The sequence below is a fragment of the Cetorhinus maximus genome, chromosome 5, assembly GCF_964194155.1.
Source record: "Cetorhinus maximus chromosome 5, sCetMax3.hap1.1, whole genome shotgun sequence".
Lineage (NCBI taxonomy): Eukaryota > Metazoa > Chordata > Chondrichthyes > Lamniformes > Cetorhinidae > Cetorhinus > Cetorhinus maximus.
In genome coordinates, this window is record NC_135883.1 from 173,976,060 (window position 1) to 174,120,238 (window position 144,179).

Here is a 144,179-nt window from a genome sequence, read left to right on the forward strand (position 1 = left end):
CATACCTAAAAATGAGGTGTCAACCTGGTGAAGCTACAACACAGGACTACTAGCGTGCCAAACAACATAAGCTGCAAGTGATGGACAGAATTAAGTGATCCCACAAGCAACGGATCAGATCTAAGCTCTGCAGCCCTGCTACATCCAGTCGTGAATGGTGGTGGACAATTAAACAACTCACTGGAGGAAGACGCTCCACAAATATCCCCATCCTTGATGATGGGGGATCCCAGCACATCAGTGCAGTAGACAAGGATGAAGCATTTGCAACCACTCTCAGCCAGAAGTGCCAAGTGGATGATCCATCTTGGCCTCCTCTGGAGGTCCTGAGCATCACAAATGCCAGCCTTCAGCCAATTCAATTTACTCCACGTGATATCAAGAAACGGTTGAAGGCACTGCAAAGGCTCTGGGCTCTGACAACCTTCCAGCAATAGTACAGAAGACTTGTACTCCAGAACTAGCTGTGGCCCTAGTCAAGTTGTTTCACACAGCTACAGCTGGCATGGACTGCAGCAGTTCACCATCTCAAGAGCAATTTTTAAAATATTTGTTCATGGGATGCAGACGTCGCTAGCTAGCTCAGCATTTATTCCCATCCCTAATTGCCCATGTTCAGAGGGCATTTAAGAGTCAACCACATTGACATGGTCAACAAATACTGGCCTAGCGATGCCCACATTGCTTGAAAAAATTAAATATAAAAAAAATGAAAGACTTGTTAACAAAAGTGAGAGTCATGGAATAGAAGGCTGGTATCAACTTGGATAAACAATTGGCTTGAGGATAGAAAACAACGTGTCTTGATAAATAGTTGTTTTACAAACTGGAGGATGGTTGACAGTGGTGTTCCCCAATGTTCAGTGCTGAACCTGTATAAATGACTTGGATACTAGAATACAGAGAAAATGTCAAAGTTTGCCAGTGATTCCAAACTTGGAAGAGAGAGGATGATATCCACTGACTGCAACAGGACATGGATTGCCTAGCAGAATGAGCATACATAGATTGGGCCCTGAATGTTTAAGGGTATGTGACTTTTGGGAAGGACAGGAAGCTAGGAAATGGTGGAAGAATGGCTCTGTTAATTAATGATGGTATTAGAGATAGATGACCCAAGTTCAGGAATCTACAATGTAGAAGCAGTTTGGATTGCGATGAAAAACGATAAAGGCAAAAAGTCACTTTTGGGAGTAGTGTGCAGACCCCCTAGTTGTAACTGTATGGAACGACAGAGTATAAAGGAAGAGATAATGGGAGTTTGTCAGAAAGGTACAGCAATAATCATGGGGGCTTTTAATTTACAGATAGACTGGAAAAATCAGAAGGGCAAAGGCACCTTAGATGAAGAGTTCATAGAATATTTTAGGGAAGGTTTCTTGGAACAACTCATTCTGGAGCCAACCAGAGACCAGGTTATACTAGACCTGGTACTGTGCAACAAATTGGGATTAATTGATAACCCCATAGTGAACGGATAATATGATTGAATTTTACATTCAGTTTGAGGGAGAGAAGAGTGGGTCTGAGGCTAGTATTTTAAACTTAAGTAAGGGCAATTATGACAGCATGAAAGCAGGATGATACCCACCGACTGCAGCAGGACATGGATAGGCTAGCAGAAAGGCTAGACTGAATTGGCAAATGAGGTTAAGGCTTAGGTCCATAGACATGCAGTGGCAGAAATTTAAAAGGATATTTCAGAATATACAGAATTGATACATCCCATTGAGAAAGAAAATTTTCAATAAGAACCCGCCATCCGTGGTTAACTAAAAAATCTAAAGACAGTATCAAACTTAAAGGAAAAGCATATAATTATGCAAAGATGGGTGGCAGGTCAGAAGATTGGACAGAATATAAAAAACAGCAAAGAGTGACAAAAAGATGAATAAGGAGGGAAAAATTAGAGTACAAGAGAAAGCTAGCTGCGAATATAAAGACGGATAGTAAGGGTTTCGATAGATATTTAAATAAGAAAAGAGTTAACCAAGTGAGTGTTGGTCTTTTAGAATGAGTCTGGGGAATTAATAATGGAAAGTAAGGATATGGCAGATGAATTGAACAGGTATTTTGCATCGGTCTTCAATATAGAGGATACAAGTAACATCCCAGAAATAGCTGTAAATCAGGAAGTGGAAGGAAAGGAGGAAGTCAGGAAAATTACAATCACCAAAGAAGTGGTGATGAGCAAATTGTTGGATCTGTGGTTGACTAGTCCCTGGGTCCTGGTGGACTTCATCCTAGGGTCTTGAAAGAAGTGGCTAGTGAAATAGTTGATGCATTGGTTTTAATTTTCCAAAATTCCCTAGATTCGGGGAAGGTTCCATTAGATTGGAAAATAGCAAATGTAACTCCTTTATTCAAAAAGGGAGGGAGACAGAAAGCAAGCAACTACAGGCCAGTTAGCTTTACATCTATCATAAGGAAAATGTTAGAAGCTATTAGTAAAGATATTATAGCAGGGCACTTAGAAAAGTTTAAGGCAATCAGGCAGAGTCAACTGGTTTTATGAAAGGGAAAGCATGTTTAACCAATTTATTGGAGTTCTTTCAAGGAGTCACATGTGCTGTGGATAAAGGGGAACCGGTTGATGTTCGGCACTTAGATTTCCAGAAGGCATTTCATAAGGTGAAATATCAAAGGTTATTATGAAAAATAAATGCTCATGGTGTAGGGGGTAACATATTGGCATGGATAGAAGATTGGCTAGCTAACAGGAAAAAGAGTAGGCATAAATGGGTCTTTTTCTGATTGGTGGGATGTAACGAGTGGTGTGCCACAGGGATCAGTGCTGGGACCTTAACTTTTTACAATTTATATAAATGACTTGGATGAAGGACCAGAAGGAATTGTTGCTAAATTTGCTGACGACACAAAGATAGGTAGGAAAGTAAGTTGTGAACAGGATGTAAGAAGGCTGCAAAGTGACATAGATAGGTTAAGTGAGTGGGCAAAGACCTGGCAAATGGATTATAATGTGGGCGAATGTGAAATTGTCCATTTTGGCAGGAAGAATAATAAAGAAGTTTATGATCTAAATGGTGAGAGATTACAGGCTCTGAGATTCAGAGGGATCAGGGTGTCATGGTGCAAGAATCACAAAAGGCTAGTATGCAGGTACAGAAAGTTATGAGGAAAGCTAATAGAATGTTATTGTTTATTGAGGGGGAAATTGAATACAAAAGTAGGGAGGTTATGCTTCAGTTGTACAAGGCACTGCTGAGACCACATCTGGAGTACTTTTAGTCTAGTAAACCTTCTCTGAACTGCTTATAATGCATTTACATCTATCCTTATTTAAGGATAGATGTAAATGTATTATAAACAGTTCAGAGAATGTTTACTAGGCTAATATCAGGAATGAGCGGGTTGTCTTATGAAGAAAGGCTGAACAGGATAGGTTTTTATCCACTGGAGTTTAGAAGACTGTTATGACCACAGCCAATGTTAACTGCTGCGCAAACCAAATCCCAGAAGAAAACTTGGCTTACGGGCTCTTTTTCCTATATTCTGAAAATGAGAAGAAGACATAATGATCTCAGCAGCAAGAGATCCAATAACGCTTTTGGGATTTTAAAAATTAAAAATAAAAGTTTTATTAACAAGAATAAAAGAGCACTTAAGCACATTAGATTACAGTTGTATGGTTAAAAATTAGTCTTACAAAACATTCTCCCAAAAAGAATCTCTACTTTGTCAGACTCACAAGTAAGCACCTTCCAAGCAACACTCGTGGATAGATGTTTAACTATAGAAATCCAGTAATATTACCCAGACTGCTGTAGCTTTAATAAAGGTACCACATGACCACTCTGCTGTGGAAACATAAACTTCAGAATAAAGCTGCTTTTTGCAGCCCAAGACTTTTCTGGCTTGACTGGATGATTGATTCAAATCTGCATCTTCTCCCAGCCCAGAGCCACAGTTTCCAACCCAGCTCCAGCTCAACAAAGCTTGGCTCCAGTTCCAGCCATCTCAGCTCAAATAGCTCCATTAAGCTGTCCACGGTAACTCTAAAATACCTTTTTTCCACTTTCATCTCAGCTTCCATTGTTCTCACACCTCTTTGAAACTCAATTCCTTCCAAAACATAAGATCTTTCATGTATCCATCTTGTTTTTTCTTTTGGGTCAATAAAATATAATATCTCCACTTCTATTTGCCTATGGAACTCCTGTAAGATGCAATCATGTTTCTTGATACCTCTGGCTTCCCTTTGATATTCAAACAAACTCAACTTATCTAAAAATGCAAATGTTAGATCTAACCTATTCCTTTGTACTTCAAACCTAACACCGCTATCTTTTTCATATTTTAAACCGCCCAGACAATGCGTCTCCTATTAATCTCTGCCCAGCTTAATTAAATCATACCCAAACACAGGCACACACACACAGACACACGCACACACACACACACACACAGCCTTCTTTACGAATAACACAATATTCCCCAAAAATAGATAAAAATAACGTCCATTTCTCACAAGAGTAAGAGGTGACTTAATCGGAACCTTTAAGATCCTTGGGGGTCTGGACAGAGTGGGTAAGGCAAGGATGTTTCCTCCTGTGGGAGAATCTAGAACAAGGGGTCACAGTTTAAAATTAAGGGTCACCCATTTAAGACAGAGATGAGGAGAAATCTTTTCTCTCAGAGGGTCATGAGTCCTCAAAAGGCAGTGGAAGCAGAGTCTTTGAATATTTTTAAGGCAGAGCTGGATAGATTCTTGATTAACAAGGGGGTGAAAGCTTAGTGGGGGTAGGTGGGAGGTTATAATCATGGTGTTATTGAATGGCGGAGCAGGCTTGAAGTGCTGAATGGCCTATTCGTGCTCCTTGTTTGTATGTTCATATGTACAAGTGACAAACAGAATTTAATAAGGAGAAGTGTGAGGTGAAACATTTTGACACAAGGGATAGGGAGAGGCAATATATACATAATGGCATAGTTCTGAAAATGTGCAGGAACAGAAGGGCCTGAGGGTTTATGCTGGCGTTTGCGTTGTCACTGTGGTAGATATGGTTGATGTTTGGGCTGTCCTTATGGTAGATATAGTTGGTGTTTGGGTTGTCATTATGGGAGACATAGTTGGTGTTTGGGCTGTCACAATGGTACATATAATTGGTGTTTGGGTTATCACTGTGGTAGATATAGTTGGTGTTTGGGTTGTCACTGTGATAGATATGGTTGGTCTTTGGATTGTCACTGCGGTAGATAAAGTTGGTGTTTGGATTGTCAGTGTGGTAGATATGGTTGGTGTTTGGGCTGTCACTGTGATAGATATGGTTGGTGTTTGGGTTGTCATTGTGATAGATATGGTTGGTGTTTGGGTTGTCACTATGGTAGATATAGTTGTTGTTTGGGTTGTCATTGTGGTAGTTATAGTTGGTGTTTGGGTTGTCATGTTTTAGATATAGTTGGTGTTTGGTTTTTCACTGTGGTAGACATAGTTGGTGTTTGGATTGTCACTGTGGTATACATAGTTGGTGTTTGGGTTGTCACTGTGGTAGATATAGTTGGTGTTTGGTTTGTCACTGTGGTAGATATGGTTGGTGTTTGGGTTGTCACTGTGGTAGATATAGTTGGTGTTTGGGTTGTCACTGTGGTAGATATAGTTGGTGTTTGGGTTGTCACTGTGGTAGATATAGTTGGTGTTTGGGTTGTCACTGTGGTAGATATAGTTGGTGTTTGGGTTGTCACTGTGGTAGATATAGTTGGTGTTTGGGTTGTCACTGTGGTAGATATAGTTGGTGTTTGGGTTGTCACTGTGGTAGATATAGTTGGTGTTTGGGTTATCACTGTGGTAGATATGGTTGGTGTTTGGATTGTCACTGTGGTAGATATGGTTGGTGTTTGGATTGTCACTGTGGTAGATATAGCTGGTGTTTGGGTTATCACTGTGGTAGATATGGTTGGTGTTTGGGTTGTCACTGTGGTAGATATAGCTGGTGTTTGGGTTATCACTGTGGTAGATATGGTTGGTGTTTGGATTGTCACTGTGGTAGATATGGTTGGTGTTTGGATTGTCACTGTGGTAGATATAGTTGGTGTTTAAGCTGTTATGGTGGTGGCTATAGTTTGGTTAGGGTTGTACCAATGGTCCGTTTGAGGCGGGTTCTATCCCTGTGGCAGATTTGTATGTGCTGATCACTCGTTTCTCCCCTCTCCATGGTACCAATCCTTCGTTTCTTTGTCGTTTAACGCTGCCTGTTTTTGCTGCGCTTGCAGCCAATGAGTTGACAATTGTTGAGAGAGGCGGGCAGAGACTGTACTGTGACCGGGAGTAGCAGCTCAGGATGGGATGGACATAGTAGTGAATTCTCGCTGTCCCTGTCTGGCTCGGCTCTCCGGAACCGAAAGGAGTTCGGTCTCGGAATTCGGGCTTTGAATGATTTATCTGGGGTAAAGCTGCCCAGGAACTATCCAGACTGACTAACTCCCAAATTGTCCCCACGGAAAGGATTTTACTGCATTCAGTCTCTGGAAGGGATGAACCCTGGGACTGAGGAGTGTTGAAGTGAATGTTTTTGAAAGTATGTGAAAGAATCCGGATTGGGGGGTGTGGGGAGGTGTGGAGATACTGGGGAGGGGGGGGATTCAGGGAAAGTTCCGGCAGATAGGGAAAGCTGCGATGTTCGGCTGCAGGAGCCCAGATTGGCTCTGATCGCTCGGACATTATTCCCGCCGGTGGATTTGCCGGCTGCTGCTGGATTTGCTGGCTGCTGCTGGATTTGCTGGCTGCTGCTGGAATCGGACTCGGATTCGATGGGAATTGCGGAAATTTGGGAGCAAGTCGCCAGGATTGTGGGAAATTATGGCGTTTACATTCGCTGCCTTCTGTTACATGCTTTCCCTGGTCCTCTGTTCCTCTCTCATTTTCTTCGCTATCTGGAACGTAAGTAAACCCACCTGTGGTACAACTGGAGAGACTTGGGGAGAAAGAGACCGGGTGGGGGGAGAGAGAGAGAGGCAGACAGAAGGATAAAGAGAAACACTGGGGAGAAAGAGAGAGAGAGAGTCGGGGAGACACTGGGGCCAGAGACTGAGGGAGAGAGAGAGAGAGTGACTGGGGAGAAAGGGAGACGGTGAGAGAGCAATGGAGAAAGAAACACGAGGAGGGAGAGGGACCTGTGGGGGAGAGACGGGGGAGAGTGTGTCTGGGGAGAGGTCCTTGGGAGAGAGAGAGTCTGCGATAGAGACAGGAAGACCGTGGAGATAAAGATTTCAGGAGAGGCAAGGAGTGGGACAGAAGGAGAGAGAGAGAGATGGGGAGAGAGACACCATGCAAAGAGATTGGGGGGGGAGGGGGGGGTAGAAAGATTGCGAGAGAGATATAGGCAGCGAAAGAGATAGAGGGAGAGGAAACAGGTAGAGAGAGAGAGAGAGGGAGACTGCGGAGAGAGAGGGCTTGGGGAATAGAGAGTGTCAAGAGACAGAGGGAGAGATGGACAGAGAGATCAGGAGAGAGGGAGACTGGGGAGATTGGAAGACTGTTGAGGGGGAAAGAAAAAGAGAGATAGATAGATAGATGGGGGACAGAGAGACTGGAGGGGGAAGAGAAACTGGGGAGGGGGTGGGGGTTGAGACAGAATGTGATCAGAAAGAGAGATGAAAGAGAGAGAGAAAGAGAAAAACCAGGGATGGAAGATGGGAGGCGGAATGGGGGAAAGAGAGAGGGAGAGATTGTAGAGGGGGAGAGTGAGAATAGATGAGTCTAGAGAGAGGAATACATGGGGGAGATGGGAGACAGACTGGAGAAAGAGAGAGAGAGATGGTCTTGTTGTTGAGAAAGAGGAGACCAGAGGAGAGAGACTACATAGAGACAAGGATTTAGGGTAGGGAATTACTGGAGGAGAGTGGGAGACAGAGAATGGAGATAGAAATAAAAAGCGAGACTTAAAGAGAGAGAAGCTGATTGGGAGAAATTGGGGATGAGGAAGAATAGGGAGAAGAAGGTCAAGAATGAGAGATTAGGAGAGAGAAACCTGGTGACGGACAATCTGGGAAACAGGACAGAAACAAGTGGAATGAGAATTAGGAGGGATGGGAGAGAACCTTATTTTTTTTATTCCTTCATGGGACATGGGCATTGCTGGCTAGGTGGCGTTTATTGCCCATCCCTAATTGCCCTTGAGAAGGTGATGGTGAGCTGTAATCCATGTGGTGTAGGTACATCCATAAGACTGAGAGTGGGGAGGTGAAGGGAGCAAAGGAAATAGTGAGAAGGAAAAAACTAGGAGAGTATCTTATAAAGGCTGAGAGAACAAGCGGGAAATAAAAATCAATTGAAAGAGAAAAAGCTGGAGACAAAAGTAAAGAAAGATAAGAAAAAGGAAGATAGAGGGAGAGTAGGGGAAAGAGGGAGAAAGACTATAGAAGGTACAATCTCTAGCTGGGTAATGTTGGTGTGTGTTAATGTGCAGTGGGAAAATGAGACAGTCAGAACAATCTTGTGTCAGTAAACCCTGTCTAAGCAATGTGACACTGCAAGGAATCAACCTATCTAGAATAATTCCACAGTATACATTTTAGATCGAATAATTCCACAATATACATTTTAGATCGAATAATTCCACAATATACATTTTAGATCAAATAATTCCACAGTATACATTCTATCTAGAATAATTCCACAGTATACATTCTAGATCGAATAATTCCACAGTATACATTCTAGATTGAATAATTCCACAGTATACATTTTAGATCGAATAATTCCACAATATACACCTTAGATCGAATAATTCCACAGTATACATTTTAGATCGAATAATTCCACAAAATACATTTTAGATCGAATAATTCCACAGTATACATTTTAGATCGAATAATTCCACAAAATACATTTTAGATCGAATAATTCCACAGTATACATTTTAGATCGAATAATTCCACAGTATACATTTTAGATCGAATAATTTCACAATATACATTTTAGATCGAATAATTCCACAATATACATTTTAGATCGAATAATTCTAGAGGGTACATTTAATATATAGAATAATTGCACTGAATACATTTTATAACTAGGATAACTCCACACAATATATTTTCTATTTTTAAATATCAAGTAATTCCTGATATTCATATATTCATATATATTTAATGTCCAAAGATATATGTAGAGTGCCATCTTTTTTGACTTTGTAATCAATTGTTTCTGAGAAATGCAATGCTAAGAATCCCAGTGTTTGGTTGGTTTACCCATCACATTGCATCATGCTGAGGTTTGGGATTTCGAAGCATTTGGTGACATTCATTCTGTGCTGCTTCATATCACACTCCCCTGAAATAAAATATCTGAAATATCAGAGCATCTCCTTCTTTCCTGTCCTATTTATGAGAAGTTGTTCAATGCTTTTAATGTGTGAGGCAATCAGAGCACAAGGTGAAAGCAGGATTAAAATCCTTTCACATCTGGTTTGAATGTGAAGCTGACCTCATCTATGCTTTTTTGGGGGGTGGTGGTGAGGATGGAGAAATTGTCAAATGAGAGAGACAGCAGCACAGGGAATTTCTCTTGATTGCCAACATGCCACACCCCCAGATCAAGCGTATCAATACGGTTTGAGGTGCAATGTAAAGCTTTTTCTGTTCTACCCTAACAACTGATGTATCATACATTACAGCCAATGTCCATGACAAGACCATCACCATTGTCAATGTCTTATTAATTACATTGTTAGTGTTTAATAGCAATCACATTGTTGAGGTTTAATGGCAATTATATTGTTAGACAGATGATGGGTATTTGTACACCTATAAATGGGGATAGTCCTTGGAGAGGGAGCATGTGGTGGACACTGTGGGGAGACTGGGGTGCACCATTGATCTCCCAAATCATGCTTTGATTTGACTTTTGTAAATTTCCTTTGTGATTTTTTCTTTTGTTGCAGTTTCCCTTTAAAGAGCTGCCCCTTTAATTTGTTCATTTAACCTTTTGTTAATTTGCCCCCATAATTTGTTGATTTGCTATACGCAAGAGCATAAATGGGGATAGTCCTTGGAAAAGGGACATGCGGTGTCCACCAGCACGCTGGAGGCCTTCCAAGATCAGTGGACACCACGGGGGCAGGGGTGCATTACTGACCCCAACAATCACATTTTAGTTTGATTTCTGTAAGTTTCCTTTGTGATTTTTGTCTTTTGTGCCAGTATCTCTTTTAGCGGCTGCCCCTTTAATTTGTTGATTTGTCCCTGAGTGAATTTGTTCTATTTGTTCTTTTGTTCTATTGTTTATACTTCAAAAGAGTATAAATGGGGATAGTCCCTGGAGAGGGTGCATGTGATGTCCGCCCACGGGGGCTGGGGTGCATCATCACCCTTGGGAATAACGTTTTGATTTAGTTTGCTAAGTTTCCTTTGGTATTTGATTTTAGTTACAGTGTCCCTTTCAGGGATTATCCCCCCCATGTGTTTTGTTAATTTTAAAAATGTGTTAATTTGTTCATTTGAAAGAATAAAAATGGGGATAGTACCTGAAAAGGGGCCGTGTGGTGTCCACTGGCACGCTGAAAGCCTTCTTCTGTGATCGGTGGGCACCACGGGGGCTGGGTGCTTTATTGACCCTGGCAATACATTTTAACTTGAGTTTTTGTACATTTCCTTTGTGGTTTTGTTCTTTAGTTACAGTGCCCCTTTAGGGGTTTACCCACTTTTATTAGTTTATTTGACCCTTTGTTAATTTGGTCCCCTTTTGTTAATTTGTTATGCTCATAAGAATATAAATGGGGATAGTCCCTAGAGAGGGTGCAGGCTGTGTCCAGGACGCTGGAGGTCCTTCCATGACCGGTGTGCACCGCGGGGGCTGGGGTGCATCATCACCCCCGGGAATGATATTTTGCTAAGTTTCCTTTGGTAATTTGGTTTTAGTTACAGTGTCCCTTTAAAGTATGATACCCCCGTTTGTTTTGTTAATTTGTTAAATTTGTTTTAATTTGCGTTAATTGATTAAACCAAAATAACATATGGAGATCGGTGGGACATTGGTGGGTTTGCAGTAGTGTTGACTGTGAACTCAGTCAATAAACTCTCTCCAGCAAAGAAGGAAAACTGCTGCGTATTCTGCCTGCATGCAAAGGAGAAGGAGAGAATTGCTGGCTGCTGCTGGCTGCTGCTGGCTGCTGCTGCAGCGTCTGTAGTTGTCCATGATACTGCTGCTGCCGGTTCCTGTTCCTGTTGCTGCTGCCTCCCCCTGGCCCAGATCCCCTGAGGAGCCCAGAGATGACCCTTCTACCATTGATCCAGGGGGTGGGATTGGGATGGAAATGGGATTGGCTGGTGGGTTGTGCCGTCCACCAAACTCAATGTGGTGGAGAGTTCGGACTCGGATGGCAACTGTCTGGAGGAGGACCGTGGCTCTGTGGTGGGTGCTGGGGACAATGTGGAACCCATTGCCAGCGAGGCTATGGACTCGTGCCCCCCACTGAGTCGCCCCTTATTCCCCAAGGGACTCTTTGTAATAAATCTCAGTCGCCCATCCCTAATTGCCCTTGTTCAGATAGCATTTTAAGAGCTAACCACATTGCTGTGGGTCTGGAGTCACATGTTGGCCAGAATAGGTAAGGATGGCAGATTTCCTTCCCTAAGGGACATTAGTGAACCAGATGGGTTTTTACAACAATCTGCAATGGTTTCATGGTCATCATTATACTTTTAATTCCAGATTTTTATTGAATTCAAAGTTCACCATCTGCCGTGGTGGGATTCAAACCCAGGTCCCCAAAACATTACCCTGGGTCTCTGGAATACCAGTCCAGTGACAATACCACGACACCACCGCCTGAACCACGTGGCAGCCCAGGTGGCGTAGGTACACCCACAGTGCTGTTAGGAAGGGAGTTGCAGTATTTTGACCCAGCGACAGTGGGTGATATATTTCCAAGTCAGCTGTGGTATCGGTTGGTCGTTTGGACCCCTTCCCTGGAGTTTTCACAAAAATGCAGAAGAAGCTTATCAACATCTTCTGGGACAAAAGGATGCATTGGGTCATTGCTGAAGTACTATATCTCCCACTTGAGGAGGGTGGTTAGGTGCTGGTGTGTCTTCGCACCCAAGTGGCAACTTTCTGTCTCTAGACCCTGCAGCAATACATTTATGTTAAGCCCCCAAATCAATGGCGTACCCTGGTGACGTATGTTTTTTTTCATCATAGCCTCTCTTTATAAGCCTGAGGGGTCTCAGTGTCTCTTTGAAGGAGTTGCCTGACTTTTACAAGGACGTGATCAAAGTCTGGAACAAGGTCTCCTCATGCCGGAGCTCTCTCCTGTCAGGAGTAGCGGCTACCATCTGAGAGCCACTACTCAGGAATCCGTACTTCCACCAATATGGATTCATGTAGCTGGCGGAGCGAAGGGCTTGGGCCGCTGGGGTGACCAGAGTCAGGGATGTGTTGGATGGCGGAGGAACAGGGTGGATGACATCACATGAACTGATGCATTGTGCGGCAGGCAATGGCCAGCGCCACTCACAACCTCAAACTCTTGGTGCTCAGCCCCAACTGCACCCATGGAGTTAATTCAGCTCAAGAGTACTGTGGACTCCCGTCTGAGCTGACTGTATTTGGATGGCAATTCACAATGGCCCCAAGCCCTGACAACTCCCTCAGGAGCTGCAACATCTCAATTTGAGCTGTCTTGTGGAAATTGCCTCCGTGCCTTTTCATTCAGCCATATGAAAGGGCACCGAGGGGTTTCCTGTACGGGCTGCTACTGCAGACCCTTCGTGTCTTTGCCCTCATCAATTGTCCGGACACGCCTTGGCATTCCATCTTGACCTCCGACAGTGGCGGGGGTCCCAAGTGGAGAGCTTTCCCATGTGGGAGTCATCCCATTTTCCTTCTGGGATCTGGGGCAGAGAGTGTTGGACACAGCAGTCCCTTAGAGCTGTAGGTTAACAGACTCTGTGATGGTTCACAGACTCCCAGGCCGTCTATATTTTCTGTGGCCTTGAGGAAACCATGTTCCATGCTTACATAGAGTGCATAAAGTTGCTGTTCCTTTTTAGTTTTTTTGAAGAGTCTGCCCCTCAAGTTCTGGCTGCACTTCAGCCCCACGCTCCTGATCTTTGGCCACACGGGTGGTGGCAAGGGGGCAGAATGCGTGGGGGACTTCAAAGTCCATCACCAAGAGTGGTTAGGTATCTCCACTACTGACTGAGCTGGCCGAGTCCTGAAGGACATAGCTGCTAGACTGGGCCTGCAGCATGTGGTGCAGCAACCAACAAGAAGGAAAACCCTACTGGAACTTGTCTGACCAATCTACCTGTAACAGATGCATCTATCCATGACAGTACAGGTAGGAGTGACCACAGCACAGTCCTTGGGAAGATGAAGTCCTGTTTTCACACTGAGTATACCCTCATCGTGCTGTGTGGCACTACCACTGTGCTAAATGGATAGATTTTGAACAGGTCTATCAACTTGAGACTTAGGCAATCATGAGGTGCTGTGGGCCATCTGTAGCAGAATTGTATACAACCACAATCTGGCTGAAGAACTGGTGTAGGAGGGAGAGCTGTATATCTGAGGCATTGGAACAGTGGGACCTGTACAAGATGGACGGGCTATCTTTTAGCAGAACCAGGACTAATATCCTCGAAGGGCGATTCACTAGTGATGTTGGGGAGGGGTTTAAACTAGATTGGCAGGGGGATGGGAATCTGAGAGTGAGCTCAGGCTTGAGGAAAGCAAAGTTGGTAAAAGGAAGTAGAAAAGTAGAAAGCAGAAATAGATGACAGGCGAAGCATAGGCAAGTATCAAAAAGGATCAGAATAGAGAATGAGCACAGAGTGCAGAAGAGGCCCTTTGGCCCATCGTGTCTGCACCGACACGTGAGAAACACCTGACCTACCTACCTAATCCCATTTACCAGCACTTGGCCCATAGCCTTGAATGTTATGACGTACCAAGTGCTCATCCAGGTACTTTTTAAAGGATGTGAGGCAACCCACCTCCACCACCCTCCCAGGCAGCACATTCCAGACCGTCACCACCCTCTGGGTTAAAAAGTTTTTCCTCACATTCCCCATAATGTTAAAAAAGCAGAATTAAATATGAATGCACAGAGCATTCACAAAAAGGTTGATGATTTGAATGCACAAATTGAGATAAATAGGTATATTAATTGTCATTAGGAAGACGTGGCTACAGGGTGAGAAGATTGGGAACTGAATATCCAAGGACATTCGGCATTTAGGAGGGATAAGCAAAAACGAAAAGGTGGTTGGGTAGCACTCTTAATAAGGGACAAAATCAATACATGAGTGAGAGAGGATCTTAGATGGTTGGTTGCACAAGTCAGGAGCATGATGGAGTACTCTCCACTTGCCTGGATGAGTGCAGCTCCCACAAAACTCAAGAAGCTCATCACCATCCAGGACAAAGCAGCCCAATTGATTGGCACCACATCCACGAACATTCACTCCCTCCACCACCGACGCATGGTAGCAGCACTGATACAAGATGCATTGCAGGAATTCTCCAAGGCTGCTTCGACAGCACCTTTCACCACAACCGCTACCATCTAGAAGGACAAGGGCAGCAGATAGATGAGAACACCACCACCTGGAAGTTCCCCTCCAAATCACTCACCATCCTGGCTTGGAAATATATCACCGTTCCTTCACTGTCGTTGGGTCAAAATCCTGGAACTCCCTTCCTAACAGCACTGTGGGTGTACCTACACCACATGAACCGCAGCGGTTGAAGAAGGCAGCTCACCATCACCACCTTCTCAAGGGTAACTCGGGACGGGCAATAAATGCTGGCCCAGCCAGCGAAGCACATATCCTTGAATGAATAAAAAAAAAATTGAAGGATCAAGATGTATAATCAATTTGGGTGGAGCTAAGAGACCGAAAGTGGCAGCAAACTTTGGTGGGAGTTGTTTATAGGTCACCAAACTGCAGTGGTAATGTTGGGCATGGTATAAATCAGGAAATTAAAGATGCATGTAATGAGGGTAATACATTAATAATGGGCGACTTCAATTTACATGTAGACTTGGTGAACCAAATCAGCACTAATGCTCTAGAGGTTGAATTCCTAGAGTGTGTGCAAGATGAGTTTCTGGAGCTGTACATTGAGGAGCCAACTAGGGATCAGGTTATTTTGGATTTAGTGTTGTGTAATGAGAAAGGGCTAATTAATAATCTTGCTATAAAGAAGTCTTTGGGAAATAATGAATATATAATATGATAGAATTTTGCATTAAATTTGAATGTGATATAATTCATTCTGAAACTAGGGTCTTAAATCTGAAGAAAGGAAATTATGAAGGTATGAGGGGCAAGTCGGCTATGGTCTATTGGAAAAATGCACTAAAAGATTTGATGTAAGACAGATAATGGCTAGTATTTACGACAGATATACATTCCTCTAAGGCACCAACACCCAATGGGTAAATGAACTGTAGTTAGATTGTATTAAGTCAAAGGAAGTGGCTTTTAAGGATACCAGAAAAAGTGGTAAGTCTGAGGATTTGCGACAATTTAGATCCCAGCAAAGGAGGACCAAGAAACTGATTAAGAAAGGGAAAATAAAATATGAATGCAAACTAGCAAGGAACATAAAGGCGGACTGTAAAAGCTTCTTGACGTATGTGAAAAGGAAAAGATTAGCTAGGTCAAGTGTGGGGACAGGAGAATTTAAAGTGGAGAATAGGAAAATGGCAGAGAAACTTAACAGTTATTTTGTGTCTGTCTTCATGGAAGGAGATACAGAAAATCCCCCAGAAATACTAAGCAACCAAGGGACTTCGGAAACTGAGGAACTAAAGGAAATTTAGTATTAGTAAAGAAGTAGTACTTGAAAAGTTAACTGGGTTAAATGTTGATAAATCCCCTGGACCAGATGAGCTTCATCCCAGAGAGTTGAAGGAAGTGGCTAGGGAGATGGTGAATGCATTGGCGGTTATCTTACAAAATTCTATAGATTTTGGAAAGCTTCTTGAGGACTGGAAAGTTGCAAATATAACCCCACTATTGAAGAAGGGGGGGAAGATGGAGAATGGAGAACTACAGACCTCAGTGGTAGGGGAAAAAACTGGACATTTACAAATGATGATAAAATAGGATTGACGAAAGGGAAATCATGTTAGACAAACTTGTTGAAGTTTTTTGGGGATGTTAATTGCAGTATAGATAAAGGAGAACCAGTGGATGTGGTGTATTTGGATTTTCAGAAGATTTTTGATAAGGACCCACACAAGAGGTTAGTAAATAAAATTAGAGCATATGGGATTGGATGAAATATACTAGTATGGATTGAGAATTGGTTAACAGACAGAAAACAGAGAGTAGGAATAAATGGGTCATATTCAGGATGGCAGGTTGTTACTAGTGGGGTACTGCAAGGGTCAGTCCTAGGTCTACAGCTGTTCAGAATCTATATAAATGATTTGGATGTGAGGACCAATTGTAATATTTCCAAATTTGCTGATGACACCAAACTCGGTGAGAACCTAAGTTGTGAGGAGGATGCTAGGAGGCTTCAAGAGGATTTGGACAGGCTAAGTGAGTGGATTAGAACATGGCAGATGGTATATAATGTGAACAAATCTAAAGTTATTCGCTTTGGATAATGTGAATAAATCTAAAGTTATTTGCTTTGGCAGAAAAAAACAAAGACAGAATATTACCTGAATGATGAGAGGTTGGGAAGTGTGGGTGTCCAAAGAGACATGGGTGCCCTTGTTCATGAGTCACGAAAAGTTAGCACGCAGGTGCAACAAGCAACTAGGAAGACAAGTGGGTTGTTGGCCTTCATCACGAGGAGATTTGAGTACAGGAGTAAACGAGAGTTGCTGCAGTTACATAGAGCCTTGGTGAGAGCTCACCTGGAGTATTATGCACAGTTTTGGTCTCCTTATCTAAGAAAGGACACACTTGCCACTGAGGGAGTGCAACTGAAGTTCACAAGATTAATCCCAGGGATGGTGGGATTGTTTTATGAGGAGAGATTGGGGAGGCTCTGTCTGTATTCCCTAGAATTTCGAAGAATGAGGAGTGACCTCATTGAAACTTACAAAATTCATACAGGGCGTGACAGGATGAATTTGGATGAGATGTTTCCCCTGGATGGGGAGTCTTGAACAAGGGGACTGTAGTAATTATGGTTTTATTTAGTGTGTAATGTACCTTTAAGAATAATACTTGTTAGGAAAGATCACATGATCTGTAGTAACCAATAGGAGAGTAGTGTGGGCTACCTCAGCAGACAGTATAGGGATAGAGTTGGAGTTGAAAGCACATGTGTAGTTGCTGCTGAGCATATTGTAAATAAGCTTAATGTTTCCTTACCACCTTACCACCAGTTGCTAGACTACTTTGAACCTTAGGAATAGAATAAACCATAGTCACTTACCAGGTACTCACCAAGTAACTAGCTTCTTCTCCTGTTGCAGAGTACGGCCGCTTGCTGAAGGCTGAGAAAGTTAGAAAGCAAAAGAGCACCTCTCTCCCCTTCTTCCCTAACTCCCTTAATTACCCAATTTCCAGCACTCTATTTCTTGCAGTAAACCTTACCTACTTCACGTCTTTCCCCCTCTGCACCAAATTCCCACTTTGAACCAAATTCCCAAATATACTCACTCAGTCCCTGTCTCACTCAGGCCGAAGTCTCCACTCACTGATTGCACGCCTCTTACTGACGATGGCAGGACAGATTGAGAAAGTGGTTAATAAGCTATATGGGAACCTGGGCTTTATAAATAGAGGCATAGAATACAAAAGTGGGGAAGTTACGATGTACATTTATAAAACATTACTTCAGCCACAACTGTAGTATTATGTCCAATTTTGGACTCCACACTTTAGGGAGGATGTGAAGGCATTAGAGGGTGCAGAAAAGATTCACGAGCATGATTCCAGGGATGATGGACTTCAGTTACATGATAGAAGTGGGGTTTGGTCTCTTTGGAGATGGTTGAGGGGAGGTTTACTAGAGATATTCAAAATCAAGAGCGGCCAGCGGAGAGAAATTGTTGCCATTGGCAGAAGGGTGAAGAACCGGAGGACACAGATTCAAGGTGATTGGCAAAAGAATCAACAACAACATGGGGAAAAACATTTTGACACAGCAAGTGGTTAGGATTTCAAGAATGTGATGGAGGCAGATTCAATCATGGCTTTCAAAAAGGAATTGGATAAGCACCTGAAGAGAAAAAATTGCAGGGCTGCAGGGAAAGGGTGGGGGAGTGGGTTTAACAGAGTTGCTCTTGCAAAGAGCCAGCATGGATTTGATCTGCTGAATGGCCTCCTTTTGTGCTGTAACTAATAGATGTTTCTGTAGTACTTGAAGTATAGGAAACACAGCAGCCAATTTGTAAGACCCCATAAACAAGGGAGCAAAGGTGGGTGAACAAAATTGAGATGGTCATCCATGACCTAACTGAATGATGGAGCAGGCTTGAGGGCTGAATGATTTACTGTTGTTCCTAAATGCTTCTATAAACAGACCCCAAGCAATGGACTCTAAATCACTATAAGTAAAGATATGGGGAATGGTTCTGACAAAGTGCAATGTAGATGTGATTCAAATTTCCCATCTCTGATTTCAAGGGAGAGGTGATGGTGTAGTGGTATTGTCGCTGGATGAGTAACCCAGGGTAATGCTCTGGGGACCTGGGTTTGAATCTGGTCATGGTAGAGGTGGAATTTGAATTCGATAAAAAAAGTCTAATGATAACCATAAAACCATTGTTGCAAAAACCCATCTGGTTCACTAATGCCCTTTAGGGAAGGGAATCTGCTTACCTGGTTTGGCCTGTATGTGACTCAGGATCTGTGGGGATGGGGAAATAAATGCTGACCTAGCCAGTGTGCCCACATCCAATAAATAATAATTAAAAAAAAATCCCCACTTCTCCCTCTGTCTCATGCTGCAGCAAGAGCCAAGCAGACACTGTTAAATGTTGTCATATTAAAGGAGGTTCACTGCCTAAAACAAATTTACCATCCAGGCTCTTGACCTAGAAATTTTCAGTGTCCGGTTTTGGACTCTCACCCGCAGAGAGTTACCTGCCTGTGCTTAAATGAGGAGGTCCAAGGAACCTGAGATTTTGGGCCTTGGACCTCATCAGTCATGTGTCAATCTTTAGGTGTGATCACAGGGGTCTGGAGCATTGTTGGCTCTATCTCGTTTATGATTTGGGTGAAGGCTGGGCTTGGAGAAAATTGTGGGAGTTGGGTGATCAGGGTGTGGGGGCCTTGGAGGTCAGGAGAAGATTGCATGGTCTGCAGTATTATTGGGGAATCAGGTGTGCTGTCAGAAGGGGTGACTAGGAGGATGGGGAAGAAGATTGTATTTTTGTGAGGGGGTGTTGGAGTGGTTCTGTCGGAAGGTCTAGGAGGCTGAGCTGGGAGGAGAAATTGGGTGTGGGGCTGGGGGGCTTTGACTGGAGCTCAGAACCAGGAGTGAGATTGAAGATATTGGGACCATGGTGGTGGTGATTAAGGTCAGTATTAAACTTTGTTTTTATTCTGTGCTGCTAAGCATTGATTTTCCTGGAGGCACCAACAAACCCATTTGGGTTTTCCTGGAGGTACCAGATTGATTGGTAAGGGGATCAAAGGTTACGGGGAGAAGGTGGGAGAATGGGGTTGAGAAACTTATCAGCCATGATTGAATGGCGGAGCAGACTCGATGGGCCAAATGGCCTAATTTCTGCTCCTATGTCTTACAGTCTTATGGTCTTATGGAGCAGAAGCATGTTCTGGAGTGTATAAACAGAGGGGCTTTTTCTTCACAGGAGGTGAGCTCGCCAAGTGAAGACTTAAATTTCACAGAGGTGCTTAATTGCATAAATTGCATGTGACTAAAGTGATACCCATATTTCTCCTTATTTGAGGAGAAACAGTTTTGCCAAACTCTGTGTCAGGAAGACCAGAGTTCTACATCTACAACAGGATCTTTGTTTTGCCCAATTTCTTCTCCTCCACAAGACACTAACTCTTGTTGGCGTATAGTTCCACAGGTATCACAGCCCATGCCAAAGTGACCATTCTTCTTACCGATGCCTAGATGGATTATTCTATTAGAATATGTAATGCAGATAACATGTGCACAACAGCCCTCAGGTAGTGATCAGGAATGGGAAACATGGACTTCTTTCCTCTCATGACTCCAATCATAGCTCCCTCAGATTAATTACTGCAGTTTGAAGCAGGAATTGAATCTAAGACTGTACTGATCTGTAATGGCTTAGCTCTATGCTTCCTTTACCAAATGAGCCACTGGGGAAAATTGCAATGCACATAAGGGCTAGATTTTGACAGTCTTTCTCTAATCATCTGTCATAGATCCCTCTGGATGATTGCAAGAACCTTCACAGAAACTGAAACCTATTAAAATCATATTATGCCCAAGGCAAACAGTCTCTCATGGGTTAAATCAGTGAGTTATGCGCGGCTATTATCTCAAATACAAGCTACTAGTTAGGTCTAGCTCTTGAGGCCCATTTAGAAGGTTCTGGGGAAGCAACTTAATGCAACACTACGGCCGGGATTTCCCAGTCCCGTCATTGTGGGAGCCGCCGCAGGAGATTCAGCGGCCCAGCCAAAAGTCCATTGACTTTCGGCAGGACTGGACGATCCCGGCGGTAGGTGGGGCCAGAAAATCCTGCTCTCTGGCTTCTTCGGCAGCCTCTCCCAACCCCATGTACTCTACCACCCAGAAAAACAAGGGCAACAGGTCCATGAGAATACCATCTTTTCCCCACTTCCGCTCTCATTTCATTGTTAGAAATCCCATTAAAAGGCCTGTTCAAAGAGGTTTAACTGGGTTTTTAATACCAATCTGAGGAATAACTGAACAACTGATCTAGCTCTGAAATGGCAATTTTATATTTGCGCTTTGTTGTTAAATTTCTCCATCATGATTAATTAGTAGATTTTTTTTACCTAGATTTTAAATAATTAAAAAATTCAAAGTTTGTCATTAGCATTTCAGCTTCCTCTATAAACCCATATATATATTTATCCCTTTATTTTGCTCTCTGCAAAACTTTTAAAACGTGATTTGATTTTAGTGATTTTCATTTGCTGGTTGGCTATCTGTGAGAATGCTTTAATGTGATTGGCTGCTTAATGCCATCACTGCAGCTCGACACTAATGGGGATCCCCATTAAACTACATAGCAATCAATTGGATGTCAAGAAAGCTAGAGATCACTAGGTTCTCCGCTTTCTTCGCGGTCAGTCACAAGCTGTTCAAGTGTACTCATGTACTGGTGCTGATTATGTATTTTGCTAGTGCTAAATATATTAAAGTTCTAGTTCTGAGTATATAGTGCACTAATGTGGTTCATACAATGTACTAGCAGTAATTATATAATGTAGTAACATTCCTTATATTAATTACTAGTACTGATTCCATATTCCATGATTATCTGATGTACTACTGCTATGACGTACCAGTGCTGATTATATTAATTACTAATGCTGATTATATAATGCACTATCATAGATATTATTATTAGGACTGATCATCCAAGTTTATGATCTGAAACTAGGTAAAAAGGTAAACTAGGAGGAGGACAGGGAGTTTGTAAAGAGCGAAAGACAGCTTAAGTGAATGGTCAAGAAGGTGACAGATGGAGCATACTGTAGGGAAATTCCAGATTATTCACTTTGACAAAAGGAATAGGAAGACAGAATATTTTTAAATTGTGGGAAACTATTAAATGTTGGTGTTTGGGGGACTGGGAGTGGTCCTTGTAAACAAAATATAAAGCGTTAACATGTAGGTTCAGCAAGCAATTGTGAAGGCAAGTGGTCTGTTGGCCTCTAATCCAAGGAGGTTGGAGTGCAAGATAAAGAAATCTTATTGCAGTTGTGCAGGGATTTGGTGAGACCACACCTGATGAAGGATCTACTTTCCTTGGAAGGGGTGCAACAAGGTTCACTATACTGATTTCTGGGACAAGAGGGTTGTCCTATGAGGAGATATTGAGTAGATTAGAACATAGGAACACAGGAAAAGGAGTAGGCCATTTAGCCCCTTGAACCTGTTCCACCATTCAACGATATCGTGGCTTATCTGTAACCTAATTCCATATACCTGCCCTTTTCCCATTTCATTTATTACTTCTAGATAAATCTATCAATCTCAGATTTAAAATTAACAATTGATCTAGCATCAATTGCCATTACAGAAGAGAGTTTCAAACTTTTACCATCCTTTGGGCAGAATCGTCCCAGATTTACACTAAGTGCGGTAGCAGATGTGAAAAATGGCATTTTACCACCGGCTGCAATGATGGGCCTTCATGCCATATCGTCCACTTCCCACCTCATTGATTATGCAGCCATAGGAAATGCCGTCTCACTGGCGGGTGGCCTCTAAATCGCCTGTCATGCCATTACCTCACCATTTCCTTGCTCCAGATGCCATATCTAAACTGCAGCCACGCACACAGTTCTCAATTCTTGCAGCCCAGGACTACTCCAGTGAAGATATGGCCCTGAAAGACAAGAAGAGTTCAGTGATCCATCATTGGAATGACTTTTGGCGGCTGCCACAATGTCCTCCACCCCCACTCTGGCAGCAGGAGATCCAGCAATCTCACCACTCCATCTTGGGAGATTGTGGCAGTGGTGGTCAGTGCCAACGCTGCACAGAGGTTGGCCATCCAGTGCAGAAAGAGGATGAATAATCTCATCCATGCCGCCAGGGTAAGGCGACCATCTCACCACTCTAAACTCACACTCACAAGGCCATCACACATTCAATGGCATCTCACTCACTGCCAGCTCAAGGGACACATCACCATTCACTCTCTCACACACACCCTCACATCTCCCCCTGGCCTCATCCCCTCTGGAGACTGCCTCCTCAGCCCTCCCCATCTCAAGGCCACTCGCACAGATCAACATGTGTCCACACACACATGCTGGGATACCTCCCTTCCCCATTAAAGCCCTCACCCTGCAGCCTCTTCACTTGCCTAAGGCCACTTCTCCGAGTAAGCCCTAGCCCTGCAACCATTGAAAAGCCACCCCCACCTTATGGCTGGTCTGGTAGGTAGAGACCTGCCTGTGAGCTCCCCTAAAAAGGATGTGGTGCTGCTGTCGAAGTCTGGCACTCATGCTGCCTGAAGCAAGGTAGGTAAACAAACTCTGAAGTCCTAAGCAAAGTGCAGCTTGCCCGGTGCAGATCGCTTATGTATAGTTGTGAAATGTGCCCGGATGATCCAGCATGGGGGGATGATTCCAGCAAGCAGGGCTTATAATGAGATGCTCAAATATTGAAATTAGGTTCCTGATGTGTGACGGCCTGCCATTGACAGGTGGAGGGGACAATCGCAAACTGGTTTCAAGACGACGTAAAACCAATTTTTGGCCTTCTTGCAATATTGTTTGCTCAGGCTGTCAAACATGCCCACCGCCAACAGGAGTGGAAAATTCCATCCTTTGTGTATAGAAATATTTCCTAATATCACACCTCAAACTCTGTCTCTCATTTTTATACTATGTCCCCTAGTCCTAGATTCCCCAACCAGTGGAAATGGTTTCTCTCTATTTACTCCATCTGTTCCCTTTAATTCCTTTTTGGAGTCCTTCCCATAGATGCCATATTCAGTGTGTGAGCCTTGACTGTGAATGTTGCTGGCTATTTGACTGCAAGAGTCATCTCTGGCTGAGCACAATCTTATTCATCCACAGACACTCACATATTCAATGGAACAGATGGGTCAGATAGAAAGAAACTATTTCTGCTGATTGGGAATCTGGATCAGATGCTGGCAGAGAAAGCCACATATCTAAGTTTGCTGATGACATGAAGAGAGATGGCATTGTGAAAAGCGTAGATGGAAGCATAAAATGACCAAAAAGGTATTGATAGCTTAAATGAATGGGCAAAACTATATCAAATGGATTTCAATGTAGGCAACTGTGAGATCATCCATCTTAGACCTATAAAGGATAGGACAGGGCATTTTCTAAATAGTGAGAAGTTAGAAAAAGTGAAGGTCCAAAGATTTGGGGGTGCAGATACGTAGATCATTAAAACATCATGGAGAAGTACAGAAAATAATGGAAACGTTAATGGAATGGTGGTCTTTATATACAGTGGATCAGAATACAAATGGATCAAAGGCATGCCTCAACTGTACAAAGCCCTGGTTAGACCACACACTGGATTGCTGTGAGCAGTTCTGGGCACCACACCTTAGGGAGGATACATTGGGATTGGAGGGTGTGCAGTGTAGATTTACCAGAATGATACCTGAACTCCAAAGGTTAAATTATGAGAAGAGATTATACAAATTGGGGCTTTATTCCTAGGATTTTAGCAAATTAAGGGATGATTTGATCAAAGTTTTCAAGATATGGGTCCAAATCTTGTGGCCCCAATAGCAGTGAATGCTGACTTTATGCTGTTGAGGGCCATAATGGCATCACAAACTCCGACGATCCCACATGCTGAAATCCAGAAATTACGGTGCGCCTGGAGCCCACGCTGATGCTTCCACTGATACCTGTCAATGTGTAAACTTGGGCTGATTGCTTTGCAGTTACACGAATACTGTATTTCCATTGATTTATTTACAGCTGCTCCTAGCAGCTGAAGAGCCCCTTAAATTAATGGCAGTGTCAAAACACTCCGGGCACCTCCCCCTGATACCCCCGGGACCAATCCAGCATCTCCCCTTAGCATCCTGTGACATCCTGATACCAATTGGGACTCCCCTAACACCCCAGCAACCTCCCATGTACCCTTGGTTCTACACCAAACCCCCACCCTGGCTCGGGTCAACACCCCACAGCATCCCCTACTGCACTCAATCCTCACTCTTCTGACACACACAGATCCTCAGTCCTGCCAATATTTAAAAAAATTCTTTCATGTGGTGTGGGTGTCGCTGGCTCGGCCAGCATTTGTTGCCCATACCTAATTGTGCTTGAGAAGATGGTGATGAGTCGCATTCATGAACTGCTGCAGTCTATGTAATGTAGGTAGTTCCAGGATTTTGACCCAGTGACAGTGAAGGAACAGCGACATATTTCCCAGTCAGGGTGGTGTGTAGCTTGGAGGGGAACTTGCAGGTACTTGGTGGTGTTCCCATGCATCTGCTTGCCTTGTCCCTCTAGGTGGTAGAGGTCGTGGGTTTGGAAGGTGCTGCTAAAGGAGTCCTGCTTAGTTGCTGCAGTGCATCTTGTAGATGGTACACACTGCTGCCATGTGCGTCGGTGTTGGAGGGAGGGAATGTTTAAGGCAGTGGAGCTCAACCACTTTTACTTGAGCTGCTTTTGGAAATTTCAGAAGGCCAAGTGGCAGGACAAAATAGCAGACACTGAGGTGCTGACCCGAGCTGGCATGCCAAGCTTCCATACCATATTGAGGCAGTCACATCTGAGTTGGGCTGGTCAGGTAGCCAGAATGTCTGACATTCACTTACCAAAGCAAATCTTCCAAGGAGAGCTTGAGTCTGGGATGCACTCTCATTGGCTTTGAGTTCTGGAGAATCTTGCCCAGGATCGTTGCACCTGGAGCAACCAAATAAAAAATGGTGCAGCCTCCTTCAAAAGCAAGCACATGGGCAGAGAGAAAATGCAAGAAGAGGAAATCGCAAGCCAGCAACTAATCCAAAACTCAATCAGCTGCATTATCCTGTCCCATCTGCAGCAAAACTTTCTGGGCGCAGATTGGCCTTAGCAGTACATACACACATACGAGTTAGGAGCAAGAGTAGGCTATTCTGCTCCTCGAACCTCTTCAGTCATTCAATAAGATCATGGCTCACTTGATTGTAGCCACAACTTCACTTTTCTTCCCTATACCCTTTGACTTCCTTGTCAATCAACAATCTAATTCAACCTTAAAAAATATTAAATGACCCTGCCTCAACTGCTCTCTGGGGAAGCGAGTCCCACAAACTCATGACCCTCTCCTCTGAGAGAAAAATTTTCACCTCATCTCCATCTTAGGAACATAGGAACTGGAGACATCTTATTTTTAAATGGGAGAGCTCTTATTTTTAAATGATGTACCCTAGTTCTAGTCTCTCCCACAAATGGAAACATGCTTTCAGCCTCTACCCTGTCAAGCCTACTCAGGATCTTATATGTTTCAATAAGATCACTTCTCACTCTTTTAAACTCCAATGTATTCAGGCCCAACCTGTTCAACCTTTCCTCATAGGACAGCCCCCTCATCCCAGGAATCAGTCGCGTAAGCCTTCTCTAAACTGCTTCTAATACAATTATGTCCTTTCTTAAATAAGGAGACCAAAACTGGAAACAGTACTCTAGATGTGGTTTCACCAACACCCTGAACAACTGTAGCAAAACATCCCTATTTTTATATTCCATTGCTATTGCAATAAACAACATTCCATTTGCCTTCCTAATCACTTGCTGATTCCATACCCACCAGAACTCTGCCAAACACCCGAGATGGTTAACATGGTCTCCATCACCTAAAACGACGAGCAAGACAAAAGTACTGCTCCTCTTACTGCACTGTACAGGAATGCCAGCCTGGATTTTGCCTCACAATTGGAATTGCACTACTCACAACTTTCTGAATCAGAAGCAACAGACTACTGCCTAATCTTAGTTCATAAAGTACAACATGTAACTGTGGCTGTAAACTGCATATTCTTCAGTAGCCAGAACTGGGTCCAGTGACTGTGGATTGTGAAGGTTTTGGGTTGTTCTGGTTACTGAATGGTGTTAATCAGGGACTGACATGTGGGGTCTGCTGCATTGGTATCACCACCTCTAACATTGTTTGCTCAAATAGCAATCACACAGAACCCCGCAGCTCTATCTGTGTGATGCCATGTCTAAGCAAATAAATGTGCTGCAGCTTTGAACACAAACAAGAACTGAAATGAGCAACAACAACTTGTATTTGTATGATGCCTTTACATAGGAAAACATCCCAAGTGCTTCCTGTGGGCATTATCAAAGCAAATGTTACGCTGAGCTACATAAAGAGATTTTAGGGCAAATAGCCTTGGTCAAAGGCTTTACAGAGAGACTTAAAGGTGGAGTGCCACGACTCACTGGGGATAGTGCGCTGTGATATCAGCCCCACTGCTCCCCAAGCCAGGACAAATGTGAAAAGTTTGACCAAACCACCAGATTGCCCCAATTCTACCTAACTGTTTATTTTAAGTTAACAGAATACGAGTACCAGCTTTGTAAACTTTAAATAAGTAAATAACTGTTTATTGAATAAATTGTCTTTAACTAGTGGCAAAGGAAAGAAATATGAACTGCTAACTTCTAACACTATGAGTGGAATTTTCTGAGCCCGCTGGTGGCAGGCGTGATAGGTGGCGTGCGTGGGAAATATGGCGGGACCTGCTTCACCACGGTGTAAAGGCAGGTCGCGATTGTCCGCTCAGCCTGCCGGGGGCGGGCCACGTTTCCCACCATCGGGCAGCGGGGAGCTAATTGTAATATATTAACATATAATTAAAAGGCCATCCCGCCAGGCTCTTGGAACCCGCCGTATCATCCGTCCACATCGGTGGGAAAGCACACTGACCTGTTTACAACAGCACACAGGCCACATGCACTTGGCAGCCTTCACTTTGGGGGAACTGAGGTGAGTGGGCAGCAGAGTTCTCCACAGCTCACCCATTGTTTACAGGCCTCAGGGGCGCCGGGGGGATACGGGGGAAACTGATGCCTGGTCCCGGGGGCAAGTGCTGGCCAGCCACAGGTGCAACGACTGAGGGGGAGGGGGTGAAGTGCTGCCCTGGCACTGCATCCCACGTACCGGCAATCGAGGTGGGAGGCAGGGTAGGCGAGGGGAGTGGCCACGCATTCAGGACACCTGTATAAACTGACCATGCTTCTGCAACTAACACATCAGGCGCAGCCACAGTACCTGTCCGCCCATGTAAGCAACGCAGAGGCACCAAAGGGCCACCAAGCGCTCCATACCTTACCCCCCACCGTCCCCCCACACCCATCCCCGGCACAGAGTTCGAGTCTGCCACCACTTTATTGGACCGCACAGCAGTTGGACTGCACATGTTGTACAATCTCCTCGCCAACACTGGCCATGTAGCAGTCACTGCTGGAGGTGCACTCAGCCTCTTGCAATCTCAGCATCCTGGTTTGGACCAGTGTCCCCCATGTCGCAGGTTGACAGGGCAGCCATGCAGCGCACTCATCTCTGGCCATCCGAGGGGTGCCCAGCACTCTCCGGGAAGCATTAAGGGGCAGTCACACACGGCCAGGAAAGGTGCTAAGTACAGCCATGATAACCATGTGTCTCTCTCTCTTTCATGCTGCAGGAGAACCACGTCATGATCATGGATCCTGGTGACCTAGCTGTATGCCTGATGGCCTACAGAGATTGGAGAAGACGGAGGAGAGAGTGACTGAGGCACCTGGTCGCGCAAAGGCAGGAGCAGCAACCTCATGAAGAAGGGGCAGCAGGAGCTCCGGCACACGCTGTCCAGGAGCAACAACGAGCTGTGGCTGGTGGGCGCCTAGCGACAGGGTCTATAGATGCTGCCTGCCACTCCTGCAGATGACTGAGAACCAGTGTCGCTGATGACTGCGCATGTCTAGAAGCCTGATGGCTCACATCTGCAGTTAGCAGGACTTGGTGCCAAGAGAACATGGAGGGCATCCACTGCCAGTGGCTGTGAAAGTGACCGTGTTGCTCAATTTCTATGCCAGTGGCTCCTTTCAGGGCTCCACAGGTGACCTCTGTGGGATTTCACAATCCGCCACCCACAAATGCATCCATGAGGTCATTGTATCTGCCCAGATCTCGGGATTCCCACAGGTGCAGGGTGCGATTGACTGCACTCAAGTGGCGCTCTGATCTCCATCACTACACTCTGTGGATTTCATCAACTGCAAGGGCTTCCACTCACTGAATATGCAGCTGGTATACAACCACCAGAAACGCATCCTGCAGGTATGTGCATGGTTTCCAGGGAGTGTGCACGACGCTTACATCCTGAGTCACTCACAGATCCCTGCAGTCTTCCAGGGTCCACAGAGGCTGCAGGGTTGGCTTCTTGGGGACAAGTGCTACCCGCAGAGGCCGTGGTTGATGACACTCGTGCGGAGGCCTCCGACTGCAGCAGAGTGACGCTATAATGAGGCTCATATCACAACTCGCACCTCGTTGGAGCAGACCATTGGGATGCTGAAGATGCAGTTCCGGTGCCTGGACCGTTCTGTTGGAGCCCTGCAATACAGTCCGCAGAGGGTGTCACACATCATCGCCGCCTGCTGCGCCCTTTACAACCAGGCGTTGCAACGGGGAGAGCAGCTGGCTGAGGAGGAAATGGAAGAGTTTCACTTCTCCTCCGATGAGGAGGATGCCGATAGGGATGAGGATGAGGGGGTCATGGTGGTGACGATGACGATCATGAGGCTCTCACACTGGCTAGACGAGGCAGGCGCACTCGGGAGGCCAGATTTGTGGAGGATGATGACGACATGCAGTGAGGTGTCCCCATAGTTCCTCACATTGCAGTTGTGAATGTTTGACTCCAGTCTGGCTTACCAGATCACCAATACCCTCTGAGATACTACTCCTGTCATGGAGATGCAGTGGAGGCCCTAACATTCACTCGATCAAAGGAGGATGATCACAACATGCAGTGAAGACACTCCATAGATCTTCATATAGCCTCTAAGAATGTGTGACTCCTGTCTGGCTGAGGGCAGCTCGCTTGCACTCCATGATCAGGGCCATCTCAGAGACGCAGCCATGAAACTTTAGATACATCTGATGCTGTGTCCGTCTTAAGCATCTCAGCCCTTCAGGAGCAGGTACACAGCATCACTAGTCACAGATGCTGGTGTGATGGGGGCCAGCCCCACCTTAAAAATGCTAAGAGCATACAGAGGGTATGAGAGAACTCTGTGGCGCCTGCCCACTACATTCTGGCAGCAATGACCAGCACCGCTAAAGTGCAAGCATCAGTAATGTTTTCAGGGAGTGTGAGGCTGGACCATCACTGTGGTCTGAAGGCTGCACAGGCCCTGGACTGAGACACCTGCCATTTATCTTGTGCAGAAAGGTTTCACATCTGAGTGACAAGAACACTGCTCATCAGAACAAGGAGCCACAGGCAGAGTGACATTCTTAGGAGTTTATTGACAATAGTGAACATTATGTACAAGTGATCAACACCCTTGACCAGGCTGTGCAATTACTTTTACCTAACTTTCCTAACCCTGTCTTGGTGCTCCCCAGACATCCACAGCAGAGGTGGAGGCAGCCTGCTGACTGTGACGCCCTGCCTGTGTTGACTTTGGTGGGCGTCCTCTGGAGGGCCGAGATTTGCAGAGCCCCGGCCTGCTTCCAGGGTCCTGCTGTGTGGCAGTGGCTCCCTCCTCGGCCTGTGAAGCTGGGTCTGCGGAGGTCACATGAAGATAGGATTTGGATAGGCTCGATACTCCCAGAGTCACCTGGGTGGATGGCCCGGAGCGTGCAGCTGCTGATCCTCCTCCCTATGTGTTACCCGAGGGTCCCTGGCTGACTCCGTGAGCGGAAGGGGTAGCTGGAGTGAGATTGAGCTGCCCAGCATCCCTCTTGCATACACATTGTTGGAGGCCAACTATGGCATCAGTGATGGAGTTGAGCCCGTGCAGCAGTACAGGAGTGACGTCCTGGACCAAGGTCTCCATGGCGGCCACCATCCTGCCAGTGTTGACCTCGGTGCATTAACATGCTGGCGCTATCACCTCAGCCTGAAGACGGACGGACTCCCCCATCATGCCTTGCAATGTGAGGAGTGTAGCTGATGTCCCTTCCTGTTGCTCCCGAGCTTGCCTTTGCAGCTCCAGCAACTGTGACATGACCGAGTCCAGAGGCTCATCGTCTGACTCGGACTCAGCAACGTTCTGGCCTCCAGCAGCCCTCATAGCGCCGGGGACCTGGGAAGTCCCTGCCTCCACCTGCTGTGGATCAGAAAGTGTGATGTGCTCACCAGATTGTGATCCCGAGGCTATTCTAAAGCTAGGTCCCACCAAGATGTGTGTCTCTGTGCTGGTGGGGGGTGTGGGTGAGCGCTGTGACGGGACTTCAGGGAGGGTGCCTTCAGATTCTTCGTCAGAGGTTTCTTCGGAGCTTGATTGGAGGCTCTGAGTCATGGCCTCTGTCAGCTGTTTGGTGGATGTGTCTGTGAAAGCAAGGGGAGATCATTATTGCATGGCAGTGGCCTGAGAAAGAGGGCACATCACTCAGTATGGTTATCTGATGGATGTTGCACTGCTGGATCCTCACTTGGTACAGCAGCGCCGACCTCACTATCAGCACAGGAACGGGCCTGGTCATCGATGGCCAGCTGGATGGCCCTGTTTTCAAATTCTGTCAGAACTTTGATCTCCAACATCCCTCCACCTGTCTGCGACCTTTCCCCCCTGTTGTCAGCCAGTTTGTCCTGCATGGATAGGGATGGGGAGAGTGTATCAGGACTCCTGCCAGGCCAGATGATAAGTATGCCTGGCCTGTCTGGGTGCTGAGTGGTCCCATGGACGGGATGAGGTCAATGACGGTGTGTGTGAAAGAGTGAATGGTGATGTCCCTTGCACTGGCAGTGAGTGAGGGCACTGTGGATGTGTGATGGGTTTGTGAGTGTGTGAGTTGGGAGTGATGAAAAGAGTGACTTACCATGGCAGAACGGAGATTATTCATCCTTTTGTGGCACTGGGTGGCTGTCCTCTGCAGGGTGTTCACACTGACCACCGCTGCCACCTCCTCCCAAGCCGGTTTGGTGACCCATCCTGCAGCCAGAGCGGGGGTAAAGCAAATCCTGTTGGGCCTCTACAGCATCCAGCAGTCGCTCGAGGGAGCTGTCGTTGAAGCAGGAGGGGCTGCAGTCTTTTTGCCTTTGCTGGCCATGTCTCCCAGGCAGCGGCAGTGAGCTGGTGGTGATGAGTGATTTACTGGCGGCTGCCTTTTAAAGATGGCAGCTGGCGTGATGCAACAGTGGGGTGATGGCGAGCGGGCGAATAAGAGTCTGCCCACCATGGAAACGGTATGTTTCCTGGGAATGTATAAATAATGAGGTGGGCTCAGGAAGATACGGCATGAAAGCCTGCCATTTTCATTGGCGGGCTGGACTGCATTTTATCCGCCCGCTACCGCACTTACTGCAATTCTGGGAAAATTCCGCTCTATAACTTAAACTCCAGCCCCTTCTTAAATCGCTATACACACGCAAACACACACACACACACACACCAGACACATAAGACACACAAAACATGGATTTTAAGGGTGAGATAAAACAGTTCAATAACACCAGTTCCGGAGTACAGGAATTGATGGGTTGATTTTGATCGATGTCTTACAAATACCTTTCAGTTCTTATTGATGACATGAGGTGGTCTTCCAGCACTTTCAGTATTTAGTTCACTGGATGAGAACTTGCTTTTCAATGCCTCTAAAGTGGTTTTCCCCTTTTCCTTTTTACAGGGGTTTCCTCAGGGAGAGAACAGGTTATAGAGATAATAGGAAGAGAGATTTTAGATGTTTTCTCTTTGCAGGCCAGGAGCTTTCTGCCTCCCTGATCTTCAGACAAAACCTTGGTTACCTGGTCAGGAGCCAATTAAAATGCTGTTGCCAGGCAGCTACCTTGGTCCAGGACTCCTTTCTGGCACCATCCTGCCTTTCATGACACACTCTGTTCCAGGACTGCAACATTGTATATATCTCTCATCCCATTCCAGTGGACATGTCTTTCAACCTGCAGCCATTGTAATTCTAATCCATAGTCCAACAAAAAATAAAAGATATGTTCTTTACCACAGTCCAACAGAAATAAAAAGATATGTCCCTTACAGGAGGGAGAGGTAAGTAGGGAGGCAGATGGGTTTAAGGAGGGAATTCCAGAGCTTAGGACCAAGATAGCTAAAGTTCAAAGCATTGTGTACTCGGACCCTTAATTTCTTTCTTCATTTCAATTTTCATATGTGTGAACAAAGAACAAAGAACAAAGAACAAAGAACAAAGAAAAGTACAGCCAAGGAACAGGCCCTTCGGCCCTCCAAGCCTGCGCCGATCATATTAGTTTAGTCAAACTAAAACATTTTGCACTTCCGGGGTCTGTATCCCTCTATTCCCATCCTATTCATGTATTTGTCAAGCTACCTCTTAAACACCACTATCGTACCTGCTTCCACCACCTCCTCTGGCAGCGAATTCCAGACACTTACAACCCTCTGTGTAAAAAACTTGCCCCGTACATCTCCTCTAAAGTTTTCTCCTCTCACCTTAAATCTATGTCCCCTAGTAATTGACTCTTACACCCTGGGAAAAAGCTTCTGACTATCTACTCTGTCCATGCCACTCATAATTTTGTAAACTTCTATCAAGTCGCCCCTCAATCTCCGTCACTCTAGTGAGAACAATCCGAGTTTCTCCAACCTCTCCTCATAGCTAATAACCTCCAGACCAGGCAGCATCCTGGTAAACCTCCTCTGCACCCTCTCCAACGCCTCCATATCCTTCTGGTAATGTAGCGACCAGAATTGCACGCAATATTCCAAGTGTGGCCTAACCAAGGTTCTATACAGCTGCAGTATGACTTCCCAGCTTTTATACTCAATACCCCTGCCAATGAAGGCAAGCATGCCATATGCCTTCCTGACTACCTTATCCACCTGCGTTGCCACTTTCAGTGACCTGTGGACCTGTACACCCAGATCCCTCTGCTCGTTGATGCACTTAAGGGCTCTGCCATTTACTGTATAATTCCTGCCTGTATTAGACCTTCCAAAATGCATTACCTCGCATTTGTCTGGATTAAACTCCATCTGCCATTTCTCCGCCCAAGTCTCCAACTGATCTATATCCCGTTGTATCCTTTGACAATCCTCTTCACTATCTGTGACTGAATAAATATCAGACAGTTGTTTTAAGCCCCAACGATGGGTAAACAGAGTTGTGGTACAGATCATGCATGATCTAATTAAATGGTGGAACCAGCCTGAGATCGAAATGATGTACTCCTGTTCTTAGGATCTGAGCCCATAATCCAGGTCAATGCTCCAGTGCAATGTTGCACAGGCAAAGGGTCAGTACTGAGGGAGTGCTACACTGTCAGAGGGTCAGTACTGAGGGAGTGCTGCACTGTCAGAGGGTCAGTACTGAGGGAGTGCTGCACTGTCAGAGGGTCAGTACTGAGGGAGTGCTGCACTGTCAGAGGGTGAGTACTGAGGGAGTGCTGCACTGTCAGAGGGTCAGTACTGAGGGAGTGCTGCACTGTCAGAGGGTCAGTACTTAGCTGCACTGTCAGAGGGTCAGTACTGAGGGAGTGCTGCACTGTCAGAGGGTCAGTACTGAGGGAGTGCTGCACTGTTACAGGGTCAGTACTGAGGGAGTGTTGCACTGTCAGAGGGTGAGTACTGACGAGGTGCTGCACTGTTGGAAGGTCAGTCCTGAGGGAGTGCAGCACTGTTGGAGGGTCAATACTGAGGGAGTGCTGCACTGTTGGAGGGTCAGTACTGAAGGAGTGTTGCACTGTCAAAGGGTCAGTACTGAGGGAGTGCTGCGCTGTCGGAGGGTCAGTACTGAGGGAGTGCTGCGCTGTCGGAGGTGCTACATCTTTTGGCTGAGACATTAAATTGAGATTCCTGTGTACCTACTCAAGTCTGTGTAAAGGATCCCATGGCACTAAACAAAGACAAGAAGGTGTCCTGGCCAACTTTTTTCCCTTTGTCAACCAAGCAAAGAAACTGGTTTACTGGTCATTTATCCCAGTCATGGTTGTGGAATCCTGCTTTGTTGAAGTTGGCCATTGTATTTGTACTTCATAAGTAATTCATTATGTGGATGAGGTTGTGTGTGGTGCTGGTGCTATCTTTCATTCTTCGTTCTTTGCCCCTTTCCTGAAAGCTCTGATTTCTCATGGGAGACTGTCCAATTCAGACCATGCTTTTCCCAAGTGGGTCTTCTGCATTGAATCCCAAAGTGGCTAAGCTCACAGCACAGAAGGGGAAGCCATTCACCTTATTGTCCTGTGCCAGTGACAGCTCTAATTCCACTCCACTGCATTTTTCCTTTAATTTCCATCTTCAACAGCACTTTGTGAAAATGGATTGTATGTAAGTAGGCACTGCAAGGCCTCCTTCTTTTCCTATTAGGGAAACAGACACAGTTAATGAGGGAGAGTGTGCTTGTGCCAGTAATTGTACTATATCGAGGGGGGCCTATAAATTCAGGATGAGGGATGGGTTGATAATTGGTGGTTAAAATTGAACAGAAAGAACACCAGTAGCAGGGGGCCCTGTGGAGGGTTGGCCCTGCTTCACAATAATTTCAACATTAATATTTCAGCATTAGGCTGATTACTTGTGGCTGTAACACACAGACAACAGGTGCGAATCCGCAGGACATCATAAGATAATTAGCAGCAATGAGCAAAGCCAAAATAATGTGGAGTTATCATGTGAATGGTAGTATCATGGTCATGTTACTGAGATAATCATCCAGAAAATGAGAGTTCAAAACCTACCAGGGCAATTGAGTTTGAATTAAATGTTAAAAAATCTTGAAGTAATAAACTGGCATCAGCAAAGGTGTGAAGTTATCAGTTTGTCATTAAAAATCCATTTGTGTGAATGTGGGTTTGTGTACTTAATCGCATGTATGAGCATATTTGTCTGCATGCGTCTATTTTTCTGAAAGTGTGTGCCTGTTGTGCTAATATCTCCTTCTTGGAGGCATACTGTTTTCTAATTAGGTCTCCATGAAATATCTGTATTGCTTTTGCTAAATTAAAGGGACTATGTAAATGCAAGAGGTAATGGTTCAACCACACCACGGCAACTGGTGAAATTTAAATTCAATGAATAAATCTGGAACTGAAAGCTAGGCTCACTAATAGGAACCAGTAGCTGTAATATATTTGGATTTCCAAAGGGCGTTCGATAAGGTACCACACATAAGGCTACTTAATAAGATAAGAGCCCATGGTGTTGGGGGTAGTATATTAACATGGATAGAAGGTTGGCTAACTAACAGAGGACAGAGAGTTGGGATAAGGGGGGCATTTTCAGGATGGCAACCTGTAACTAGTGGAGTGCCACAAGGATCAGTGCTGGGGCCACAATTATTTACAATATATTAATGACTTAGATGAGGGAAGTGAATGTACTATTACCAATTTTGCGGATGATACAAAAATAGGTGGGAAGGCAAGTGGTGAGGATGACACAAGGAGTCGACAGAGGGATATAGACAGATTAAGTGAGTGGGCAAAAAAATGGCAGATGGAATATAATGTGGGAAAATGTGAGGTTCTGCACTTTGGCAGGAAGAATAGAGGAGCTGAATATTATTTAAATGGAGAAAGACTGCAGAAGGCTGCAGCACAGAGGGATTTGGGAGTCTTTGTGTATGAATCCCAAAAAGCTAACATACAAGTTCAGCAGGTAATAGGGAAGGCAAATGGAATGTTGGTCTTTATTTCAAAGGAATTGCAATATAAATATAGGTAAGTCTTGCTAAAACTGTATAAGGCACTAGTTAGACCACACCTAGAATACTGTGAACAGTTTTGGTCCCCTTACCTAAGGAAAGATACACTGGCATTGGAGGCAGTCCAGAGAAGGTTCACTAGATTGATTCTGGGTATGGGAGGAAATTTCTTATGAGGAGAGGTTGAGTAGGTTGGGCCTGTACTCACTGGAGTTTAGAAGAAAGAGAGACGACCATATTGAAACATGTAAAATTGTTAGGTGGCTTGACAGGGTAGATGCTGAGAGGTTGTTTCCCCTTGTGGGAGAGTCTTGGACTAGAGGGCATAATCTCAGAGTAAAGATTTGCCCACTTAAAACAGAGATGAGGAGGAATTTCTTTTCTGAGGGTAGTGAATCTGTGGAATTCTTTACCACAGAGGGCTGTAGAGGCTGGGTCGTTAAGTACATTCAAGGCGGAGATAGACAGATTTTTAATCAGTAAGGGAATCAAGGGTTATGAGGAAAAGGCAGGAAAGTGGAATTGGGGATTATCAGATCAGCCATGGTCTCATTGAATGGCGGAGCAGACTCGATGGGCCGAATAGCCTACTTCTGCTCCTACATCTTATGGTCTTGTGACCATGACCCCTTGTCGATTGTCATAAAAACCCATCTGGTTCACTAATGTCCTTTAGGGAAGGAAATCTGCTATCCTTTGCAGGTCTGGCCTACATGTGACTGCAGATCCATAGCAAAGTCCACTCTTAACTGTCCTCTGAAATGCCCACATCCCATGAAAAAATGCAGAAAAAAAGATTATTGTTGCATTTGTGTATGTATCTGTCTCCATATGCCTTTCTAAGTCTTTATATCTGTGTGTACACTTATCTAAGTGCATTTATGAGTGTATGTACCTGTGTGTGTACATCTATCTCAGTGTGTGTTTTTATAAATTCATTCATGGATGTGAGCATTGCTGGGAAATGCAACATTTATTGCCTATCCCTAAATGCCCTTGAGAAGGTGGTGGTGGGCTGCCTTCTTGAACCACTGCAGTCTATGTGGTGTAGATACACCCACAGTGCTATGAAGAAGGGAGTTCCAGGATTTTAGCCCAGAGGCAATGATGGAACAGTGATATATTTCCAAGTCAGGATGGTGTGTGACTTGGACGGGAACTTGCAAGTAGTAGTGTTTCCATATATTTCCCAGTTTAAGTCTGGGAAGAGTGTCCTCTGCAGTCACTGTTGCCATGAAGCAGTCTGGGCAGAGTATCCTCTGCAGTCACCGTCGCCGTGAAGCAGTGTGGGAAGAGTGTTCTCTGCAGTTACCGTCGCCGTGAAGCAGTCTGGGAAGAGTGTCCTCTGCAGTCACCGTTGCTGGGAAGCAGCCTGGGAAGAGTATCCTCTGCAGTCACCATTGCCGGGAAGTAGTCTGGGAAGAGTATCCTCTGCAGTCACCATTGCCGTGAAGCAGTCTGGGAAGAGTGTCCTCTGCAGTCACTGTCGCCGGGAAGCAGTCTGGGAAGAGTATCCTTTGCAGTCACCATTGCCGGGGAGCAGTCTGGGAAGAGTATCCTCTGCAGTCACCGTTGCCGGGAAGCAGTCTGGGAAGAGTATCCTCTGCAGTCACTGTCGCCGTGAAGCAGTGTGGGAAGAGTGTTCTCTGCAGTTACCGTCGCCGTGAAGCAGTCTGGGAAGAGTGTCCTCTGCAGTCACCGTCACTGGGAAGTAGTCTGGGAAGAGTGTTCTCTGCAGTTACCGTCGCCGTGAAGCAGTGTGGGAAGAGTGTCCTCTGCAGTCACCGTCGCTGGGAAGCAGCCTGGGAAGAGTATCCTCTGCAGACACCATTGCCGGGAAGTAGTCTGGGAAGAGTATCCTCTGCAGTTACCGTTGCCGGGAAGCAGTCTGGGAAGAGTGTCCTCTGCAGTCACCATTGCCGTGAAGCAGTCTGGGAAGAGTATCCTCTGCAGTCACCGTCGCCGGGAAGCAGTCTGGGAAGAGTATCCTCTGCAGTCACCATTGCCGGGGAGCAGTCTGGGAAGAGTATCCTCTGCAGTCACCGTTGCCGGGAAGCAGTTTGGGAAGAGTATCCTCTGTAGTCACTGTCGCCGAGTGAAAAAAAACAAAGAGCAACATCACAGGAAAACCATAAGTTCATTGGTTGGTAAGTAACTGCTAGTTTGAACCACATATTGTAAGTTGATTTCAGATTAAAGGAGACTACTGGGGCCCAGGATTGGAGGCCTAACACTTCAGCTTCAACTCAGCAGAGAGAGTGAGTTCCAATTGATTTTAAAAAGTGTATTTTGAATCTCTATTCTAACTTGTTTTCAGGTTAAAGGTAAATAGGAAAATATTTTACAGATTGATAAACGAAAGACCAGTAGGAAATTTAAAAACAAATTGAAAAACTAATTAAGTAAAATAGAGATGCAGGGCCAGGCGATGTATTGTAGCTGCCTGATGTGGGAGCTGGTGGACCCCATTGTGGTTCCTAGTGACCACATCTGTAACAAATGTTGGTTGCTCGAGGAACTACAGCTCAGAGTTGATGAGCTGGAATCTGAGCTTCGGACACTGCGACACATCAGGGAGGGGGAGAGTTACCTGGACACTGTATTTCAGGAGACAGTCACGCCCCTTAGATTAACTACCTTAAATTTGGCCAGTGGTCAGGGACAGGAGGGTGTGACTATGAGTGAGGCAGGTAGAGGGATCCAGGAAGTAGCACTGCAGGAGCCTCAGCCCTTGCCCTTATCCAACAGGTTTGAGATTCTTGCTCCCTGTGTGGACGAGAGCGGAGACTGGGGGGAGGATGAGCAAACTGATCATAGCACCGTGGCACAGGGAGCCATTCAAGCTTGGGGGAGAAAAGAGAAATGTAGTTGTAATCGGCGATAGTATAGCTAGGGGAATAGATACTGTTCTCTGTAGCCAGAATCGAGAGTCCCGAAGGCTGTGTTGCCTACCTGGTGCCAAGGTTAAGGATATCACATCTGGGCTGCAGAGGAACTTGGAGTGGGAGGGGAAAGATCCAGTTGTCGTGGTCCACGTGGGTCCCAACGATATAGGTAGAACGAGGAAAGAGGTTCTGCTGAGGGAATACGAGCAGCTAGGGGCTAAATTAAAAAGCAGAAGCAAGAAGGTAATAATCTCCAGATTACTACCTGAGCCACGAGCTAATTGGCACAGGGTCAATAAGATTAAAGAGGTAAATGCGTGGCTCAAAGATTGGTGTGGGAGAAGTGGGTTCGAATTCATGGGACATTGGTACTGGGGAAAGAGGGAGCTATTCCGTTTGGACGGGCTCCACTTGAATCATGTTCCAGGTCCTACTCGAAAGAGGGCTGGTATCCAAATGGTATCTGATAACATACATGCCGATCTTGATCCAGGATGACTTTTGTGAGCCCTTTTTGTAGGAGCTTTGATTGCTGTGAAGTTTTGACTCAGGTAGGAGCCTGCTGCAGGGTTAGTGATAGTGTGGGGTGGGGTTCCCCAATCCCATGGAGATGGTAGCTGGCTACCAATCCCAGAGGGTTTAGGAGGGAGGGGGCAAATGGATCAGATCCACGTGGGGGTTGGTGGGATCATCCAATTGCAGGGGAGGGGGTGTATCTGTTCGCAGACAGGGAAACGGGTAAGTTTGGTGGGCTGGGGCAGGGCTGAGCCGAAACCCTCCTGCTCTACCTGGCTCACAAGCAGTGCCGGAAAGGCACTCACTTTTCCCACTCCGCAGCCCTTGCCTCCCTTTAGCTGCCGGGTTTCTTGAACCTGAGAAACCCAGCCAGCCACAGTTAAACCTGGAATGCAGGTTAAATCCGAATCACGTATCCTCATTGTAATATTTAAATGACCAACCCACCTTCTGCAGGCAGATTGATCAGCCAGCCCACCTGCCTTGCCCAGCCTCCATTAAAACTGGAAATGGCTGGATTTGAGGCGGGCTGAGGTTGAGATTAAGACTTTAACATTTTCACATCCCACCTGGTTTTTTTTTTGGGTAGGGGGGTTAAAATTCCTCCATGATGTTTGAAAATTGGAGACTCTTCCTTAGATTTATTTTGTAACTGGAACACTTTTGCCTTAATGTAAGAAAAAGGAAAATGGGTGAAGTGATTAAATGAAATGAGAGCAGAGTTTCATTCATTTAAGCCTCCTTTGTCCATTCCATATTTGAAAATTTGTAGCTCACAGAAGGTAATTTGAAGAAGAGTAGGAGTGTACTCTATGGTGCCCTGGCCAGCATTTATCCCCCTGTAAAAGATGCTCATTATCATGTTGCTTTTTGTGGAACGTTGCTGAGTTTAATTTTAGCTGTCACATTTCCTGCACTGCAATGATGATCATGCGTACTTCACTGGCAGTGAAACACCTTGGAATATCCTGAAGTTATTAGAATCACTATAGCCTTTCTTTCTCATCCCGCACCACTAGCAAAGGACAGCTTAACGTGTTGTTCTAGGATCGGCTTGTTCAGCCATTGAGAAGAAGTGCAGCAGATGATCTCACCTGATCGCACTGAAGTTCTGAAGCTGCATTCCCATCATCTCCTGCAGATGGAAGGATGCCCCCCCATGCCATCTTTCCTTTGTCTAACCTGTGATCCTCACTTTTGTGACTACAGTGATGTCCTTTCCTTTCATATTTCCATACACCCAGCTGTAGACAATGAATAATTCAGTGATGGAAGGTTGATTGCCAAATGTTTATTCCACCATGGCAGTCGACTTTTTCAAATCAATTCAGTTTTATTTAGTTCCATCAGACTAACCAATCTGTCAGCTCCTTAATTAGACAGCTGTTTGCTTTTCCCTGCTATGCAAGAGAGGTTGTTCACTCAGCTGATAACTCCAGCTATTAAAAGTATTATTTTAATTACTGCTTGCCTTATCTCCCTCAACAGCGGGGGAGCCCAGCACATCAGTGCAAAAGACAAGGCTGAAGAGCTTGCAACCATCTTCAGCCAGAAGTGCCGAGCGGCTGATTCAGCTCGGCCTCCTCCTGAGGCCCTGAGCAACACAGATGCCTGCCTTCAGCCAACTTGATCCACTTCACGTGAAATGGATGAAGGCACTGGATACTGTAAAGACTATGGGCCCTGACAATATTCTGGCAATAGTACTGAAGACTGTGCTCCAGAACCTGTCACACCCCTAGCCAAGCCATTCCAGTACAGCTACAACACTGGCATCTACCCAGCTATGTGGAAAATTGCCCAGGGATGTCCTGTCCACAAAAAAGCAGGGCAAATCCAACCCAGCCAATTAACACTCCATCTACTTTCGATCATTAGCAAAGTGATGGAAGGGGTCAACAACAGTGCTAACAAGCAGCACTTACTCGGCAATAACCTGCTCAGTTTGGGTTCCACCAGGGCCAGTCAGCTCCTGACTTCATTGCAGCATTGCCCCAAACATGGACAAAAGAGCTGAACTCCCGAGGTGAGGTGAGAGTGACTGCCCTTAACACCAAGACAGCATTTGACCGAGTGTGGCATCAAGGAGCCCTAGCAAAACTGGAATCCCAATGGGATTCAGAGGGAAATCTCTCCACCGGTTTGAATCATATCCAGAACAAAGGAAGATGGTTGTGGTTGTTGGAGGTCATTCATCTCAGTCCCAGGACATCGCTGCAGGAGTTCCACAGGGTAATGTCCTAGGCCCAACCATCTTCAGCTGCTTCATCAGTGACCTTCCTTCCATTATAAGGTCAGAAGTGGGGGTGTTCACTGATGACTGCACCTTCCAAACCCATACCCTCTACCATCTCGAAGGACAAGGGGAACAGATGCTTAGATGTATGGGAACACAACCACTTGCAAGTCCCCCTCCAAGTCACTCGCCATCCTGACTTGGAAATATATCGCCGTTCCTTCACTGTCGCTGGGTCAAAATCCTGGAACTCCCTCCCTAACAGCACTGTGGGTGTACCTACACCACATGGACAGTAGCGGTTCAAGAAGACGGCTCACCACCATCTTCTCAAGGGCAATTACGGAAAGATACTAACATACCAATTAGGATCAGGAGAGAAGCGGTCTACTCTGTCATTCAATAAGATCATGGCTGATCTGATTGTGGGCTCAACCTCACTTTCCTGCTCACCCCCAATAACCTTTGATTCCCTTGTTAGTCAAGAATCTATCTACCTCTGCCTTAAAAATATTCAATGCCATAGCCTCCTCCACTCTCTGGGGAAGAGAGTTCCAGAAACTCATGACCCTCTGAGAGAAAAAAATTCTTCTCATCTCTGTCTTAAATGGGAGACTCCTTATTTTTCAACTGTGTGTCCTAGTTCTAGTCTCTCCCACAAGGGGAAACATCCTTTCAGCATCCACCCTGTCAAGTCCCCTCTTGATGCGATATGTTTCAATAAGATCACCTCTCATTCTTCCAAACTCCAATGGATACTGGCCCCTAAATCTAGCTTACCTAGGGGATTCGCGGCCTTGTCTCCAGGGAGCAGACTCGGAGGGAGGAGCACCAGAGCGGTGAGTATAAATCTAGCTTACCTCGGGGATTCGCGGCCTTGTCTCCAGGGAGCAGACTCGGAGGGAGGAGCACCGGAGCGGTGAGTATAAATCTAGCTTACCTCGGGGATTCGCGGCCTTGTCTCCAGGGAGCAGACTTGGAGGGAGGAGCACTGGAGCGGTGAGTATAAATCTAGCTTACCTCGGGGATTCGCGGCCTTGTCTCCAGGGAGCAGACTCGGAGGGAGGAGCACTGGAGCGGTGAGTATAAATCTAGCTTACCTCGGGGATTCGTGGCCTTGTCTCTAGGGAGCAGACTCGGAGGGAGGAGCACCCTAGGCAATTTTCCACATTGGCAGGTAAGTGCCAGTGTTGTGGCTGTACTGGAGCAGCTTGGCTAGGGGTATGGCAAGTTCTGGAGCACAAGTATTCAGTACTATTGCCAGAATATTGTCAGGGCCCATAGCCTTTGCAGTATTAAGTGCCTTCTGCGGTTTCTTGATATCACATAGAGTGAATCGAATTGGCTGAAGACTGGCATCTATGCTTCTGGGCACCTCCGGAGGAGATGGTACTTAATACTTATGAGCTTGTCCCTGAAATGCATCAATTAAAATTTCACACTTTAAAGAAAAGACCGAATAAATGTTTGTATGTTGATTTGCCAGGGAGAAAGAAATATTGTGGTATTGGTGGTTTCGAGCTCAGAAACGTGAACAGAATTTTGAGAACGTGAGGGAGCTAATGATAATGGAAGAATTTTGGAACAGCATCCTAATAGCCATTAGGTCATAGCTAGAAGACCACAGGGTTTCTAAATTAAGGGAAGTCGGAGGTCTGGCAAATTATATCACATAGGCAGCTTGGGAGCAGTAGACCTTGGTTTGTAAACCCACAGGGAAGGTGGAGGAATGGAAAAGATTCTGGCTTTAGAGAGAACACAGAAGCTGTTCCAGTCAATAAACATGGTAACATAGAGGATAAAAGTGATGTAAAGAAATCAGTATACTGCCTTAAGACAGGGCAAATTATTGGAAATTGAGTGGTAATTTGGTGGCAGGGATAGGGATGCTTAAGGAGCATTAAGAAAAGACAGTACCAGGAAAGGAAACGGGTATTAAAACAGTAGCAATGGTACAATTGCAATGTGTTCCCTCAGAACCTATTAGAATGGGGGATATATGCCTCAGATAGTCAAGGAGTTTTTTCCCCTGGATACCGATGAAATGAATCAGGTTACTAGAGGTTATTGAAGTTTTGTCTCTAAGGGGAAAATATTCTCTTACTCTTACAACAAAACAAGTAAACAGATGAATATTTTGAGAGATACTAAGGCAGTTCAGTCATTGATGGTGACTGATGATATGATTTGTGTTCCAAATGGTTTAATGAAAGAAAAGGCATTAAAAGGGAGTTTGCATGGTACTTATGGACCTGTTCCCTTATATTAATTTGCAAAGTGACCTAATAAACAGAAGTGTTATTGTGGGAATTGTTCCCAGTTTACCTATGGATGGGTTAGATTTTATACCGGGTAATGATTTGGCAGGTGCAGATGGTAACATGGTGGTAGCTGTGTTGCAACAATTGCTCGATCATGCTTAACTTGCCAAACTCCCCAAAATTACTGTGGCCAAACTCAAATAGCATTTTGCCACTAAAGAGGCAGTTGTAGCTATCCTAAAATCCAAATATGAGCATTTTAAAATTGACTGCACTGCGAGCAATTTGATTTTGAAATGGAAACACAACAGGCAGAATTTAGCTCTTGGATGGCGTGCGGGCCCCACCGGCTCGGCGGCGGGCGGACAGCCGACCCCCACCACTGAAACGGGGCTTGCCGCCATTTTGAGTGAGTGGGCTAATTAAGGCCTGCCCAGCGGCCTGCCCGACGGGAAGCGCTATGTGCTTCCTGTACGAGGGGGGGAGGGATTGTCCATCTGTCAAGGTGCGCTCTTTTGCACATGCGAACGAAAGAGCGCACTGCTCCCTGAGGCAAAGTCCTGTCTCAGGGAGAGCGCTGACAGGCAAGTAAAGTCTAAAAATAGATAAATATTGAAATTATTAACACACGAGTTGGGACATGTTAATAATAAACGCATAAAATTTATTAAATGTTTAAAAAACGGACATGAAACTTCATCCCGCCAATGGATGAGGTTTCATGAATAATCTGGAGCCCGCTGGGGCTCCTGGCCTGCCCGGCAGCCTAAAGCTTGGACAGGCAGGTCTTTAATTATCTTAACGAGCCTGTCAATAGCCTCAATTGGCCATTGACAGGTTGGCGGGCGGACAGCTGATTTAGCTGTCCGCCTGCCTTTCTAAAAATTTAAAAGGACTGGGATGACGTCAGGGATTCCTCCCGATGTCATTCCGCGTCATTTTCCCCTTGGCGAGCCCCCAAATTGCCGAGGGGAAAATCCTGCCGAACTAAACCAGGGCCCAGAAAAATTAGTATCTGTAATGCAAGAATGTCAAAAGCTGTGTGAGGAGCTCTCTGCATTTAAAGAGCACTTGAAAGAAAAACTAATCAGTGTAGAGAACCAACATTCACACACAAAAGATGAGTTAGATAAGAAATAACGAAAACTGGCGTGAACACTTGAACATCAGTCACAGAAAGTAAAACACTTCAATGAGAATTTGAAATATCTAAATGAGAAACTTGTAGAATTAAATTGAACAGAGATGGATCTTCAATTAAAACTTGATGAACTTCGGAAGTCTCTATTAACGATTGTGAAAAATGTCTTGAACAGGAAAAGGAAGTACTGATGAATCAGAAAAGTTAGTTGAATGCTGAACTAAAAGCCAAGACTGACAACCAATTGGAACATCATTGTGAAATGAGCAATGAAATTCTTGAACTCTGATGTAATCTGGAGAACAAAAAGGATGAGATGTGTGGTTTGGAAAAGCAGATAAAGACTTTAAAAGCTGCTAAGGAAACCTTTGAGGGACAGATTAAGGATTTAATGAGTAAACCGAAAGACCCTAAGGAGCTGTCAGCAAACATGGAAGAAAGATTCCAAAATGAACTGAATGTCCATGTGACGTTGTCAAGCCTGAATAAAGGTTTTGCAGATGACTCTGAAACCAAGCAACTGAACTCACCATAGTAGTTGAGGAGCTTCATAATTGACTAAAACAAGCAAATAAAGTTCATAAAATGACTGAAGGTGGACTGACTGAGGAAGATGCCTTCAAGGCCAGTTGCTGGGCTGAATGAAAAGATCAACAAACGTGAAAAAGAATTGGAAAATAAGAGGTTAGGCAAATATTTGGATCAGGTTGAAAAAAGCGGAGTTGAAAGTTTCGCTTTTGAAGAGTCAGTGGGAAGAATATGAATGTATGCAGAAGGCTGTAGCACATCTTTTATTATTCATTCATGGGATGTGAGTGTCACTGGCTAGGCTAGCATTTATTGCTCATCCCTAATTGCCCTAGAGAAGGTGGCGGTGAGCTGCCTTCTTGAACTGCTGCAGTCCTTGTGGTGTAGGTATACCCACAGTGCTGTTAGGGAGGGAGTCCCAGGATTTTGACCCAGTGACAGTGAAGGAATGGCGATATATTTCCAAGTCAGGATAGTGAATGGCTTGGTGGGGAACTTGCAGGTGGTGGCGTTCCCATATATCTACTGTCCTTGTCCATCTAGATGGTAGTGAACATGGGTTTGAAAAGGCTGTCAAAGGAGCCTTGGTGAGTTCCTGCAGTGCAGGCGATGGTTGATGGTACACACTGCTACTGTGCGTCGGTGGTGGAGGGACAGAATGTTTGTGCATGGGATGCTAATCAAGCGGGCTGCTTTGTCCTGGATGGTGTCAAGCTTCTTGAGTGTTTTTGGAGCTGCACTCATCCAGGCAAGCGGAGAGTATTCCATCACACTCCTGACTTGTGCCTTGTAGATGGTGGACAGGCTTTGGGGAATCAAGTGGCGAGTTACTCTCCACAGGATTCCTAGCCTCTGACCTGCTATTGTAGCCACAGTATTTATATGGCTAGTCCAGTTCAGTTTCTGGCATGCCCCAGGATGTTGGTAGTGGGGGATTCAGCGATGGGAATGCCATTGAATATCAAGCAGCGATGGTTAGATTCTCTTTTGTTGGAAATGGTCATTGCCTGGCACTTGTGTGGCGTAAATATTACTTGCCACTTGTCATCCCAAGCCTGAATATTGTCCAGGTTTTGCTGCATTTAGAGATGGACCACTTGAGTATCTGTGGAGTCACGAATGGTGCTGAACATTGTGCAGTCATCAGTGAACATCCCCACTTCTGACCTTATGATGGAAAGAAGGTCATTGATGAAGCAGCTGAAGATGGTTGGGCCGAGGACACTACCCTGAGGAACACCTGCAATGATGTCCTGGAGCTGAGATGACTGATCTTCAACAACTACAACCATCTTCTTTTGTGCTAGGTATGACTCCAACCAGTGGAGTGTTTTCTCCCTGATTCCCATTTATCCAGTTGTGCTAGGGCTCCTTGATGCTACACTTGGTCAAATGCAGCCTTGATGTCAAGGGCAGTCACTCTCACCTCGCCTATGGACTTCAGCTCTTTTGTTCATGTTTGAGCCAAGGCCATAATAAGGTCAGGAGCTGAGTGGCCCTGGCGGAACCCAAACTAGGCATCAGTGAGCAGGTTATTGCTAAGCAAGTGCTGCTTGATAGCATTGTTGATGACCCCTTCCATTACTTTGCTGATACTCTTTCGAGTTATCAACAGTCACAGATTGCAACTCTTTCGAGAACAATCACAGTTCTTGGTTTTTCCAGGAGTGGGACATGAACCCACAACCCTCTGATTCAGAGGCGAGGGTGCTATGAACTGAGCCACAGCTGACTGATACTCTTTCGAGTTATCAACAGTCACAGATTGCAACTCTTTTCGAGTACAATCACAGTTCTTGGTTTCCGGGAGTGGGACATGAACCCACAACCCTCTGATTCAAAGGCGAGGGTGCTATGAACTGAGCCACACAGTAGACTGATGGGCGGTAATTGGCCTTATGATGGAAGGAAGGTCATTGATGAAGCAGCTGGAGATGGTTGGGTTGAGGACACTACCCTGAGGAACTCCTGCAGTGATGTCCTGGAACTGAGATAATTGACCTCCAAAACCACAACCATCTTCCATTGTGCCAGGTTAGACTTCAACCAGCGGAGAGTTTTCCCCCTGAGGAGACCGAGATAGATCATCTACTTTGCACTTCTGGCCGAAGATTGTTGCAAATGCCTTGTGTTTTGCACTGATTTGCTGGGCTCCCCCATCATTGAGGATGGGGATATTTGTGGAGCCTCCTCCTCCAGTTAGTTATTTAATTGTACATTCACGACTGGATGTGGCAGGACTGCAGAGTTTGGACCTGATCTGTTGATTGTGGAATCGCTTAGCTTTGTCTATCTCATGCTGCTTATGCCGTTTAGCACACAAGTAGTCCTATGTTGTAGATTCACCTGGTTGACAGCTCATTTTTAGGCTTGCTTGCTGCTGGCATGCCCTCCTGCATCTTTCGGCTAAACTAGAATATGACATGAGTAAAGGGAGAAACCAAGATGCAGGTTTATTCCTTTGGTGTTAAGACAATAATGAAATGACAAAATCTGTTCTGAAGGAAGTGATTGAGGAAGATAATTTTGAAGCTGTTTCAGAAATACAAGCTTTCTTTAGCAAATTTAAAGGACCAATCGAAGGCATGATTCCATCAACAGAGGAGAAAAGTAAGAAAACCCTGATGTTCTTCTGCATTAAAGCTGGGAAACTTATGCAAAAGTCACTTGTATCGTGTATTGTGACTAATATGCATATTAGAAGAGGGGAACATGCCAGAGTATTGGTTTGCATTTCCACCAGAAATGAATCAGAGTCATGTAGGTCTACAGCACAGAAAAAGGCCCTTTGGCCCATCGAGTCTGCGCCGGTCAAACAAGTACCTAACTATTCTAATTCCATTTGCCAGCACTAGGCCCAAAGCCTAGGGGAAAAGTTCCTTCCTGTCTACCCTATCTATGCCCCTCATAATTTTATACACCTCAATCATGTCCTCCCTCAACTTCCTCTGCTCCAGGGAAAATAACCCCAGTCGATCCAATCTCCCCCCATAACTAAAACTCTCCAGCCCAGGAAACATCCTGGTAAATCTCCGCTGCACTCTCTCTAGTGCAATCACATCCTTCCTATAATGTGGATTCCAGAACTGCACGCAATACTCTAGCTGTGGCCTAACCAGCATTTTATACAGTACCAGCACAACCTCCCTGCTCTTATATTCTATGCCTCGACTAATAAAGGCAAGTATCCCATATGCCTTCTTAACCACCTTACCTACCTGTCCCGCTACCTTAAGGGACCGGTGGATATGCACACCAAGGTCCCTCTGATCCTCGGTACTTTCCATCGTGTATTCCCGTGCCTTGTTTGTCCTGCCCAAGTGCATCACCTCACACTTATCTGGATTAAATTCCATTTGCCATTGATCAGCCCATCTGACCAGCCCATCTATATCCTCCTGTAATCTAAAGCTATCCTAATAGCTATCACTATTAACCACCCCACCAATTTTTGTGTCATCCGTGAACTCACTGATCAACCCTCCTACATTCAAGCCTAAATCGTTTATATATACCACAAACAGCAAGGGACTCAACACCGATCCCTATGGAACCCCACTGGACACAGGCATCCAGTCACAAAAACACCCCTCGACCATCACCCTCTGCTTCCTGCCACTCAGTCAATTCTGGATCCAGTTTGCCAAATTGCCTTGGATCCTATGGGCTCTTACCTTTGCCATCAGTCTCCCATGTGGGACCTTATCAAACGCCTTGCTGAAGTCCAAGTAGTCTACATCAAATGCATTTCCCTCATTTACACACCTGGTCGCTTCTTGAAAAATTCAATCAAATTGGTTAGACACCACCTCCCCTTAACAAAACCATGCTGATTGTCCTTGATTAATCCCTGCCTCTCCAAGTGTAGATTAATTCTGTCCCTCAGAATTGCTTCCAATAGTTTCCCCACCACTAGGGTTAGACTGACTGGCCTGTAGTTCCCTTCCTCCCTTCTTGAATAACGGTACCACATTGGCTGCCTTCCAGTCCTCTGGCACCTCTCCTGTGGCCAGAGAAGTATTGAAAATTATTGCCAGTGCCCCAGCTATCTCCTTGCTTGCCACACTCAACAGCTTGTGATACATTTCATCTGAGCCTGGAGATTTATCCACTTTTAAGCCTGTTAGACCTCCCTTTCTATGCTAATTTCTTTAATTATATCACAGTCCTTCTGCCTGATTTCCATACCCATGTCGTCCCTCTCACTTGTGAACACTGACAAAGTATTAATTTAGAACCCTACCTACGTCTTCCGGCTCCACACACAAATTACCACTATGGTCCTTAATGGGCCCTACTCTTTCCCTAGTTATCCTCTTACTCTTAATGTACTTGTAAAATAACTTTGAATTTTCCTTTATTTTACCTGCCAATGGTTTTATCATGCCCCCTTTTTGCTCTCCTAATTTCCCTTTTAAGTTCCCCCCTACACATCCTATACTCCTCTTGGCTTCCGTTGTTTTGACCCCTTGGTATCTGCCATAAGCCTCCCTTTTTCTCTTTATCTAATCCTGTATATCCCTCAACATCCAGGGTTTCCTGAATTTGTTCGTCCCACCCTTTGTCTTTACTGGAATATGTTGGCTGTGTACTCTCCCTATTTCCTTCTAGAATGAGTCCCACTGCTCTGATGCAGATTTACCTAAAAGCAGCTGCTCCACTCTGGCCAAATCATATCTGATCTTATTAAAATCGGCCTTCCCCCAATTTAGAACTCTGATTTCTGGCCCATCCTTGTCCTTTTCCATAACAACCTTGAATCTAATGGAGTTATGATCACTATCTGCAAAACATTCCCCCATTGATACCTCAACCACTTGCCCGGCTTCATTCCCTAAAATTAAGTCCAGGACCGCCTCCTGTCTTGTAGGACCTTCTACGTACTGGCTTAAAAAGCTCTCCTGGATGCATTTTAAGAATTCTGCTCTCTCTAAACCTTTCACACTATGACTAACCCAATTAATGTTGGGGAAGTTGAAATCTCCCACTATTACTACCCTATTATTTTTACACTTCTCTGAAGTTTGCCTACATATCCGCTCTCCTATTTCTCTCTGACTGTTTGGGGTCCTATAGTACACTCCCAGCAATGTGATTGCTCCTATTTTGTTTTACAATTCTACTCATATGGCTTCATTTGAGAAACCTTCTAAGATGTCATCTCTCCTTATTGCTGTAATTGATTCCTTGATCAATACTGCGATATACCCCCTCCTCTTTTACCTCCTTCCCTGTCTCGCCTGAAGACCCTATATCCTGGAATATTGAGCTGCCAATCCTGCCCCTCTCTCAACAATGTCTCTGTGACAGCAATGACATCATACTTCCATGTGTTAATTTGTGCCCTCAACTCATCTGTCTTATTTGTCAAACTCCTTCATTAAAATAAATACCATCCAACCTTGCCAAGCTCCCTTGTGCCTTAACTGGCCTATAATTTCTATGCCTTATAGGCTCACTTGCTCTATCTTCCAACTTTGGCTGTGCATTTCCCCCTGCTGAACCTCCTCTCAGCATCCCATCCCCCTGCCAAGTTTGTTTAAACCCTCCCCAACAGCACCAGCAAACCTCCCTGCAAGGAATAAAAACAAAAAGCTAAAAGCTACTGCGGATGCTGGAAATCCAAAACAAAAACAGAATTACCTGGAAAAACTCAGCAGGTCTGGCAGCATCGGTGGAGAAGAAATCAGTTAACGTTTCGGGTCTTCATGACCCTTCGGCAGAACTGAGTATAGTTAGGAGAAAAGTGAAATATAAGCTGGTCTAAGGTGGGGGGGGGGCGGGGGGAGAGAGAAGTTGAGGGTGTGGTGATTGTGGAGATAAGCAAGCAGTGATAGGAGCAGATAATCAAAAGATGTCACAGACAAAAGGATCAAAGAGGTGTTGAAGGTGGTGATATTGTCTGAGAAAAGTGCTAATTAAGAATGGAAGACAGGATACTCAAGGTACAGCTCTAGTGGGGGTGGGGTGGAAAGACTAACAAAGTTTTAGTTTTAGATTTAAAAATAATGGAAATAGGTGGGAAAAGAAGTGAAGGGGCAGGTGTTGCATCTTCTGCGTGGGCATGGGGAGGTGCCATAGGTGGGGGTTGAGGAGTAGGGGGTGATGGAGGAGTGGACCAGGGTGTCCCGGAGGGAACGATCCCTACGGAATGCCGTCGGGGGGGTGAAGGGAAGATGTGTTTGGTGGTGGCATCATGCTGGAGTTGGCGGAAATGGCGGAGGATGATCCTTTGAATGCGGAGGCTGGTGGAGTGATAAGTGAGGACAAGGGGGACCCTATCATGTTTCTGGGAAGGAGGAGAAGGTGTGAGGGAGGATGCGCGGGATATGGGCCGGACACGGTTGAGGGCCCTGTCAACGACCGTGGGTGGAAAACCTCGGTTAAGGAAGAAGGAGGACATGTCAGAGGAGCTGTTTTTGAAGGTAGCGTCATCAGAACAGATGCGACGGAGGCGAAGGAACTGAGAGAATGGGATGGAGTCCTTACAGGAAGCGGGGTGTGAGGAGCTGTAGTCGAGGTAGCTGTGGGAGTTGGTAGGCTTGTAGTGGATATTGGTGGACAGTCTATCATCAGAAATTGAGACAGAGAGGTCAAGGAAGGGAAGAGAAGTGTCAGAGATGGACCATGTGAAAATGATGGAGGGGTGGAGATTGGAAGCAAAATTAATAAATTTTTCCACGTCCCGACGAGAGCATGAAGCAGCACCGAAGTAATCATCGATGTACCGGAGAAAGAGTTGTGGGAGGGGGCCGGAGTAGGACTGGAACAAGGAATGTTCCACATACGCCATAAAGAGACAGGCATAACTGGGGCCCATGCGGGTACCCATAGCCACACCTTTTATTTGGAGGAAGTGAGAGGAGTTAAAGGAGAAATTGTTCAGTGTGAGAACAAGTTCAGCCAGACGGAGGAGAGTAGTGGTGGATGGGGATTGTTGGGGCCTCTGTTCAAGGAAGAAGCTAAGGGCCCTCAGACCATCCTGGTGGGGGATGGAGGTGTAGAGGGATTGGACATCCATGGTGAAGAGGAAGCGGTTGGGGCCAGGGAACTGGAAATTGTTGATGTGACGTAAGGTGTCAGAGGAATCACGGATGTAGGTGGGAAGGGACTGGACAAGGGGAGAGAGAAGGGAGTCAAGATAATGAGAAATGAGTTCCGTGGGGCAGGAACAGGCTGACACGATCGGTCTGCCAGGACAGTTCTGTTTGTGGATTTTGGGTAGGAGGTAGAAACGGGCCATCCGAGGTTGGGCGACTACCTGCCCCTTCACTTCCTCTCTCCTCACCGTCCAAGGGCCCAAACACTCCTTTCAAGTGAAGCAGCATTTCACTTGCATTTCCCCTAACTTAGTCTACTGCATTCGTTGCTCCCAATGCGGACTCCTCTACATTGGAGAGACCAAACGCAAACTGGGCGACCGCTTTGCAGAACACCTGCGGTCTGTCCACAAGAAAGACCCAAACCTCCCTGTCGCTTGCCATTTTAACACTCCACCCTGTTCTCTTGCCCACATGTCTGTCCTTGGCTTGCTGCATTATTCCACTGAAGCCCAACGCAAACTGGAGGAACAGTACCTCATCTTCCGATTAGGCACTTTACAGCCTTCCGGGCTGAATATTGAATTCAACAACTTTAGATCTTAAACTCCCCTTCCCCCCATCCCCACCCCGTTTCTCCCCCTCCCTTTTTTTTCAATAATTTATATAGATTCTTCTTTTCCCACCTATTTCCATTATTTTTAAATCTAAAACTAAAACTTTGTTAGTCTTTCCACCCCACCCCCACTAGAGCTGTACCTTGAGTATCCTGTCTTCCATTCTTAATTAGCACTTTTCTCAGACAATATCACCACCTTCAACACCTCTTTGATCCTTTTGTCTGTGACATCTTTTGATTATCTGCTCCTATCACTGCTTGCTTATCTCCACAATCACCACACCCTCAACTTCTCTCTCCCCCCGCCCCCCCCCCCCCCCCACCTTAGACCAGCTTATATTTCACTTTTCTCCTAACTATACTCAGTTCTGCCGAAGGGTCATGAAGACCCGAAACGTTAACTGATTTCTTCTCCACCGATGCTGCCAGACCTGCTGAGTTTTTCCAGGTAATTCTGTTTTTGTCTCCCTGCAAGGAAGTTGGTCCCATTCCGGTTCAGGTGCAACTTGTCCGCCTTGTACAGGTCCCACCGCCCCCAGAAATGGTCGCAATGTCCCAGAAATCTAAAGCCTTCCCTCCTGCACCATCTCTCCAGCCACGCATTTATCTGGACTAACCTCTTATTTCTATACTCACTAGCGCAGGGCACCGGAAGTAATCCAGAGATTACTACCTTTGAGGTCCTGTTTTTTAATCTGTCTCCTAGCTCCCTAAATTCTACTTGCAGGACCTCATCCCTCTTTCTACCTATATCATTGGTACCAATATGTACCACGATCTCTGTCTGTTTGCCCTCCTCCTTTAGAATGCCATGCAGCCGTTCAGTGACATCCTTGACCCTGGCACCAGGGAGGCAATGTACCATCCTGGAGTCACGTCTACGGCCATAGAAACGCCTGTCTGTTCCCCTTACTATTGAGTCTCCTACCACTATTGCTCTTCCCCTCCTTTTCCTCCCCCCCTCCCCCGTGCAGCTGAGCCACTCACAGTGCCATAAGCATGGCTGCACTCCCCAGAGAAACTGTCACTCACCGTTTTCCAACACAGAGAAATGGTTCTTGAGCGAGATGCACACTGAGGATTTCCTGACTACCTGCCTGACACCTTTCTTCTGACTGATGGTCACCCATTCCCTTTCTCTCTGCACTTCTGTAAGCTGTGGGGTTACCACGTCTAAAAACGTGCTATCCACAAAACTCTCAGCCTCGCGGATGCACGTCAGTGTCTGCAGCTGCCGCTCAAGCTCCGAAACTCGGAGCTCAAGTAGCTGCAGCTGGTGGCCTTCCATGTGGTGACACATGATCGGCCAGAGTGCAAGGAGCATCTAGGACTTCCCACATGTTGCAGGCGGTACATAACATGGGACTGAGCTGCCCGGCCATGCCTCTCATTGAAAAAACCCCTTACTTTCAGTTAAATACAGTAAAAAAACATTAAATTATTTATGTACTTTAAATAAACTCTAGAACCCTTACCTTTCCTTAGCTTAATCTATTTTAAACTGGAGATCAAGACTGGAGAAAAACACTTACCCACTACTCACCAATCAGCTCTCACCTTTGTGCTGACATCATTTTTTGAAGCTTCCCTGCATTCGTGCTGGTACTGATCTCTCCGCCGCTCTCTCGTGCTGCCTTGTGATGTTGCTCTTGTTATTTTCAACAAGAACTGACTGCAGGACACTCTTCCCAAACTGCTTCACCGTGATGCTGACTACAGGACACTTTTCCCAGACTGCTTCACCGCGATGCTGACTGCAGGACACTCTTCCCAAACTGCTTCACCGTGATGCTGACTGCAGGACACTTTTCCCAGATTGCTTCACAGCGATGCTGACTGCAGTACACTCTTCCCAGACTGCTTTGCCGCAATGCTGATTGCAGGACACTCTTCCCATACTGCTTCACCGCAATGCTGACTGCAGGACACTCTTCCCAGACTGCTTCACCGCGATGCTGACTGCAGGACACTCTTTCTAGACTGCTTCACCGCGATGCTGACTGCAGGACACTCTTTCCAGACTGCTTCACCGTGATGCTGACTGCAGGACACTCTTTCCAGACTGCTTCACCGTGATGCTGACTGCAGGACACTCATCCCAGACTGCTTCACTGCGATGCTGACTGCAGGACACTCTTCCCAGACTGCTTCATTGCGATGCTGACTGCAGGACACTCTTCCCAGACTGCTTCACTGTGATGCTGACTGCAGGACACTCTTCCCAGACTGCTTCACCGTGATGCTGACTGCAGGACACTCTTCCCAGACTGCTTCACCGTGATGCTGACTGCAGGACACTCTTCCCAGACTGCTTCACTGTGATGCTGACTGCAGGACACTCTACCCAGACTGCTTCACTGCGATGCTGACTGCAGGATACTCTTCCCAGAATGCTTCACCATGATGCTGACTACAGGACACTCTTCCCATACTGCTTCACTGCGATGCTGACTGCAGGACACTCATTTCAGACTGCTTCACCGTGATGCTGACTGCAGGATACTCTTCCCAGACTGCTTCACTGTGATGCTGACTGCAGGATACTCTTCCCAGAATGCTTCACTGTGACGCTGACTGCAGGATACTCTTCCCAGAATGCTTCACCGTGATGCTGACTGCAGGACACTCTTTCCAGACTGCTTCACCGCGATGCTGACTGCAGGACACTCATCCCAGACTGCTTCACCGTGATGCTGACTGCAGGACACTCTTTTCAGACTGCTTCACCATGTTAGGGTTAATGGTGGGAGATCATTACACAAAATAGAAATATAAGCTGGTCAAGATGTTTCTAAAGAAAACTTCAATGTATCTTTGCCACATTCAGTTGACCATGACAAGATTATGGGAAAGAACAACAAAATTGCTGAAGTTTTGTCCAGAGTTTAAAGAAAGGGTGTAGGAGAAAATATAGGTTCTGAGTTGTGATAACTCTATGATGTTTAAATCCTGCTAATCCTCCTTGTTAGGTGTACATACTGTTGTTTTGGTTAAGCCTTTATAACTTTGTAAATACTAAATGTGTAATTGTAAAATATGGAAAGGTTACCTGTACAGTATGTGATAAGCTATTGTTAAAACATTTTATGATGATAAGAACTTGTAAAGAAACTGTAAAGCTGTTGTGAAGAAATCTTGACTACAGTGAAGTTTTCTTTCTCCCAAGGAAGAGACATGCGAAGGAATCTGTATATTTAATTGGTTCTGTATGTTTTCAGGGCAGAGGCTGATGACTGCAGCTCCCGGCATGCTCAGGACTCTGGCGCAAGTGCAGTACGGTGCATGCTCGGTTCCTGGTTTCCTTTGAAGGGACCCGGGAAAATAGTGCAAAGAGAATGACCAAGTGACTGGGCTCTTGGCATGGAACTGAACCCATGTGATGAGATTAGTCAGGCTGGAGAAACAGCAGGAGCATAGCAGCGTGAGTCTTGCAGCCACTGCAGGGGCAGTGCCAGTGCAAGGCTGAAGGGTAGTAGTTGCTCAGGGCTGCTGAGAGTTGTGGCCCAGAGAATCCTGGGAGCAGGGTAGGCTCACTGAAGCTGAAGAGGTGTCTGATCAGTGCCTGTGGGGAGCAGTTGTCAGCTCAGTGAAACTGGGAGTTGGCAGCTGTCGTTGACAGCAGTTCAGCTGGAGAACTGGAACTGTACCTGAGTATAGACTCTGTAGTCTAGCCTAGCAAATACCATGGGGTGCAGTCTCAGATAAAGTGATTGAGTGGCTGGAAGGTGAACAGTCACTGGGCAGGCTGAGGTGGAGCCTGGTTGCTTGACAATTCATTGCAGGTAGAAGAAGCAAGCTGGCTTCCTGAGTTGGAGCTGCTATTGAGGGAAATCAGAGGCTATATCCTCGAAGAAGAGGAGCTGAAATCCCTTGAGGTGAAGAAGATAGAATTGGAAGGACTGTGACTCTCAGTGATCACTGATATCTGGGTGGGTTGCTGAGACATTCGTGTGACCTTGTGTGATTGTCATTTGGTTTGCAGATTGTGGTTTTGTGTTTGACCACAGGTTGCCTATTAATTCATGTTTACCTCATGTTAATTCTGGATCCTAGAGCATACGATAGATAGTGTTGACTGTTTGCTTTGTTGACTCTTGTATCATACTTTTTTCTGTTTGTTTGGAAACTTATGGCTTTATTCTCTTAGTAACTAATTGGGATTTCAAATTTTGTCTACTTGAAACAAGATGTTACTGGTACCTAACCAGATTGTAACAAGATATATATACGTGTGTGTGTGTGTGTGGACATCCATCTGAGTGTGTTTGTATATCTATCTGAGTGTATAAATGTTTGTGTACATCTACACAGGTATGTGCATGTGTGTGTACATCTATCTGACCATGTGTATATATCTGTATCTGCCCCTCCACTTAATGGTGAAGGATGAGAAGTTTAATAACTGACTCTGTTGGTTGTATTGCAGATAATTGCATTTGATGAATTACGTAAAGACCTCAGGAGCCCCATTGACCAGTGCAATCCTCTCCATGCAGTAAGTACATAAAAGACTCCATAGCCCATATGATAGATGGTAAAACCCTCCATATCATTATCGCTGTCCAAAGGGGGTGGGCACTGAGGCATGGGGAGAGGGATGGTACCAAATGTGGGCACTGAAAAGTGTGTCATCTGGGATCTGTACTCTAATCAAATCAGTGCATGTTCCCTCACACCCTGTCCCTTAGTCCCTATCCCTCATTCCATGTCTCTCATTCGCTGTCCCTCCTGTTATTATCCCAGCTGATATCACTACTGGACAAGCCAGGTCCCAGGGTGGAACCTGGCTTGATAGATCCTAACTTTTATTTTTTGTTTAGAAACTTGGAGGGTGGCTACTGAGCCTTCCCTGTGCTCCTTGCTGTTAACTTCACCTAACAGGACCTTTTCCAGATTCCTGTTCTTTTCCTTTGAGTAGAAAGTCTTTGGGGAAATTTGCTCTCTGTAGTTCCCTCTGCTGTGTTCAGCTTCTCCTGGCTCCTGGTTTCAACTGGAATAAAAAAAAACTGCTGTTCTGTTTCTCCCTGTGTCAGTGGGCCTCCTTTTGCTAGGCAACAGCACAGTTTTTTCTACCTTCTGTTTGTTTTAACTTCCCTTCAAGAGTCGTAAAACCTCATTAAAATATTGACATCTTTTAAAGTGAAACCAAAACTAAAACACCCCCCTTTCTTAACACACAAATGCAGACATACAAATTAAACTTAAACTTAAAACTACAGCTTGTTCCTAACACCCAGAAATACAGATATAACTTACTTAAACTATATCTAGTTCGTAACACTTTTCCCTTGAAAGAAAAAAGGCTTCACTGTTCACAATAACTTTACATTCACCTCACAAAAACTTAATATCATAAACCTCAAATAATAGATTATTACAGTCTATACAAATAAATTTTCAATTTTGTCTCACAGCTACATATCATATTGTACAATTTCAAAGTCAATAAATGTAATACGATTAGCAGAATTTGTACATTATCATAACTCAACCCTTGTGTTTCTTTTCCCTCTTATTCCCAGTCTTTACCTAAGCAAAGAATATTTCATTTAATCCCAGAGCCCAATCACCCTTTTCGTTATCTGTAGGCATAATTCCATCCTCAACTCATTTTCCAAACTTAAATGCGGTAAATTCTCATTTTGGTTTAACAAAGTCAAAAAGGCATTTTTGTGCATTAACATCTCATTTATTCTCTGGTAAAAATCTCTTTTTGCCATTTCAAGGATGTTATTGGGATGCTTTTTATGTTCACACTAAAGGGTTTCATGCTCCTGCTTGGTTTGATCTTTAAACTTTTTATGAACTTGTTGTTTCTCCCAATTCCATTTCAAACATGTCTTTTCCACTTCTCTTTGAGCAGCCTCAATTATTTTCTCCCTTTGGAGTTTCATAGTCTCTTCTAACCCTTCAACTCTTTTGCATAATTTACAAAATATATCATGACTCTCCTCTACAGGTTTTGAATGGTCTTTTGCAAACTGTGCACTTGCCTGGATTCCAAATGCTGTATTTTGTGTATTAGCACCGGTAATCACTTGTAAACCTGTACCTCTAGTCATTGAACTTTCCAGATCATTTTGCAATTTCAGTCCTTTTTGTTGACAATTCTTAATTTCCAATTCTGTAGGCAGTTCAGTTGCTTTCATATTATCCATTACTGAAGTTGATATGTCAGTTATATTATTTGGATCAATATTTTGATTGATTAGGTCATGATTTAGCAAGGAGTTTTTAGTCACAGGAACAACTTCAGAACTGTGACGCTCCATACCACACATCTTCTCCTTCATTTTCTTCAGTTTGCTTTGGAGTTTAAGAACCTCATTGCTCTTTTCATGACAAACTTCTAACAGTTCATTAGTTTTGGTTTTTGATTTTGCATTCAACCAATTATCCTGATTTACCAACAACTCCCTTTCTTGTTCAAGACATTTTCATAGCGACTTCTGATGCTTAAAATTCATCAAGTTTTAACTGAAGATTTATCTTAATTAAATTTGCTTCTACACGTTTATCATTTAGACATTTCAAGTCTTCAGTCAAGTGTTCCACTTTCCATGACTGATTTTCAATTGTTCTCACCAATTCTCATTTTCCATTAGCAAGCTCCTCTTTCATACACGAAAGCTGGTTTTCTATGTTAATCAGGTTTTTCTTCAATTGCTTGTTATCTGCAATAAGCGTTTCATTTTTGGCCATAGTAATTTTCTGAAGTTTGTTAAGATCAGCATGATCAACTGCCTGTTGCAATACAGTCATTGACCACATTACTGTCTCCACTAGCCAAATCATTACCCAGAATAAAATCTACCCCTTCAATAGGTGATTTAGGAATCATTCCCACCATAACAATTCTGGTTACAAAGTGACTTTGTAAGTTGACTTTACACAAAGAAGTAGGTTCATAAATTCCATTAATACCCCTTATTAATACCTTTTCCTTCATAAAATCATCTGGACACAAATTATATCATCAACCATCGTCAATGACTGATCTGCCCCAGTATCTCTCAAAATTTTAATCTGTTTGCTTATTTTGTTGGAGGAGTAAAGACACATCGAGACAAAACATCCATAATCTCTGATAACCTGACTTCCTTCACCAGTAATCAAAGAAGAATTCTCTGGACTGTCCTGAGCCGTATCTCCATTTCCTGTAGGCTGTGAGGGAACATGTTTCACCTGTACCACTGTTATAGTTTTAACAACCATTCCCTTTTCTGGTGCTACCTTTCCTGAGGTTTCCTTAGGAGTCCCTATTACTGCAATAGGTCTACCATTTAGTTTCCAGCAATCTGCTCGAAGATGTCCTAATTTGTTACAATAAAAACACTTAGGCCTTTGAATGTCACATCCACCCTCAACACCTTCCTTCTGGTCTGAGGAGGAAATTCCTGGGAATTCCCAGCTGTTCCATCTCTTCCCTGGCTACTTGCCCTACATTCACCTTCCCATCTTCTACCCTTCCCGGGTTTGTGGGGTTAACAGAAAAAAGGTTTGGATCTATGGACTAGAATTGTCAGCCACCTCTGCTACCTGTCTAGTTTTTTTAATCCTCTGGTCTTCAACATGATTTCTAACTGTAGGAGGGAGTGAATCTTTAGATTCTTCCAAGGGAATTATTTCCCATGAGCTTCAAATGTGGTATGTATCTTTAATGCCTGTATCCAACAATCAAAATTTCTTTGCTTTGCCCTCTCAAATTCAATCTAGGTCTGCCCAGGCTGTTTCCTTATATTCTGAAATTTCTGCCTGTACTCATCAGGGACCAATTCATATGCATAAGAATAGCCTTTTTCACTGCATCATAATTCATAGATACCTCTTCTGAAAATGATGCATATACCTCATGAGCTCTACCCACCAACCTACTCTGTAAGAACAATGTCCAGATATCTTTTGGCCACTTCTCTTGCTTAGCCACCTTTTCAAATGAGATAAAGAATGCCTTTACATCCTTTTCTTCAAACTTTGGGAGGGCTTGTACAAATTTAAACATCTCCCCACTAGGCTTTGGGTTGAAGGTGGTTTTTTCATCATCAAAACCTTCTTCAGCATCTGAGGCCTCTTTTGAAAAGTCCAGCCTTTTAAGCTGGCATTCCCTTTCTTGTTCCTTCTCTCTTTCCTCCATTGCTAACTTCTCTTCCTGGAGGTCGAAGTTTCACATTTCCAATTCCCAGTGAAATGTTCTTTCTTTTTCCTTTTCCTCTCTTTCTCTTTCCTTTCCTTTTTCTTTTGCCTCCAATTCAAGTTTTTTCATTTACAACTGAATCTTAGCCAATTTAATTGACTCACCCCTGCAGAACCTGATCTCTCTGGTATCCCTTCCAGTTTCAAATGCTGCACTATTATTTCAACTATGTCCGCTTTCCTCACCCCTACGGGTAATTCTAGCTTATCCGCCAATTCCGTTAGCTGACTCTTGGTTAAATTTTGTAAACCAATCAGGGTTATTTCTTCCATCAAGAAAAAAAGTCTTAGCAACATCCAAAGCCATTTCAAATTCCAATCCATATAATATATCTCGCCGCAATCCCAATTTCTATGTCCAGTACCTTAGTAGTCCCACATACTCATTTAAAGGATTCACAGATTCCATCAAAACTCAAAGATTTCCAATACCACAAGAGATCCCACCTTATAACGATAATCCCAGATGAGCCCCCACTTTTTTATGATCTCAGCTGATTGGACAAACCAGATCCCAGGGTGAAATCCGGCTTGAGAGATTCTAACCTTTATTTTTTGTTTAGAAACTTGGAGGGTGGCTACTGAACAGAGTCACAGGAGTCAGCTGATGCGCTTTTAACAAAGGGATAAAACATTTATTAAACAAGAAAATATGAACTATATTACAATACTCCTGCACATCTATACTTTTACAGATATATACAGATTTGTAAGGATAACACAAGCTCCAAAAGCTATCTTATACTCTCATGTTCACAGTAAGTACACAACCCATGTAAACCAATAGGCGACCTGTGGTCAGGCATAGCACACTCAGAAACCAGGTGACAGATGCCACCCCAAACAGATGCTATGGATCCCTCATAAACTCCCCCCAGATACTTGTCACGCCATGGACCAACTGGTCTCACTGAACTCAGTCTTCCACATGAGGGTTTCCAATCTCTACTCTCAAGAAACCCACTTTGAAATCTTCTCCCAAATGACTCTTTCTCTCGGACGCCTTCCACAAGGGTCCATCTCCAAAGTTTCGAACTCCCCTTCTGAAGATCCTATCCCCTGGATCGCCACGTGCATTCAATCTTTGCCTTCCATGCACCCTCTTTCAGATACTCAGCCATGTCAACAGAACACCACTGTTTCACATGCCCATAGTAAGCTGCAACTAACCTTTGGCTGCCTCCTTGGATCTTCTGGTTTCTCGCAAGCCTACTTTGCTTTAAGTCTTTGTCCTGCAGCTTTCTTCCTTTAAGCTTGGAGCCTTCCCTCTGCTCCTTGCTGTTAACTTCACTTAACAGGCCCTTTTCCAGATCCCTGTTCTTTTCCTTTGATAGAAAGTCTTCTTGGGAGCCCCCGACCCCCTCTTCTGTTTTTTGGGGAAATCTGCTCTCTGCACTTCCCTCTGCTGTGTCCAGATTCTCCTGGGCCCTGGTTTCAACTGAACTAAAAAACTGCTGTTCTGTTTCCCCCTGTGTCTGTGAGCCTTCTGTTGCTAGGCAACAGCACAGTATTTTCTACCTTGTGTTTGTTTTAGCTTACCTTCAAGAGTAGTAAAACCTCATTAAAATGCAGGCACCTTTTAGAGTGAAGCCAAAGCTCAAGTTCCCCCCTTTCTTAACAAACAAATACACAAATACAAGTTAATATTAACATATAACTTATTCCTAACATCCAGAAATACAAATATAACTTGATTAAACTATATCTAGTTCCTAACACTCAGACCCTGCTGTCAGACCCTGTCACTCTGTCCCTGATGTCCCCTCAATCCCTGTCCTTAAGTTCCTGATGTCCTGTCAGACCCTGTCTCTCAGTCCCTGATGACCCCTCATTCCCCATTCCTCATTCCCTGTCCTTCAGTCCCTGATATCCACTTAGCCCTGTCCTTCATTCCCCATTCCTCAGCCACTGATGTCCCCTCAGTCACTGTCTCTCATTCCATGCCCCTCAGCTCCTGATGTCCCCTGAGTCCCTGATGCTCCCTCAGTCCTTGTCCCTCATTCCCTATCGCTCAGTCCTTGTCCCTCAGTTCCTGGTGTCCCTCAGTCCCTGGAGTCCCCTCAGAACCCTGTCCTCTCAGTCCCTGACCCCTCAGTTCCTGGTATCCCACAGTCCAGGGAGCACCCTCTGAGCCAAGTCCCATCAGTCCCTGACTCCTCAGTTCCTGGTGTCCCCTTTGAACCCTGTCCTCTCAGTCCCTGACCCCTCAGTTCCTGGTATCCCACAGTCCAGAGAGCACCCTCTGAGCCATGTCCCATCAGTCCCTGACCCCTCAGTTCCTGGTGTCCCCTTTGAACCCTGTCCTCTCAGTCCCTGACCCCTCAGTTCCTGGTATCCTACAGTCCAGGGAGCACCCTCTGAACCATGTCCCATCAGTCCCTGACCCCTCAGTTCCTGGTGACCCGTCAGTCTCAGTTTTCTCAGTCCTTGTTTTATCCTGAGTATTGACTATGTTGATTGTCAGTCATTTCGCCTCATGATCTTATTCTTTATTCCTCACCCAGCGAGAGAGGCTGAGAAATATTGAGCGGATCTGCTTCTTAATGCGGAGGGTGAGTAAATCAGTGAAGAATGAGATACTTTATGGGTTCCCTGCTGTATATGGGACACTGAAAAAAAATTAATTTGTTACAGGACATTTTTAAAAATTCGTTCATGGGATTTGGGTGTCGCTAGCTAGGCCAACATTTATTGCCCATCCCTAATTGTCCTTGTTCAGGGGGCATTTAAGAGTCAACCACATTGCTATGGGGCTGGAGTCACATGTAGGCCAGACCAGGTAAGGTATTGTGTGATCTGATGGGCTGTGGGAGTGTGCTGATGCCAGTACCAGAACAAGAGGTCATGGGAAATGTGGTAATATTTCCAACATTACAACAGCGACAGCACTTCAAAAAGTACGACATTAGCTGTAAAGAGTTTAGGACTTCCTGAGATTGTGAAAGGCACTATATAAATGCAAGTGTTTCATCAGAACAGACACTGACCTAAAACACTAACTCTGTTAACAGAGTTCCCCTCTGATATAGTTCTGAGTCAGTATGTTATGTGACTTGGATAGGAACTTGCAGGTGGTGGTGTTCCCATGCTTCTGCTGTCCTTGCCCTTCTAGATGGTTGAGGTTGTGGGCTTTGAAGATGCTTTTGAAGGCGCTTGGTGAGTTCCTGCAGTGCATCTTGTAGATGGTACATACTGCTGCTACTGTGCGTCAGTGGTGAAGGGAGTGGATGTCTAACACCAGCCCTCCACAGGTGCTGCCAAACCTGCCGAGTATTTCCAGCATTTTCTGCTTTTAGTTCAGGTTTCCAGCATCTGCAGTATTTTATTTTTCCACCCAAGTTTTATATTTTATGAAGGTTGTTCAAAGGAAAAAATGTTCATTTTTCACCCTTCCCCCTCCTTAGGTCTCAACAACTTACGTAGCCCCAGAGCTTTACTCTGTACCTAACCCCGTGCTGTACCTGTCCTGGGAGTGTTTGATGGGGACAGTGTAGAGGGAGTTTTACTCTGTATCTAACCTCGTGCTGTATCTGCCCTGGAAGTACTTGATGTGGATAGTGTAGAGGGAGCTTTACTCTGTATCTAAGCCTGTGCTGTATCTGTCCTGGGAGTGTTTGATGTGGACAGTGTAGAGGGGGCTTTACTCTGTATCTAACCCCGTGCTGTACCTGTCCTGGGAGTGTTTGATGGGGACAGTGTAGAGGGAGCTTTACTCTGTATCTAACCCCGTGCTGTACCTGTCCTGGGAGTGTTTGATGTGGAGCTTTACTCTGTATGTAGTGTAGAGGGAGCTTTACTCTGTATATAAGAGATGAAAGGATGATGGAGGTAAGGAGCTCCACAGTTCTGAAGTTCTGAGAATGACTAATTTAAAGTAGGAAACCTGGTGATGCATCCTGATTTTAGTCGTGATGTGGTTATGTTAGTTAAATAAAGGCGGAGAGGTCAGAGGAAGGTTGACCATTATTATATTGGGTAAGGGAGAGAGAGAGAGTGTGGAAAGTGTGTTGGAGAGAGGTTGCTGACAGGACAATGGGTCGGTGAATGACAGGCCTGTTTGTGTATTGTGTCTGGGAGCAAAGTACAGTGACTGGTAAATCTGTCAAAAACTCTAATTCCAGGAATAGCCTGTGTCCTTTACTTTGATGATTGGAAAAGAAACAGTTTGGTATATTCTTGGAGCATCACGCAGAAATTGCTAATAGCAACATCAGTATGTCCCCATGGTAACGGATTCACAATGTTACTGGGAGCATTGGTTGGTAGAGAGTTTAGCTGACATCAGCTCGAGAAGCTCTGTATGCAGATTCAGTCATTTATTTGTTCCTAACGTTCTCACACGTCTGAGTGCTGGAGATGGTCCCTTCCACTAACAAAGGCATTGCACCCGAGCCAGGTCCTCACCTCCTCTTCACATCAACATTTTTCAACACGGTGACCAGGTTGTCATCTTCCACTGCACTAGTGGTGTTCAGGCTGATTGGAATACCCCCCTTACCCTGCTGCCTTTGTACACAAAAAGTAGGACAAACCCAACCCGGCCAATCACTGTCCATCAGTCTACTATCGATCATCAGTAAAGTAATGGAAGGGGTCATCCACAGTGCTATCAAGCGGCACTTGCACTTGGGCAATAACATGCTCTCTGACACTCAGTTTGGGTTCCGCCAGGGCCACTCAGCTCCTGACCTCATTACAGCCTTGGTTCAAACATGGACAAAAGAGCTGAACTCCCGAGGTGAGGTGAGACTGACTGCCCTTGACATCAAGGTAGCATTTGACCAAGTGTGGCATCAAGGAGCCCTAGCAAAGCTAGAGTCAATGGGAATCGGGGGAAAACTCTCCACTGGTTGGAGTCATACCTAGCACAAAGGAAGATGGTTGTGGTTGTTGGAGGTCAGTCATTTCAGCTCCAGGACATCACTGCAGGAGTTCCCCAGGGTAGTGCCCTTGGCCCAACCATCTCCAGCTGCTTCATCAATGACCTTCCTTCCATCATAAGGTCAGAAGTGGGGATGTTCGCTGATGATTGTACAATGTTCAGGACTATTTGCGACTCCTCAGATAATGAAGCAGTCCATGTCCAAATGCAGTAAGACCTGGACAATATCCAGGCTTGGGCTAACAAGTGGCAAGTAACATTCACACCACAGAAGTGCCAGGTAATGACCATCTCATAGAGTCATGGAGTCATATAGGTCTACAGCACAGAACAAGGCCCTTCAGGCCATCAAGTCTGCGCTGGTCAAACAAGTACCTAACTATTCTAATCCCATTTTCCAGCGCAAGACCCATAGCCTTGTATGCCATGGCATCGCAAGTGCACATCCAAATACTTCTTAAATGTTATGAGGGTTTCTGCCTCTACCATCCTTTTAGGCAGTGAGTTCCAAATTCCCACCACCCTCTGGGTGATAAAATTCTTCCTCACATCCCCTCTAAGCCTCCAGCCCCTTACCTTAAATCTATGCCCCCTGGTTATTGATCCCTCCACCAAGGGGAAAAGTTCCTTCCTGTCTACCCTATCTATGCCCCTCATAATTTTATACATCTCAATCAGTTCCCCCCTCAATCTCCTCTGCTCCAGGAAAAATAACCCCAGTCTATTCAATCTCTCCTCATAACTAAAACTCTCCAGCCCAGGCAACATCCTGGTAAATCTCCTCTGCACTCTCTCTAATGCAATCACATCCTTCCTATAATGTGGATACCTGAACTGCATGCAATACTCTAGCTGTGGCCTAACCAGCGGTTTATGCAGTTTCAGCATAACCTCTCTGCTCTTATATTCTATGCCTCGGCTAGTAAAGGCAAGTATCCCATATGTCTTCTTAACCTCCTTATCTACCTATCCCGCTACCTTAAGGGACCGGTGGACATGCACACCAAGGTCCCTCTGATCCTCGGTACTTCCCAGGTCCTACCATTCATCGTGTATTCCCGTGCCTTGTTTGTCCTGCCCAAGTGCATCACCTCATACTTATCCAGATTAAATTCCATTTGCCACTGATCAGTCCCCTCAAAGTCACTCACCATCCTGACTTGGAAATATATCACCGTTCCTTCACTGTCGCTGGGTCAATATCCTGGAACTCCCTCCCTAACAGCACTGTGGGTGTACGTAAACTACATGGACTGCAGCATTTCAAAAGGGCAACTCATCACCACCTTCTCAAGGGCAACTAGGGATGGGTAATAAATGATGGCCTTGCCAGCGACGCCCGCATCCCATGAATGAATAAAAAAAACCTCCAGCACAGGTCTTCTGCTGCTGAAACCCTCATCCATGCAAACGTTAGCTCCAAACTTAACTATGTGAACGTGCTCCTCACTGGCCTCCCATCTTCCACCCTCAGTAAACCATCCAAAAAACTGCTGTCTCTGTCGTAACTCACACCAAGACTCGTTCAGCCATTGTCCTCATTTCACTGACCTACACTTGCAACATTTCAATTTCAAAACCCTCCATGGCCTCGTTCCCCCCCCATCACTGTAATCACCTACAGCCTGCCGAGATATTTGCCTCCTTTAATTTGGGCTTCTTGAGGCATTCCTAATTTTAATCGTTCCATCATTGGCGGCCACATTTTCAGCTGCTGAGGCTCTAAACTCTGGAGTTCTCTTCCTAATCCTTTTGGCCTCTTGACCCACACTTTCCCCCTTAAAACTTAACTTTTTGACCAAGCTTTTGAACTAATCTGCACTAACATCTTCTTACATGGCTTGTTCTCAAATGTTGTCTGATAACACTTCTGCCAAGTAACTTGGGACATATTACTACATTAAAGCTTCTATAGAAACATAGAAAATAGAAGCAGGAATAACTCATTCAGTCCTTCGAGCCTGCTCCGCCATTCAATATGATAATAGCTGATCTTCTACCTCAACACCGTACTCCTGCTCTCTCCCCATACCCCTTGATGCCTTTAGAGTCCAGGAGTCTATCTATCTATTCCCTTCTTGGAAATAGACTTGGCCTCCACGGCCTTCTGTGCTAGAGAATTGCATAGGTTCACCATCCTCTGGGTGAAGAAGTTTCTCCTCATCTCAGTCCTAAATGGTCTACCCTCTATCCTGAGACTGTGACCCCTTGTTCTAGAACCCCCTCCCCCAGGCTGAGGAAATATCATCCCTACATCCAGTCTGTCCATTCCTGTCAGAATTTTATATTTCGATGAGATCTCCTCTCATTCTTCTGAACTCCAGTGAATATAGGCCTAGTTGGCCCAATCCCTCCTCTTATGACAATCCTGCCATCCCAGGAATCAGTCTGGAGAACCTTCACTGCATTCTGTCTATGGCAAGGAGCTAAGGAGACGAAAACTGCAGACAATACTCCAGGTGCGGCCTCACCAAGGCCCTGTGCAGCTACACTCAGTCAACCTGTCTAAATCACCTTGAAGCCCCTTAACATCTTCCTTACTACTCCCATTCCCACCAAGTTTCATGTCATCAGCAAACTTGGAAATATTACATTTGGTTCCCTCATCCAAATCATTGATATACATTGTGAATAGCTGGGGCCCAAGCACTGACCTGTATGGTACCCCACTAGTCATCGCCTGCCACTGAAAAAGACCCATTTATTCCTAATCTGTTTCCTGTCTGCCAACCAATTTTCAATCCATGCCAATATATTACCCCCAATCCCATGTGCATTAATTTTATTATGTGGGACTTTATCAAAAGCTTGCTGAAAATCCAAATACAACACATTCACTGATTCTCCCTTATCTATTCTGCTAGTTACATCCTCAAAAAACTCCAGTAGGTTTGTTAAACACGATTTCCCTTTCATGAATCCATGTTGACTTTGTCTAATCCCATTGATATTTTCTAAGTGTCCTTTATCACATCCTTTATAATAGACTCTAGCATTTTCCCTCCGACTGATGTTAGGCTAACCGGTCTTTAATTCGCTGTTTTTTCTCTCCCTGCTTTTTTAAATAGTGGGGTTACATTTGCCAAACTCCAATCTGCTGGGACTGTTCCAGAATCTACAGGATTTTGGAAGATGACAACCAACGCATCCACTATTTCCATGGCCACCTCCTTTAGTACCCTGGGATGTAGATTATTGGGTCCCGGGGATTTATCTGCTTTCAGTCCCATTAATTTCTCCAGCACTATTATTTTAGTAATATTAATTCCCTTCAATTACTCCTTCACACAAGACCCTTGGTTCACTAGTATTTCTGGGAAGTTATTTGTGTCTTCCTCGGTGAAGACAGAACTAAAGTAGTTGTTTAATTGTTCTGTCATTTCCTTGTTCTCTATTATAAATTCTCTCATTTCAGACTGTAAGGGACCTACATTTGTCTTCACTAATCTTTTTCTTTTTACATACTTATAGAAGTTTATTCTCATACTCTATTTTTGCCCTCTTAATCAATCTCTTGCTCCTCCTTTGCTGAATTCTAAACTGCTCCCAATTCTCAGGCTTGCTACTTTTTCTAGCAACTTTATATGACTCCTCTTTGGATCTAGTACTACCCTTAATTTCTTTTGTTAGCCATGATTGGGCCACTTTTCCTGTTGTGTCTTTGCGTCAGAAAGGAATGTATAACTGCTGCAACGCATACATTCATTGCTTAAATATTAGCCATTCTCTATCCACTGTCATGCCTTTTAATGAAGTTCCCCAATCTATCTTAGCCAACTAATGCCTCATACCTTTGCAGTTTCCTTTGAGAGTAAGAGAAAGTAAGAGAGAAAGCAAGAAAGTGCAAAGGAGAGAGAGATAGGAGTGCAAGAGGACAAAACCAAATCTGGATAAATAAAAGAGAATGTGGTGACCATTGTTGCTTTGGAAAAAGCCTATATTTTCATTTTGTGCAATATCCCCTTTAATTCCAAAGTGAAACTGGGGAGTATTCTGAAAGGATGTAATTGGACTTCCTAGTAAGCATTTTAGTGCTGAGAAATGCTCATGAGATCTGAGATTTCTTTAGGGATGAAAGTTAAAAGACAAAGGGTAAATAGACAACTAATTGGAGATCGAATTATAGTTAGTTTCAGAACCTGCAGTTTAGAACACAGAAGGGCAAGCAAGCTTAGCTCTACGAGTAGATCAGTTTTCTGTTTGGCAGGAAGAAGAAAATACAACTCTACATCACATTTACTCCTTCTGTCAATTATTTTGAATCTGTACCCTCTAGTTCTTGATGCTGCCTTCAGTGGGAACAGTTTCTCACTATTCACCCTGCCCATACCCCTCAGGATCTTGAATACCTCTACCAAGTCTCCTCTCAGCCTTCTTTTCCTCCAAGGAACACAGTCCCCAGCTCTCCAATCTATCCTCATAGCTACAGTTCTTTATCCCTGGAATCATTTTTGTGAACCTCCTCTGTATTACTCTCCAATGCCTTCCCATCCTTCCTCAAGTATGGCACCCAGAATTGGATGCAGTACTCCAGATGAGGCCTAACTAGTGTCTTATACAAGTTTAACATGACCTCCTTACTCTTGTACTCAATGCCCCTATTTTTTTTTCCTTGTTTATTCATTCATGGGATTCTCACTGGCTGGCCAGCATTTATTGCTCATTGCTAGTTCATAGACCATTTAAGAGCCAACCACATTACTGTGACTCCAGGCCCACAGACCAGGTAAGGACCGCAGATTTCCTTCCCTAGATGGGTTTTTATGATAATCGGCAATGGTTTCACAGTCATCATCAGACTTTCAATTCCAGATTTTTACTGAACTCACCATTTGCCATGGTGGGATTTGAACCCAGGTTCCCAGAGGATTACCCTGGGTCTCTGGAATACCAGTCCAGTGACAATACCACTATGCCACTGTGGCCCCTTATCAATAATGTCTAAATATGACTCCTCTTTGGATACTAGATGCTTTATTAACTATTCCCTCAAGATGCCCTGCCATCTTCAATGACCTATGTACATATATACCGAGGTCCCTCTGTTCCTGCACCTCCTTCAGATTCACAAAGAGCAAAACATTTTGTAAATCAGACAAAATGAATTATATTACATTAGACAAAAAGGTTGGAAAGATTTCAATACTGATTCATCCTTACAGATACAAAACCCCAGTGAAGCTTTACCACTGTCTCAACACCAAGGTTTCTTGCTTGGGTTAGCTCAGTTTCAAATAGTTTTCTCCCGGTGGACTGCTGAGCATTCAATAGATGATTTTCTTCAGCAGGTGTCTTTCCCTGAGACACTCCAAAACCACAGTCTAAACTCACTATTCCTTCAACTGCAGAGCAAACACATGAGTTCCCTAAACTCAGTTCCCCAGCAGGATTGCAGGATTTCTTATTAGAGAGATTAGACCTTCTACCTGCACCCTCTGGTATACACACACTAACTGACTGGCCTTCTGTGTTTCCCTGTCCCCCTGTGTGTCTCTGGACACTTGTCACTAGGCAACAGCACAATTTTTTCTACTTTATTTTTTATCTTCACCAAACTAACTAACCTCTTGGTAACCCATCTCTTCACTTCAAGAGTTATAAAATCTAATTAAAAATGCATGTATACAAACAAGCCCCCATACTTCCCAGCACCCAGCTCACAAAAACCTCAATGAAACTAAAATCAGGCTTTACCTTTCTTAACACCCAAATACAAAATACAAATTAAACTTAAAGCTATATATTGTTCCTAATAAAAGTGACTTGAGGACCAAATCCATTGAGTGGGAAGTGAAAGATCCCATGTACAGGAGGCTGAGTTGGAAAGACTGTGAGAGTTCACGTGGTGCCACATTTTGTTGGAAGTTATGTGAGTGCGTATCTTTGTTGTATCGACTATATAAAGTGAAATTTAACTTTTAATTTGAAATATCCTTCACCTGTTAACTAATCTTTGATCATGTTGAGTTGGTTTGTTACAGTAAAAGTTTTGCAAAGTGAAACCTTGTCCATTGGTTTTCTTTCTATTGGCATCCTGGGAATTCCTTCTTTTACAAGTTATTGGTCTCTATGGGGATTGTAAAAAGTAGGAAAGCCTCTAGAGAAAGTTAATGGGAAAAGTTCTGTTATTGTCAATCCCTTGTGTTAGCCTTTCTTTTCTTTCCTGATGTAGCTGGTGCTTCCGGAATATTCCATCCATGGATTGTTCTGTATAATGTTCCTGTGCGCACAGGAATGGCTGACACTGGGTCTCAATATCCCATTGCTCTTCTACAACCTCTGGAGGTGAGTCTGACAATATCTTACTCTGAGTTATTCACTGAAATGGCAGGGGATTTTATTAAGGAGGTACCTACAAAAGATGGAATGCAATGGTTCAAGAAGCTCAACACCACCTTCTCAAGGGCAATTCAGGATGTGCAAAAAATGTTGGCCTTGTCAGATACACTGACACTCCATGAAAAGATTCAAAAAAAGATGGTCAACCTGGGCTCCAACAGGAGGAAACCATTTCCCATCTGGCAGCCAGACAGATGGAATCACAGAGAGGGATTGCAAGGGAGAGATCACTGGGGAGAGAGAGATCCTGGAGAGAGAGAGAGAGATCCTAGAGAGAGAGAGAGAGAGATCCCAGGGAGAGAGAGAGAGAGATCTATCCCAGAGAGAGAGAGAAAGAGAGAGATCCTAGAGAGAGAGAGAGAGAGGTCCCAGGGAGAGAGAGAGAGATCCTAGAAAGAGAGACAGAGAGAGATCCCAGGGAGAGAGAGAAAGGCCTCAGGGAGAGAGAGTGTTTTTTACTCTTTTATGGGATGTGGGCGTCACTGGCTAGGTCAGCATTTTTATTGCCCATCCTGCATTGTCTGCGAGAAGGTGGTGGTGAGCTGTCTTCTTGAACCGCTGCAGTCCATGTGGTGTAGGAACACCCGCAGGACTGTGAGGGAGGGAATTCCAGGATTTTGACTCAGCGACAGTGAAGGAACAGTGATATATTTCAAAGTTAGGATGGTGAGTGACTTGGAGGGGAACTTGCACGTGCTGGTGTTCCCATGCAAATGCTGACCTTGTCCTACTAGGTGGTTGATGTCACACATTTGGAAGATGCTGTCTAAGGAGCCTTGGTGAGTTCTTGCAGTGCATCATATAGATGGTACACACTGCTGCTATTGTGCGTCTGTGGTGAAGGGTGTGGATATTGAAGGTGGTGGATGGGGTGCCAATCAAGCAGACTGCTTTGTCCTGGAACGTGTTGAGCTTCTTGAGTATTGTTGGACTTGCACTCATCCAGAGTGTTCATCACACTCCTGACTTGATGGTGCATGGATTTTGGGGAATCAGCAGGTGTGTTACTTATTGCAGGATTCCTAGCGTTTGACCTGCTATTGTAGCCACAGTATTTATATGGCTAGTCCAGTTCAGTTTCTGGTCAATGGTCACCCCCAGGTTGTTGATAGTGGGGGATTCAGCGATAGTAATGTCAAGCGGCATTGGTTAGATTCTCTCTTGTTGGAGATGGTCATTGCCTGGCACTTGTGGGGCACGAATGTTACTTGTTACTTGTCAGCCGAAGCCTGAAATTGCTGCATATGGGCGCAGATTACTTCAGTATATGAGGAGTCGTGAATGGTGTTGAACATTGTGCAATCATCAGTGAACATCTCCACTTCTGACCTTATGATGGAAGGAAGGTCATTGATGAAGCAGCTGAAGATGGTTGGGCCTAGGACACTACCCTGAGGAACTCCTGCAGTGATGTCCTGGAGCTGAGATGACTGACCTCCAACAACCACAACCATCTTCCTTTGTGCTAGGTTTGACTCCAACGAGCAGAGAGTTTTCCCCCTGATTCTCATTGACTCCAGTTGTGCTAGGGCTCCTGGATGCCACACTCTCAAATGCTGCCTTGATGCCAAGGATAGCCACTTTCACCTCACCTCTTGAGTTCAGATTTTTTGTCTACATTTTGTCTAAGTCTGTAATGAGGTCAGGAGCTGAGTGGCCCTGGCAGAATCCAAACGGAGCGTCATTAAGCAAGTTATTGCTAAGCAAGTGCCACCTGATAGCACTGCTGATGACCCCTTCCATCACTTTACTGATGATCGAGAGTAGACTGATAGTCTGATAGGAGTGGTAATTGGCCGGCTTGGATTTGTCCCGCTTTTTGTTGACAGGACACACCTTGGCAGTTTTACACATTGTCAAGTAGATGTCAGTGTTGTAGCTGTACTGGAACAGCTTGGGTATGGGCGCAGCTAGTTCTGTAGCACAAGTCTTCAGCGCTATTGCTGGAATGTTGTCAGGGCCCATAGCTTTTGCAGTAATGTGGTAATCTGAGGTGTAATACACCTTTAAGAGACAGGGTAGATGCAGGAAGGATGTTCCTGATGGTGGGGGAGTCCAGAACCAGGGGTCACAGTCTGAGGATATGGGGTAGACAATTTAAGACTGAGATGAGGAGAAATTTCTTCACCCAGAGAGTGGTGGGCCAGTGGAATTCGCTACCACAGAAAGTAGTTGAGGCCAAAACATCGTATGTTTTCGAGAAGGAGTTAGATATAGCTCTTGGGGTAAAAGGGATCTAAGGGTATGGGGAGAAAGCGGGAGCAGGCTATTGAGTTGGATGATCAGCCATGATCATAATGAATGGCGGAGCAGGCTCAAAGGGTCAAATGGTCTACGCCTGCTCCTATTTTCTATGTTTCTATGTAAGACACTGTGAGTGGATTGACCACGTGACTTAAGACCCAATAGCTGTGTAGCGCGGGCTACAAGTTAATGTTAGTCTAGAGTAGGGTCTGGTTGGAGAAGCACACATCATGTTAGTGCTCTGTTGTTTGTGTAAATAAATAGTATGTGCTTCATTTCATATTGGTCTCAGCGTCTGCTGTATATTGTAATCAACTGCCCTGCTGACAGATAAGCATGCAACTGGTTCATGAGCAAAGCGACCCCATAGTAAAACATAACAAGTATCCAGTGCCTTCAGCCATTTATTGATATCACGTGGAGTGAATTGAATTGGCTGAAGACTGGCATCTGTGATGCTGGGGACCTCAGGTGGAGGGCTAAGATGGATCATTCACTTGGCACTTCTGGCTGAAGATTGTTGCAAATGCTTCAGCCTTATCTTTTGCACTGATATGCTGACGACCCCATCATTGACGATGGGGATACTTGTGGAGTCTCCTCCTCCATTTAGTTTAATTGTCCACCATAATACTTAATTGGATGTGGCAGGACAGCAAAACTTACATCTCACCCATTGGTTGTGGATGCTTAGCTCTATCTATCGCTTGCTGCTTTCTTTGTTTTGTGTATAAGTAGGCCTGTGTTGTAGCTTCACCAGTTTGACACCTCCTTATTTAGCTATGCCTGGTGCTGCTCCTGGCATGCTCTGCTGCACCCTTCATGAAACCAGGGTTGATCCCCCAGCTTGATAGTGATGGTAGAGTTGGGGATATGCCAGGCCATGAGGTTACAGATTGTGTTCGAGTAAAATTCTGCTGCTGCTGATGGCCCACAGTGCCTCATGGATGCCCAGTCTTGTGTTGCAAGATCTGTTCAAAATCTACTATATTTAGCATGGTTGTAGTGTCACAGAACGCGAGGGAGGTATTTTGACAGGTAGATTGGTGAGGATGAGGGGAGAGAGAGACGTCCCAATGATAGAAAGAGACCTCGCAGACAGGGAGGACTCAGGGAGAGAGTGGGCAGAGAGAGATCTTGGGGAAAGAGAGAGTCCGGGAAGCGAAAGAAATACCAGGGTGGGATGGGGCAGTGTGACTCTGGGGACAGAGAGATCCTGGAGGGGTGTGGCGGTGGGGGGTGCTGAGAGATCCCAGGGAGAGAGAGATTCCAGGGAGAGAGAGAGAGATCCCTGGGAGAGAAATGCCTAGGAGAGGGAGAAATCCCAGGATTTGTGTGTGGGGTGGAGGGGGGGTGCACAGTAGTGAGATCCCAGGAAAGGGAGAGACCCCTGGGAGACGGAAAGATTCCTGGGAGAGGGAGAAATTCAAGGGTTGGAGGGTGGGGGTTCGTAGTGAGATCCTGGGGAGAGATAGATCCCAGGGAGAGAGAGAGAGATCCCTGTGAGAGAGAGAGGTATCCCAAAGAAGGTGTGGGGTGGCAGTAGTGAGATCCTGGGGAGAGAGAGAGATCCGGGGTGAGAGACTGCGTGGACAGCGATTGCGGGAAGAATGAACCTGGGGAGAGAGACTGTGGGGAGACCGATGGCAGGAGGAGCAAACCTGGGGAGAGCAGAGATCTTGAGGGGGAGAGAGTTTCCAGGAGAGAGATCCCTGGGAGAGAGAGAGATCCTCGGAGGTAGGGAAGGTGGGGGAGTGGTGGGGGGGTGGCGGTACGGTAGTGAGATCCCGGGGAAAGAGAGAGACCTTGGGGAGAGACAGATCCCAGGGGTGGGGTGCAGTGGTAGTAATGAGATCCTGGGGAGAGAGAGATCCGGGGTGAGGGACTGCGTGGAGAGCGATTGCGGGAAGAATGAACCTGGGGAGAGAGAGACCGCGGGGAGAGAAACCACGGGGAGAGAGAGAGAGAGATATAGATCCCAGTGCGAGAGAGACTTTGGGGAAAGAGATTTTTAAAAATGTATTCCTTCATGGGATTTGGGCATCACTGTGAAGGCCAGCATTTGTTTCCTATCCCTAATTGCCCTTGAACTGAATGGCTCGCTAGGCCACTTCAGAGGACCTTCAGTTAAGAGTCAACCACATTGCTGTGGGTCTGGATTCACATGTAGGCCAGACCAGTAAGGATGGCAGATTTCCTTCCTTACAGGCCGTTAGTGAACCAGATGAGTTTTTACAACAATCTACAATGATTTCATGGTCACCGTTACTGAGGCTAGACTTTAATTCCAGATTTTTAAATTAATTGTATTCAAATTCCACCAGCTGCTGTGTGGGATTTGAATCCATGCCCCTAGAGCATTAGTCTGGGCCTTTAGCTTACTATTCCAGTGACATCAGTACGCTTCCCCAATCCTGGGGAGAGAGAGATCCTGGGGAAAGAGATCCTGGAGGAGATCATGGGGAAAGATATCACAGAGAGAGAGAGAGAGAGAGATCATGGGGTGGGGAGTGGTGGTGGGGAGAGATTGTGGAGGAGAGATCACAGGGAAAGAGATTGTGTGAAGAGATCACAGAGAGATAGATCACCGTGGAAGCAATTGTTGAGGAGAGATTTGTAGAGAGAGCAATTCCAACTTTCCACCTTGCATATCATGGACCTCATCCCACTCATTTAATCAGCTCTCACCTTTCTGCAGACTCTACACCCATTTTAAATAAATGCTGAGCTAAAGAAGGGACGAGGAGGAAGGTGATGGTGAAAAGATTGGTTAAAGAGTTGAGCATTAAGGAGCAGAGGGATGTGAAGATGTGGGGGATATGCAGAGGGAATTGCAAAGAGGTAAATCTCAGCAGGTGGCTGTGTCCTTTGTGTGTTGCAGATATTTTCACAGCCCCACGGACAGTAATGAGTTAATGTACGATCCAGCGACAGTGATGAATGATGAGACACTCAACTACTGCCAGAAAGAAGCTTGGTGCAAGATGTCCTTCTACCTGATGTCCTTTTTCTACTATCTCTATTGGTAAGGAGGCATCCCACTGAGCACAACAGTGATTGAAAGGAGCTAAATTCTGGGGCTCAAAGGGGGAGGGGACAAGATCCCAGGGGTTAGCAGAAAGTACGGCATGTACAAAGACTTCATGGAAAACAGTTAGGGGCACATACAGTTTAAATTCACAGAGTGAATGTTAGCACCTCTTTGACAACCAAACATTTGGAAGAATAGGCAGGATTTGCGGTTTTACTGCAAACAAGGATCCCCAAACCCATATCCAAACTACAACAGAGTCTCTGAACTCATGGTCAAACTACAGTAATCAGAGTCTGAACTCATGGTCAAACTACAGTAATCAGAGTCTGAACTCATGGTCAAACTACAGTAATCAGAGTCTGAACTCATGGTCAAACTACAGCAAACAGACTCTGAACTCATGGTCAAACTACAGCAGACTCTGAACTCATGGTCAAACTACAGCAAACAGACTCTGAACTCATGGTCAAACTACAGCAGACTCTGAACTCATGGTCAAACTACAGTAATCAGAGTCTGAACTCATGGTCAAACTACAGCAAACAGACTCTGAACTCATGGTCAAACTACAGCAGACTCTGAACTCATGGTCAAACTACAGTAAACAGACTCTGAACTCATGGTCAAACTACAGTTAACAGAGTCTCTGAACTCATGGTCAAACTACAGTAAACAGAGTCTGAGCTCATGGTCAAACTACACCAAACAGAGTCTGAACTCATGGTCAAACTACAGCAAACAGAGTCTGAACTCATGGTCAAACTACAGCAGACTCTGAACTCATGGTCAAACTACAGTAAACAGACTCTGAACTCATGATCAAACTACAGCAAACAGAGTCTCTGAACTCATGGTCAAACTACAGCAAACAGAGTCTGAACTCATGGTCAAACTACAGCAAACAGAATCTGAACTCATGGTCAAACTACAGCAGACTCTGAACTCATGGTCAAACTACAGTAAACAGACTCTGAACTCATGATCAAACTACAGTAAACAGACTCTGAACTCATGATCAAACTACAGTAAACAGACTCTGAACTCATGGTCAAACTACAGCAAACAGAGCCTCTGACCTCATGGTCAAACTACACTAAACAGAGTCTGAACTCATGGTCAAACTACAGCAAACAGACTCTGAACTCATGGTCAAACTACAGCAAACAGAGTCTGAACTCATGGTCAAACTACAGCAGACTCTGAACTCATGATCAAACTACAGTAAACAGACTCTGAACTCATGGTCAAACTACAGCAAACAGAGTCTCAGAACTCATGGTGAAACTACAATGAACAGAGTCTCTGAACTCATGGTCAAACTACAGTAAACAGATGAACTCATTGTCAAGGCACAGTAAATGGAGTCTGAACTCATGGTCAAACTACAGCAAACAGAGTCTCTGAACTAATGTTCAAATGACAGCAGAGTCTGAACTCATGATCAAACTACAGCAGATGTCTCTGAACTCATGGTCAAACTACAGGAGAGTCTGAACTAATGGTCAAACTACAGCAAACAGAGTCTGAACTCATGGTCCAGCTACAGCAAACAGACGCTGAACTCATGGTCAAACTACAGCAAACAGAGTCTGAACTCATGGTCAAGCTACAGTAAACAGAGTCTCTGAACTCATGGTCAAGCTACAGCAAACAGACTCTGAACTCATGATCAAACTACAGCAAACAGTCTTTGAACTCATGGTCAAACTACAGTAAAGAGAGTCTCTGAGCTCATGGTCAAGCTACAGCAAACAGACTCTGAACTCATGGTCAAACTACAGCAAACAGTCTTTGAACTCATGGTCAAGCTACAGCAAACAGAGTCTGAACTCATGGCCAAACTACAGGAAAAAGAGTCTGAATTCATGGCCAAACTACAGCAAACAGAGTCTGAACTCATGGTCAAACTACAGTAAACAGACTCTGAATTCATGGCCAAACTACAGCAAACAGAGTCTGAACTCATGGTCAAACTACAGTAAACAGACTCTGAACTCATGGTCAAACTACAGTAAACAGACTCTGAACTCATAGTCAAACTACAGTAAACAGAGTCTCTGAACTCATGGTCAAACTACAGTAAACAGACTCTGAACTCATAGTCAAACTATAGCAAAAAGAGTCTGAACTCATTGTCAAGGCACAGTAAAGAGAGTCTGAACTCCGGGACACCCTGGTCCACTCCTCCATCACCCCCTACTCCTCAACCCCCACTTATGGCACCTCCCCATGCCCACGCAGAAGATGCAACACCTGCCCCTTCACTTCCTCTCTCCTCACCGTCCAAGGGCCCAAACACTCCTTTCAAGTGAAGCAGCATTTCACTTGCATTTCCCCTAACTTAGTCTACTGCATTCGTTGCTCCCAATGCGGTCTCCTCTACATTGGAGAGACCAGACGCAAACTGGGCGACCGTTTTGCGGAACACCTGCGGTCTGTCCGCAAGAAAGACCCAAACCTCCTTGTCGCTTGCCATTTTAACACTCCACCCTGTTCTCTTGCCCACATGTCTGTCCTTGGCTTGCTGCATTGTTCCAGTGAAGCCCAACGCAAACTGGAGGAACAGCACCTCATCTTCCGACTAGGCACTTTACAGCCCTCTGGGCTGAATATTGAATTCAACAACTTTAGATCTTAAATTCCCCCTCCCCCCCATCCCCACCCCGTTTTTTTTTTTCCCCCCCCACCCGCTTTTTTTTTCAATAATTTATATAGATTCTTCTTTCCCCACCTATTTCCATTATTTTTAAATCTAAAACTAAAACCTTTAGTCTTTCCACCCCACCCCCACTAGAGCTGTACTTTGAATATCCTGTTTTCCATTCTTAATTAGCACTTTTCTCAGACAAAGACCACCACCTTCAACACCTCTTTGACCCTTTTGTCTGTGACATCTTTTGATTATCTGCTCACACCACACCCTCAATGTGTCTCTTCCCCACCCCCCCACCCACCTTAAACCAATTTATATTTCTCCCTTGTTGAAACTATGCTGCAGTTCTGCCGAAGGGCCATGAAGGCTCGAAACGTTGACTGATTTCTTCTCCGCCGATGCTGCCAGACTTGCTGAGTTTTTCCAGGTAATTCTGTTTTTGTTTTGGATTTCCAGCATCCGCAGTAGCTTTTAGCTTTTTTTTATCTTTGAGTCTGAACTCATGGTCAAACTACAACAAACAGTCTCTGAACTCATGGTCAAACTACAGCATACAGAGTCTCTGAACTAATGGTCAAACTACAGCAAACAGAGTCTCTGAACTCATGGCCAAACTATAGTGAACAGAGCCTGAACCCATGGTCAAACGACAGCAGAGTCTGATTTCATGGTCAAACTCAGCAAACAGCCTCTGAACCCAGGGAGTGCAGACAGAGCCAAGCTTCTAGCACCACAAGTAGCCTGTCTGTACAGCAGGGGAGGAAGAGAGAAAGAACAATTGTAATAGGGGATTCTATAGTCAGGAGAACAGATAGATGCTACTGTGGCCGTCAATGTGACTCCAGGATGGTGCGTTGCCTCCCTGGTGCCAGGGTCCGGGATGTCACTGAACGGCTGCAGGGCATCCTGAAGGGGGAGGCAGAGGTCATGGTACATGTTGGTACCAGTGACATAGATAGAAAGAGGGATGAGGTCTTGCATCAAGAATTCAGGGAGTTAGGCAGTAGACTAAAAAGCAGGACCTCTTGGGTTGTAATCTCTGGATTACTCCCAATGCCACATGCTAGCGAGCTCAGAAATAGGAGAATAGCGCAGATGAATAAGTGGCTTTAGAATTGGTGCAGGAGGGAGGGGTTTAGATTCCTGGGTCACTGGGACCGTTTCTGGGGAAGGTGGGACCTGTACAAGCGGGACGGTCTACATCTGAACCAGAGTGGGACTAACATCCTTGCGTGCGGGTTTGCTAGTGCTGTTGGGAGGAGTTTAAACTAATTCGGCATGGGGAGGGGACACAGAATGTTAACAGAATAGGGACGCATCATAATACAGTAAAACAATCAAATCAGAGGGAGCATAGCTGCATTAAGTTTCAAGGGAGTAAGGCAAGGCTGGATGGCCTCTACTTTAATGCCAGTATTACAGGTAAAACGGATGAGTTAAGGGTGAGGATTGACATGTGGAATTGTGATATAGTAGCCATCACTGAGATGTGGTTGAGGGAGGGGCAGGATTGGCAGCTCAACATTCTGGGATATAGAATCTTCAGGTGAGACAGGGGAGGGGGTATAAGAGGAGGAGGCATTGCATTATTAGTTAAGGAGTCAGTTACTGCAGTAAGGAGAGATAATATCTTGGAGGGGGCATCGAATGAAGCTTTGTGGATGGAGCTTAGGAATAAAAAAGGGGCAACCACATTATTAGGTGTTTATTATAGACCCCGAGATAGTCAGCGGGAAATTGAGGAGCAAATATGTGCACAATTTGTGGAGGTGTGTAGAAACAATAACAATAGGGTAATTATGTTAGGTGATTTCAACTTTCTCAACATTAATTGAAATAGACATAGTGTTAAGGGCTTGGATGGAGTGGATTTCTTGAAATGTGTACAGGAGAACTTTTTAGGTCAATACGTAGAGGGTCCAACAAGGGATGGCGCAGTGCTGGACCTAATTCTCGGGAATGAAGCCGGACAAGTGGCTGAGGTGGTGGTGGGGGAGCATTTTAGTGATAGCGACCACAACATGGTACAGATTAAGTTTGTTATGGCCAAAGAAATAGACAAGTAGCAAAAAAATGTTTTGGATTGGGGGAGAGTGGATTTTAGTAAAATAAGGCAGGATCTGGCCAAGGTAGACTGGGAACAGCTAGTTGTGGGGAAATCTACAGAGAAGTAGTGCGGGGCGTTCAAAAAGGAAATGGGGAGGGTACAGGGTCAACATGTTCCCTCTAGGGTGATAGGAAGGAGTAACAAGCCCAGAGAACCATGATGACCAGAGATATTCAGGTTATGATGAGAAGGAAAAGAGAGGCTTTTAGCAGGTACAAGGGAAACAAATCAGGGGAGGCATTAGTGGAGTACAGAAAGTGCAGGGTGGAGCTTAAGAAAGCAATTAGGAGAGCAAAGAGGGGATATGAGAAAGCTCTGGCTGGTAAAAGTAGGGAAAATCCCAAGATATTCTATAAGTATATCAATGGGAAGAGGATAACCAGGGAAAGAGTAGGGCCCATAAGGGACCAAGGGGGAAATCTATGGGTGGAGCCAGAGGACATCGGTAGAGTGTTGAACGAATACTTCCCATCCGTCTTCACCCAAGAGAACAAGGATGGAGGTATGGAACTCTGGGAGAGAGACTGCGAGGTTCTTAAGCAAATTGATATAGGGAGTGACAAGGTATTGGAGGTGTTGGCAGGTTTAAAAGTGGACAAATCTCCAGGTCCGAATGATTTGTGTCCCAGACTGCTGAGGGAGGCAAGGGAGGAGATCGCAGGGGCTCTGACCCAAATTTTTAATTCCTCTCTGGCCATGAGAGGGGTGGGAGGGGGTGCCAGAGGACTGGAGAACAGCTAATGTGGTTCTGCTATTTAAGAAGGGTTGTAGAGATAAGCCAGGGAACTACAGGCCAGTGAGTCTCACGTCAGTGGTAGGGAAAGTATTGGAGAAAATTCTGAAGGAGAATCTATCTCCACTTGGAGAGGCAAGGTTTGATCAGAGATAGTCAGCATGGCTTTGTCAGAGGGAGGTCATGTCTTACAAATTTGATTGAATTTTTTGAAGAGGTGACCAGGTGTGTAGATGAGGGTAGTGTGGTTGATGTAGTTTATATGGATTTCAGCAAAGCCTTTGACAAGGTCCCACATGGGAGACTTATAAAGGAGGCAAATGCACATGGGATAGAGGGTAATTTGATAAGGTGGATTCAAAATTGGCTTAGTTGTAGGAGACAGAGGGTGATGACAGAAGGATGCTTTAGTGACTGGAAGCCAGTGTCCAGTGGCGTGCTACAGGGATCTGTGCTGGGTCCCCTATTATTCGTCATTTATATAAACGACATAGATGACTATGTGGGGGGTAGGATTAGTAAGTTTACAGATGACACAAAGATTGGCCGGGTGGTTAACAGTGAGGTTGAGTGTCTTGGGCTACAGGAAGATATAGATGGCTTGGTCAAATGGGCAGATAAATGGCAGATGGAATTTAACCCTGAAAAGTGTGAGGTGATACACTTTGGAAGGAGTAATTTGACAAGGAAGTATTCAATGAACGGCGTGACACTAGGAAGTTCTGAGGAACAAAGGGATCTTGGCATGTGTGTCCATAGATCTCTGAAGGTGGAGGGACATGTTAGTGGGCTGGTGAAAATGGCATATGGGACACTTGCCTTTATCAATCGAGGCATAGATTACAGAAGTAGGGAGGCCATGTTGGACTTGTATAGAGCCTTGGTGAGGCCAGAGCTGGAGTACTGTGTGCAGTTCTGGTCGCCACATTATAGGAAGGATGTGATTGCATTGGAGGGGGTGCAGAGGAGATTCACTAGGATGTTGCCTGGGATGAAACATTTAAGTTATGAAGAGAGGTTGGATAGACTTGGGTTGTTCTCGTTGGAGCAGAGAAGACTGAGGGGCGATCTGATCGAGGTATACAAGATTATGAGTGGCATGGACAGGGTGGAAAGGGAGCAGCTTAGTTGAAGCATCAGTCATGAGGAGACACAAGTTCAAGGTGAGGGGCAGGAGGTTTAGGGGGAATGTGAGGAAAAACTTTTTTGCCCAGAGGGTGGTGATGGCCTGGAATGCGCTGCCTGGGAGGGTGGTGGAGGCGGGTTGCCTCACATCCTTTAAAAAGTACCTGGATGAGCACTTGGCACGTCATAACATTCAAGGCTATGGGCCAAGTGCTGGTAAATGGGATTAGGTAGGTAGGTCAGGTGTTTCTCACGTGTCGGTGCAGACTTAATGGGCCGAAGGGCCTCTTCTGCACTGTGTGATTCTGTGAACTCATGGTCAAACTACAGCAAACAGAGTCTCTGAACTCATGGTTAAACTACAGCAGAGTCTCTGAACGAAAACAGAAAATGCTGGAAGAACTCAGCAGGTCTAACAGCATCTGTGGAGAGAAAAAAATACAGAGTTAACATTTCGAGTCCGTCTGAGTCTTCTTCAGAGCTAAAGAGAAGTAAAAATGTGATGCAATTTATACCGTTTCAGGCGGGGGGGTTGAGCAGGTGAAGTTAGATAGAAGGCCAGCAATAGTTGAGGGCAAAGGAGAGGTTGACAGATATGTCATGAAGAAAAGGACAAAGGGGTGTTAATGGTAGTGGTAAGGGCTAAAGGAGGTGCTGATAGTGGCATTAAGGTCAGAAAGCAGAATGTGATAATAACAGGACAAGGGTAAGCACTCTGGAAAGAACAACATGAACAAGTGACAAATGGCCCTTTTTGGGATGGGGTGGGGGGAAAAAGGATTGAAAATAGGATAAAAGGTGGGGATAAAACAATGAATAAACATGAAAATAAATAAAAATAAAAATGTGGATAAAAATAAAAATTAAAAAATTAAAAAATAAAAATAATATTGTAAAAAGGGGGATTAAAAAGGGGCAAGGATGGAGGAGAGAGTTCATGTTCTGAAGTTGTTGAATTTAATATTCAGTCCGGAAGGCTGTAAAGTGCCGAATCGGAAGATGAGGTGCTGTTCCTCCAGTTTGCGTTGAGCTTCACTGGAACAATGCAGCAAGCCAAGGACGGACACGTGGGCATGGGAGCAGGGTGGAGTGTTGAAATGGCAAGTGACAGGGAGGTCTGGGTCATGCTTGCGGACAGACTGAAGGTGTTCCACAAAGTGGTCACCCAGCCTGCGTTTGGTCTCTCCAATGTAGAACAGACCACATTGGGAGCAGTGAATGCAGTAGGCTAAATTGAAGGAGGTGCAAGTGAAGCACTGCTTCACCTGAAAGGATGTTTGGATCCTTGGACTGTGAGGATGGAGGAGCTAAAGGGGCAGGTGTTGCTCCTCCTGCGATTGCATGGGAAGGTGCCGTGGGAGGGGGTTGAAGTGTTGGGGGTGATGGAGGAGTGGATCAGGGTGTTCCAGGGGGAATGCCAATGGGGGGGTGAGGGGAAGATGTGTTTGGTGGTGGCATCATGCTGGAGCTGGTGGAAATTTCATGTTTATTCATTGTTTTATCCCTACCTTTTATCCTATTTTCAATCTTTTTTCCCACCACCGCCCCATCCCCCTACCCCACCCCAACAAGGGCCATCTGTCACTTGTTCATGTTGTTCTTTCCAGAGTGCTTACCCTTGTCCTGCCATTATCACATTCTGATTTCTGACCTTAATGCCACCATCAACCCTTACCACTACCATTAACACCCCTTTGTCCTTTTGTTCATGACATCTCTGGCAATCTCTCCTTTGCCCTCACCTATCGCTGGCCCTCTATCCAGCTTCATCTGCTCCACCCCCCTTAAACAGTATAAATTTCATCACATTTTTACTCCTCTTTAGCTCTGAAGAAGAATCATATGGATTCGAAACGTTAACTCTGTATTTTATTTCTCTCCGCAGATGCTGTTAGACCTTTTCCAGCATTTTCAGATTTCCAGCATCTGCAATATTTTGCTTTTATCAGAGTCTCTGAACTCGGTCAAACTACAGTAAACAGAGTCCCTGAACTCAGTCAAACTACAGCAAACAGAATCTCTGAACTCAGTCAAACTACAGTAAACAGAGTCTTTGAACTCAGTCAAACTACAGCAAACAGAGTCTTTGAACTCAGTCAGACTACAGTAAACAGAATCTCTGAACTTGGTCAAACTACAGCAAACAGAGTCTCTAAACTCAGTCAAACTACAGTAAACAAAGTCTCTGAACTTGGTCAATCTACAGTAAACAGAGTCTCTGAACTTGGTCAAACTATAGCAAACAGAGTCTCTGAACTTGGTCAAACTACAGCAAATGGAGTCTCTGAACTCAGTCAAACTGCAGTAAACAGAGTTTCTGAACTCAGTCAAACTACAGCAAACAGAGCAAAAACAGAATTACCTGGAAAAACTCAGCAGGTCTGGCAGCATCGGCGGAGAAGAAAAGAGTCGACGTTTCGAGTCCTCATGACCCTTCAACAGAACTGAGTAAAATTAGGAGAGGGGTGAAATATAAGCTGGTTTAAGGTTGGGGGAAGGGGGGGGTGGGAGGTGGCTGTGGGGGGAGAGAAGTTGCGGGGGGTGGGGTGGTTGTAGGGACAAGCAAGCAGTGATAGGAGCAGATAATCAAAAGATGTCACAGACAAAGGAACAAAGAGGTGTTGAAGGTGGTGCTATTATCTAAACGAATGTGCTAATTAAGAATGGATGGCAGGACACTCAAGGTACAGCTCTAGTGGGGGTGGGGTGGAAAGACTGACAGGACATTAAAGGTATAGATTTAAAAATAATGGAAATAGGTGGGAAAAGAAAGATCTATATAAATTATTGGAAAAAATAAAAGGGAGGGGGAAGAAATGGAAAGGGGGTGGGGATGGAGGAGGGAGTTCAAGATCTAAAGTTGTTGAATTCAATATTCAGTCCGGAAGGCTGTAAAGTGCCTCATCTTCCGACTAGGCACTTTACAGCCTTCCGGACTGAATATTGAATTCAACAACGTTAGATCTTGAACTCCCTCCTCCATCCCCACCCCCTTCCCATTTCTTCCCCCTCCCTTTTGTTTTTTCCAATAATTTATATAGATTTTTCTTTTCCCACCTATTTCCATTATTTTTAAATCTATACCTTTAATGCCCTGTCAGTCTTTAAACCCCATCCCCACTAGAGCTGTACCTTGAGTGTCCTGCCATCCATTCTTAATTAGCACATTCTCTTAGATAATATCACCACCTTCAACACCTCTTTGTTCCTTTGTCTGTGACATCTTTTGATTATCTGCTCCTATCACTGCTTGCTTGTCCCTACAACCACCACCCCCCCAACCTCTCTCCCCCGACTCCCCCACCTTAAACCAGCTTATATTTCACCCCTCTCCTAATATTACTCAGTTCTGTTGAAGGGTCATGAGGGCTCGAAACGTCAACTCTTTTCTTCACCGCCGATGCTGCCAGACCTGCTGAGTTTTTCCAGGTAATTCTGTTTTTGTTTTGGATTTCCAGCATCCGCAGTAGTTTTTTGTTTTTATCTACAGCAAACAGAGTCTCTGAACTCAGTCCATAAGACCATAAGACCATAAGACATAGGAGCAGAAATTAGGCCATTCGGCCCATCGAGTCGGCTCCGCCATTCAATCATGGCTGATAAGTTTCTCAACCCCATTCTCAAACTACAGTAAACAGTGTCTCTTAACTCATGGTCAAACTATAGCAAACAGAGTTTCTGAACTCGGTCAAACTACAGCAAACAGTGTCTCTGAACTCAGTCAAACTACAGTAAACAGAGTCTCTGAACTCACAGTCAAACTACAGCAAACAGAGTCTCTGAACTCAGTCAAACTACAGCAGAGTCTCTGAACTCAGTCAAACTACAGTAAACAGAGTCTCTGAACTCACAGTCAAACTACAGCAAACAGCGTCTCTGAACTCAGTCAAACTACAGCAAACAGTGTCTCTGAACTCAGTCAAACTACAGTAAACAGAGTCTCTGAACTCACAGTCAAACTACAGCAAACAGAGTCTCTGAACTCAGTCAAACTACAGCAGAGTCTCTGAACTCAGTCAAACTACAGTAAACAGAGTCTCTGAACTCACAGTCAAACTACAGCAAACAGAGTCTCTGAACTCAGTCAAACTACAGCAGAGTCTCTGAACTCAGTCAGACTACAGCAAACAGAGTCTCTGAACTCACAGTCAAACTACAGCAAACAGAGTCTCTGAACTCACAGTCAAACTACAGTAAACAGAGTCTCTGAACTCACAGTCAAACAATAGCAAACAGTCTCTGAACTTATATTTAAAGGCCAGCCCCAAGTACAGAGCTCATTGCCTCCAACTCATCACTGCTGCCTGGGAGACATGGCCCTCAAAGGCAAGAAGACTGCACCCCCCTGGTTTAATGACGGGTCCCTCGAGTGATTTCTGTTTGCAGTGGAGGCCCGCTGGGATGTCCTGTAGCCCCGCTTTGGCCGCAGGATGGGCAGCAACGTAACCAATCCGGCTTGGGAGGCAGTGGCACTGGCCTCTTCAGAAGAGGACAGCCACCCAGTGCCGCAAGAGGATGAATGATCTTCTCCGTTCTGCCAGGGTTAGTCACTCTTTTCATCACTCTCAACGCACACACTCACAAACTCAGCACAAATCCACAGGGACATCACCATTCAATCTTTCACACACACCGTCATTGTCCTCAGCCCGTCCATGGGACCGCTCACCACCCACACAGGCCAGGCAGATCTCCTGCTTGCACTTTCTCCATCTCTATCCATGCAGGACAAGCTGGCACACAACATGAGAGAGAGGCCACAGACTGGTGGCGGAATGACCGAAATCAAGGTCCTCACGGACTTTGAAATCAGAGCCATCCAGCTGGCTGGTGAGGGCCTGGACTGGCCCTGTGCTGACGGTGAGGTCAGCGCTGCTCTACCAAGTGAGGATCCAGCAGTGCAACATCCATCAGATAATGTCAGTGATGTGTCCTCTTTCACAGGCCACCGCCATGCACGAATGATCACTCCTTGCTTTCATAGGCACATCTGCCAAACAGCCGACAGAGTCCACGACCCGGGGCCTCCAATCAAACCCCAAAGAAACCTCCAAAGAGGAATGTGGAGACACCCTCCCTGAAGCCCCGTCGCAGCGCTCACCCACACCCTTCACCAGTGCAGAGACGCACACCTCAGTGGGACCTAGCTTTAGAGTAGCCTCAGGATCACAATTGGTAAGCACATCATACTGTCTGATCTACTGCAGGTGGTGGCACAGGTCTCCGGCACTCGAAGGACTGCTGGAGGTCAGAAATCTGCTGACTCCAAACCAGATGATGAGCCTCTGGAGTCGGTCATGTCACAGTTGCTGGAGCTGCAAAGGGAAGCTCGGGAGCAACAGGAAGGGATGTCCGCTGCACTCCTCAGATTGCAAGGCACGTTGGAGGAGTCCGTCCGTCTTCAGGCTGAGGTGACAGCGCCGGCACATTAATGCACCGAGGTCAACACTGGTAAGATGACAGCTGCCATGGAGACCTTGGTCCAGGATGTCACTCCTGATGTCACAGGATGCGCGGGCTCAACTCCGTTGCTGATGTCATAGTTTGTCTCCAACAGTGAGTATGCGAGAGGGGTGCCGGGCAGCTCAATCTCACTCCAGCTACCCTTGCTCCTGGGCGCCCATAGGAAGGAGGTCCCGCAGGTGCACACTCTAGGCCCACCAATCCAGTTGACTCCGAGAGTGTCCGGCCCATCCGAATCCCCTCTTTCTGTGATCTCAGCAGCTCTAGCTCCACAGGCCGAGGAGGGTGCCACTGCCTCACAGCAGGACCCTGAATGCAGGCTGGGCCCTCCAAGTCTTGGCCCTCTAGGGGATGCCTGCCAAAGTCACCACAGACAGGGCATCACAGTCAGCAGGCTGCCTCCACATCTGTTATGGATGTGCGGGGATCACTAAGGCGTAGCGGCAGGGTTAGGACAGTTCAGGAGAATTAGTTGCACAGCCTGGGCATGGGTGTTAATCACTTGCACATACTGCTCACTATTGTCAATAAACTCCCAAGAGTGTCTCCCTGCCTGTGGCTCCTTGTTCTGTTGAGCAGTGTTCTTGTCACTCAGATGTGAAACTTTTCTTCACAAGATAAAGGCAGGTGTCTCAGTCCAGGGCCTGTTCCCTGTGCTCTGTGCAGCCTTCAGACCAAAGTGATAGTCTGGCCTCACACTCCCTGGAGACATTACTGATGCCTGTACCTCGATGGTGCTGGCCATTGCTGCCAGAATGTAGTGGGCAGGCATCACAAAGTCCTCTCATTCTCCCGGTATGCCCTCAGCACCTTTAAGGTGGAGCTGGCCCCCCATCTCTTCAGCATCTGCGACCAGTGATGTTGTCGCCATCTCCTGAAGGGCTCAGGTGCTGAAGGCGGACAAAGCATCGGATGCTTCTAAAGTTTCATGGCTTCCTCTCTATGATATGACCATGATCACGGAGTGCAAGCGAGCTACTCTCAGCCAGACAGGAGTCAGACATTCTCAGAGGCTGTGTTAAGATTTATGGAGGGTCCTCAATGTCTGTCATCATTATCCTCCTGCAATCAAGCGACTATTAGGGCCTCCACCACCTCTCCATGACAGGAGCATTCTCACAGAGGGTATTCGCACTGCCATAAGCCAGATTGGAGTCAACATTCACAAATACGATGTGAGGAACTATGGAGGTCACCTCACTGCATGTCGTCATCATCCTCCACAGATCTAGCAGATACGAGGGCCTCCCGAGCACGCCTGTCTTGTCTAGCCAGTGTGAGGGCCACATCCCCATCATCGTCGCCATCAAGGACCTCCTCAGCCACATCCCCGTCGGCGTCCTCTTCATCGGAGGAGACATGCAGCACCTCCATCTCCTCCTCAGCCAGCTCCTCTCCCCGTTGGAGTGCCAAGTTGTAAAGGGTGCAGGAGACGACGACGATGTGTGACACCCTCTGCGGACTGTATTGCAGGGCTCCACCAGACTGGTCCAGGCACTGGAACCTCATCTTCAGCATCCTAATGGTTTGCTCCATCAAGATGCAAGCTAGAGCATTGGCCTCATTATGGCGTTGTTCTGCTGCAGCATGAGGCTGCCGCACAGGTGTCACCAGCTACGGCCTCTGTGGGTAGTTCTTGTCCCTGAGGAGCCATCCCTGTAGCTTCTGTGGACTCTGGAAGACTCCAGGGATCTGTGACCAACTGAGGATAGTATCTTAAACTTAAATAAGTGCAACTATGCGGGGATGAAAGCTAAGTTAGCTGAAGTGAACTGGGAAACTAGGCTAGAGGATAGTTCAACAGAGAAACAGTGACTGACATCTAAGGGGATATTTCAGAGTATTCAGAATAAGTACATTCCTACCATAAAGAAAAATTCTGAAGGGAGGACCCACCATCTGTGGTTAACTAAAGACATTAAGGAAAGCATCAAACTTAAGGATAAAGCATACAACTCTGCAAAGATGAGTGGCAGGACAGATGATTGGACAGAATATAAAGAATGACAGAGAATGACTAAAAGGTTAATCAGGAGAAAGAAATTAGAGTATGAGAGGAAGCTAGCTAGAAATGTAAAAACGATAACAGGATTTTCTACAGGTATTTAAAAAGGAAAAGAGTAAGAAAGTGAGTGTTGGTCCTTTAGAGAGTGACAGTGGGGAGTTAATAGTAGATAATAAGGAAATGGCAGAAGAGATGAAAAAAATTGCTTCTGTGTTCACTATAGAGCATACAAAAAACATTCCAGTAATAGCTGCAAATCAGGAAGTGAACGGGAGAAAGGAACTTGGTGAAATTGAAATCACCAGGGAAATGGTACTGGGCAAATTGATGGAGCTGCAGGCTGGCAAGTCTCCAGGTCCCGATTCACTACATCCTAGGGTCTTAAAAGAGGTGGCAAATAAGGTAGTTGATGCGCTGGTTTTAATTTTCCAAAATTCTCTAGATTCTTGAAAGTTTCCATCTGATTGGAAAGTAGCAAATATAACCCCTCTATTCAAGAAGGGAGGGGGGCAGAAAACAGGAAACTATAGGCCAGTTAGCTTGACATCTGTCGTGGGGAAGTTATCAGAATCGATCATTAAGGAGGTTATAGCTGGGCACTTAGAAGAGCTCAAGGCAATTGGGAAGAGTCAGCATGGTTTTGTGAAAGGAAAATCATGTTTAACCAATTTATTGGAGTTTTTTGAAGGAGTAACATGCGCAGTGGATAAAGGGGAGCCTGTAGACGTACTGTACTTGGATTTCCAGAAGGCATTTGATAAGGTGCCACATCAAAGATTATTATGGAAAATATGTTTAGTTAACCACATGGTGTAGTGGGTAACATATTAACATGGATAGAAGATTGGCTGGCTGGCAGAAAGCAGAGAGTATGTATAAATGGGTCTTTTTCTTGATTGGCAGGATGTGACGAGTGGAGTCCCACAGGGGTCTATGCTGGGGCCTCAACTTTTTATGATTTACATCAATGACCTAGATAAGGGGAGTGAAGACATGGTAGCTAAATTTGCAGATGACACAAAGATAGGTAGGAAAGTATGTTGTGAAGAGGAAATGAGGAGGTTACAGGTAGGTTGAGTGGGTAGGCAAAGATCTGGCAAATGGAGTTAATGTGGGAAAATGTGAAGTTGTTCACTTTGGCAGGAAGAACAAAAAAACAGAGTAGTACTTAAATCAAGAATGGCTGCATAATTCTGAGGTGCAGAGGGATCTATGTGTTCTAGTATGAGTCACAAAAAGTTAGTACGCAGGTAATTAAGAAGGCGAATGGAATGCTATTCTTTATTACGAGAGGGATTGAACATAAAAGTAAGGATGTTATGCTTCAGTTATACAGGGCATTGGTGAGACCGCACCTCGAATACTGTGTGCAGTTTTTGTCTCCTTATTTAAGGAAGGATGTAAATGCATTGGAGGCGGTTCAAAGGAGGTTTACTAGATTGATACCTGGAATGAGTGAGTTGTCTTATGAGGAAAGGTTGGACAGACTGGGCTTGTTTCCACTGGAGTTTAGAAGAGTGAGGAGTGATTTGATTGAAGTATACAAGATCCTGAACGGCCTTGACAAGGTGGACATCGAAAAGATGTTTCCTCTTGTGGGTGAGTCCAGAACTAGGGGGCACTGTTTTAAAATTAGGGATCGCCCTTTTAGGACAGAGATGAGGAGAAATGTTTTCTCTCAGAGGGTTGTGCGACTTTGGAATTCTCTGCCTCAGAAGGTGGTGGAGGTGGGGGTCATTGAATATTTTTAAGGCAGTGGTAGATGGATTCTTGTTAGGCAAGGGAATCAAAGATTATTGGGGTTAGATGGGAATGTGGAAATCGAAACACAAGAAGATCAGCCATGATTTTATTGAATGGCGGAGCAGGCTCGAGGGGCCGAATGGTCTACTCATGTTCCTATTTCTTATGTTCTTATAGAACCATAGAACCATAGAAAAGTTATAGCACAGAAAGAGGCCATTCGGCCCATCTTGTCCATGCCAGCCCAAGGACACCCAGGTGCCCTTTCTAATACCACCTTCCTGCACCTGGCCCATAGCCCTGCAGCTTACAGCACTTTAGGTGCAGATCCAGGTACTTTTTAAAAGAGTTTAGAGTTTCTGCCTCTACCACCAATTTGGGCAGTGAATTCTAGACATCCACTACCCTCTGCATAAAAATGTTCTTCCTCATGTCCCCTCTACACCTTCTGCCACTTATCTTGAATCTATGTCCCCTGGTTCTAGAATTCTCTATCAAGGGAAACAATTTTACCTGTCCACTCTATCTATTCCCCTCATAATTTTCTACACCTCAATCAAGTCACCTCTCAGCCTTCTTTGTTCAAAGGAAAATAACCCCAACCTATCCAATCTCTCCTCGTAGCTACCGTTTTCTAACCCTGGCAACATTCTTGTAAACCTCCTCTGCACTCTCTCCAAGTATGACTCCAACCAGTGGATAGTTTTCTTCCTGATTCCCTTTGACTCCAGTTTTGCTAGGGCTCCTTGATGTCACACTCAGTCAGATGCGGCCTTGATGTCAGGGGCAGTCACTCCCCTCTGGAATTCAGCTCTTTTGTCCATGCTTGAGCTGAGACTGTAATGAGGTCAGAGGCTGAGTGACCCTGGCAGAACCCAAACTGAGTGTTAGTGAGCAGGGTATTGCTAAGCAAATGCCACTTGATAGCACTGTCGATGACCACTTCCATCATTTTACTGATGATCAAGAGTAGACTGATGGGACGATAATTGGTCGGGTTGGATTTGTCCTGCTTTTTGTGTACAGGACATACCTGGGCAATTTTCCACATAGCCAGGTAGATGCCAGTGTTGTAGCTGTACTGGAACAGCTTGGCTAGGGGCGTGGCAAGTTCTGGAGCACAAGTCTTCAGTGCTATTGCTGGAATATTGTCAGGGCCCATAGCCTTTGCAGTATCCAGTGCCTTCAGCCGTTTCTTGATATCATGTGGAGTGTATCGAATTTACTGAAGATTGGCATCTGTGATGATGGGGATCTCTGAATGAGACCGAGATGGAGGATGGGGATATTTGTGGAGCCGCCTCCTCCTCCAGTGAGTTGTTTAATTGTCCACCAACATTCATGACTGGATGTGGCAGGACTGCAGAGCTTAGATCTGATCTGTTGGTTGTGGGATTGCTTGGCTTTGCCTATCACTTGCTGCTTATGCTGTTTGGCACGCAAGTAGCCCTGTGTTACAGCTTCACCGGTTGGCACCTTATTTTTGGGTATGCTAGTTGCTACACCTGGCATGCTCTCCTGCACTCTTCATTGAACCAGGGTTGATCCCCTGGCTTGATGGTAATGGTAGAGTGGGGGATATGCCGGGCCATTAGGTTACAGACTGTGGTTGAGCGCAATTCTGCTGCTGCCGATGGCCCACAGCGCCTAATAGATGCTCAGTCTTGAGTTGCTAGATGTGTTCAAAATCTATCCCATTTAGCATAGTGGTAGTACCACACAATATGATGGAGGGTATCCTCAATGTGAAGACTGGACTTTGTTTTCACAAGGACTGTGTGGTGGTCACCCCTATCAATACTGTCATGGACAGAGGCATCTGTGGCAGGTAGGTTGGTGAGGATGAGGTCAAGTATTTTTTTCCCTCTTGTTGGTCCCCTCACCACCTGCCACAGACCCAGTCTAGCAGCTATGTCCTTTAGAACACGGCCAGCTTGGTCAGTAGTGGTGCTACCGAGCCACACTTGGTGATGGACATTGAAGTCCCCCACCCAGAGTACATGCTGTGCAATTCTAAGTGGTGTTCAATATGAAGGAGCACTGAGTCATCAGCTGAGGGAGGGCGGTACGTGGTAATCAGCAGGAGATTTCCTTGCCCATGTTTGACCTGATGCCACGAGACTTCATGGGGTCCGGAGTCAATGTTGAGGACTCCCAGGGCAACTCCCTCCCGACTGTATACCACTGTGCCAGCACCTCTGCTGGGTCTATGCTGCTGGTGGGACAGGACATAATCAGGGATGGTGATGGTGGTAACTGGGACATTATCTGTAAGGTATGATTCTGTGAGTGAGTATGACTATGCCAGACTGTTGTTTGACTAGTCTGTGAGACAACTCTCCCAATTTTGGCACAAGCCTCCAGATGTTAGCTGGATTTTCCATTGTCATTCCTGGTGCCTCGGTTGATGGCGGGTGGATCGTCCGGTTTCATTCCTTTTTATTGACTTTTTAGCTGTTTGATACAACTGAATGATTTTCAGAGGGCATTTAAGAATCAACCACATTGCTGTGGGTCTGGAATCACATGTAGACCTGATGTGAGGATGGCAGATTTCCTTCCCTTGAGGACATTAGTGAACCAGGTGGGATTTTATGACAATCGACAATGGTTTCATGGTCATCATTTGACTTTTAATTCCAGATTTTTATTGAATTCAAATTCCATCATCTGTTGTGGTGGATTCGAACCCAGGTCCCCAGAGCATTACCCTGGGTCTCTGGGTTACCAGCCTAGTGATAATATCACTACACTACCACGTTCAGCGCAGGCTGACCTTCAGCACTGACACCATATTTGGCCTCCAGCAATGTCAATGCGAGAGGGGGGCCAGGCAGCTTGATCTCACTCCAGCTACCCCTTCTCCTCAAGGAGTGAGTCAGGGGCCCTCGGATACCCATAGGGAGGAGGATCAGCCGGTGCACACTCTGGGTGACTCTGGAATTGTCCAATCCATCCGAATCCCCTCTTCCTGTGACCCCAGCAGCTCCAGCTCCACAGGCCGAGGAGGGTGCCACTGCCACACAGCAGGACCACGAAAGCAGGCCAGGGCTCTCCAGGTCTCAGCCCTCCAGAGGACACCTATCAAGGTCATCCTAGGCAGTCAGTAGGCTGCCTCCATCTCCGCTGTGGATGTCGGGGGAGCACCAAGACGCAGTGGCAGGTTTAGGAAGGTTAAGAAAATATAGTTTCACTGTGGCACAGGCATTACGTTGACTATTGTAAATAAACTCCGAAAAAAACCCTGTCGATCACTCCTTGTTAGGATGAGCAGTGTTCATGTCAGTCTGAAGTGAAAACTTGGTCCCTGCACAAGATGAAGGCAGGTGTCTCAGTCTAGGGCCTCTTCCCTGTGCTTTGTACAACCTTCCCAACACACTGATGTTGTGCCTTCACTGTCACTGGTCACATCAGTCATGCCTGCACCTCACTGGGGCTTATCATCGCTGCCTGAATGTCCTGAGCCGGCAGCACAGAGTTCTGTCATTCTCTCTGTGTGTTCTCAGCACCTTTGAGGTGCGGCTGGTCCCCCTTCTCATCAGCATCTGTGTCCGGTGACAGTGTGGTCCTGAAGGGTTCAGTTCATGAAGGATGCCATAGGATCAGGAGAAGTTAAAGTTTCCCCAATGCATCTCCATGATGACCTGTTCACAGAGCGCAAGCGAGCTGCCATCAGCCAGACAGGAGGCAGACATTCACATAAACTATGTGAGGATATATGGAGTGTCGCCATTGCATGTCGTCATCATCCTCCTGGAATGTAGGGACTATGGGCATCCATGGCTTCTCCATGACCTTATCACAGGGAGTATGTGCGCTGCCACCAGCCAGACTGGAGTCAAACGTTCACAGATGCAATGTGAGGATCTATAGAGTCTCCTCACTGGATGTTGCTATCATCCTCCACAAATCTAGCGGCCTCCCAAGCGTGCCTGCCTAGTCTGGCCAGTGCAATGGCCTCATCCCCGTCACCCTCGCCTTCAAGGACCTCATCAGCCTCATCCCTGTTGACGTCTTCCTCTTCCTCAGGTAGCTCCTGCCCCCATTGCAGCGCCGGGTTATGAAGGGCATAGCAGGTAACGACAATGCATGACACCCTCTGTGAACTAGATTGCAGGGCTCCACCAGACCAGTACAGGCACCAGAACCTCATTTTCAACACCCCAATGGTTTGCTCCACCAAAGTGTGTGTTGCAGTATGAGCCTCATTATACCTTCTCTCTGCTGCAGACTGAGGCCACCGCACAGGTGTCATCAGCCACGTCCTCTGTTGTCCCCAAGGAGCCAACCCTGCAGCCTCTGTGGACCCTGCAAGCCGTCAGGGATTTGAGGCCTACTGAGAATGTAGAAGTTGTGTACACACCCTAGGAATTGTGCGCAGACCTGTAAGATGCATTGGTGGTGGTCGCACACCAGCTGAACATTCAGCGAGTGGAAGCCATTGCGGTTGTTCTAGTTGACTTGTTGTTGCCATGGAGATCTAAGCGCCACGTGAATACACTTGATGGCACCCTGCACCTGTGGGAAGCCTGAGATCTGCGCAAATCCCAGCACTCTTGCTTCCTGGTTTCCCTGATCCCGGGTGAAATGCCCAAGGTTGTGTGTCTTCTCAAATATGGCATCCGTGACCTCTTGGATGCACTTGAATGTGGAGGCTTGCGAGATCCTGCAGAGCTGTGGAGCCCTGGAAGGAGCCACTGGCGTTAAAATTGGGCATCACAGTCACTTTCACGACCATTGGCAGTGGATGCCCTCCATGTCCGCTTGGCACCAAATCCTGCAGCAGCTGGCAGATGTGACCGATCAGTTCCCTGGACATGCACAGTCTTTGGCGACACTGGCTCTCGGTCATCTGCATGAATGACAAGCACTGTCTGTAGGCCCTAGGTCTAGCAGGGCGCTGACCCACGACCGCTCGCTGTGGCTCTTCAGCGGCGTGCACAGGAGCCCAGCTGCCTCTTCTTCTTGACTCCGTCTGAAGGCCCCTTCATGAATTCTGGAGAGTGCTGGCCACCATATGGATGGCCAGAGTTTAGTGCGCTGTGTGGCTGACCGAAACCCCACCCGTCTCCAACCCTCTCCACTTGGCTGATTGGCAGCAGCTTTGCCCACTGGGCTACATGCTGTGCTCACAGCTTAGATGCAGGCATTCTGCTAACCCGCACTGCAAAACGCCGCTATGAGCTTGAACCATGGAGGAGAATAGCGGTTTTAAAATTAGGGGTCGCCCTTTTAGGACAGAGATGAGGAGAAATTTTTTCTCTCAGAGGATTGTGCGACTTTGGAATTCTCTGCCTCAGAAGGTGGTGGAGGTGGAGTCATTGAATATTTCTAAGGCAGAGGTGGATAGATTCTTGTTAGGCAAGGGAATCAAAGGTTATTGGGGTTAGATGGGAATGTGGGAATCGAAACACAAGAAGATCAGCCATGATCTTATTGAATGGCGGAGCAGGCTTGAGGGGCCAAATGGTCTACTCCTGTTCCTATTTCTTATCTTCTTGTACTCTACTCCAAAACTTAATGACGACATTGCAAGGGCCACCTCCACCAGTGACTGCACCATGGCCAGCTTTTGCAAGGAGATTGTACAACTTGTCCAGTTGTTGTGCAGCCCCCTAAAATGCTCATTAATTTGCAGTCTGTGCCCGAGGGGTGCAAAGTTCAGGAGCATTTGGTGGCACTTGCATGCCCCCGCATTGCTTGGGTTGGTAGACAAGCTAGAGACCCGACTTAAAGCACGTCAATATAGCTGTGCCTGAACTGTCTCAGCTGTGGAAGAGTGGTCACTTTATACAAGGTTTCCTGAAGGCGTGGCCACTTCCCTCCCCTCCCCCTCATGTGCCTGTGCATTACATCAGACCATGCTGCCCTTCTCCCCCCAACCATTGCAACTCTTACCCCGGCACTGCAATGTCAGCCAGCCGGGAAAAAGGGACTTGCCTGTTCCCTCGCCTGGACGTGCGCTGCTTCTACCTTGAAGTCAAATGGGCGACCCTCGCAACGTTAGTGTGTACTCACCTCCGAGTCCTCCTCGAAGTTCAGCTTGCCAGGTGCAAGCCTTTAAATGCTGCTGTGAAACATGTGGGTGTGCAATCACATTGGTGTGCCTGGAGGATCCAGCGGGGGATGATTCTGGTAAGCAGGATTCAGAATGAGAGGCTAAAGTTTTGAGATCAGGTTCCTGACTTGTGGAGGTGGGAAAGGCAGCCCGGCCCACCATTGACAGGCAGAGTGGACGCTTGCAAACCACTTTCACAATGGCATAAAACAGGTTTTTGACCTTCTCGCCATATTGTCCACTCATGGCCACATGATGCCTAACGTCAGCAGGATGGAAAATTCCAGCCAGAGTCTCTGACCTCATGATCAAACTAAACTAAACAGACTCTCTGACCTCATGGTCAAACTAAACTAAACAGACCCTCTGACCTCATGGTCAAACTAAGCTAAACAGACTCTGTGAACTCGTGGTCAAACTAAGCTAAACAGAGTCTCTGACCTCATGGTCAAACTAAACTAAGCTAAACAGAGTCTCTGAATTCATGGTCAAACTAAACTAAACAGAGTCTCTGAACTTATGATGAAACTACAGCAAACAGTATCTTTGAGCTCATGGTCAAGCTACAGCAGAGTCTCTGAACTTATTATTTAAGGAAGGATGTAAATGCATTAGAATCCATTCAGAGGTTTACTAGTGAATCTTTGGAACTCCCTTCCTCAAAAGGTGGTGGAAGCAGAGTCTGAATATTTTTAAAGGCAGAGATGGGTTCTTGGGGGTGAAAGGTTAAGGGGTAGGCGGGAATGTGGAGTTGAGGTTACAGTCAGATCAGCCATGATCTTATTGAATGGTGGAGCAGACTCAAGGGGCTGAGTGGCCCACTCCTGCTTCTAATTTGTATGTTTGTATGGTCAAACTATAGCAAACAGAGTCTCTGAACTCATTGATGAAGCAGCTGAAGATGGCTGGGCCTAAGACACTGTCTTGAGAAGCTCCTGCAGCTATGTCTTGTGTCTGAGAGAATTGGCCTTCAACAATTACAACCATCTTGCTTTGTGCAGGGTCTGACTCCAACCAGTGGGGAGTTTTGCCCCTGATTCGCATTGCCTTCTATTTTGCTAGGGCTCCCTGATGATAAATGCTGTCTTAATATCAAAGGCATTCACTCTTACCTCACCTCTGGAATTCAGCTCTTTTGTCCATGTTTGCACTAAGGCCTTTGAGAGGTCTGAAGCCAAGTGGCTCTGATGAGAATTGGTATCTGTTGGGACTGGGAACTGTGTGTGTAGATGGTGAGAACTGGTAATGACACTTAAGGGGAAACTAGAGAAGTACATGATGGAGAAAGGAATGTTATGCTGTTTAGATTGGATGAAGAAAGGTAGGAGAGTGGATCATAAACACCAGGATCGCCCAGTTAGGCATATATCCTATTTCTGTGTTGTAAAATTCTAAGTAGTTCTAGGTACACCTGACCATTATATTCAAGTTCATCCTGTGGATTTTCTGTTTCCTCCCACAGTATGATTGACACATTGGTCAGCATCTAACCAGGAGGGCTCAAAGGCAGTGCAAATCAAATTCAACAAAAGGCAGAGACAGAGAGGCTGTCATATCAGAGATACTGAATTCAAACATCGCCCCCATCCTTTACTACATCCACACCAAACAATGGAGCAGCAAGACAGCAACGATCTCTCGTTACCTCAACAGCCATCAGTGGAAAGGTGAAGAGAATGTATTGAATGGGTGCTGATTCCTGCGCTCAACACTTCTGCCTCGTTAATGGATGTACAGTCTTAAAGTTTACATTTCTTTAATCAGCTGTGGTGTCTGTCTGATTGTTTTATTTATCTAATTATGTACAGAGGTGTCTCTCCATCAGGACCGCTTTCAGTGAGAGAGATCTCCCCATGGAGAGATCTCCCTTATGGTGAGGGAGATCTCTCCATCAGGACCTCTTACAGGTCGAGCGATCTCTCCATTGGGATCTCATACAGTGAGGGAGATCTCTCCATTGGGACCTCTTACAGCAAGGGGGATCTCTCCATCAGGATCTGTTAGTGAGGGAGATCTCTCCATCAGGACCTCTTACAGGCAGGATAATCTCTCCATCGGGATCTCTTACGATGAGGGAGATCTCTCCATCAGGACCTTTACAGTGAGGGTGATCTCTCCATTGGGATCTGTTATGGTGAGGGTGATCTCTCCATTGGGATCTGTTATGGTGAGGGAGATCTATCAATTGGAACCCCTTTCAGTGAGGGAGATCTCTCCATAGGGATCTGTTATGGTGAGGGAGATTTCTCCATTGGAACCCCTTTCAGTGAGGGAGATCTCTCCATTGGGATCTGTTATGGTGAGGGTGATCTCTCCATCGGGATCTGTTATGGTGAGGGAGATCTCTCCATTGGAACCCCTTTCAGTGAGGGAGATCTCTCCATGGGATCTGTTATGGTGAGGGTGATCTCTCCATCCGGATCTGTTATGGTGAGGGTGATCTCTCCATCGGGATCTGTTATGGTGAGGGTGATCTCTCCATTGGAACCCCTTTCAGTGAGGGAGATCTCTCCATCGGGGTCTCTTATAGTGAGGGAAATCTCTGTTAAAACCTCTTATGTTGAGGGACTGTCAGCTCCAGGGCCCCTCCCCTCAATCAATTGGAAAATGCCTGATGTGCAGTTTCTGTTTAAATGAAGAACGTTGATGATATCATTGTATTCTTAACAGAAAAAGGTTGTTGCAAGGTCTAAAGAGTCTTTCTAACTAACACAAGGGTTCAGCAGTAAGACGTCTCTTCAAAGGGGATCCGATAGTGAGACTCCTCTTCAAAGTTCAGTAGTTTCAGAGCTCAGTCTGGATGGGCCGAGGGTAAAGGGAGGGACATCCCACTGTCTAGAGGGTCTCTGATGGATATTGAGCAGTTTATGTGGGATCCAAGCACATGCTCAGTCTTAATGGGGCGAAGGTAAAGGGAGGGACATCCCACTGTCTAGAGGGTCTCTGATGGATATTGAGCAGTTTATGTGGGATCCAAGCACACATTCACCAAGCAGAATAAAATCTGTAATGCTGGATGGAACAATGTGAGTTGGAGATGTCGAGCCTGGAGGGGGTTAACTAAAATGGTCCTGTGGATGTGGGACTTCAGTTACATGGAGAGATTGGTGAAGTGGTTAAGAGGAGACTTAATAGGGATGTTTAAGATCATGGCAGGTTTCAAAAGAGTAAATAAGGAAAAACTCCTACAAGTGGCAGGAGGGTTAGTAACCAGTAAACCTGGTTTTTTTTATCATTGGCAAAAGAATCAGATGGATGATGAAGAAACATTTTTACTCAGTGAATTTTTGTGATCTGGGATGCATTGGGTGAAAACAGATTCAGTAGCATCTTTCAGAAGGGGAAACATTTCTAGGACTATGGGGAAGGAACCAAAGTATGGGATTAATTCAAGAACTTATTCATTGATAGCCAAACATTACTCACAGGCTTGACCATATTTCATCATTGCGAAGGAGAACATTTTCAGGTGGGCCATTCAATTGGGTTGAAATATGAAGATGTCCATTGGTGAAACCTAATATTGGAAGGAAATGGGTAAGCTCCCTTTCGCTGCAGGATGAGGGCTCATCTGTTGAGTTTAGGGCATCTTCACTGGGTTCAAATGGGACATTTGCCCCTCCCCACAATACAGAGCAATAATAGTAATGCTGGACATGGCCAGGTTGGGCTAATGGCGATTCTTCAATCATGGTCAGGGAATAGAAGGTGTGGAAAGTTAGGGCCTCAAAGCCTGTGGGCTGCCTCTCCCACCACATCACAAGGAGAACCCCCAATGCATGACTCCAGCTAAGTTGGTTCCAAGCTGAGAACAGCAAGTCACAGTGGAAGCAGCTGTCCATTGGACAGGGTTTTCGGGGCCTTTGTCACTCTTAAACTGCCTGCATCTGCCAAAACAATACAATGAAAGCTTCCAGTGCCTCCAATCTAAAGTTGATGAAGGAACAATGAAATTTATATTCAGAACACTTTAGAGCCCAGCCCTTTTTATACAGCTTTCGACTTTAGTGATTAATTCAGGTTCATGTCAGTGAGCAAGCACTGAAGTAGTCTTAATAGCATTGTGATGCCATTTGGGAGTCTACATGAGGCATGCATCACACTGATACCTTTAAGGGGCATTGCCTGGTGATGGTCCTGTCTTAAGGAGCCCACAAATCTGAGTGAAATGATTATGTGTTTAAGTTTTCTTGTAGGGGAGACTTGTAATATACCCTGACAAATAAACTTTGCATACAGGTGGACCTGTATGTGACTGAATGTGACTGCTTGGCAGAATTTTAAATGTTTGGTTACTACAGTATGGTTTTAGCAGGAGATGGTGGCGTAGTGGTAATGTCACTGGACAAGTAATCCTGAGGCCCAGGCTAATATTTGGGGTCATGGGTTCAATGGTGGAATTCAAATTCAATTAATAAAATCTAGAATTGAAAGCTAGTCTCAGTGATAGTGACCATGAAACTATCATCGATTATTATAAAAACCCATCCTTTTAGGGAAGGAAATCTGCCATCCTTACCTGGTCTGGCCTACACGTGACTACAGATCTACAGCAATGTGGTTAACTGCTCTAAAGGGCAATTAGGGATGGGCCACAAATGCTGGCCTTGCCAGCGACACCCACATCCCACAAAAGAATAAAAATAAATAACTTACGGTGTTTAACACAAAGGACAAAAGCCAAGTACAGGTGATAGAAAATTGGCAGCATGTTTTACACTCTGAACAATTTGCTTTTCCATCAGTTAGGATTTCCAATTATTTGTTTTTCCACCAATTGTATTTCCAACTATCTTCAGCTTCTTCAACAGCCTTCCCTTCCCTTACCTCCCTCAGGTTAGAAGTTGGACTGTTTACTGACTGCACGGTGTTCAGTAAGAATAACAATTTCTCAGATAATGAAGCATGCCTTCATAACGACCTGGACACCATTCAGGCTGATAAATTACAAGTAATATTTGTACCACACAATGCCATTCAATGACCATCTCCAACAAGAGACAATTTAATCATCTCCTCTTGACATTCAACAGCATTATCATCACTGAAACTCCCACCATCAACATCTTGGGGGACCACTATTGACATAGATTTAACTGGATCAGCCATTAACTGTGCCTGTAAGAGCAGGTCAGAGGCTGGGAGTTTTGCAGCAAGTAACTGACCTCCTGACCAAAGATCTATCTAAGTCGCATGGCTGCACAGCAATCTGAAATTTCCCACACAGGCCACACACATGTTGGCCTCTTTAGGTTACCACACGTGTGCAAATTCACAAAATATTTAAAGGAGCCTTGCACTTAATTGAATCACTCGCACAGTCCAAACAAAATTAGAGCTTACCATGTTCCTGACAGCCAGAAGTACAACCTAGCGGGGCAATTTGTATTGGCTGGGACAGGTAATATTCACTGGGGCAGGGAATATCCACTGAAAATGTGCACCAAAACAGGGAATTGGAAAACTTGGATATGTGCTTTTTTTATCCCATTGTCTGACTTGCTAATAAGTTGAGGTCCTAACACAAATCCCTGTGGGACATCACTAGTTACATCCTGCCCATTAGAGTAACTGCCCATTATCCCTACTCTGTCTCCTGCTGATCAGCAAGTGTCTAACCAGGTTGATAATTTGTCTTCAATTCCATAAGCTTCAACTTTAGCTACCAGTTTCTTATGAACAACTTTGTCAAATGCCTTCTGGAAGTCTGTATAAATGACATCCATAGACATTGCCCTGTCCACAACTTTAGTGACTCTTCTAAAAAACGGAATCAGGTTTGTGAGGTCTGACCCTCCCTTTACAAACCCATGCTGGCTTTCTTCGGATCAGGTGAACATTTTCAAGCTCACTCTACCCTTAATTATAGACTTTAGAAATTTCCTGATAACAGATATTGAGGAACTGGTCTATAATTCCCTGATTTATCTCTGTTACCCTTCTTAAATGGTAGTGTCCTAATCTAAAGGAACCATTTCCAAATTGAGAGAGTTGGAGATTATAATTAAGGCATCTGCAATGTTCTCACCTACTCCTTTTAAAACCCTGGGATGGAAACCATCTGGCCCTTGGAGTTTGTCACTCTTTGGTGCCATTATTTGCGTTATTTCTATTATTTTGCTTATGTTAATTTGTCCCTATCCCTGATTCAATATTAGTTTCCTTGGAGTGTCCAGCATGCTGACTTCTTTCTCTACTGATGCAAAGTAATTATTCAACTCTCCACCATTTCAGTATTTTCAGCAAGCCTTCTGGGTCCAGCAGTCCCTGAGGCCCAGGAAATCTGGCCAACCAGGGTTAAATTTAAAAACGGTGGTTAAAATCTTAAGGTTCATTCTAATATTTAAAAGGACAACCCGCCAACTGAGACCAGGCTGGTTGCACCTCACCCTGCTTCTATTAAACCTGAAAATTGGCAAGTTGGAGGTGAGTTTTTTTTTAACATTTTAACACCTATCCAACCCAAATCCACCTCATTTTTGGGGATTAATATTTCCTTCATCATTGTAGAAAGTTATTCTGAACACACTCAAGAAGTTTGCTAGGTTTCTGCATGAGCTAATCTTCTTATCCCAATCTCCATTTAAACTGCTTTGTCTTCCCTACAGTAAACTGGGCAAGTCTGTTAACTAGGAATATATCGATCAGTTGTAGGTGCTCAATGTCCCATTACTTTATCTGAAGATTTTATGAGCCTATTTAAAGATCCCGTGCTCCCATTTGATGATCCTATTGTCCATTCTTAATTAGACAGACAGTTTTCTACATGACCTGGTCTCAACTGACACCATAAAACCATTCATCTCAATGCTGGCTGCGGGGACATGCGTGAACTCTGGATGTTGTTGCCTACAGGGCAGTGTTGAATTCACCATATATGGACAGCTAAGAGATATAAGGATTGATTGTAAAACGAGCCCTTTTTTCCCCTACCTGTTGTTAGTTTGGTGTTGTGTCCAAATAAAGCTCAAATCTCCTTGAAATAAGCTGAGCCTCAGCAGGAAGGTCTGCCAGTAGGTAAACTCACTTCCAATAAAGGGCTTGTTCACTTGGTTCACAAAGTGCCATGGGTTCAGTGTCAGTTTGATGTGTTGCCCCCTGGAATACGCCTGATCCTCTGGCCAGAACTAAACTGACTGCCTAAAAAACGAGGAGTTTGCTGCCTCTCAGCATCAGCACCTCTCCTGCTCAGTTGGTAATGCTTGTCACTCCTCCTGTGTCCCTCAGTTCCTCTGCTTGGTGAGGCTAACAGATCAGAGTGACCTGGTGCTCCCTGATCTGATATTTTACATCTAGATGTGCAGTGACACTGCTAGGATCACTCGCTCTGCTAAACGCACATCCCTGAAACCTCACACAGAGAGAGGGTTGGCACTGAATCACACTTAGCTGGACTCATGCTCTGTAGATCCATTCCTGCACTGACATCAGTACTGTTTGTTCTTTCAGCACATGGCCTGTACACAAAGCTAAAGTTAGCAAAAAAGATGATCAATGGGGTTCTTGGGTTTTAGTTTCAATATCAACAACAACTTGCACTGCACGAAGTAGAACCTCAAAAGGTGCTTCACAGGAGTGTTATCATCAGAAATTAATGCGAAGCCACATAACGAGGTACTAGAATCAGGAAAGAGGTAAGTCTGAAGGAGCATCTAAAAGAGCAAGAGAGAGGTCAAGAGGAAGAGAAGTTTTAGACAGTGAATTCCAGAGGTTAAGGCCCAGACACTCAAGGCGCAACACCAATGGTGGAATAATTAACATTGTGGAAATCCCTCCCATCATACCGGAGGAGTATCATGTCCCACCCTCTAATCACTCTGCTTTCTCCACCTCCCATTGTTATAGTCATCGATATCCCTGCCCTCTCCCCTGGAGATCAGGACAAAAAGGCAGCTGGAATATTAGGGCAGTTTGTCCACACCCATTTGTGCAGGAATGATGATGAGGGGCTGAGCTCCCGGGGGTATTGGGTGGGGTTTTCCGGTCCTGTCAGGGGTGGGACAAGAAAACATAGAAAATGGCCAAAAGTCAGTTTCCTGCCGGTGTAAAAGTAGATTGCAATCTTCTGCTCCTGACTTACATGGCAGGTCAGGCAGCCTGCTGCACCATGTCAGGAACTGCATTTGCATTCATTTGAATATCATGGATACTCATTAAAAAGGCAGCTCACCAGAATCACACCCCCCACTCCAGGTCAAATGGCCACACTGGTGGCTAATTAGACCCGTGTGATTCACGACTGGATATAAGTGACACGCACCTGGTGAGCACCACTTCACTCCTGACTTTGAGGTAAGTTCTACCTTTCGTAGTGCTGCACTTACGGCTACTCCAGCTCCGTGCCTAGGCTGTGCAGGCAAGACCAGCGGGAACTCAAGGGGGTTGTTCAGAGCCAAGGTTTACCACGTGAGGGCAGCAGGAAGGTGGTGGAAGGGGCTGGAGGGAAAAGGCTTGATGGTGGGGGGGAGGGGGAGGGGAGGGGGGAGGGGGGTGGGGAATGACTGGGGAAGGTAACGCACAGGCATATGACTGGGGCGGAGGTGAAATTAGGCAGGTCCAGAAAGCATAGGCAGCCCTGAGCAATACAGCAATGGATAGTTGGGTCCAGAAAGCATAGTCAATACTGTGGATCTGTGCCACAATTTAGAGGGCTGTACTTGGCACATCAGTCGTGGTCCCAGTCCAGGGAGGGGAGGGCCTGTCAGTCTTGTGTCCGTCATGCCGAGCATGGTGCACAAGGCGTGGTCAGTCCCTCACAAATGTCGGGGTTGGTGGCTTGATACTGGGTCGCAAATGGCACAGTCAAAGTCAGGGGAGGCTCCTACAGCCTGTAGATGCGGAATAGGTTATGTGGGCAGAGCACCTGATAGTATGATGGGGGGAGGGTCTCTGTAAGTCACAGTTCAATGGGCTTCAATGGGGAGGGTTCGGGCCTACATGGAGCATCAGGGCATCAACATCAAACAGTTCAGGGGAGAGGGCAGGGATATCAATCACTATAACAATGGGAGGTGGAGGAAGCAGAGTGATTGGAGGGAGGGAAACCTGAACGTGTTGCTCCTCTAGCACGATGGGAGGAATCTTGACGGTCATGGGGGTGGGGGTGGGGGGTTCGAAGCTGGTCTGGTAGTAAAACCTCAGCACTACCATTTTTCAAACTGACCCAATGATGCAGTTGAAAAAGAAGCTATGAAAAGTATTGCCAGGGTAGGGCTCTCAGGGATTGTAGGAGGAGTTGACTACTGCACTTGTGGGCCGATGGGTATCCAGCTAATTTCTGCTTCACCAAATGGAGAGGAAGGCACAGCTGAGACATGTTAGGAACAGTCAAATGCCAATTTAGGAAATGTGGCGCCTTAGCTCATGGTGCTCATTCTTGCGAGAGTATGAAGCTGATTGGGGCCATTGTAGGATTGGCTTCCAAAGACCCTTTGTCCCTCTCATGGGGTGAGTGTCAGAAGGAACCAACTGAAAAGGGGCCACGAGCCAAAATGCATCTGCCTAATGGCCCAAAGAACTCTAAACCTTGCAGGTGGCAGATAAAGACTTTGAAGGCCCCCTGCCCCAAAACTCTCATAACATGAGCGCAATTTGGGGCTGTTGTGTAATCCTAAGGATAAAGTCTGACAGTGCCCTGACTGAGGCTTCTCTTGCCTTGCAGAACTCAGTCTGATCCGAGCTTCTGTGTCAAAGTCCGGTCCTGCTTGTGTCGTTTGAGGTGGGGGGTTGCCCTATTGGTGATCCAGGAGGCTGGAACAGCCCCAAGGGACTAAGTGGGGATGTAATGGCTGGGATGCAAGTGACCCATGGACTCCACAATGACTCCCTAGTTAGCAACTAGAACGTGACCTTTGCAGGCTTATGTTCATTCATGTTTCTGTTTAATGTTTCTGCAGTGTCATGAAAATATAATAATTTTCATAATATTATTGTGACTTATTGTAATGGTAGGTTAATAGTGGTGCTTGGATTTGTTGCTCTCTGTGGGGGGGATTTTAATTGAATTTCAGACAGCTGGTCTGGAGCTTTTGAGTTATCAAAAGAGAAGCTCGTTTTGAAATGCTAAATACGTAAACATGGCTGAAGTTTTAGAATGTGAGGTGTGAGGAACATTTGCATATTTAGATAAACTAGAGTCGTGAATTTCAAAGAGATGGTAAGGTGTTACACCTAGCCAACAGAGGCTAAGCCAAACAGTGTGTTTATTTTTCCTAAAGATTACTGATAAAATGAGTACTATGGAAGATTTATATTATGGAAAAAGTAAAGTTGCAAAGACATATTGGAACAATGGAATTTACATTAAAAAGGGAGAAACATGTGTAAAGGAGATGAGGTTATGTGTAAGGAGGAAGGAATTCTAAGATCTAACAAGTGTGAAAAGCCTCCAGTCTGTATGTATCAAGTTGCTGTCCACAGGAACTGAAGCTAAGAAAACTCATTGTGAATATCCCTGTCCAGGGAATTGTGCGCTTTGCCTGGGTCTGTTGAAATCTATCTTGTTTTACTGTTGCCTTAATGGAGGTTTAACTGGATCTAGATTAATTAGGGGATTTTGGAGTTATTATAGTAATAATTTGTAGACCTATGTATGTACTTAAATTTTTTTCTTCTATTAATAAATGTTTAATTTAGTTTTGTAAAAAAACCTCTAAGACTCAGTGGACTTATTACTATTGAATTAAAGGCACGCATCTCAAAATAACAATACAAATTGCAAAGCAGTTGTGCCAGCTGTTTCCAGTTTCCTTCTGGGATTTGAGCTGCTCAGCATTTACCATCTGCTGTGCCATAACAGCAGACATGAGCACAAGAGCCTCATGGATGGAGCTGGCAATGTTGCCTTTGCCTTTATGGCAATCAGGCAGCTAAGAAGGAGGAGAAGAAGGGCACGTCACCACCAGGCTGGGCTAATGGAAGAGCCTCACCCTGCTGAACAAGGGCCAGCAGGGCCCACTCAACATCCAGAGGCTGAGGCTGACAGAGCTATTGAACAGAGGCATCAGGGAAGACCAAGGGTGTACAGAAGACGTCTCTCACACCTCCAGATGAGTGAGAGGCAGTGCCATAGGTGCCTTCATAGGTCTAGGGATGTGGTGTCTCACATCTGCCACATTCTTTCCATAGAAAAGTTACGGTGTGGAAAGAGGCCATTCAGCCCATCATGTCTGCGCCAGCCAAAAAAAAGAGAAAAAAGAAACTAGCCGCTCATTTTAATCCCACTTTCCAGCACCTGGTCCATAGCCTTGCAGGTTACAGCACTTCAGATGTCGATCCAGGTACCTTTTAAATGAGTCGAGTGTTTCAGCCTCAGCCACCAACTTAGACATTGAATTCCAGACATCCACCACCCTCTGGGTGAAAAATGTTTTCCTCTTATCCTCTTCCAATCCTTCTACCAATCACCTTAAACCTATGCTACCTGGTAATTGGCCCCTCAGTGAGGGAAAACAAGTCTTTCCTCTCTACCTTATCTAGACCCATCAATTAGGTCGCCCCTCAGCCTCCTCTGTTCTAAGGAAAACAACCCGAGCCTACCCACTCTCTCCTCATAGCCACAATTTTCAAGCCCTGGCAACATTCTTGTAAATCTCCTCTGTGCTCTCTCCAGAGCAATTATGCCCTTCCTGTAATGTGATGACCAGAACTGTACACAAAATTCAAGCTGTGGCCTAACCAGCGTTTTATACAGTTCCATCATTAAATCCCTGCTTTTGTATTCAATACCTTGTGCAATAAAGGAAAGCATTCCATATGCTTTCTTCACCACCTTGTCCACCTGTCCTGCCACCTTCAGGGACCTGTGGACATGCTGTCCAAGGTCTCTCACTTTCTCAACCCCTCTCAATAACTTCCCGTTTATTGAGTATTCCCTTGCTTTGTTTGCCCTCCCGAAATGTATTACCTCGTATTTTTCCGGATTGAATTCCGTTAGCCACTTCTCTGCCCACTCAGCCAGTCTATTGATATCATTCTGGAGTCGACAACTATCCTCTTCACTATCAACTGCACGGTCAATTTTTGAGTCACCTATCCCTAGAATTTTTCTTTCTCATTGGAATGCATCTTCGCTGAGCGTTATGAAATGTTTGCCACTGCATCTCTACTGACTTACCCCTCAACCTAATTTCCCAGTTCGCTTTAGCCAGCTCTGTCTTTACATCATAATTGCCCTGGAGTTTAAAATACCAGTCTTAGACCCATTCTTCTCACCCTCAAACTGAATGCAAAATTCAAACATGTTATGATCACTGCTACCTGGGGGCGAATTTATGATGAGGTCATTAATTGATCCCATCTCATTGCATGTTACCAGATCTAGAAAAGCCCACTCTCTGGTTGGTTCTAGCACATGCTGCTTTAAGCTGTTCCAAATACACTCTAAACTCATCTTCCAGGCTACCTTTGTTAACGTTGTCAGGGAGGAATTGATGCCGCAGGGACTGGGAGGCCACTCATTGTCAATGGCTCTAAAAGTGACTGCTGCCCTGAACTTCTCCATGAGTGGCTTGTTCCAGGGCTCCACTGGGGACCTCTGCAGAATCTCTCAAGCATCTGCTCACAAGTACATCCGAGATTACGTTCCCCCTATTTAGCAAGGCACACAATCATGTCCAGCGCTCCCTAAATGAACCCAGCCAGGTTGCCAGAGCAATGGGATTTGCAGTGATCTCCAGATTCCCACAGGTGCAGGGTGCCGTTGTTGCATCCATGTGGTATTAAGAGCTTCCTGGAAACAACCACTTCAATTCGTCAACAGGAACGCGTTCCACCCTCTCAAAGTGCTGCTGGTCTGCAACCACCAGAAGCAGATTATGCAAGTATGTGCAAGGTACCCTGGAAGCTCCCAAGACACGTACACCTCTTCAAAGGCCCTCAGCGCATCCAGGGTTGTCTCCATGGTGACGAAGGCTACCAGCAAAGGACATGGTTAATTACATCCATTCAACGGCCTCAAAGTGCCTCAAAGGAGAGGTCTAGTGCTGCTCATTCTGCTACACACTCATTGGTTGGGAAGACCATTGGCATCTTGAAGATGTGTTTTCGATCTCTGGGCAGGTCAGTACTCTCCGCAAAGTGTCTCACGCCTCATCGTGGCTTGGTGCACTTTAGAGAACCTGGGGCTCCAAAGTGGGGCTTGTCTTGCCAGAACAAGAGTTGGAATAGCTGCACGTCTCCTCCAATGATGAAGACTTCAAGAGAGCTGAGCTCGATGAGGGTGAGGAAGCTGAGACTCCAGAGGAAAAGCCCATAGCACTGACCAGATGAGACATGCTTATAGCCACCAGGTTCCAGGAGGATGATGATGAATCGCTCATACAAACCTCTTTGACCAGTGCCGTCTATGCTGGGCCCACATTATCACCTTGGTTGCGATCCTAATCAGGTCAATGCAGCACATCCGAGTGTGAATGAGGAGTTACAATACCCTCATCCTTGGAAGGTGCAGCAGCCTCGAGAGCCTGTGGCCTTTCTGTTATGGGATAAGAATTGCTACAGGACATTTTGTGAGCAGAGTTGAGATGATGCAGCTTCTTCAAGCTTCTCTCCAACGTTCCACTGCCTAAGGCAGCCTTCGAGAGGCAGGAGCAGCACTGCAATCCTCGGTGCTCTTGTGGCAGCATGCCTGCTATCTGGCAAGGTACCTCAAGGAGGACAATCATCACTCACTGGTTCTTGTCTTCATGTGTGAGGTCGATTCTGAATCCACCCTGCTTTTTGTCCGCACAGGTAATCTTTCAGGCAAGACAAGTAATCAGGCCTCATCATCGTATTGAGACCCCAGCATTAGATATATCTTCAGGATGTAGTCATCTGTAACTCTCAGTGATGGATGTGAGACTGCACTTAGTTCACTTTTCAGTGCATCACGAAACCTTCAGGAGCAGCGTAGTCTGATATCTGTTAAACACTCATGACCATCCCTCCGTTAGGAGTCTCCCAGTGTCCCAAGCCGCCTGGCCTTGTGGGCTCGAAAATGCTGACACTCCATCTGGACCTTAAGGACCCAAATCATTGATAATAAAGAGCACACATCAGATGTATTGGAGCCTCACTCTGATCCCATTTGAGGCCTCCATGTTTTCATTCCAACAGTCTGACAAATGCACATGGAAACCGGGCACACTGATGCGAGTAGAAGTCGCACATTCCCATGTCGATTGAGCATCTCAGAGCTGGCAGAGAGCTAATGTGACAAAATGCTAGCCAGACCTTCTGGCCTAGTGCTGCATCCTCCCATATCCAAGTCAGGCATCTGGGGCCTGTGCACACACCTCCCAGGTCACGCAGTTTTAACCATCTAGCAGGAATTGCAGGGCTCAACTTGTATCAGCGAAGTTCATGGATCCAACTCATGGAGGATGGATGGTGGGGGCTAATGTTAGAGCGATGTTCAGATGTGCAAGAGGACATGAGATAAAGCTGCAGGCAGACAGGAGTGAAAAGAGCTCCGCGCTTGGGTTCATATGTAAAGCATACTCAAGGCTGATGGAAAGTACATGGAGGCCAATGAAAGATGCGCCGACTCCATGTGTGTCACAATTTAATCCTGTAAGAATCACATTGAGCAGATACAATGTAGAAGCATCAGGGGAACTAAAGCAGGCTCAAGGTTCTAAACACATGAAGCAAAATTATATGAACCTCTGAAGCAGGTCTCAGAGATGCCTTGGATAACCCTACATTTGTTAGAGGCAGACACTTCACTCATGTCGATACTGCACAGAGGATGATCAGGCACTGTAGTGAAATGGTTCGAGACACCATAGAGCGGAGGCAGATGATGCGACATCTGTTGGGGGTGGGGGGGCATCTCTGACACTTGATGCGTTGGTTTTAATTTTCCAAAATTCCCTAGATTTGGGGAAGGTTCCATTAGATTGGAAAATAGCAAATGTAACTCCTTTATTCAAAAATGGAGGGAGACAGAAAGCAGGAAACTACAGGTCAGTTAACCTAACATCTGTCATAGGGAAAATGTTAGAAGCTATTATTAAAGATGTTATAGCAGGGCACTTAGGAAAGTTTAAGGCAATCAGGCAGAGTCAACATGGTTTTGTGAAAGGGAAATTACGTTTAACCAATTTATTGGAGTTCTTTGAAGGAGTGACATGTGCTGTGGATAAAGGGGAACCAGTGGATGTACTGTACTTAGATTTCCAAAAGACATTTGATAAAGTGCCACATCAAAGTTTATTGTGGAAAATAAAAGCTCATGGTATAGGGGGTAACATGTTGGCACGGATAGAAGATTGGCTAGCTAACAGGAAACAGAGACTAGGCATAAATGGGTCTTTTTCTAGTTGGCAAGATGTAACAAGAGGTGTGCCACAGGGATCAGTGCTGGGGCCTTAACCTTTTTACAATTTATATAAATGACTTGGATGAAGGAACCGAAGGAATGGTGGCTAAATTTGCTGCACAAAGATAGGTAGGAAAGTAAATTGTGAAGAGGATCTAAGGAGGCTACAAAGTGACATAGATGGGTTAAGTAAGTGGGCAAAGATCTGGCAAATGGAGTATAATGTGGGCAAAAGTGAAATTGTCCATTTTGGCAGAAAGAATAAAAAAGCATATTATCTAAATGGTGAGAAATTGAGGAGCTCTGAGATGCAGAGGGATCTGGGTGTCCTAGTGCATTAATTACAAAAGGCTAATATGCAAGTACAGCAAGTAATTAGGAAAGCTAATAGAATGTTATCGTTTATTGTGAGGAGAATTGATTACAAACTAGGGAGGTTATGCTTCAGTTGTACAGGGCATTGGTGAGACCACATCTGGAGTACTGTGTACAGTATTGGTCTCCTTATTTAAGGAAAGATGTAAATGCATTAGAAGCAGTTCAGAGAAGGTTTAATAAACTAATACCAGGAATGGGCAGGTTGTCTTGTGAGGAAAGGTTGGACAGGCTACACTTGTATCCATTGGGGTTTAGAAGAGTAAGAGGCAACTTGATTGAAACCTTTAAAAACCTGAGGGGTCTTGACAGGGTAGATGTGGAGAGGATGTTTCCTCTTGTGGGAGAATCTAGAACTAGGAGTCACTGTTTAAAAATAAGGGGTCGCTCATTTAAGACAGAGATGAGGAGAAATCTTTTCTCTCAGAGGGTTGTGAGTCTTTGGAACTCTCTTCCTCAAAAGGCGATGGAAGCAGAGTCTTTGAATGTTTTTAAGGCACAGCTAGATAGATTCTTGATTAACAAGGGGATGAAAGGTTACCAGGGGGTAGGCGGGAGGTTACAATCAGATCAGCCCTGATCTTATTGAATGGCAAAGCAGGCTTGAGGGGCCGAGTGGCCTCCTCCTGCTCCATTCTTGTATGTTTGTATGTTCGTATGACCATGGAGCGAATCATCAGATAGATACGCTCAACATGAGAAGTTGAATGAGTCAAAATAAATGAACATTTATGAAATCAAAATACTGATTTTGGTCGACCGTGCTGCCCTTGTGCTCCTAGTAATGAATTTTCCGTACCCTACTGCTACGTCTTGATGCATTCCCGACATTTACAGCATAGGTGGAGACAGCCTGCTGACTTCTACGCCCTGCTGTCTGTGATGACAGTGGTGGGTGTCCTCTGGAGGGCCGAGGCCTGGAGGGGCCCGGCCTGCTTTGGGCCTCCTGCTGTGGGGCAGGTACATCCTCCTCGGCCTGTGGAGCTGCAGCTGATGGGGTCACGGGAAGAGGGGATTTGGGCCGGCTGGACACTCAGGGTCACCTGGAGGGATGGTCCTGAGGTGGCCAGCTAACACTCCTCCTCCCTATGGGTGCCTGAGGTGAAGGGGCACCTGGAATGAGGTCAAGTTGCCCCGTCTCCCTCTTGCTTAACAACTGATAGTTTCTACCTACGGCTAGAGCGATGGAGTGCAGGTCCTGGCACAGATCAGGCGCAATGTCCTGGGCAAAGGTCTCCATGGTGGTCACCAGCCTACCAGTGTTGACCTCGGTGTGCTGGCTTGTCAGATTGAACATGGACGGAAGCCTCCATCGTCTGTTTCAACCTGGTGACAGCATCTGATAACCCTGCCTGATGTTCCTCTGCCTGTTTTTGCAGCTGCAACATCTGTGTGAGGGCTGAGTCCAGAGCTTTGTCATCTGACTTGGACTCAGCAGGAGCCTGGCCTCCAGCAGTCCCCTGAGTGCCGGTGACCTTGGCCTGGAAAGACAACCCAATGAGGTCGTGGTGTGGAGGATGAATCCCAGTCCATCTGGGGCTTCATGTTCGTGTATATATAATGACCTGAAAAGCAGCTGATCTGGTGTGGAAACCTGCCATTCTGTCAGGCAGGCAATGCACCACTTTTCACACCGACCATCCCGCCTAGTCTCTGGAGCGGCACAAAGAGCATGCAGTCCGGGGCTGCGAGTGGGGCAGATTCTGATCACTTGGGCAGCTCACTTACCCTCCAGGCGCTGAAAGTGACTGGATGGATGAATGTTTCCATGTTCTTTATGAATTGAAGTCAGTCCAAATCCAGCTAATTCGAGGACTCCTTGGCAGCATTTTAACATGCAAACATTGAACGGCCACATTGAAGGGCCAATTTCATACACTAAGTCCTTACTTAAAGTTGTGGCTGTACTCCTGAAAATTGCAACTTTAAGTGAATCGACTTTTAGTGAATCATGGGTTCTAATTGGAATCAATGTTAAAACTGGAGATAGGTTCCTTTGGACATCTCTTTCCCAGAAATCCTGAACCACATGCATGCAGCACTGTGCATTCCTAGCTGAAATAGCTTATAAAATAAAATAAGTCACTAAATATAAATAAAATACTGTATATATTGAAGGGAAACATTGCAGGGCTATGTGGAAAGAGCAGGGGAGTGGGACTAGATGGATAGCTAGTTTCAAAGAGCTGGCATGATTGGTCAGAAGGCTTCCTTCTGTGCTGTATAATTTGATTATTCTATGATGAGAAGCTGAGGATAGGCCCCTCAGCTTGTTCTCTGGCCCTGTCCCTAAACTCCACAGAAAATCTCTGCTATATTTAAGGTTCAGAAACCTTGTCCCTAAGTGCTTTTTTCTTACTCGTTCACAGGATGTGCACTTCACTGGCTGGGCCAGCATTTATTGCCCATCCCTAATTGAAGGTGGTGGTGAGCTGCCTTCTTGAACCGCTGCAGTCCATGTGGTGTAGGTACACCCACAGCGCTGTTAGGGAGGGAGTTCCAGGATTTTAACCCAGTGACAGTGAAGGAACGGCGATATATTTCCAAGTCAGGATGATGAGTGACTTGGAGGGGAACTTACAGGTGGTGGTGTTCCCATCTATCTGCTTCCCTTGCCCTTTTAGGTGGTAGTGGTCATGGGTTTGGACGATGTTGTTGAAGGAGCCTTGGTGAATGCCTGCAGTACATCTTGTAGATGGTACACACTGCTGCCACTGTGCATCGGTGGTGGAGGGAGTGAATATTTGTGAATGAAGCTCTTCCAGTCTTACAGCTAATTGCATGAAAATAATATTTTGGTAAACCTTTCAATCATGAAATACATTTTCATGTCTCCTCTTCTCTCTGCACACTGTGTTTAGTTGTCCCAATGATTTTCCTCCCAAGCATTCTTCAGCCTTTGGAGAAAACATTTAATCCTGTGTCGCAGGTGGTTACTCGAGTCCTTCAGATGGGTTTCCTGTATTCTTTGCCCAAATTTCCACAGATTCGTGTCAATAGGATTTCTATTCACTTTGTGCTGAACTGCAATGACTGTGCAACACACACAATGAAACTCTTTCGAGTTATCAATAGTCACAGATTGCAACTCTTTCGAGTACAATCACAGTTCTTGGTTTCCGGGAGTGAGACATGAACCCACAACCCTCTGAGTCAAAGGCGAGGGTGCTATGGACTGAGCCACAGCTGACACCTCCAATGAAGACGCACAACTCCGACAATGTACATAAATGATGTAAAAATGAGCTTGATGACTCAAATCTGATGTAGGCCCTAAAGAATAAATTACTTTAAAAACAAAACGATGTTACGTGGGGGCGAGCTGAAGTGAGGGCTTACTGTACTGGGTTAGTGAGGGATAGCACTTTTTTGTGTTTTGGGATAAAGGAAAATAGCAAAGTATTAATTCCTGTAAGTGTTAATACTGAGCAGTGCTCACTAAGCTGCTTAATGTTAAATATGTCCGTTGGATCATAGCCTGATAGGCAAAAGAATATGCATTCTAAAGTCAGGGAGATAGGAATAGGGGAATGGGAGGGGAGCATTCAGTCCCTCGAGCCATTCAATTAGGTCCTGGCTGATATGACCCCCCTTCCCACTCCCTTTACCACCCCTTCACTCCATAACCTTTCCTACCCTCACCTAACAAAATATCTATCACTCTTAGTCATGAATATTTCAATTGACCCCGCAAATAATGGCATGGTATAGAATATAATTCATGATGTTAGAGGTTAGTGACAAGTGTGGTGTTCAATAACTGGTCTCACTTCATTATTATAGACTCAGAATCCTAGGGCAGGATATTCCCAGCCGGCTGGTGACGGGTGTGATAGGTGGTGTGCGCAGAAAATATGGCGGGGCCTGCTTCACGATGGATTGAAGGCAGGTCGCGATTGGCCGCTCAGCCTGCCAGAGGCGGGCCACGTATCCCGCCATTGGTCAGTGGGGAGCCACTTGTAATATATTAGCATATAATTAAAAGGCCATCCCGCCAGGCTCTTGGAACCCACCGTATCGTCCGTCCACATCGGTGGGAAAGCACACTGACCTGTTTACAACAGCACACAGGCCACATGCACTTGGCAGCCTTCACTTTGGGGGAACTGAGGTGAGTGGGCAGCAGAGTTCTCCACAGCTCACCCATTGTTTACAGGCCTCAGGGGTGCCGGGGGATGGGGGCAACTGGTGCCTGGCCCCAGAGGCGACTGCTGAGGGGTGTGGGGATAGTGTCCGGGGCAAGTGCTGCCCTGGAGCTGTATCCCCTGCACAGGCAATCGCATTAGGGACACCTGTATAGACTGACCATGCCTCTGCAACTAAGACAGATCAGGCGCAGCCACAGTGATATGATTGGGGTCAGGCGATTAGCCTGCCCGCCCATGCAAGCATCGCAGAGAAACCAAAGGGCCACCAAGCGCTCCATACCTTACCCCACCCCACCCCATCACACCCACCCCCGGCACAGACTTCGAGTCCGCCACCACTTTATTGGACCGCACAGCAGGTGGACTGCACACGTTGTACAATCTCCTCGCCAACACTGGCCATGTAGCAGTCACTGCTGGAGGTGCACTCAGCCCCTTGCAATCTCAGCATCCTGGTTTGGACCAGTGTCCCCCATGTCGCAGGTTGACAGGGCAGCCATGCAGCGCACTCATCTCTGGCCATCCGAGGGGTGACCAGCACTCTCCGGGAAGCATTAAGGGGCAGTCACACACGGCCAGGAAAGGTGCTAAGTACAGCCATGATAACCACATCTCTCTCTCTCTTTCATGCTGCAGGAGAACCACGTCATGATCATGGATCCTGATGACCTAGCTGTATGCCTAATGACCTACAGAGATTGGAGAAGATGGAGGAGAGAGTGACTGAGGTACCTGGTCGCGCAAAGGCAGGAGCAGCAACCTCATGAAGAAGGGGCAGCAGGAGCTCCGGCACACGCTGTCCAGGAGCGACAGCGAGCTGTGGCTGGTCGGTGCCTAGCGACACCATGGTCTATAGACGCCACCTGCCATTCCTGCAGATGACTGAGAACCAGTGTCGCCAATGACTGCGCATGTCTAGGGACCTGGTGGCTCACACCTGCCACTTACTGCAGGACTTGGCGCCAAGGGGACATGGAGGGCATCCACTTCCAGTGGCTGTGAAAGTGACCGTGTTGCTCAATTTCTAAGCCAGTGGCTCCTTTCAGGGCTCCACAGGTGACCTCTGTGGGATTTCACAATCCGCCACCCACAAATGCATCCATGAGGTCACGGATGCATCTTCTCCATGGCAACAACTTGGTGCATTTCGCCTGGGACTGGGACAGCCAGGATACAAGGGCCATTGGATTCGCCCTGATCTCGGGATTCCCACAGGTGCAGGGTGCGATTGACTGCACTCATGTGGCGCTCTGATCTCCATCACTACACTCTGTGGACTTCATCAACCGCAAGGGCTTCCACTCACTGAATATGCAGCTGGTATACGACCACCAGAAACGCATCCTGCAGGTATGTGCATGGTTTCCAGAGAGTGTGCACAACACCTACATCCTGAGTCACTCACAGATCCCTGCAGTCTTCCAAGGTCCACAGAGGCTGCAGGGTTGGCTCCTTGGGGACAAGTGCTACCCGCACAGGCCGTGGTTGATGACACTCATGCAGCTGCCTCTGACTGCAGCAGAGCGACGCTATAATGAGGCTCATATCACAGCTCGCACCTTGTTGGAGCAGACCATTGGGATGCTGAAGATGCAGTTCCGGTGCCTGGACCGTTCTGGTGGAGCCCTGCAATACAGTCCGCAGAGGGTGTCACACATCGTCGCCGCCTGCTGCGCCCTTTACAACCAGGCGTTGCAACCGGGAGAGGAGCTGGCTGAGGAGGAGATGGAGGAGCTGAGACACCTGCCATTTATCTTGTGCAGAAAGGTTTCACATCTGAATGACAAGAACACTGCTCATCAGAACAAGGAGCCACAGGCAGGGAGACATTCTTAGGAGTTTATTGACAATAGTGAACATTATGTACAAGTGATCAACACCCTTGACCAGGCTGTGCAACTACTTTTACCTAACTTTCCTAACCCTGTCTTGGTGCTCCCCAGACATCCACAGCGGAGGTGGAGGCAGCCTGCTGACTGTGACGCCCTGTCTGTGATGACTTTGGCGGATGTTCTCTGGAGGGCCGAGACTTGGAGAGCCCCGGCCTGCTTCCAGGGTCCTGCTGTGTGGCAGTGGCCCCCTCCCCAGCCTGTGAAGCTGGGTCTGCGGAGGTCACAGGAAGGGGGAAGTCAGATGGGCCGGTCACTCCCAGAGTCACCTGGGTGGATGGCCCGGAGCGTGCAGCTGCTGATCTTCCTCCCTATGTGTTGCCCGAGGGTCCCTGGCTGACTCCATGAGTGGAAGGGGTAGCTGGAGTGAGATTGAGCTGCCCAGCATCCCTCTCGTGTTCACACTGTTGGAGGCCAACTATAGCATCAGTGATGGAGTTAAGCCCGTGCAGCAGTACAGGAGTGACGACCTGGACCAAAGTCTCCATGGTGGCCACCATCCTGCCAGTGTTGACCTCGGTGCATTAACAGGCCGGCGTTATCACCTCAGCCTGAAGACAGACGGAATCCCCCATCATGCCTTGCAATCTGAGGAGTGCAGCGGACATCCCTTCCTGTTGCTCCCTAGCTTGTCTTTGCAGCTCCAGCAACTGTGACATGACCGAGTCCAGAGGCTCATCATCTGACTCGGACTCAGCAACGTTCTGGCCTCCAGCAGTCCTCTGAGTGCCGGGGACCTGAGAAGTCTCTGCCTCCGCCTGCTGTGGATCAGAAAGTGTGATGTGCTCACCAGATTGTGATCCCGAGGCTATTCTAAAGCTAGGTCCCACCGAGATGTGCGTCTCTGCGCTGGTGGGGGGTATGGGTGAGTGTTGTGACGGGACTTCAGGGAGGGTGCCTTCAGATTCTTCGTCAGAGGTTTCTTCGGAGCTTGATTGGAGGCTCTGGGTCATGGACTCTGTCGGCTGTTTGGTGGATGTGTCTGTGAAAGCAAGGGGAGATCATTATTGCATGGCAGTGGCCTGAGAAAGAGGGCACATCACTCAGTATGGTTATCTGATGGATGTTGCACTGCTGGATCCTCACTTGGTACAGCAGTGCCGACCTCACTATCAGCACAGGAACGGGCCTGGTCATCGACGGCCAGCTGGATGGCCCTGTTTTCAAATTCTGTCAGAACTTTGATCTCCAACATCCCTCCACCGGTCTGCGACCTTTCCCCCCTGTTGTCAGCCAGTTTGTCCTGCATGGATAGAGATGGGGATAGTGTATCAGGACTCCTGCTGGGCCAGATGATAAGTATGCCTGGCCTGTCTGGGTGGTGAGTGGTCCCATGAACGGGATGAGGTCAATGACGGTGTGTGTGAAAGAGCGAAAGGTGATGTCCCTTGCACTGGCAGTGAGTGAGGGCCCTGTCGATGTGTGATGGGTTTGTGAGCGTGTGAGTTGAGAGTGAAGGAAAGATTGACTTACCCTGGTGGAATGGAGGAGATCATTCATCCTTTTGTGGCACTGGGTGGCTGTCCTCTGCAGAGTGTTTGCACTGACCACCGCTGCCACTGTCTCCCAAGCCGGGTTGGTGACATTGCTACCCATCCTGCAGCCAGAGCGGGGGTAGAGGAAATCCCCTCGGGCCTCTACAGCATCCAGCAGTCGCTCGAGGGACCTGTCGTTGAAGCAGGGGGGGCTGCAGTCTTTTTGCCTTTGCTGGCCATGTCTCCCAGGCAGCAGTGGTGAGCTGGTGGCGTTGAGCACTTTGCTGGCAGCTGCCTTTTAAAATGGCGGCTGGCGTGATGCAATAGTGGGGTGATGGCGAGTGGGCTAATGACAGCCTGCCCACCATGGAAATGGCGTGTTTCCCGGGAGTGAATAAATAATGAGGCGGGCTCTGGAAGATACGGCGTGAAAACCTGCCATTTTCATTGGCGGGTAGGACTCCATTTTACCCGCCCGCTACTGCACTTAGTGCAATTCTGGGAAAATTCCTCCCATAGGCTCAAATGTTTACAGCACAGGAGACCATTCAGCCCATCATGTCCGCACCGGTCAACAAGGATCTGACTACACTAATCCCATTTTCCAATGCTTGGCCCATAGCCCTGGAGGCTATGGCAACACAAGTGAATATCTAAATGCTTCTTAAATGTTACGAGTGTTTCTTACTCAACCACCCTTTCAGGCAGTGAGTTCCAGACTCCCACCACCCTCTGGGTGAAAAAATTTCTCCTCAACTCCCCTCTTAACCTTCTGCCTCTTACCTTAAATCTATGCTCCCTGGTTATTGACCCCTCTACTAATGGAAAAAGTGCCTTCTTATCCACCCTACCTATGCCCCTCATAATCTTATACACCTCTATCAGGTGCCTTCTCAACCCTTGCTGCTCCAAGGAAAACAACCCCAGCCTATCCAATCTTTCCTCAGACCCTCCAGCCCAGGCAGCATCCTGGTAAATCTGCTCTGCACCCTCTCCAGTGCAATCACATCCTTCCTATAATGTGCTGACCAGAACTGCACAAAGTACTCCAGTTGTGGCCTAACCAGTGTTTTATACAGTTCTAGCATAACCTCCCTGCTCCTGTATTCTATGCCTTGGCTAATAAAGGCAAGTATCCCATATGCCTTCTTAACCACCTTATCTACCTGCCCTGCTACCTTCAGCGATTTGTGGATATGCACACCAAGGTCCCTCTGATCTTCAGTACTTTCCAGAGTCCTACCATTCAGGGTGTAATCCCTTACCTTGTTAGCCCTCCCCATTTTCCGGGTTGAATTCCATTTGCCACTGCACTGCCCACTTGACCAGTCCATTGATATCCTCCTGCAGTTTATGGCTATCCTCCGCAGTATTTACCACCCTACCAATTTTAGTGTTATCCGTGAACTTCTTGATCATACCCGCTACATTTAAGTCCAAATCATTTATCAAACAGCAAGGGCCCCAGCATTGAGCCCTGCAGAACCCCACAGGATGCACATTCCGCTAGGCTGAGCTGACCTGCCACACCTTAACTTTATAAACTATTTATTGCAATTAGAATAAGTAGAATAATTCACCAGCTTCTTCCCTCATTAGATCCAGCTACAGGAGGCTGAAGAAAGATAGAAAAAGAAAGAAGCACCTCTTGCCCCTCTTCACTGAACTTTCATTTTCCATTCAGTGCAGACAAGGCAGCACTGAGGAAAACCTCTCTTTATGCTTCCTGAAAAACAACTAATTCAATCTCCTGAAAACCAGTTGAAGCGAGCTACCTAATTAAGTAACTGCAGCTGCTCTCTGTGAGCTTCTCTACCTCTGTTTTAAGGCTGGAATAAAACTTAACTTTTAACTTAAGGAATAATTTTTACTTAATTAAAGGAAAAAAAAGAAAAAAACTAGACTTTAGATAGAAATGAGCCCTCAAAACTCTCTCACTCACCAGTACTCAGTGTAGATAAGGCAGTAAATCTGCAATCTCTACCACCCAGAAGGACAAGGGCAGCAGATGGATGGGAACACCACCACTTGGAAGTTCCCCTCCAAGCCATACATCATCCTGACTTGGAACATAGCACATAGCATTTCAATCAAAACAGATGAACTGATTGTGCAAATAGAAATAAATAAGGACGGTCTGATAGCAATTATAAAGGCATGGCTGCAGGATGACATCGATTAGGACATGAAGATTGAAGGATACATGATATTTAGGAAGGACAGGGAGTTAGGAAAATGTGGAGGGGTGGCTCTGTTAATTAATGATGGTATTAGCACAATAGAGAGGGATGATCTATGTTCAGGAAACCAGGATATAGAAGCGGTTTGGATAGAGATGAGGAATGATAAAGGCAAGAAGTCACTTGTAGGAGTGGTGTACAAGTTCCCTAGCAGTAACCAAATGGTAGGGTAGACTTTAAAGGAAGAAATAGTGGGAGTTTGTCAGAAAGGTACATCAATAATCATGGGGGATTTTAATCTACATATAGATTGGAAAATTCAGGTGGACAGAGGTAGCCTAGATGAGGAGTTCACGAAATGTTTTGGGGATAGTTTCTTAGAACAGCTCGTTCTGTAGCCAACCAGAAAGCAGGCGATAGGAGAATGGTTTTGTGCAAAGAGATAGGATTAATTAATGACTTCATAGTGAAGACCCCTCTAGGTAACAGTGATCATAATATGATTGCATTTTACATTCAGTTTTAAGGAGAGAAGGGTGGGTCAAGACTAGTATTTTCAACTTAAATAAGGGTAATTATGAGGGCATGAAAGCAGAGATAGCCAAAGTGAACTGGCAAATTAGGTTAAGGGATAGGTCAATAAAGATGCATTGGCAGACATTTAAGGGGATATTTCAGAATACACAGAATAGATACATTCCACTGAGAAATAAAAATTCCAAGAGCGGGACCCATCATCCATGTTACCTAAAAAAGTTAAAGATAGTATCAAACTTAAAGAAAAAGCGTACAATTGCGCAAAGATGGGTGGCAGGTTAGAAGTTTGTGCAGAATGTAAAAACAGGAAAGAATGACTAAATGAATAATAAGGAGGGAAAAATCAGAGAATGAGAGAAAGCTAGCCAGAAATATAAAGACAGAAAGTAAGAGTTTCTATAGATACTTAAAAAAGAAGAGTTAACAAAGTGAGCATTGGTCCTATAGAAAGTGAGTCTGGGGAATTAATCATGGAAAATAAGATGGCGGCAGATAAACTGAACAGGTATTTTGCATCGGTCTTCACTGTAGAGGATACAAGTGTCATGCCAGAGATATCTGTAAATCAGGTAATGGAAAGGAGGGAGGAACTCAGAAAATTACCATCACCAGGGAAGTGGTACTGAGCAAATTGTTGGAGCTGCGGGCTGACAAATCCTTGGATCCTGATGGAGCTCATCCTAGGGTCTTGAAAGAAGTGGATAGTGAAATAGTTGATACATTCGTTTTAATTTTCCACAAAAATCCCTAAATTCGTGGTAAGTTCCATTAGATTGGAAAATAGTGAATGTAACTCCTTTACTCAAAAAGGGAGACAGAAAGTAGGAAACTACAGGTTTCTTAACATGGTAACAACATCTGCCATAGGGAAAATGTTAGATGCTATTATTAAAGGTGCTATAGCAGGGCACTAGGAAAAATTCAAGCTGACTAGGCAGAGTCAACATGGTTTTTTGAAAGGGAAATCATGTTTAACCAATTTATTGGAGTCCTTGGAGGAAGTATCATGTGCTGTGGATAAAGGGGAACTGATGAATGTACTGCACTTAAATTTCCAGGAGGCATTTGAGAAAGTGCCATATCAAAGGTTTTTGCGGAAAATAAAAGCTCATGGTGTAGGGGTAATATATTGGCATGAACAGAAGATTGGCTAGCTAACAGGAAACAGGGGGTAGCCATAAATGGGTCTTTTTTTGGTTGGCAGGATGTAATGCATGGTGTGCCACAGGGATCAGTGCTGGGGCTGCAACATTTTACAATTTATATAAATGACTTAGATGAAGGCACCAAAGGAATGGTTGCTAAATTTGCTGGTGACACAAAGTTAGGTAGGAAAGTAAGTTGTGAAGGGGACATAAAGAAGGCAAAGAGATATGGATAGGTTAAGTGAGTGGGCAAAGATCTGGTAAATGGAGTGTAATGTGGGAAAATGTGAAATTGTCCATTTTGGCAGGAAAAATAAAAGAGAAGTATATTATCTAAATGGTCAGAGGCTGCAGAGCTCTAAGATGCAGGGGGATCTGGGTGCCCTAGTACATGAATTGCAAATCTCCCTACCTAACAGTACTTTGGGTGTACTTACACCACAGGGACTGCAGAGGTTCAAGAAGGCAGCTCACCACCACCTTCTCAAGGGCAACTAGGATGGGCAATAAATGCCGGCCCAGCCAGCGAAGCCCACATCCCATGAAAGAATTTAAAAAATCAACATCACAAATACAGATTATCTGGTCATGATCACATTGTCGTTTGTGGGAGCTTGCTGTGTGCAAATTGGCTGTTGTGTTTTTACATTACAACAGTGAATGTACATTTCAAAAGTTCTTCATTGGCTGTAAAGTGCTTTGGGACATCCTGAAGTCATGCGAGATGCTATATAAACGCAAATCTTTCTTCTTTTCAGTCACCGATTAAATGGAGAGAGAAATCACAGAGAAAGAGAAATTTAAGGAAACATAGAATGGTTGGAAGGACAGAATTCCAATGATATTGATTAAGCCATTAGATACTCAGATTACTCACTGTTCAGAATTGATAGTGGGCTGTGAAGGCTCCTTCCAACTAAAATCATTGTCAAAGTGAATCTTCTTGTACACACAAGGGAAATGAAAATGATTCAGATTTCAGTGGAGTGGTGTTTAATTAAATAATTCAAAAGTGATCAGGTCAGGTCCCAGAGGCTCTGTATTTATTGAAAGCAGGGCAGCGACTGTTTATCCAGAAGTGCTTGTACTGATCCAGGTGGGAACTCAACATGCAGAGGGTAATGTTCATCGCACATTGGCAAGATACAGAGAGAGAAGGAAAAAAGCAAGAGGGCAAATTTAAACATCAAAATGAGAAAATCTAGCAACATGCAGCATGCCCTGTCAGCATTCAAGAGAGATCAATTATTAAGACACGAGAGGCTTCATGCTCAAACAAAGCTGCTGCCCACAATCTCTGTTGGCCACAACCAACACACACACAGACACTCTCTCACACACAGACAGACATGCACACACACACACACACAGACATGTACAGGGGCAGACTCACACACAGACAGGCACATACACGGACAGACACGTACACGGACAGACACACTCGCACACAGACAGGCATGTACATGGACAGATTCACACACGGACAGACACATACATGAATAGACACACACAGGCACACTCTCACACACAGGCAGATGTAAATGTGTTAGAAGCAGTTCAGAGAAGGTTTACTAGACTAAAATCAGGAATGAGCGGGTTGTCTATGAGGAAAAGCTGGACAGGTTAGGCTTGTATCCACTGGAGTTTAGAAGAGTAAGAGGCGACTTAATTGAAACCTTTAAGGTCCTGAGGGGTCTTGACAGGGTGGATGTGGAGAGGATGTTTCCTCTTGTAGGAGAATCTGGGGTCTCTGTTTTAAAATAAGTGATAGCGCATTTAAGACAGAGATGAGGAGAATTTCTTTCTTTCAGAGGGTTGTGAGTCGTTGGAACTCTCTTCCTCAAAAGGTGGTGGAAGCAGAGTCTGAATATTTTTAAGGCACAGCTAGATAGATTCTTGATTCACAAGGGGGTGAAAGGTTATTGGGGGTAGGCAGGAATGTGGGGTTGAGAATACAATCAGATCAGCCATTATCTTATTGAATGGTGGAGCAGGCTTGAGGGGCCGAATGGCCTACTCCTGCTCCTAATTCATATGTTTGTATGACAGACATGTACACGGACAGGCAAACACTATTGTCCAGGTCTTGCTGCATTTGTACATGGGCTACTTCTGTATCTGAGGAGTTACAAATGGTGCTGAACATTGTGCAGTCGTCAGCGAACATCCCCACTTCTGACCTTATGATAGCAGGAAGGTCATTGATGAAGCAGCTGAGGGTGGTTGGGCTGAGGACACTACCCTGAGGAACTTCTGCAGAGATGTCCTGGTGCTGAGATGATTGATCTCCAGCAACCACAACCGTCTTCCTTTGTGCTAGTTTTGACTCCAGCCAGCAGAGTTTTGCCCCTGATTCCCATTGACTCCAATTTTGCTAGGGTTCCTTGATGCCACACTTGGTCAAGTGCAGCCTTGATGTCAAGGTCAGTCACTCTCACCTCACCTCGGGTGTTCGGCCCTCTTGTCCATCTTTGAACCAAAGCTGTAACGAGGTCAGGAGCTGAGTGACCCTGCTGGGACCCATACTGGGCATCGGTGAGCAGGTTATTGATAAGCAACTGCCACTTGAGAGCACTGTTGATGACCCCTTCCATTACTTTACTGATCTACCTGAGAGTATATTGATGGGGCAGTAATTGGCCGGGTTGGATTTGTCCTGCTTTTTGTGCACAGGACATACCTGGGCAATTTTCCACATAGCCGGGTAAATGCCAGTGTTGTAGCTGTACTGGAACAGCTTGGCTAGGGGTGCAGCAAGTTCTAGGGAACAAGTCTTCAGTCCTATTGCTGGAATGTTGTCAGGGCCCATAGACTTTGCAGTATCCAGTGCCATCAGCTGTTTCTTGATATCAAATGGAATGAATTGAATTGGCTCAAGACTGACATCTGTGATGCTGGGGACTTCCAGAGGAGGCAGAGATGGATCATCCACCCAACACTTCTGGCTGCAGATTGTTGCAAATGCTTCAGCCTCATCTTTTGCACTGATGTGCTGGGCTCCCCCATCGTTGAGGATGGGGATATTTGTGGAGCATCCTCCTCCAGTGAGTTGTTTAATTGTCAACCACCATTCACGACTGGATGTGGCAGGACTGCAGATCTTAAATCTGATCCGTTGGTTTTGGAATCGCTTAGTCCTGTCTATCATCTGCTGCTTATGCTGTTTGGCACGCAAGTAGTCCTGTGTTATAGCTTCACCAGGCTGACACCTGATTTTTAGGGATGCCTGGTGCTGCTCCTGGCATGCCCCCTTTCACTCTCATTGAACCAGGGTTGATCCTCTGGCTTGGTGGTAATGGTAGAGTGGGGGATATGCTGGGCCATGAGGTTACAGGTTGTGTTCGAGTACAATTCTGCTGCTGCTGATGGCCCACCACGCCTCATGGATGCCCAGTCTTGGGTTGTTAGATCTGTTCGAAATCTATCCCATTGAGCATGGTGGTAGTGCCACGTAACACAATGGAGGGTAGCCTCAATGTGAAGACAGCACTTTGTCTCCACAACGACTATGCGTTGGTCACTCCTACTGCCACTGTCAAGGACAGATGCCTCTGCGGCAAGCAGATTGGTGAGGATGAGGTCAAGTATTTAGTTCCCACTTGTTGGTTCCTCACCACCTGCTGCAGACCCAGGCTAGCAGCTATGTCCTTTAAGGCTCGGCCAGTAGTGTTTTAACTGAGCCAGTCATGGTGATGGACATTGAAGTCCCCTGCCCAGAGTGCATTATACGCCCTTGCCACCCTCAGTGCTTGCTCTAAATGGTGTTCAATATGGAGGAGAACTGATTCATCAGCTGAAGGGGGTTAGTACGTGGTAATCAGCAGGAGGTTTCCTTGCCCATGTTTGACCTGATGCCATGAGACTTCATGGGGTCCAGAATCGATGTTGGGGACTCCCAGAGCAACTCCTTCCCCACTGTATACTATTGTGCCACCACCTCTGCTAGGCCTGTCCTGCTGGTGGGGTAGGATATACCCAGGGATGGTTCCGTGAGTTTGGCTATGTCAGGCTGTTGCTTGACTGGTCTGCAGGACAGCTCTCCCAATTTTGGAACAAGGCTGCAGATGTTCGTAAGGAGGACTTTGCATTGTTGGCAGGGCTGAATGTCCCCCTGTGGTTTCTGGCGCCTTGGTCGATGCTGGGTGGTCTGTCCCGTTTTCAGTCCTTTTCGACTTCATAGCAGTTTGATACAACTGTGTGCCTTGTTAGGCCATTTCAGAGGGCATTTAAGAGTCAACCCCCTTCTTCCTCTCACCCCCTTCCTCCCCTCACCCTCTTACCCTTCCCACCCCTTACCCCTCCCACCCCTTTCCCCTCCTTCCTCCTCTCACCCCTTTCCTCCTCTCATCCCCTTCGTCCTCTCGCCCACTTCCCCCCTCACCCCGTCCTCCTCTCACCTCTTCCTCCTCTCATCCTCTTCCCCTCCCACCCCTTCCTCCTCTCATCCTTTTCCCCTCCCACCCCTTTCACCCCCTTCTCCTCTCACCCCTTCCTCCTCTCACTCTCTCAACACCTCCCCTCTCAACCTTCCCCTTCTCATCCCCTCACCCCCTTCCCCCTCTCATCCCCCTCTCCTCTCAACACCTCACCCACTCCCCTTTACTCTCTTCCTCCTCTCCCTTGCTCCCCTCCCTCCTCTCACCTCTCCACCCGCTCCCCTCCTTCCTTTCCACTCTCACCCCCTCCCTTTTCTCACCCCCTTCCTCCTCATCCCATTCCTTCTCTCACCCCTTTCTCCCACTCACCCCCTTCCTTCTCTCACCCCATCAACCCCTTCCACCTCTTACTCCTCCACCACTCTCACCTGTTCCCCCTCCTACCCCTTTCCACCCTCTCTCCTCACCGCATTCCTTCTCTCACCCCCCTCAATCCCTTCCTCCTCCACCCCTCCCCCTCTCACCCCCCTCCCCCTCTCACCCTTCCTCCTCACCCCCTCATCCCCCTTCCTTCTCTCACCCCCCTCAATCCCTTCCTCCTCCACCCCTCCCCCTCTCACCCCCTCCCCCCTCTCACCCTTCCTCCTCACCCCCTCATCCCCCTTCCTTCTCTCACCTCCTTCCCAACTCTATCCCCCATCCCCCACCTCCCACCGACGAGCGCTCCGTTGCCCTTGGAGACGGACGCTCCGTTGCCCTGGAGACGGACACGCGCTCCGTTGCCCTTGGAGGCGGACGCGCTTCGTTGCCCTGGAGGCGGACGCGCGCTCCGTTGCCCTTGGAGGCGGACGCGCGCTCCGTTGCCCTGGAGACGGGCGCGCGCTCCGTTGCCCTGGAGACGGGCGGACGCTCCGGCCGCGGCTCCGTCTTTAACGGAAATATTGAGCTGTCGGTAACAGGGGAAGGAAAGTGATTCCGCCGCCGCTTTTACCTCAGGAAATCCTCCAAACTCGGTCTCTCTGCCCTCCTGAGGGGGAGGGGGGGTCAGGCCGGTCCAGTCATGGTGAGTGAAAAATAACCCCCAAAGAGGGCAAACTGCGGTTGCCAACCCTCCCGGATTGGCCGGGAGATGACAAAACACGAGCTTCCTTCAAACATTTTAGTCACAAACATTGGGGAATATCAGGAACAGGAGCAGGAGTTGACCATTCGGCCCCTCCAGTCCGTTCTGTCATTCAGTCAGGTCATGGCTGATCCACACCAGCTTCATTTCCCTCAGTGTGTGAAGATCAGTCAGCCCCTGGTCTCTGATCCACACCAGGACCCCCAGCCAGCAGCAGGAAAAGCTGGTTCCAGCAGCCAGGACATGGGAGTCCATGGGAAAAACTCCACGAATATGTCCAATCGGAGCTGGCAGCCCAAGCACCCCCGCCACTGTGGTCCCAGGTTTCTTTCTGCTGTGGAATATTTAGTTTATTAAGTATGGGAATTGCCATCCTGGTGTCTGATTTCTTGTATCACTGATCATTTGTGCCTGTTGACAGTTCATGGTATTTTACCCATCTGGTTTTCGGGGTGTCAGTGGAAATCCTGCTGTGCAGAGGGTGTGAGAGCGCGTCACTTTTGCCTCCTGATATGGGTGTTTGGATCAGTTTTACATTCACACAGGCATTATTTCTAAAACACGTTGATTGTTCATCCATAGACGCCACTGGGAAACAGGTATTGAGACAACTCGAATAGGGGGAGGCAGTGGCATTGTCACTGGACCAGTAATCCAGAGACCCAGGGTAAAGCTCTGGGTACCCGGATTCAAATCCCACCCTGGCCGATAGTGAAATTTGAATTTAATACAAATTTAGAATTAAAATGTCTCATGATGACCATGAAACCATTGCTGATTGTTGTAAAAACCCATCTAGTTCACTAATGTCCTTTAGGGAAGGAAATCCGCCGTCCTCACCTGGTCTGGCCTACATGTGACTCCAGACCCACAGCAATGTGGTTGACTCTTAAAATGCTCTCTGAACAAGGGCAACTAGGGAGGAATGAGCAATAAATGCTGGCCTAGCCAGAGACGCCCACATCCCATGAACAAATAAATTTAAAAAAAACCTTTTGGGCATGAGAGAGACTGGTTAAGAGTCAAACACAATGGTATGGTGTGGAGTCACATATAGGTCAGGCCAGGTAATGATGGCACCTTTCTCTTCCTAAAAGAGATCAGTAAACCAGGAGGTTTTTTTCTAATGACAATCCAACAACTTCATGGTCACTTCTACTGAATATATATAGATTTTAAAACTGAATTCAAAATTCATGGTGATATTTATTGTACGTTCTCTGGATTACTAATCCAAGTCTTTTGACTAATAGTCTATTAACACAACCACTGCAAGCAAAAGGGATCAGCTGGCTTTTTTAAAAAATTGACCTTTTATAGTTTCTTTTTGTTGTGATATTCAGTCTTGATTACAATTGTAGTATTTAGGAGTTACAGCCCAGTATGTGTACGTTTCAAAATGCAAAACCTCAGTGAAAATACGAGTGTCAGCGCATATGAAGGTGATGACCTAAATACATTTTATTTCCTTTCACTCGCTATTTAGTCTACATTGTTTTTCCCAACTGATTTGTTGCCCTGGCTGTTTTAGCCCAAGTACATCAATTTGGACAATGATATATTTGTTTGCCCCGTGGCAATCTGCCATTCAGATATTTTGTGAGATGTGAGAGGTTGGTTGTTTAAAGGGAGCGATTCTCTTTAACAACATTATTAGTGGTTAGAAGCTTTGTCCTTAATATAGTCTATTACTGTATTTCACTGCATTGAATAAAATTCAATTTCACTAAGTTCAGATGTTGCATCTTTGCTGCTGTCCTCACATAGGAACACGAGGAGGCTGGTCAGGCCCCCAGTTCTGTTCTTCTAAATAACAAGATCACGACTGATCTTCACTTCATCTCCATTTGCCTGCCTTTGCTCCATATCCCTTTATGCTCCATATCCCTGACCGAACAAAGATCTATTTAGTCCAATCTTGAATGCTGCAATTAATCCCCCCAACATCTACAGCCTTTTGGTGAACACACAAGAGATAGTAGCAGGAGTGGACCATACAGCCCATCGAGCCTGTTCTGCCATTCAATATGATCACGGCTGATCTGGGCTTCAACTCCACTTTCCCACCTGTTCCCCATATCCTTTGATTCCATGAGAGACCAAAAATATATCTATTGCAGCCTTTGATGTATTCAACAATGGAGTATCCGGAACCCTCTAGGGTAGAAGATTCAAAACCCTTTGGGTAAAGAAATTTCTCCTCGTATCAATCTTTATCCTGAGACTGTGCTCCCGAATTCTAGATTTCCCAGTCAGGAGAAACAATCTGTCATTGTCTACCCTGTCAAGCCCTTTCAGAATCTTATATGATTCAATGAGATCACATTTCTTGAGCTGCTGATATGAATTTCCTCACTCTTATTAGCACCTAGGTTAGCTTCTATTTCTGGTATGCAACTTGTGCCATCTGCTATGAAGACAGACACAAAATATTTTTTCAATGTCTCTCTACTTTCTAATTGCTCATAATAATTTATCCTGTCTTTGCTTCTAAGGGACCAACATTTACTTTGCAACATTTGACAGAATGTGGCACCAAGGAGACCTAGCAAAACTGGAATCAATGGGAATCAGGGGGAAAACTCTCTGCTGGTTGGAATCATACATAGCACAAAGGAAGATGGTTGTGGTTGTTGGAGGTCAGTCGTCTCGGCTCGAGGTCTGAGGCCCAACCATCTTCAGTTGCTTCAATGTCCTCCCCTCCATCATAAAATCACAAGTGGGGATGATTGCACGATGTTCAGCACCATTTGCGACTCCTCAGATACTGTCCAAATGCAGAAAAACCTGGACAATATCCAGGCCGGGCTGATAAGTGGCAAGTAACATCCAGAACACTTCTTTTAATCTATGTAATTGACTTTGAAGAACACAATTTTACAGTTACATATAAAATGTAAAATTTTGATTTGAAAAGAGCAGTATTTACTTTAAAAGAATTCCTTAGAAGAACTACACAGCCTCAACATTTCAAACCAACATATTCCACACATCATCTGGAGGAATGTGGAATAGGCGAAAGAGGTAATTATATATAGCGGGAAGGAGGGCATATGGGCAGGGTCTTACTGCTGATTGGGCAGGCTATCATGTTTGTAATAGGTCAGGTTATGTTAACATTCTTGCTGCTGATTGATTGACTGTATAGAATGGCTGGTAAGGTGTTTCTTGAGTAAGGATAGCCAGGTGTCACTGATGGAGGTGGTTGTTTCGGGGGATGGTTTGATGTTGGTGGATCTCCATAGCCTCCCTGATGTGTCTTGTATGTTATCATGAACTGACCTATTACAAACTGAATCACTAGCCCAATGACATTACCACCATGCTACTGCCTCCCCCAATTTGATCAATTTACACAGCCAAAGTAATAGCAAGTCTCCTAGCTTGCAGACAAAAGAAGAACACACCTCACCAGCTCCTGGAGGCTGAAAAAGGGTAGAAAAAGCAGCACCACTTTTCCCCCGCTACGCTGAATTCCCACCTGTACCTGATCTAGCACTCAGTTCTCGTCTCATTCTGTGTTCCCACTCTCTGGGGAGAGAGAGTTCCAGATTTTCACAACCCTGTGAAAATTTGCTTCTTGATTTCACTCCTAAATGGCTGACTTGAATTTTAAGAGTGTGCCTACATAAGCTGGATGCCCCAACTGGAGGAAATGGTTTCTCCCTATCTAACCTCTCCACTCCATTTACAATTTTAAACATTTCAATTATATCATTCCCTCAGCCATCTAAAATGAAGGAAATACAAACCTGGGCTATGTAATCTGTTCTTGTAATTGAACCCTTTAAGCCCTGGCATCAGTCTGGTGAATCTATGCTGCAACCCCTCCAAGGCTGATATATTCATCTTGAGCTGCAGTGCCCAGGACTGAACACACTTGTCACAAAGGAGATGGAAACAGAATAAAAGCACCTTTATTAAACCCCATGTATATAATAAGCAGGAGTCAGTTTCAAGGACATAATAAACTGCTTAGCTCTCCTCCAGTGATATTGAATATCATCTCAATGCTTGTGTTGAAGTTATGTGTTATTTCACATCTGTCTGCCTGTCTCAATGATTGGGAGAGACAGATAACAGTAGAACAAGAAATAGTAAGATGTAAGGTGGCTTTAGGGTAAGAGGTAATGCAACAATATCTAAATTAGGCTTACTCTGCATGTATGTAAATGCACAAAGTAAGGTAGATAAGGATGGTGAGCTGCAGGCACAGATAACCACATGGGAATATGATGTGGCAATAATGAAGACCTAGGTCAAAAAGGACTTTGTAATAAATATTCTTTTCTGTGGACCACCACCTTGAAGTGCTTGAGAGGTTTGTGCGTTCCGCCGATTCCTTGAGCGATGTTGTCAGGAGCTCCTTGCTCCTGGTAGGGCCATCCATGGTGGCAAGGTCAGGGGGAGGTGCCAAATGAAGTGCGGTCCAAAAAGTCCTCAATGGCAGAACAGGGGAAGGAAGACTGTGAGTCTCACCGGCTGCGAAGGCAGAAGAAGGCTGCAGCGACAAGGTAGACTCAGTCATCATCACCAAAGTCTGACCACCAACCTGTCAAGATTGTGTGGGCAATTACAACGCCCCAGGGTGCCCACATAGTAAAGTCACATGCAGGTTTCTACCAGGGTGCATCTGCCAAGTCATGTGGCGATGGAGAATTGGTGACGGAGACAGGACGGTGAACCTGGGAGTCCCTGGTCAAGAATCTGCACACAGGCAATCGATGCAAGAGGGCGGTTGGACACCTATCTTGGGACAGAGGTGTCTTTGGACATCAGCATCTGTAACTGAGCAGTCCTCTTCAGGATACCCTTTGCTTACCCGAAATGGGGAGGGAGCTAAAAATGGTGCTCTAAAATAGACTGCCCCACCTTCTCCTGGCTATGGAACCACATCCAATGGGATTATCAACTTTGTGTCATGGATAGCAGATTGGTAAATGGACAGGAAGCAGAGAATAGGGATAAATGGGTCTTTTTCAAGGTGCAGGCTATGACTAGTGGTGTGTCACAAGGATCAATGCTGGGGCCTCAGCTATTTACGACCTATATTGACGACTTAGACAAGGAGACCGAAAATAATGTATCCCAAGTTTGCTGATGATACAAAGCTGGATGGGAATGTAAGCTGTGAGGAGGATGCAGAGAGGCTGCAAAGAGATCTAGACAGGTTATGTGAGGTGGCAACATGGTGGTAGATGGCAGTGTGAAGCTATTCACTTTGTTGTAAGAGTAGAAAAGCAGAATATTTTTTAAAAGGTATGAAACTTGTAAATGTTGATGTTCAGAGACACCTGGGTGTGCTTGTACAAGGAACGCAGAAAGTTAGCATGCAGGTACAGCAAGCAATTAGGAAGGCAAATGGCATGTTGGCCTCTATTGAAAGAGGATTGGAGTATAAGAATAAGGAAGTTTTGCTACAATTGTACGTGGCTTTGGTGAGATTACAGCAGGAATACTGTGTGCAGTTTTGGTCTCCATATTTAAGAAAAGATATACAAACATTGGAGACAGTGCAGTGGAGGTTCATTGTAGTGGTTCTTGAGATGAGGGGCTTAACCTATGATGGGGCGTTGAGTGAGTTTAGAAGAATGAGAGATGATCTCTGAAAGATACAAGGTTCTGACAGGACTTGAATGGGTAGACACTGGTCGGGGAATCTAGAACTTGGGGACACAGTCTCAAGGTAAGGGGTCAATCATTTAGCATTGAGATGAGGAGAAATTACTTCCCTCAAAGAGTTGTGAATCTTTGGAATTCTCTAACCCCAGAAGGTTGTGGATGCTCCATTGTTGAGTACATTTAAGGCTGGAATAGGCAGATTTTTGGATTCTTGGAATTAAGGGATATGGTGAGCGGGCAGGAAAGTGGAGTTGAAGCCCAAGATCGGCCTTGCTCGTATTGAACAAGACTAAAGAAGCTGGATACCTTCCAGGACAAAGTAGTCTGGTTGATTGGCACCACATCCACAAACACTCCCTCTCTCCACCACCAACGCACAGTAGCAGCAGTGTGTACCATCTACAAGATGCACTGCAGGAATTCACCAAGGCTCCTTAGACAGCACCTTCCAAACGCACAACCACTACCACATAGAAGGACAAGGGCAGCAGATAGATGGGAGCACCACCACCTGGAAGTTCCCCTTCAAGTCACTCACCATCCTGACTTCAAAATATATCGCCGTTCCTTCACTGTCGCTAGGTCAAAATCCTGGAACTCCCTTCCTAACAGCACTGTGGGTGTACCTACACCACATGGACGGCCGCGGTTCAAGAAGGCAGCCCACCACAACCTTCTCAAGGGCAACTAGGGATGGGCAATAAATGCAGGCCCAGCCAGCGAAGCCCACATCCCATGAATGAAAAAGAAGAATGGCAGGCCAGGCTCGACCGGCCATATCATCTACTCCTGCTCCTATTTCTGATGTTCTTTTTGATCCTTTCGTCAAGATTTTATGCACATATCTGTCTGTTAGGAATGGTGCCATGGGAATGATCCCATACTGCGAGTTACTGCTGACTTGCTGTGACAAGCTGCTGTGTCCCATTCATTATGACAGTGACCACACTTCAAAAGCACTTGATTGGCTGTAAACTGCTTTGGGTTGTCCTGAGGTTGTTAAGAGCGCCTCATAACCAGACTTAAGTCTTTCTCTCCTTTATATGCTACTCCTCTTCCGGTATTGAAATAAAGTCTGATTGCATTATCCACTAATCTAACTGATTCTTTACACTAGGCTTTTCTTTTCCCTAGAATTACCTAGCTTTTAAATCACTACTTCCTGATTGAAATCTTTTCAACCTTGCTGATCTTCAGGCACTACCGGCTGTTAGCCTTTCATCTTAATTTCCCAATTAAAAGTAAATGTACAAAAGGCTGGTGCGCTCTGGAAAGGTTTGAGGGTGTAATAGAACTACTGAGTGATGTTCTTTAGGCTTTGACCTTCAGGAAATATTTAACATGCAGCCTGTGTGTTTGGAGCACAGTTGTGAACCCACGCAACTCTGTGCTGTTGTGAAAGACCTGGCTCATACTGTTTGGGGTTAGCACGTCATTACCACAGCAGGAGGATGGTTCAGAAACTGATGCAGACCTAAGGATTTTGCACTAGGAGGAAGCCACTCGTCCCTGTTTTGTCATTCAGTAAGATCATGTCTGGTCTGTACCTAACCTTCCTTGATTCTGTAACCCTCAATACCCTTACCTAACAACAATCAGTTTTGAAAGTTCCACTGGTCCCCCAGCATCCAGTCTTTGGGTCCAGAGAGCTTCAGATCTCCACTACTCTTTGTATGAAGAAGTGCTTCCTGACATCTCCGCTAAGTGGCCTAGCCCTAATTTTAACCTTATATGCTTTTGTTCTGGACACTACACCAAGAAATTAGTCTCTTTCTACATACTCTGTCAAATCTTTTAATCATTTTAAACATCTCAATTGGATCACCTCTTAATCGATACTCAAGAGAAGGTTAGACTAATCTATGAAACCTATCCTCATAATTTAACTCCTCTGGCCCCGGGGCCCTGCTATTAATCTGGTGAATCTGCACTAGACCCCTTCCAACAATAACAACTTCTATTTATACAGCATCTCTAACATAACAAAAAGTGCCAAGGCTCTTAAGGCCAATATATCCTTCTAACCAGTACTTTGTCTTGAATTTCCTTGCTTGCCTGTCCTGCTAACCGTGTTTGCAATGGAATATTGACTGTGATACTTGGAAACAAGTGTCCTGTGGCAGGCAGAACTAGGTTTGGCCACTGAGGGTGATTGAACTCGAGATTTGACCAGCTTGGCAGGAAGAGACTGAGCAAGGAATGCCACTGTACCTGTTCCAATGGCAGAGCTGGGAACCACACAGATTTGCAGTCTGAACCTAGCAGACGGGTGACAGACAGGGAATAAAATGGTGATGATCATCCATGTTAGCCAACCTCAAAATCATTCTTCCGACTAGGCACTTTGCAGCCTTCCAGACTTAACATTGAGTTCAACAACTTCCGATCATGAATTCTCTCCTCCATCCCCAACCCCTTTCCGATCCCCCTTTTTCCAATAATTTATATTTCTAAAATATATTTTTCTTTTCCCACCTATTTTCATTATTTTTAAATGTATTTCCATCCATTATTTCATCTTCACCTTTTAGCCTATTTCGATCCCTTCCCCCCACCCCACCCCCACTAGGGCTATCTGTTACTTGCTCGTCCTGCTTTCTACCCTTAATGTCACCATTAGCACATTTCTTAGCTAATATCACCACTGTTAACACCCCTTTGTCCTTTTGTCTATGACATCTTTGGCAACCTCTCCTTTGCCTCCACCTATCACTGGCCCTCTACCCAGCTCTACCTGTCCCAGCCCCCTCAACCAGCTTATATTTCACCTCATTTCTATGTTCCCTCAGTTCTGATGAAGAGTCATACGGATTTGAAACGTTTACTGTATTCCTCTCTGCAGATGCTGTCAGACCTGCTGAGTTTTTCCAGGTATTTTTGTTTTTGTTTCAGATTTCCAGCATCCGCAGTATTTTGCTTTTATCTCAAAATCTTTCTCCCTGAATCCACAGCAACGTGTTAACACAGACGATTAAAGTGAAACTTTACACCCATTGATGCGAGTTATTATATCAGCGACTGAGAATGACACTTAGATAAATGACATTAATATTTAGATAATTTTATAGTGTTATATATAATGTCAAATAATAGCTCATTGGGATATATTAATTCCTGAATTATTTGAAGGGACAATTCCAATGGGAGATTTTTTTTTCAATGGCTGCAGTGTAACAAAAGGAATATTGTGCACTTATCCATTTAATTATTTGAAAAGCAATGGCGTGGAGACCAAACGTTTTTTTAAAAAAGGTTTCTAAAAAAAATTCAATGTGCTTTATTATTTCATGCCCTGAGGCAAAGAGCTTATTTGATTCCTATTACCATATTTTCATGGATGTAACGGGCAGCGATTACTTGTGAAAGCTGAGATTATAGAGAGGAATACGGAGAATGGCAGAAGGCTGTGGTTTAGCTCATTGGTGAAGGGAGCGGGGAGCAAGATCACATGGATCTTAAAGCATGGGTCAGGGAAAGTGCATACCAGGTCTGATATCACTGATATGAAACTTTTTAAGAAGCCTCTGCAAACATTCAATTTAGTGTTTTGAGATTGATTTCTGGAACTGTAAGTCTGACTCTGTCTGTCGAACTATCTGGATGTCTCTTCCCCTGTGTCTTGTTTAGATTGCTTACATTGTTTAACTACCAACAAAACTCAGCAGATTAGGGGCGATGAACTCAAAAGACGAAGAACTCAAAATTAGGCATGGTACCACCAGTTGTTTGGGTGCTACAGATGCCGTTCGGGACCAAAATGGAGCCCACAATGCTTGTGCACAATTCTGATGAATACTGTTACGGCCGGTCTCTGGGCAAGGTCCTCTAATTTGTTAACTTCCCAAGCAGGACCCCAATTTTGGTATGCTCCCGGGTGAGGAGGAATGAGCTGGCTCCCTTCTTTATTCAACCCCCTTGGTTGGTCGCAACAAGGTTAATTTAAAAAAGGTCCCCCCCCCCCCCCCCCCACCGTGGATACCTTTCCCAGTCCAAATATATTTATTTTTTTACAAGGAGCCAATTTAACCAGGCTTTCTTGAGTCAATGAAAGAGTTAGTTTATTAGTTGCTGAAACCCAAGAAAAATAATAAAAATGCAACATACATACACACAGATCAGAAATGAGAAGTTAAGAGTCTAAATAAAAGTAAAAAAAAACAAATCAGTTTTTGGCTTGTCATAGTGGGGAAGCGATGGTGTAGTGTTATTGTCGCTGGGCTAGTAATCCAGGGTAATGCTCTAGGGACCTGGGTTCAAATCCCACCATGGCAGATGGAGGAATCAAAAGTCTAATGATGACCATGGGGTTATTGTTGTAAAAGAAGGAAATCTGTCATCCTTACCCATATATGACTCCAGACCCACAGCAATGTGGTTGGTTGGTTCTGTAAATGGCCTAGCACTCAAATCGGTCACGAGAAAGGAATGAAACCAGATGGACCACCTGGCATTGACCTAGACACTGGAAATTACAATGTCAATTGTGGCCTTGTCAACCCTGTAAAATCCTCCTTACTACCACTTGGGTGCCAAAATTGGGAGAGCTGTCTCACATGCAACAGCCTGACATAGTCATCCTCACGGAAGCATACCTTTATGTTCCAGACTCCACCATCACCATCCCTGGGTATGTCACGTTCCACCAGCAGGACAGACCCAGCAGAGGTGGCGGCACAGATTCTAACTTTGTTTCTCATTTTAGAAACCGTGGACGTTAGTTACTGAACACATTCATAAGAGCCTGCCAGTATGCTGTTAATACAAAGAATTAAATGTTAATTAAATAAGACAAAATGAACTGGACAAAAAGATTGGAAAGATTTCAATACAGGCACCAGAAAATAATTCAAACTCACAGTATTCCTTTTATTCCAGCAACCCTTACAAACACAAAGCCCCATGAAGATTTACCACTGTCCCAATACCAAGGTTTCTTGCTTGGGTTAGCTCAGTTTCAAACAGTTTTCTTCCGGTGGACTTCCGAGCATTCAATAGATGTTTTTCTTCAGCTGGTATCTCTCCCTGAGACACTCCAAAAACCACAGTCTAAATTCACTAACTTCAAGTTCAGAGCAGACACATGAGTTCCCTAGACTCAGTTCCCCAGCAGGCTTGCAGGATTTCTTATTAGAGAGATTAGACCTTCTGCCTGCACTCTCTGGTATGGACACGCTAATTGACCGCCCTTCTGTGCTTCCCTGTCTCCTTGCATGTATCTGGACCCCTGTCGCTAGGCAACAGCACAGTTTTTTTCTACTTTTATGTTTCTTTAACTTCACTAAACCACTAACCTCTTGGTTACCCATCCCTTCACTTCAAAAGTTGTAAAACCTCATTAAAAATGCATGAACACAAACAGGGCCCAGACTTTCCAGTACCCATCTCTTAAAAACCTCTAAATGAAACTTAACCAGGTTTCATCCATCTTAACACCCAAACACAAAATATAAATTAAACTTAAAGCTATGCCTTGTTCCGAACAACCTGCATGCTAACTTTCTGCATTCCTTGTTCGGGCACACCCAAGTCTCTTTGAACATCAACACTTACAAGTTTCTCACCTTTTAAAAAATATTCTGCTTTTCTGTTCTTACGACCAAAGTGAATAACTTCACACTTCCCTATAGTATACTCATCTGCCATCTTGTTGCCCATTCACTTAACCTGTCCATATCTATTTGCAGCCTCTCTGTGTTCTCCCTACAGCTCACTTTCCCACCTAAGTTGGTATCATCAGCAAACTTTGATACATTACTCTCTGTCTCTTCATCTAAGTCAT

At 45.7% G+C, this 144,179-nt stretch overlaps 1 protein-coding gene across 1 annotated transcript; it reads left to right on the forward strand.

Annotated features, from left to right (window-relative positions):
- Window positions 1-6,777: 6,777 nt before the first annotated feature.
- On the forward strand, window positions 6,778-114,392 carry cnih3 (cornichon family AMPA receptor auxiliary protein 3). The gene is made up of 8 exons (XM_078542880.1): window positions 6,778-6,898; window positions 58,074-58,142; window positions 64,345-64,392; window positions 72,895-73,007; window positions 74,058-74,060; window positions 78,187-78,330; window positions 80,685-80,772; window positions 114,324-114,392. The coding sequence occupies exons 1-8, from the start codon at window positions 6,818-6,820 to the stop codon at window positions 114,390-114,392; spliced, it is 615 nt and encodes a 204-aa protein (XP_078399006.1). The 5' UTR covers window positions 6,778-6,817.
- Window positions 114,393-144,179: the final 29,787 nt, after the last annotated feature.

Excerpts from the sequence above, each read along its gene's own strand:
- cnih3 (XM_078542880.1), top strand. The coding sequence starts at position 6,818 with ATGGCGTTTACATTCGCTGCCTTCTGTTACATGCTTTCCCTGGTCCTC. Across the intron at positions 78,331-80,684 it reads TTTTTCTACTATCTCTATTG|TCTACTGCATTCGTTGCTCC; the intron begins GTAAGGAGGCAT and ends CCCCTAACTTAG. Across the intron at positions 80,773-114,323 it reads CGTTTTGCGGAACACCTGCG|TCTGACAAATGCACATGGAA; the intron begins GTCTGTCCGCAA and ends TCATTCCAACAG.